Here is a 140,838-nt window from a genome sequence, read left to right as displayed (position 1 = left end):
TATTATCACACATTCATCAGAGTCAAAATTGTTTGGCTTTGCTACTAGCTACCAACTTATAAACCGTGCCAATAGTTTTTCAAAATAATAATAATAATAATAGGGTCTATTGTCATCTTTAATTTCTATTTTTTGCTGTGATTCTAATGGATAATACTTCAAAGCTAAATTTGAAAAAAATTACATCAGCGCCGTTATACTTAAATGTTAATAAAGAGCTTAGTTAATAAAGAGTTTTCGAATTTGGCATGGCATCAAATGATAAATATCCTCCCTCTCACAGAATTAAATTTCAATTAAGTTTTTAATGCTTAAATTCTAATCTTTGATTAGAGAGAGAGAGTTAGGTAGAGGATTTATAATAGGTTTTACTTAAGCTAGAGTTTTATGGTGCGTTTGGGAGTGAGGTGTTGTAACTTTTAAGTTATAGCTACTATAGAGTAAAATCATAACTGTGAATTAAAACTGAGAAAAAACATATGTTGAGTTATCAAAAACCCAGTTGTGAGACAATCATTATAAGTCCCTTTCTAATATAGGTTTTATTGCATCTACATCTCCTCATTTTCTGACTGTTCAATTGTTAAATTGTGACATCTTTTGTAATTATTATAACTTCGTAGTAGGTTAGGTCATTGTATGCATCATTCCTTATATTAGAATTAATTTTATAGGAGGAAGTTGCTACCTCAATATAATTTCTCAATTATGAGATTAAACTAGCATCAGCCCTTAATCACATGTAATTAGATAGCAATGAGTCAGAGGCACGCTAAATGCTGTTGTCATAAACTGCTTCATCGAAATCAGCATTTGATTTTAATTCAACACTGCACGGTATGCATATGCAAGGAGAAACACAAACAAAAACGAAGAAAATATATGGTAAACACATTTAATTTGATAAAATCACAGAAATGATCGGCACATAATTTTATTGTTCAAGCCGGCCGCATGAAATGATTCAATTTAAAAAGCTAGAAAAAGAATACACGTTGCCATCAGAAATAAAGCATCCGCCCGTCGACTCCTAGCCCCATGACAATAGCAATGAAAGAGACCTTGTAAACAGGTGGCTGGGATCCTGTGGTTCAAAAGAAAATACTCTTGTGCTTACCGTTTTTAGACGTCAACCGTTAACACCCCAACTTCTACAACCAATTGCATCATTCAAATGAATTGAAATTCGAAGATTTACTTGAGCCATACTAATATTTTTTTATGAGTTCCGTTCGGATGCTATGACAACATTGAAGAAATAGTGATAAAATTAAATATCAGGAATGGTTTATTTTGTACTTTTGCTTATGGTATACCTGAGGAGATAATTATCTAGACCAATCTTTAATATTATCTATGGGCTCTTTTAGCATTGTATAAGAGCCAATCCAATGTAATATAAAAGTTCTTGGGCGGCTTTCATGTTATCAGAGCTAAGATACTTGTGTCCAAAATCATATGAGGTCACTTTGTTTCAATTATTTATCTTTGTGACATTATTGATCTCTCAAACTCATGCCTATATGGTTTTATTAGATCTTAATTTACATGATATTTGTTTATAAATTAATTCAAAAAATTCATCTATAAATGGGTTGCGACAATAGTAACTTATAGATATTGTACTCAACAGCTTGATTATCATTTGATGATTAAATTTTATTGATTTTCTGATCATCTAACAATATCTAGATCATTATAGGGTATGATACCCTTAAGTTATCGTACTCAAACCCCTATAAAAAGTTTTATGGATCTCTTTGGGATCCATAGCCATCTCAAAATTTTAAAATTAGACTGATATTTCACATGAAATAGTAATTTTTTATATCATTATTGAATTATTTCATGTATACTTATTAATACCTTAGATTTTTAGGTTAGAGTAATTTCCTGAATAGTAATAATTTTAAAAAGAACATTTCAGAAAAATGACTACAAAAAGCTCTAAGTTAAGAGTATATGTAATTGCTTAATTAATTGGGGTGAATTCTTGATCAAGCAACGCGAAAGGCAAATTTGAGAGAATCCAAAATCTGTCGTTGCTTTTTTGCTTTTCTGTCTATAATCTTCTTATTGGGGACATTGAGTAGGAGAGAACCCCAAAAGGGAACAGTAATGGAAAAAAGCAGAGGCTTGGTCGGTCTTGTAGGGTCAAGCGACAATGGTCTATCTTTTTGGTTTTTAATTTAAGCTCCAAAATACACAAAAATGAAAAGAAAAGAAAAGAAAAAAAAAGCCGTTTCAGCTTTTTCAAAAGAGCCCCAACCCCAAGAAATAAGAGTTGTTTCGATCATCGAAGCAATGATTTTTCACGTGTTCTAGTTTTTCTCTTCCTCGCTCAGCTTTAATAACAGTACGTGTGATAGTCTCGATCACATAATTTTCCTCCTGGATGGAGCTGGCTCAGTAGTATACGATTGAATTCGTGTTCCAATTTTTCAGCAACTGTATGATTAACTTGCAAAATAATGAGCGATAAAATAAAATCAAACAAATTCAGTGACCATTAGTTAGTACACAGTGTGTCAATTCATTTGTTGGAACTTGGAACTTGGACAAATTTAGTACGGACGATTCAAAAAGTAAAAGATTTGCACGCCCAAGTACGGCCCCGTCTCATGTGTAAAGAGATGCATGCATGCGTGACCCCATAAAATATATGCCGCATGTGAGTCTGTGTCTATGCACGAGCCTTTATTGGCTTTATATATTCTTTTTCCTGCACCGCATTCAGCATGCAACAAGCAACACCTCAAACTGAAATATCTTGAAATTAAAGTAGATGGGGTCTCGCGGCTCCTCCTTGAGAACTCACTCTTCATAACACTACTGTTGTAAAGCGACAGCTTGCATGTTGTGTGGCTTCCTATTAAGTTTTGGTTCATAATTATAGTTTTTTTTTTCTACAGTAATTATATCTTAAAATGTATAACACTTCAATATCAAATAAAATCTCTAGTTTCATATGCCTTCATTTTGTTAAGGATATAATCATATTTGAGTCTAATAGCATTTCAATCTGCACTGCAAATACGTGGGATGTTGTTAGATAAAAATCAACTTAATTTTCAAATCACAACAACAACAAATATTTATTAATTATTTTAATGTGGTGGCTTTTAAGTTCATAGTTCTACAACTAAGAAACTAAACAACACTAAGTCATAATGATTAATCCGCGGCCATCCTCGTAAAATAATAGTGCAACATTTTAGAGAAAAACAAACAGGTGTCAAAACTTCTGGATTGGTCAATGTACTATTAAGGGGCCTTTGTCAACTTATAATTTAACACTACAAATCAAATTCTGTTTATCAGCGCATTGAATAATAATATTCTTGTTCTATATATAGCAACCCCAGCAGGGCCAGCCAAACATCAAAAACAGCACATTTATCTGCTGTATAATTTAATTAATATTTAGTTCAAGCACACGATAAAGACGCATTCATCCTCTAACCCGTCTGTGGGTATTTATTCTATTCTTTCACAAGACATGTATGGGGTTTGTCAACCCCGCATTATTCCTATCTAGCTCGCCTTGATGAGCCCCTTTTAATAAAAAAAAAAAAAGACGCATTCATTCTCTGTTACAAGCAACTTACTTGACAATGTTCAAAGCATGAAGTCGAATTACCCAAAAGGCGATTTCAAAGCAGTCCAAATTGGCTGCTGTTCGTTTAACAAATCAATTTAAGTCATAATTCCACCAATTTTTACCACTTTTCAAGTTCAAACCTTATCATATATATATATGCATCTAACTGCTTTGCTTCCAAGAAGCTTCTCATCGGACAAAATCTTAATGGGAGACTGCTGATTGCTCCCCCTGCTAAAATCGCTATGTACCACTTATCCTTTTACTATTTTTGTAATATTCAAAAAAAAAATCCTAGCACCGAAAAATTTAAAGGAAAAGAGAAATGAATGAGTTATTTGCTTGATAATTTATCTTGAAATATAAAATATATTTTTACTAAAAAAAATACTTAAAAAAGTAACAAAAAGTTCAAGAAAAGTATTGTATTATTAATTTTTTATTTACACGAAACATATATTTTTTATTTTAATTTATATTTATATGATTTATTTAATTTATAATAGATATGAATAAATGTGTATTTGAAAATAAGAGTAATATTGTAAAATTATAGTGTCTAGGGGATCATCGACTATTATAAAAACAATAAGAGATAAGTAATATATATTAATTTTAATAGAAAAAACTGACAATCTCGCAATTTTATTTTATCTGCAATTTGTAATAACATCGGATGATTACATTTTTATTATTCCTGCTTGAATTAAGCATTTATTAGTTCTGCTTCCGTCACATGTTTTAGGATCTAATGATTAACTCATTGTTTGTTTTAAAGAGAGAGTGGGGGAAGAGTATAAATGAATAGAAGCTATCTTCGATTAGTGATCCGAACTTTGTCGAAAATGGTGAAGAGATTAGAGACCTATATATGTTTTTACGCATGGTTATTTTTATTTATATTTTTTTCCCAATTATATATAGTCAATGTCAACAACTGAACCGGTTGGTGCTCACAAACATCATCATCGGAAAAGAGGACAGAGCCTATATTCTTCTTGCATCCAATTCATAATGGGTTCTATCGAAAAGAAAGGAAAAGAAAGTGAGGGAGCCCGTTGGTTTGGTTTGGCAGATGCCCAACACAGGGCACAGGGTATAAAAGTGACGGCATAATGGTTTTAGCCGTTGAAAGGCAGATTATGGCGTGGCTTGTTTTGAGAACAAGGAGCGGCAAATCTATTCTGGCGGCCACGACTATAAACGTGATCATATTGACATGCCGAACGACAGCATTGATGATCCAATTCTCCTTGGGCCATCCTTGCAATGCAAGCCCCCATGGACCTGGACAAATTGCTCTAGTTGTGGATTGAAAATTGTTGACCAAGATGAAAGGACCAGGGGGTCGGCAATTTATGAACATTAAACATGATGTCTCATTGTTAACTTACGCTCATGTATCTAAATATTAATTTACAAAAAATAAGTTCATACACAAACAGCACCACTCTTATATACAAATTAAACAGGGCCACCTACGGTACAGTACAGCGCTCAAACTCATAACCATACTTTAAAACAAAAAAAAAAACGAAACGAAACAAAACAAAACAAAATTATTAGCAGCCCTACTAATGACTAATGCCATGTTTCTTCTGGATTATTAAAAAACAGGAAACAGAATGCAAATAAATAACTGTCATCAGCTGAATTCTTCGTTGATTGCACGAGCTAGCCAGCAAGCAAGCAAACCCAAACAGTTCTCCCCATTCCTCACTGTTAAGCCAAGGAAGACAAGATTAGGAGGAGCACACCTCAGTGTTGGCTGTAATTGCCTCGGGGTGGTAATGCAGCATTTCCTTCAACATCATTTCCCTTATCATCTCTTCCCCTGATTCCTCATCCATATCAAGATCAATAGGCACCTGAGCTGGAGGGTTAGAGCTAGGATCATACAGTGGGGACATGTAAGGGTGTTGGAGTGCTTCAGTAACACTAATCCTCTTTGTAGGGTCAAAAACAAGCATCTTTTGCAGCAGATCAATAGCTAAAGGATGCGCATTCGGGTAAAGACGGGAAAAGGGAGTCCCAGGTGTATACGGAAGCGATTTAATGTATTTCCTCGCCTTTGGGTTGTCAATAAACTCAAGATCCTCCTCCCTTCGGCTGCCAAGGATGTTGATGATAAGTTTAAGCTGGTTAAGACACTCTGTTCCGGGGAAGATAGGTTTGCGACCAAGTAGCTCAGCAAAGATGCATCCAACAGACCAGACATCAATGGATGTCCCATAGTTGTCACAGCATAGGAGAAGCTCTGGAGCTCGGTACCAGCGAGTGACAACATACTCTGTCATAAACTGATTCTTGCCATTGCTAGTGCGTGCCAGCCCAAAATCACATATCTTTAGGTCACAGTTTGCATTGACGAGAAGATTCCCAGGCTTCAAGTCACGGTGGAGAATGTTTGCTGAATGAAGATACTTCAGACCTCGAAGCAACTGCACCAGAAATCATGAATTAGATCAGGCAATAAGGCCTTCAGAGCAGAATTTTTTCAGAATCTGAAAGCCCAAAAGATTTACACAAGCAGTTGTATGTAGAACTGCAAAGTTAGCATACGAAGCTGCCAAGATGGTAAGATTCCTTAAGATGAAAGTTTATGAATATATTTGAGGTTCAAGACTCTGTTGCCACAACAAAGGAATATACTTATTTCAATGCTTCATTTGAAAGCTAAGTAGAGGAAAAGATAATAAATCCCAATCTCTATGAAACATATAACAAACTCAGTATGAACAAATTGTCAAATACAAGACAATTCAGAGGACCGTGTCCTAAGAAATTTTTCCAAGGTGGCCGTTTAAAAGATGTACTCCCTAATTTTTGGACAATAATCAACTCTTTTAAGATCAGCAGATTGTTAAACAATAGTTTAGCTAAAAGTGATAATGTATACAGAACATTCCACCGGGACCATATCTATTTCAAAACTTGTCATGGATTTAGAACCTCTTATCAAGTCCCCACAGTCTCTTTCAGAAGTGATTAGTGGAGCTGATCACCCTTCTCTACTCATATGGTGCTAAGAATTAGATACAAGTAGGACAGATTGGGATGGGGTTTTGAGATAGGGAGTTATAACTGATTCTAGCCTTGTATTGGAGTGATTGGGTATACTTTTGTATAGCAAAAATAGTCCTAGATTCTATTTTCTTAGCGGACAGCTGGTCCTCTATCCGTTTTAAATCTTCTTCATTAATACATTTTTTAGTGTCTTATCAGGGGGGAAAAAAATGAAATGAATACAAGTAGCGCAGAATAATTGAATTCTATGACTGGAAACAAAATTCCTGGATCCCAAAGAAACCCTCAAGGTCAATAGAAAAAGGAAAGCCTATTCTACTTCACACCAATTGAAAGGTTTTCTAACAAAAGTGCAACTGGTTGAAGTATTACTGACACCTAAAAGATGATGTCAATACCGCCATACTCCAAGAAAACCACATCACAGAGTAGGCATCCATCTAGGTTGTGAAATTCTATTCCCGAGTCTGATCAATGAGCTAATTGTTTCTTTCTGGTGAGCTGCAAGAAAACAGGATGAAGACCTGTCCAGTTAATGTAAGAACTTCACATTGCAGCCTAAGTTATCCATGTAACTAGTCGGCAGTAGTCAATTTCACAATCTCCAAAACCATGTAATAATTCTACACTTCTTTAGGCTGATGCATAGAACTATACTTCAATCAATTGCAGCACTACAGAAACTATCTAATCACTACCTTCGCAAAATTAACTCTAAAAACCCCAATAGGAAAATATCGAGAACAATGTCAATTCACCTGGAAGAGAAAGTATTGGCAGTGATCATTTGTGAGAGCCTGAGAAGACTTAATAATTTGATGCAGATCGGTATCCATGAGTTCATAAACCAGATAGACATCCTTGAAGTTTCTCCTATGACTAGGCATCATTACGTCTTTCAGTGCGATCACATTTTCATGTTGAAGATGCCGAAGAAGCTTCAGTTCTCGCAAAGTTCTCAGAGCGTCAACACGGTTCTCAAATGCATTGTTTATCTTTTTTATTGCAACTTTCTCATTGGTTTCCCTGTTGACAGAAGAGCACACAATACCATATGCCCCTCGACCAATAGGTTTGATGGGCACATATTTTGTATCAATCTCAAACAAGGTTTGCCACATGGAATAATAATGTTTCCCTGGGGACCTGATCCCATTAGGAGGCTCCACTGGAGTTGCCATTTCCTGCAGATCATTGAACAAGGTAAAATAGAAGAGTTTAGCCGTGAGCAAGGACTAAAACTTTATTAGTTTAAGACATTTAATAACTTCTAGTCGGATTCATAATGCATAAACTAGCAACAGAGTTTCATTATCTAAACGACCCAAGGTATTCATTAAGATATAAATCTACGATAGATTTGGAGCCATCCCATCAAAATTTCACTGGAAAAACGAAGTTTATTATGGATAAAACATGATAATTTCAGCATATTGCCTTCATCGGTTTTCCTTGAATTCAGTAATTGGAGCGAGAAAAAATAAATCCCCCAGAATCGGTGTCAGCTAGTTGTTAAATGATGTAGAGTAAACTACTATACACCATTTTCCTCTCTGAATTACGAAGTTTTAAACGGCTGACCCAGAAAAGTATGCACAAAACAGTAGATTTGAATAAAATAAAATCAAGCACAAGAATAAAAGAAGTACCATAAGAAAATTTGAAAAGTAAAAACAAAATTGTAAAAGCGATTTGATTTAGTACCACGTTGTAGGAGTTTTACTAATCTTTGGAGAAGAAAAAGGTCACCTTCTTCAAGCTAAAAAAGTTCCCTTTATTGAAGGTGACGTCTCCAATTATCTCTTTCAAACACTGTGAAAGCTAATTTTATACTTTCCTTCTGATCTTCCGGTGACGTGAAATCACCTGAGACAATTCTCTAAGCTACATCTGAATCCATCAAAATCCTTCTCGAATCCAACCAATTTGCTCGTTAATTGGCGCCAAATTGCTCTGTGACTGAGCTTAGCATTCGATCAGGTGAACGAATTTGTTGGAAATTTTTATATATATTTTGTCAACGATGGGTTCGACGGGATTTCGATTTCGCTTGGATCAAGATTCGTTATCCAGTTGCCATCAATCGGACAAAACTTAAATTTAACTTATAAATGTTGATTTTTTTTTTTTTTTAATGGGTTTGGGCAGAATGCATCACGCGCTCCGGGATTTGCTCTTGAAACGACAGCTATGGATACTTTTTGATCTCGATCAAAAATCATAATGGGTCCCACTTTTTATCAAACCAATGACATATCTTTTGGCGGATAATTACTGAGGTGAAACGACTGCGTTTGCCTCGACTTTTGTGTTTCTGTTAGCCCGGAAGAAATATCTGCTTTCGCATCTGGTACAAATGCAGACGCAGGATATTCTTCGCAGGTTGACATCGGGCCGAAACTACGTCGTTTACCTAATTTGCTTGGGCCATCGTCATCCTCATTTGAGTCAATAAATCAATTTTTTCCACTCGAAATTAATTTGACTTAACGGAAAGCATGAATTCCACGATCTCATTTGCAATTATATTGCGAACTAGTGGCCGTAGAGTAATATTATAGTTTTTAAAATAATTATTTTTAGAATTAATTAAATATTTAATAAAATTTATTTTTAAAAAATATTGTGAATTTTAAAAATAGTCATATATATTTAAAAATATTATTATTAAATTGTTATAAGAATATAAATAACTTAATTGGATATAATATTAAATAAAACTTAATTATATATTTATAAACATGTATATAAATTCATTTTTTGACCATATGTACATAATAATTAATAACTAAAATATATATTTATATTACTAATTTCATTTTGTTATCTCAATATAATTGACAATAATAATAATTTCTTTAAATTTATTAATTTTATTTCCTAATTATTAAGAATAATTTTGAATTTTTATAATATACATAAGTGTGTGTGAGTGTGTGTGTGTGTGTGTGTGTATATATAATTATATTATGCATAAAACTTATTTTTAAAATCAAATTTTAAAAAATTACTGTTCTTACTTTTCAAAACCTTTATTTTCACTTCAAATTAATTGGATTATTCATGTTTTAAACACTTCTAGTACTCCTTTATTATTCTTTTACAACTCTTTTTTTAAATTACATTCTATTTAATATTAAAAGTATTCTATCTAAATTGACATAGTTTTAATTTGATTCCTTAATTTTAATAAGTTTTCTCATTCTTATTTATTATTCTTTTTTTTTACCGTCTGCTTACCTCACCTTCCACGTAAATAGTTTTATGAATGATAATTTTTTAAAATTATTATGAAAAGAGTCTGTAACAAAATGAAAAAATTAAAAAAAATGGAAGTGAGAGTAAATCTAAATGTGGATTATATTTGAGCATGTCTTTGAAAGTAATTTTTATGAAAGAGGATTTATAAGTATATTGAAGGGGTGTTAGAAGCACCACTCTTTAAAGAGTTCATGAATGTTATAATGGGTGTGGATAATTCTACTCCACTATTTTTATCCACTTCCGTAAATATAATTATAATAAATTCAGATTATTTTATATAAATTACAAATTATTAACAAGTTTGAAGAATTAATTAATTTAATCATTCTTATAATATTTTTTTGCCTGACTTAGTCTTCATCAATTTTTAACTATTTAAAGTTGCTTCAAGATAATTTTAATTTGACTATTTCACCCCTATAGTCTAAATAACCAAATTACCCTAAGAAAAATATATATTTTGTAACTAGTTGTTTAAGCGTTTAGTTTTATGCTTTATAATCTAATATGTTTTATATGAAATTTAATAATTTTCAATTCTCCACGTGTTAATTATATCTTGTTAGTTTAGTGAAATATTAATAATCATAATAATAAATTGCTGCTTACACATCATTAAAAGATTAAAAAAAATGTATAAAGATTTATTAAAGTTGCAGTAAATTTTTAGATATTTTGGTATTTTTATCTTATGAGGGTAAAATAGTCATACTAATTAATGTTAAAGCAACTTTATTGATCAAATATAATAAACAAAAATAGTCTCAAAAAAAGTAAATGAATATACAATAAGTTACTACTTATACATCATTAAAATAGTCATATTACTTTATGTTAAAGCAAACTTATTGATCAAATATAATATAAAAAAAAAGATATGAATTTAATTGATTAAATTTTAAAATTTCTTCTTAATTTGAATTTTTAAAAAATCATGTGAACTTATTGTAAAAACATTTTGAAAATGGGGTGCGTTTATAAAATTTGTGGGGTGGAATTATCACCACCCTATTAGACCAATTTGACGACTCTGAGGCCCATAGTATTTTTCTTTTTTACAAAAAAGGCCCTTGAATTACAGTAATTGAGTTGAAATAATTAAAAAAAAAAAAAAAAAACCATCTCATCGACTGCTCGTTTTGATAGAATTGGCAAGTTCTCTTCTCTCCAGTCCCTACAAAGGAGCCCAAGCCCAAAGCCATCAACAATGTGAGGTTCAGAAAGACGAACTTCCCTTGCTCTCTCCTAATAAATAAATAAAACACATATATATAGTCCAAGATCCTAGACTTTAACCAAAAATTTTCTAATAAGGATTAATATTCCCACAATTTTAATAAAGTGCCAGCACCCTCATCAAATAATGAGTCAAAATTTAATGCATATAAAAAAAAATTATTTGCCTCTCTTATTATCATTGCATGTTATTGGAACAGAAAGAGCAATGAAGTGATTCACTTTGGTGAATTAAGTTAATCCAAAGATAAAAAGTTAATTCTATTGAATTTTTAATAGAATCGATGTGTAAATGAGCCAATTAAATGTGTCTCAATAACTCATAGTCTTATGTCTTACTATTTTGTAATGCAAACACATCGATCGAATGGCGCTGATTTTGATCCTAAAATAAGCATAGATTGCCGATGGGTTCTGGGTAGTTTCAATTTTAAAATGATTGATATGCCTTTGTCTATAGCTGGCTTCCTTAGTGTATGATATCCAATCCCTTCACAGTTCACAATGACCGACCGTTTGTTACTCGAGTTGCTACTCATGGAAATAGGATAGATGTGAAGGAAGTAATTGCAACTTTAAGCCACTTTTATTTCTTGAATTATATGCATCTAGCAAAGCAACTTGTTATCTGCTCGTGAGTACTGAGAAAACTATTATGTTAACTTTTATTAAAACTAAAAGCACTTGTTTCATTGACTCCATCATTGCAGATAGCATGTACAGAGAGAAAATGCATATAAATTGTTTTATATGTGAGTTTTATTATTTTGTTTTTCAATAAACGAGTCCTTGAATCGTGTGAGTCAAAGGCTGATCGAGCTGGACCAGGTCTTGAGGGAAGAATTAACTTTTCCTATTTCATTGAGATTTGATTTTGTAATATCTTTATGTTGGCTTCTGTTGTAACTGATGGGTATATAAGCCATGAAAGACTGGAATAAAGGATATATTATCATAAATTAAATTAACTTGTTATGTCGAGACCAAGGTTCCTCTCATAACCTTGAACATGCACTTAGATTTAATTAATTCCCTGTCATCTTGGGCTCCAACAAGAACAAGCTAGAGAGACCACAAGTGTAATATAACTTGGAAATAAAACGGCCTATTATGTGGTCTGCTTAGAGTTTCAACTTGAGTTTTAATTGATGTGACATGTGGTTATTCGATAACATAACATTAATTTTATTAATTATGAAATTTTATATCCAACAAATGAATAACACGAAATAGTTGGGATTCAACTATTAGAATCTCTAACATTATTGTTAGTAAAATATGTACTAAAAAATCTTACTCATTTTTCATTCATCAATTTCTTTTTTTTCTGAAATCAAGTAAAAGTGGATAAAATCTTTAATTGGGCAAAATCTAAATCATTTTTTTTTTACTCCTTACTTACCTAATTAAAATAAAGTTACTGAAAAACCATTCAACTAAACCTCAAATATTTATCTTGTGTAGTCCTACTCAAGTAGTGGAGTCATTTGTATTTGTAAGACATGGGATTAACGTGGTATAACAAAACCTCTCTATTGTCTTATTGTTGGAGCCAACTAATTTTTTTACTATAAGGAGGCTATAACCTAATAGGAGTTTAGTTAAAAAAAATTATTATTTTGACTTAGGTATCCTTAGTATAAGTAATATAGAGGTGAATATATTACAATTAATGAATAGCGTATATCAATCTCATGAAGTTCTAAACATAATTAAGAAGTTAGAAATATTTTGGTTTCAAAGAGAATGATTTCATACTATAAGTTATTATGTACTTGCAAGTTAAAAAATGCAATAATAACTTTAAATAATAAATCATTATCACAAACAATTTTAAAAAACATTTTATTTCATATTAAACTTTTAATATGACATATATATTTTTGTAGTATACAATAATTATTATAATGTAGAAGTAAGTCACTTAAAAAAATTAATTTATTACAATGTAGAATTTATTGTTATCTTATAACTTACTAAAAATGGGGATCATAATTTTATGTTTGAAAAATGGATTGTCAGTGGGGTTGTGGCATTAAGTATCGACCCTTTGTTGACGATGGTGATAGATTGATAATCATGATAATAAAAAATTTGACGAATGAGTGGGGAAAGTCGCATCCGAAATGGAGTTAGCAGCACTGTGGGCTGTGGCAAAATGGGAGATGACATCACCAACCTAAACTGGAAATGTGATTTGGGCAAAGTTTAGAATTTATATGAAATTAATTGTTCTAATGCCCTTGGGAATTAACAGAGCATATATTTATGTAAACATAAGATCGTTTTTACAAGAACTCGATTCCTGAGATTAAAAGAACGCAATCCTTCGGCGTTATCCTTACAATAGGATTAATTATTTGATTTAGAAAGCAGATTCTAGAAATGTTCTGTTCAATTATTTGATTTATTGATATTACACTTGAGAATTAGATGCCGGTTCCCCTTCTTAATTTGTCGAAGTGTTTTTCCGACTTCTGAATATAATATGTGTTTGGTGCTTTATTTTGACCACTTGGCTCAGACAATAGGAATCATAGTTAATCATTTCCATCAACTAAATTTGTTGAAACTGGAAACCAATTAAAGTTTTTGATCCAATAAGTAGCATATAAAGCTTAAGCATTTTGAATTTTTGATGCTTTTGATTAGTTATTCAACTATGGAAGGCATACTGGGGAGTTGGGATTTAGGATGGAGGGATGGAATTTCCTTCAATTAGGAGCAGTGACACTGAGGCGGTGGTGTTTGGAGACCACGTGTCTCGGAAGCACTTTTTTGTTGTGGGGTTCGGCTTCTTAAGTACCTTTTTCCTGAAATGACCCAACCCCGAAATATTCACCCTCAGCTGGGGAATTGTTAGGGCTTCATCAAGTTGTTCATAGACTATATTCGTTACCCAACAGTTATACTGTATCCAAGTTCATTGCATATTTTTACAACTAAGAAATCATAGATTACTGCTTCTCAAAAAAAGAAAAAAATAAATAAATTCCAAGAGACAGAGAAACCGAAAAGATGAACAATTGCTTTCTTCTACCCAGAATTTGGCCATCTCCTTTGGCTTCAAGATTGACAGTTGCTTTAATTGCTACGGAAAAGCAATTAAAGCAAGACAAATTGACAACAAATCTTACACGATTAAGAAAGATTTTCCCCCCCGCCTTTTCTGTTAAAGCCGCAGCAAGAGCATGGAGATAAGTGAGACACAGCACATGAGATGTATCATAAAGCCACTCTGGCATTTGATGATGTAGTTCCCCAACCTCCAAACAGGGATTACAGGCCCAGCCTGGTCTTTCTAACCCAATATAAGTTCACCCCCTTATTGCACCATTTTTACGGCAGACAGACTGTTCTTTTGGTAAATTCAGCGAATTTTGTTTTTTAGCACCCAATTTACAAAAGAGTTGCATTTCAAGTTGAATATGAGCAGTATGCAAAACCCTAGAAATAAATCCATGTCCATATCATGGGATCACATTCAGGATATGCTGGAAGATTTATATCTGCGCATGTTCTTGTTTTTTCATATTTAATGGAAACGTTGCTTTCAGCCACTAAGAGGGGCTTGCCGCAGAAAATCGGTACATTGCCTTTTGGAGTTACGCATATGATACAATGCCTACCAGGCCACACCCAGTTAATATATGTACAATGTTGAACTCCACTGCATTTGCATTCATATATAATATACCCGTATGTCTTTTTCTTAGTCACGTACTTGTAAGTAAAGAAGGAACCACCATGCCCACCCAATTTAATTACTAAAGGCTACTGAAAATTCACAAATTTTATAATTTATATCCTATTCTTTGGGTAGATGTCTTGCAGACGTGCCCATGCCGGGTACTAAGATATTGTCGCTCCCACGTGTGTTTTATAAATAGGTTTCGTTTGTGTGGTTACATATTAGTTAAGACGCGTTTGTGATTGAGGTTTGTTAGCTATAACTTAAAAGTTATAGCACTAAAGTGTTTGGTAAACACTAACTATTGTAACTTAAAAGTTATGTTGATATAATTTTTTACTTGTTTAATAAAAAAATTTATTATATCTTTAATAATTTCATCAAAATTATTATTTAAAATTTATATTTACTACATATTATTAATTTTTGTTTTATAGTTACAATTTTTTTTACAGCAGCTATAGTTTTTAAGTTACAGCACTTTAATATCAATCTTAATGTTAACTGAAAGTGAGATTTTGATAAATTAATGTGTAAAGTTACGTGGTAAAAGTTTGTTAGACTAAATTTTGACTTAAATATATGTATGTATGCACGAGTGAGGTTCACACAATTCAAGCTAATGATAGATATTAAAGATGAAAAAAAGATATATTTATGAGCAGCGAATTGTATAAACTAATTACTTAAAATGTTATGTCAGAATTTTAAATTCTTTTATTTTGAAATTGTGAAATTTAAGTTAAAAATAATCTATAAATATACACATATGGGTCGACATGAGAAATATGCAGTAGATTGACCCCATTAAATTGTTTCTCTTGTCTACAAATAATCCCTGGCCTCTCTTCAGTCTTCAATTGTTCTTCAGTCATGAAGTCTCTCTCTCTTAATTTTTTTCTCTCCATCTTTTCTCATTTTCTTTTATGAGCATCGATCATATCCGCCATCTGCTTTGAACAAGAACAAAGAATTCAAGGAGAAAGAAACTAGGTAGCAAGTATGTTAAAATCTCATGATCACAATCAAGAACTCCCAGATTGTTGTTACCATCCAAACCAACCAATCTTAATCTCCCCAAGCACTCCAACTCCAAACCATTCACTGTATCTCTCCAATCTTGACGATCAGAAGTTCCTTAGATTCTCCATTAAATATCTTTACCTTTACAAGAAATCCATAAGCTTAGATTTTTTGAAATACTCACTGTCTAAAGTTCTCGTGGAATACTACCCATTAGCCGGTAGGCTAAGAACAAGTTCAGAAGATGATTTTAAGCTTCAAGTTGATTGTAATGGTGAAGGTGCTGTTTTTGCCGCCGCTTTCATGGATATCTCCTCTGAAGACTTTCTTCAACTTTCCAGGAAACCAAACAGGTCTTGGAGGAAACTCTTGTATAGAGTCGAAGCTCACAGCTTCTTGCAAGTTCCTCCACTAGTAGTTCAGGTCAGATAATTAATTTCACTTTTTTTTTTTGGGGTCACTTTGCTTGCATTCTTTTAAAAAACTGCAGCTACAAATTTATAGTATTAATTACGTGATTAATTAAAAATCCTTTCAACTATTTGAGGTTACCAGTTGTAAAATCATAAACCATACATATTATATATATAAATATATATATATATATTATTAGTCCCATGTTCTTTAATCTGATCTTTCTGTTTCCGGTGAGTGTGATGTTACGGAAGCAGCGAAACAAAGAGCAACGACGCCGTTTTCTTTCTGTATTAATTTCGTTCCAATATTTTCATATGAATTTCCTTTCTCAGATAATGACTCAAAAGAAAGTGGGTGAGGGTGACCCTACCTATTTTAGGTGTTAATAATATATATATATATATATATATATATATATATATATATATATATATATATATATATATTTTATTGGTCACTACTCCTTGCTATTTCGTTTCTTTCATTCACAGGGGTCTGGTTCCTGTTTTCTAATGGCAATATTAGCCTTGCTTACAATTGCAATTGCAGGTGACAAATCTCCGTTGCGGAGGAATGATTCTCTGCACTGCGATCAATCACTGTCTATGCGACGGCATCGGCACTTCGCAGTTTTTGCATGCTTGGGCCCACGTGACCACCAAGCCCAATCTTGATCCGCCAATCTCACCCTTCCACACTCGCCACGTGTTGAAACCCCGAAATCCACCGCAAGTGAATTTTACGCATCACGGATACACCAAAACTACCCAAAATGAAACGGCGCAGGTGGAGGTGGAGATCAACCAATACTTGCAAGCTCAGCCGTTGGTTCCAGCATCCTTAACATTCACTCCGTCCCAGATTCTTCATCTCAAGAGACAATGCGTACCGTCACTAAAATGCACCACATTTGAAGCACTGGCATCTCACACGTGGCGCTCCTGGGTGCGATCACTGGACTTGTTACCCGATTCTCTAAACGTGAAGCTTCTCTTTTCTGTCAATGTGAGGAAAAAATTAAACCCTGAAATGCCAGAAGGGTATTATGGGAATGGATTTGTGCTAGCGTGTGCGCAAACCAGCGTTAACGACTTGGTTAACTCCAACCTGTATCATACAATAAAGTTAGTGCAGCAAGCGAAAGCAAGTTTGACTGATGATTATGTGAGGTCAATGGTTGATTTACTGGAGGATAAAAGTTACAAAACCGACCTTTCTTCGAGTTTGGTTATTTCTCAATGGTCAAAACTGGGACTAGAGGATTTGGATTTTGGAGAAGGGAAGCCAATGCATATGGGTCCAGTAACAAGTGATATTTACTGCTTGTTTTTACCAGTCACCGGTGATTTAAACTCTACCAGAGTGCTTGTCTCAATGCCGGAGGGTGTCGTGGAAAAGTTCGAGTATTACATGACAGAACTTTTGGATAGGGATCAACAGAATACCAACAATGAAAATTAAGCTGAAAGCCTTTTTTTTTTTTTATTTCTCTCTCTTTTCTTTTCTTTCTTTTTTTTTTTTTTTAATGACCATTCCCACGTAATAATAACAAGGAGAAAACTCAATGTAATTTTGAGTTTATAAAAGTGAAATATTATTATATCTATGTACTTGACAAGCTAGCGTTCAGAAATCATGATATTCTACTGCTTTATTTTACTTTGCAATGTATGATGAAATATTAATTGATTCATTGCCACCATAACTTTTGGCATAAATTAGTCGCCATAAATATTTATATGTATACATATATATGACTGATAGCTAGCTTTCTAAAATCTTCTTATAATCCGGAATAATTTTTCCTTAGATTCCATTTGTCTCTACCTTTTTAATTAGTGTCTCTCTTTATTTCACCTACCATTTTCTTCTCATATATGACCTTTAATTTGATCGCCAGCTCGATTACATTAACCTGTTGAAGCAAGCAGTTAAAGATCGCTTTCTAGCATTTTCTTTGTAGCAATCAAACTTTATGTATTGTCAATTATACACGTCACATAAGTTGAAACTTTAACCAGCTCTGAGACTTGAAAGGTAAGGAACGATATCATGTATATATATATATATAGATTTATCGAAAGCTAGGGTCATTGGTCATAATTATATAGAAGGTAAAAATTTTCAGTTTAATATTAATTTGAGGGTGGATATAGTTAAAAATAATTTTTTAACTTCCCGCTAAACTCGGTTGGTTAGCCAAAGAAACTTATTTGAAAACTACTCAATCAAGGTATATCAATTATTCTAATTCTTTAACGAATATTATAAACTTTAGGTTCAAAGTATTAGAAAATTGTGTTTATTCTCAATAACCTAATTGCATATATATATTTTAGACACTATATATAACATGACAGTAGCATATCTTTGAAAGATGCTAAAAATATATAGGATCGGTATTAGGTATATCGTTTGGAATAAGAATCAAAGCTATTCATTTCTCACCTTTTGCCTTTATTCCAAACCGAAAATAAATAGTTGTCTTCGTGCATGAATTTCAAAGGGCGGTGTAACTTGTAGATGATGGAATTTCGCAGTCATGACTCATTGCGTGCTTTTTTTTTTTTTTTTTTTCTTATAAGAATCTGTTTGGGAGGGATACTGTTTGGGACAAATGCGTCGAAGGGACCAGGAACGACGAGCAGACATCTGATGGCGGAGTTCTGCGAACCGGTGTTTTCCGTTAAAGTCTGGCGCGTGGAAGAACAGGAGCAGAAACATCCTGCTCGTCCACGATGTTGTCGTCCGCGAGGCCAATTCCTATAAAAGGCACGAGGCCATTCCGGCTAGAGATCGAGAGGCGAGGAGACCCGGTCGACGGCAGTTGGCAAGACGTGCTCTCCAGCACGAGAATCTAGGCACAACAGCCACGCTTTCCCCAGAATCGCGACGTAACACGCAAGATCTCACGGAGCCATGACAGCCACACTTTCCCCAGAACCGTGGCGTAACACGCAAGGTCTCACAGAGCCGTGGCAGCCACGCTTCCCCTGAACCGTGGCGTAACACGCTAGATCCCATGTTTTGCCCATAACGCAGCAGTTGGAGTCCCATACCGTCTCGAAAAGAGCGGAAGACTGAGATTCAGAGGAAGCCTATAAAAAGGTAGCCAACGAAGGTAAAAGGGTTGGCATTCTTGAGAAAAGGGGAGAAAACCACAAGAAACGCCATAAGACCTGTGGCAAGCTTTTCCCGAACCTTCATATCTGACCTGAGCGTCGGAGGGTTTGCGCCGGGAAAACAACCGGCGTACTCTGACTTATCTGTGTACGCAGGGACCTCCGGGGAAGAAGCCTGGCGAGGAGACCTCCTGGTCGTGACGAAGTTGATCGAGCAGAGATCCTGATCGTAGAACGAGGAGAACCGGAATCTCGCATCAACATTTTGGCGCCGTCTGTGGGGATCCAGAGCAAAAAGCTTCTGTCGATAGCAAGAAGAGGGGTGGAGTAAGCGAAAGTCAATGGAGATAGGAGGAAGTAGCGCACAAGGGGGTGACATAAGGCTTAACGATTCCGTGACGCTGAGGGAGGTGATCAGCGAAGCACGGGAAAAAGTCATGTTCGACCGGATGGAGCGAATGGAAAAGCAGATGGAAACCTTGACAACCATCCTGCATGAGCTGCGGAACGAGCGAAGGGTAACCCAAGAGGGAAGGGTGAGAGGCGGTGGAGCGGCACCAGGTACCGATAGTGCGGAGAGAAGTCAAACCGCTGGGAGATTTGGTGGTGAGAGAGGTAACGTACCTCTGCGGGGAGAATTTCATAGAGAAAGAGAGCAGTCCCCGGTAAGACAGACTTGTGACGGGGGCGACGGGGTGGTGAACGCAGAGGAAACAGAACTGGGGCAACACTTACATGATGTAGAGCGAGAGCGGGATCAAGCTGCAGCGCGCGACCCTGGTCGCGCAGGACAGCTGGAGGAGGAAGTGCGAAGGCTAGCGCAAATAATTGATGACATGCAAGGGAGGAACAGAGCCCCTGGTTGGAGGATAATGCTGGACGGGGAATCACCGCTCGCAGCAGAGATCATGAGGGCAGTTATTCCAAGAGATTTCCGCCTCCCCGACCTCAGATACTCGGGAAGAACTGACCCGCTGGTGCACATAGAGCGCTTCAACGACATAACGGGGGTCCAGGGATTATCTCCATCCCAAAGGTGCAGGGTGTTCCCACTATCCCTTGAGGGACGTGCACGAGAATGGTACAGGAAACTTCCTCGGGGCAGCATAAAAACCTTCGAGCAGATGTGCCAGGAATTCGCAGAGCAGTTTAGTGGGGCAATGTCACCGGAAGATGACATGATGGAGCTGAAGAGCATGAAACAGGGGGAGCAAGAAACCCTTCGGGAATTCATCAAGAGGTTTCATCGGGCTGTCCTCGACTTGGGAGCCTTCAACCACCCTCAGGCGTTAAGGGGACTGAAAGAAGGGGTGAAGATAGGAAGGCTGTGGTACAATTTGAGAAGCCCAGCTATTCAAACGTATGCAGCCGCATACGAACAGGCTAAAAGAGACATCGAGATTGAGGAGGAGAAGGCTGCACGGATCAAGACAGACCAGTTGGAAGGGTTAGGGAGGAAAGAGAAGAAAGCATTACCAACTAATGGACCGAACAGGAGGAGGGACCACCAGATCTCCGGTAGTGGAGCAGGAGGTAGGGTAATTGCTTACCAGCCTCATCAGAGGCCGCCACAGTATCAGCGCAGCAGGGCGCCACCTCCCCGCTCCCCAGCTAGGGAGCCTTGGAGAAGACATGATTCGGCATCCGGCGATCTTCATCAACATTCCCACGGTAGCAGGACGAGCAGACCAGAAGCACTCCCACCGCCCCCAACTCACAGTGGGGCAAACAGAGAAAGAGCAGTGCATCTGGTCGACCAGAACCAGGACTATGGGCGGTACACTCCCTTGAAGATGCCCCTGGACGAGGTGTACGAGGCCATAAAGGGTCGAGGGCTGCTGCACCTCCCCACACCAATAACAAAGCTACCCAACAGGAGGGATAGAGGACGTTATTGTAAGTTCCATGGCACCCATGGCCATACCACAGCAGAGTGTAGAGATCTCAAGACCCAGGTCGAAGATTTGGTGAGAAATCGGTACCTGGACGAGTTTATGGATGGGACTTTCCCGATGGTGGCCACCACGGATGAAGGGGAGCAGAGTGATGGAATCTTGAGACGCGAGCCGCCCGCAGCGAGGGTGATAGCTGGGGGCCCAACGTTGGCTGGAGATTCGAACAGATCGAGAAAAAATTATGCCAGATACGCCATGACCAGTAAAGAGATACTCTTCAACACCCCAGCAGCCAAACGAGCAAGGGTCAGGCAAGTGCCAATCATGTGGACGGATGAGGATGAGGAAGGGATTCTATACCCCCACGAGAACGCTTTAGTCATCAAGGCTACGATCGCTAGCAAGAAGTTTGACCGGATACTGGTTGATACGGGGAGCTCGGTTGATGTGCTATTTAAATCAACTTTGGAAGAGATGGGAATAGCCGACCGGAAGTTGGAATACACCAACACCTCCTTGAAGGGGTTCGGAGGAGGGAAGCTGGTCCCTCTGGGCGTGGTCGAACTGCCTATCACAATCGGGAGCCCCCCGACAGAAAGAACAATGATACTGGACTTCGTCGTAGTGGACGAGGAAGGTCCTTACCAGATGATCCTAGGTCGGCCATTTTTAAGGATGAGCAAAGCGGTGCTGTCCAACCATTATCTGTCTCTGAAGTACCGGGTGAATGGGGTAGTCGGAGTGGTACGAGGAGACCAGAGGATCGCAAGAAGCTGCTACTCCTCGGCAGCAAGGGAGGCGATGCAGATAACATCCCTCGATACCCGAGTGGAAAACAAGACTGGTAGACAAGAACCCGTAGAGGATCTGGAAACGGGGAGAAAACCACAAGAAACGCCATAAGACGATCAGAATCGGGTCGAGACTTGAGGGAGAGCAAAAGCAGGAGTTGGTGAAATGCTTACAGGCTCATGCCGACGTGTTTGCCTGGACACATGAGGACATGCCAGGGATTGACCCAGAGGTAGCATGTCATAGGCTGGCAATAAAGAAAGGTGCTCGGGCAGTAAGGCAGAAGAGGAGGTGCTTCAACCAGGAGAGGTATGAGGCTGTAAATGATGAGGTGGAGAAGCTTCTGAGAGCAGGGTTCATTCGGGAAGTCAATTACCCAGAGTGGATATCAAATGTGGTGTTGGTAAAGAAGGCGAACGGCAAGTGGAGGATGTGTGTGGATTTCACAGACCTCAATAAGGCGTGCCCAAAAGACAGCTTCCCTTTACCAAAGATCGATCAGCTAGTAGATTCAACGGCTGGACATGGTCTGCTTAACTTCATGGACGCATTCTCGGGATACAACCAGATCCCCATGTACGAGCCGGATGAGGAGAGCACGGCTTTCATCACTAACCAAGGTCTGTTCTGTTACAGGGTGATGCCATTCGGTCTCAAGAATGCTGGGGCCACCTATCAAAGGCTGGTGAATAAAGTCTTTAAGCCCTTGATCGGGAAAACCATGGAGGTGTACGTGGACGACATGATCACCAAGTCCAAAGTCCCGAAGGAACATGTCAGACATCTCGAGGAGACGTTCGAGCTTTTGAGGAAGTATAAGATGAAGCTCAACCCGGAGAAGTGTGCTTTCGGGGTCGAGTCCGGGAAATTCCTGGGATTCATGGTGAGCCATAGGGGGATTGAAGCAAATCCCGAGAAGATCCAGGCGATTGTGCAAATGACGTCTCCTCGAAACCTGAAGGAGATGCAGAGCCTCACGGGGAGGTTGGCGGCGTTGAGCAGATTCATATCCAAGGCTACAGATAAGTGTCAGCCATTCTTTCAAGTGATAAGGAGGGGAAAGAAAACGGAATGGACCCCAGAATGCGAGGAAGCCTTCCGGAACTTGAAGCATTACTTGCAGCAAGCTCCGCTACTGTCCACACCGAGGGATGGGGACAAGTTGAATCTGTATCTGGCGGTATCTGATCGGGCCGCCAGTTCCGTTCTGGTGAGAGAGGAAGAAGGAATTCAGTATCCGATATACTACACCAGCAAGGCCCTGCTCGACGCTGAGACCAGATACCCAACGATGGAGAAATGGGCACTGGCCCTTGTGGTTGCTGCTCGGAAGTTGAGGCCGTACTTTCAAGCATTCCCGGTCTCGGTAATCACCAACCAGCCATTGCGTCAAATTCTGCACAAGCCGGATGCCTCTGGTCGGCTCGTCAAATGGGCTGTAGAGCTGAGCGAATTCGACTTAGACTATAAACCCCGCGCGGCGATAAAGGCCCAGGCAATGGCCGATTTCATAGCTGAGTTCGCGGAGCCCGAAGTATGCTTGGGTCAGCAAGATGCAGATGTAGGCAACGACGAAACTCAAGTATGGCAGATATCTGTGGATGGGTCATCAGGAGAGCGGGGTTCAGGAGCAGGGATTGTCCTGGAAGGCCCAGAGGGGGAGGAGATCTCTTATGCTGTAAAGTTGGAATTTGCAGCCACAAATAACCAGGCAGAATATGAAGCCTTGATAGCAGGGCTGGAATTGGCTAGGGCCGTGAAAGCGGACAGAGTTAAGATCAGAACCGATTCCCAGCTGGTTGCGAATCATGTCAGTGAAAGATTCCAACCAAGAGAGGAGAAGATGGAACAGTACCTAAGGATAGTCAGGCAGATGATGGGGAAGTTCGAAGCAGTGGAGGTGATACAAATCCCCAGGGAGCAGAATAGTCGAGCAGACATTTTGGCTAGGATGGCAGCCGTCGCCGACCCAAAAATGCCAAAGTCGGTCCCCCTAGAAGTGAAGTCTCGCCCGAGTATCGAGCAAAATTTGGGGGTGTTGCGGATAGAACAAAAAAGCTCGTGGAGGGACCCGATAGTTTCATACCTTAGAGACGGGGTCTTACCACCAGATAAGCTACGGGCTCGGAAGATTAGAGCTCAGGCCTCGAGATACACGATGATCGATGGGGTACTGTATCGACGAGGATATACATTACCGTTCCTTCGGTGTTTGGACGATGACGACGCGGATTACGTGCTGAGGGAAGTGCATGAAGGAATTTGCGGGAATCATTCTGGCGGGAGGTCCCTGGCCCACAAGGTTCTAAGGCAGGGATATTTCTGGCCGACGATGCACCAGGATGCGCAAAGGAAGACCAGGAGCTGTGCAAGCTGCCAGAGTTTTGCGAATTTCTCTAACCAACCACCAGAGAAGCTCACCTCCATGGCCTCCCCTTGGCCATTCGCTCAATGGGGAATTGATCTGATCGGCCCATTGCCAAAGGGACGAGGAGCAGCAACACATGCAATAGTCGCTATAGATTACTTCACGAAGTGGATAGAGGTAGAAGCCCTTAGCAGGATCACAGAGAAGAAAACAACAGACTTCGTGTGGAGAAACCTGGTCTGTCGATACGGGATCCCATATGCCTTGGTAACGGATAATGGCAGGCAGTTCGATAATCACAGCTTCAGGGATTTCTGCCAGAACCTCGGGATAGAGCTGAAGTATTGCTCGCCTGCTCACCCCCAATCGAATGGACAAGTAGAAGCAGCCAACAAGACAGTCAAGAGGCTTCTGAAAACCAGGCTCGGAGCAAAAAAGGGTGCGTGGGTTGACGAGCTGTCAGGTGTGCTATGGGCATACAGAACAACCCACAAAACCGCAACGGGGGAGACACCGTTCGCTTTGGCTTTCGGACATGAAGCGGTCGTGCCGGCTGAGGTAGGAACGACCACACACCGGACAGATCATTTCAATGAACAGGAGAACGACGAGCAGATATGTTTGAATCTTGATCTGCTAATGGAGAGGAGGGAACAAGCAGCCGAGCGATCAGTCACTCACCAACAGAGGGTTGCTCGGTATTATAACCAGAAGGTGAACATACGGCAATTCAGGGTCGGAGACTGGGTACTGAGAAGAGTGAATCAGAGCACCAAAGATTCGACTCAAGGAGTGCTGGGACCGAATTGGGAAGGGCCGTATAGAGTCAAGCAGATAGCGGGGCCCGGAGCTTACAAGCTGGTTCGCGCGGACGGCCACGAAGTGAAACGCCCATGGAACGCAGCACACCTCCGAAAATACTTCCAGTAAGACTTGCTCACATTTTAAAGCAATTTCTGCTCATGCTGTCTATCTTTTATTTTTATGTTTTATGTCCGAACAATTTCATGTAAGTCAAATCCTGCCATTAATGTAACGTCGACGAATTTTATTCGCTAAAAAAAAAAAAATCCTAAGGCATGCAAAGGCTCGCCAAGTCTCAGAGCCTGTCTTATGGCGAGACAGAAGCCAAGCATGCCAGGATCTGCTCGGCCACGAGAAGGCAGCAGAATCCAAATCGTTTGAAGAAAATCCTAAGGCATGCAAAGGCTCGCCAAGTCTCAGAGCCTGTCTTATGGCGAGACAGAAGCCAAGCATGCCAGGATCTGCTCGGCCACGAGAAGGCAGCAGAATCCAAATCGTTTGAAGAAAATCCTAAGGCATGCAAAGGCTCGCCAAGTCTCAGAGCCTGTCTTATGGCGAGACAGAAGCCAAGCATGCCAGGATCTGCTCGGCCACGAGAAGGCAGCAGAATCCAAATCGTTTGAAGAAAATCCTAAGGCATGCAAAGGCTCGCCAAGTCTCAGAGCCTGTCTTATGGCGAGACAGAAGCCAAGCATGCCAGGATCTGCTCGGCCACGAGAAGGCAGCAGAATCCAAATCGTTTGAAGAAAATCCTAAGGCATGCAAAGGCTCGCCAAGTCTCAGAGCCTGTCTTATGGCGAGACAGAAGCCAAGCATGCCAGGATCTGCTCGGCCACGAGAAGGCAGCAGAATCCAAATAGTTTGAAGAAAATCCTGAGGCATGCAAAGGCTCGCCAAGTCTCAGAGCCTGTCTTATGGCGAGACAGAAGCCAAGCATGCCAGGATCTGCTCGGCCACGAGAAGGCAGCAGAATCCAAATCGTTTGAAGAAGATTCCCAAGGCATGCGAAGGCTCGACAAAGTCTCAAAGCCTGTCTTAGGGCCAGACAAAAGCCCAGCATGCCAGGATCTGCTCGTTCGCGAGAAGGCGAGCAGACTCCGAAGCATTCGGAAAGTTTTCTACGGCACGCAAAGGCCTCACCAAGTCTCAAAGCCTGTCTTACGGCGAGACAGAATCGATCAGCGTTTCAGACGAAAATTAATTCATGAGTACGACACGAGATAGTAATCAACAACATTTTTATTAATGGCTAACAGAGGGGATAAATTTCATAAACGTTGTTCATTACAATACAAGAAGAAATATGTCAAAAAGATGGTGGATCAGTGAGCCGAGCAGCATCGGTTGGCTGGACCTCCTCGGGTGCGGGAGGGGTATCACCAGTTGCGTCCGGGGGGGTGCTCGCCTCGCCAACATCAGCAGGGACTGCACGAGGAGGAGAGTTACCCTCCTCAATCACGATCGGCTCTAACCCCTCGGCATCTTCCTTGGCCGCCTCCTCGTCCATATGTTGAGCAACACCGGCTGCAAGGTCATCCATCTTCAGATCAGGGTGTTGCTTCCCGAGGACGGCCATGATACAACGATACGAATGCCGAAGTCCCTGGTCGTACTGGTTGTCGGCCTCCCTCTCCAAGTTCTCTACATGAGCTCGGTGGGAATCGCGGAGAGATTCGAGCTGAGCCTCATACATAGCCCTCTGCCCTTGGAGATCCTCCTTAACCTTGGTCAGCTCCTCCTCGAGGGTAATGGCTTTTGCTTGAGCAAGGGACTCTTGCTCTATCAGCTTGAGGTTCTCAACGTTTAGCTCCCCCGCCTTTTTCTCGGCTACGTCAGCTCTGGTCGTCGCCGATTGAATGTCCTCCTTCATCTTCCTGTCGTAACGGCCAACCTTGGCCTTATAGTAGGTGGCCATGCAGCTGAGATGGAAAGCGCTGTACTGCATGGCTCCCACCAGCTCGCCCAGGGTACAACCGTCAAAGCCCTCCAGGTCCTTCTTGCTCACGAGTTTAGACAACTCATTGAGATAGGGAACCAAGTGTTCTGGTCGGCTGTCGGGTAAGCGAGACCGAGGCACAACAGGTGGAGAAGAGGAAGCAGGATCAGTGGCCGCTCTACTGGATTCCCCGACTTTAGCAGAGGCAGGAGGGAGAGCCTGCAAGGGAGGAACCTGCTGCACGATGTTCTTTCGCTTCGCAGCGGGAGCATCTTTGTCCTGGTCCCTATCGGTTGTTGGAGGCCGAGAGCGTTTCCTGGTCAGAGCTCCAATCACTGCGTCCTCCATCTTATGGCCAGGAAGTATCAACCGAGACTCGAGGAAGTTGTATGTAGATAGCAGTTCTCGGCTCGAGCAGGAATTGGCCAATACAGCCTCGACCCGTTTAAGCAGACCAGGTCGGAGCGGGAAGTGAACACCCCAGGAAACTACAGCACAAACAGACACTTGGTTAGAGACAAACCAATACAGCAGGAACAATTATGGATACAAGACATCTAAAGCGAGCAGGCAACCTGGGACCGTGAAACGGGGTGGGACGCGACAATCCTTCCCGTCTATTTGTGCAACTTGACCCCAGGGACCCCCAGCAAAAAAGAATTTCCTCTTCCAAGTCCCACCACCACCAGTTGGAAGATCAGTTATGGGTTTCCTGCTCTTGGTACCAGATTGGAAGTAGTACCAGCCGGCATCTTTAGGGCTGCTCTTCAGCTGGTACAGGTGCTTCACCTCATCAACCGTGGGCTCGCTTTGGCAACATCTGTCCCACAATATGAACAGACCAGAGAGCACTCTCCACCCGTTGGGGTTCAGCTGACCAGGAGCCAGATTTAGCCCGTTAAGTATCCGGGCAAAGTAAGGCTGCAAGGGACACCTCAGCCCATACTTAAAGCTCTCCAGATACAGGGTAACGTATCCCCTGGGAGGCCGGCTAGGTGTATCCTTCTTTCCTGGGATCCTAAGAGGTATCTCACCAGGAATACTATACCTAAGTCGGAGGTCATTGAGCTCGTCGAACGTGGTCGTACACGACATGTAATCAATGGCATAATCACGCGACAAGGCTCTACCCCCTACTGTACCCCGTTCTTCTGGTCGTGATGCTCCTGATGGGGACGCCTCACTAGAATCATCCCCTTGACCCTCACTCAAGGTGTTCTCCGATCCAGAAGATCCTTCTTCATCGCTACTGTCGCTTGAGGAGGTTGTTTGGGGAGACATCCTCCTAGCGCTAGTACCAACACTAGACCTAATGGGCTCTAAGGGGATCCCGGGATCAAAAGCAAAATCAGCGGGCAGACTAGGCAAAAAACCTAGTTCGTCGTCACCAACCTCAACGACCTTCTCCTTACCCTTCGACATATCCTAAGTTCTAACCAAAACACCACCGCCAACTACAACCTCAAGCAAAGCAGAGAGAAAGGAAATTACCTACAACTAACCAATACCGAAAAAATATAGAAGAAATACCTGAAGCAGGGACTCGGTCAGAGAGAGACAGGGATGACAGCTTTGGCGCCGAGGTTCATTCGCCGGAGAGACAAGAATGGAGAAAATGACGAGTTCGTGTTTGAAGATTTTGGGTTTCCTTACTGAGAAGCAAACTCTTGGGCTGCCAGCATTTAATGACGCATATTCCGAGAATCCCGTAACCGTCGGTTTGAAATTCAAATGGAGGGGGGGATTTCTGCCACGTCACCTCGTCCGCAATTAAATGCGACATGACTCCTGGCAGCCTTTTCCAAACCCACGCGAGCGAGTACTATCGAGTTTCTACTGCTGGTCCACTACATTACCCAACACCAGAAACTGGGGGACCGGTGTTTGGGAGGGATACTGTTTGGGACAAATGCGTCGAAGGGACCAGGAACGACGAGCAGACATCTGATGGCGGAGTTCTGCGAACCGGTGTTTTCCGTTAAAGCCTGGCGCGTGGAAGAACAGGAGCAGAAACATCCTGCTCGTCCACGATGTTGTCGTCCGCGAGGCCAATTCCTATAAAAGGCACGAGGCCATTCCGGCTAGAGATCGAGAGGCGAGGAGACCCGGTCGACGGCAGTTGGCAAGACGTGCTCTCCAGCATGAGAATCTAGGCACAACAGCCACGCTTTCCCCAGAACCGCGACGTAACACGCAAGATCTCACGGAGCCAGGACAGCCACACTTTCCCCAGAACCGTGGCGTAACACGCAAGGTCTCACAGAGCCGTGGCAGCCACGCTTCCCCTGAACCGTGGCGTAACACACTAGATCCCATGTTTTGCCCATAACGCAGCAGTTGGAGTCCCATACCGTCTCGAAAAGAGCGGAAGACTGAGATTCAGAGGAAGCCTATAAAAAGGTAGCCAACGAAGGTAAAAGGGTGGGCATTCTTGAGAAAATGGGAGAAAACCACAAGAAACGCCATAAGACCTGTGGCAAGCTTTTCCCGAACCTTGATATCTGACTTGAGCGTCGGAGGGTTTGCGCCGGGAAAACAACCGGCGTACTCTGACTTATCTGTGTACGCAGGGACCTCCGGGGAAGAAGCCTGGCGAGGAGACCTCCTGGTCGTGACGAAGTTGATCGAGCAGAGATCCTGATCGTAGAACGAGGAGAACCGGAATCTCGCATCAACAGAATCCTCTCATGATCTAATTAATAATATCTAAGTTTCGAAGGATCTTTTAATACATATGTACTTTTATTTATATATGATCAAAATTTATTTAATTATTATGTTCTTATTTATCACCCACTAATCATGCAAGTTTATTTGCTTAGATAAGAGATAAAGAATACTGACACTTTTTTTTTCTCCTTAGGAATACTGGAAATCGACAAAGTATATATCTCGAATGTCAATGGACTCAATGTAATAGCATAAATTTTCAAAATTATGTTTAGATTTAATGCAGCAGATATGAGTTCGTCACCAGAAGAATTAAAGTTGGACAATTATATACAATATTTGTTCTTTAATTAGTGGTGCTTATCACAACGAGAATTACTTTCTGATCATCATATATGAGTTATTATACCAAAAAGTTGCTTCTTATCTCTTGCCTCTATTTAATAATAATATGGCCATAAAATATGAAACGACCTCCAACCAAATGCAAGGGCCAGTTATGTTTCTCTCCTTTTTTTTTTTTATAGTTTTTGTCATCCGAATGGTGATTAGAATTTTAGTTAGTGGCAATTATCACGCATGTGTAAACAAGTACAGATCTTTTGTGATCTATTTGTCAAGTAAATGATGATGAATGTGATCCGATCTTGGATTTGAGGACTAAATGGTGACAGCTACAACCACCGTGTATGTGTGTGTGTGTAAGAAAATTTTATATGAGACATGCTCAGTCTGTCTAATGGTGCTTTATCATTTCGCAGAGTAGTGGAATCTGCTACAGGTCTTATTAATCTTATAGCTGACTTGCTAAAGGGGGAGCATATAATACAACATAGCATTAAGGTGTTGTTTGGTATGAAAGTTGAGTAGTTGTATCTTTTAATTAAGTTTCGACATTAAAATGTTTGATAAATGCTAATTATATTATGGTTTGAAAGTAAAAATAATTTGACCCATAATTTGTATAATGAAAAATTTATAATATTTTTACTAATTTTTTAAAAATTATTATTTAAACGTTATATTTACTAAATATTATTAACTTCTATTTCAGTGTTATAAATTTTTTTCCAATAGCAACGATAGCTTTGAAGTTAGAAAACTCTAACTTAATAATAAATAGGATCTAATTCCGATAAGTTGAAATACTCTTAAGATGAGATAAAATAATTGCACGTTGTCGCGAGCACTTGCATTAATTCCAGGATATTGAGGACATGTGTCAACAAGACTTGTTTGGCACCAGATCGAAGTAGGCCACTTGATTTTGAGCGTATCAGAGGACTACACTTTGTTCATTCTGCTGCCTATCCTTAGTACGTTATTAATAATGCGTAGGCAGGCGGTTAAAGATTACTTATTTTAATCTAAAAGCAGTTGAAATTCTGCAACTAAATTATTCATTTTAGTTTACAAGCTAACATTGAGACAAAGGACTTTACTTTGCCGCGCAAGTTCGTGGTTTCCAGTCATAATAAAAAGAACCTTTTTCCTTTTCCACAAAGAGTTCCAGTCTGGGAGAGTGTAATCAAACTTATCATAATACCCTGATGGGCAGTCGGCATTGTATTAATTTGCAGAAAGATGTGGACTTATAACACAAAATCATAAAAAATTCCTGCCTTCAGCATGCATTAAAACCGAAACAGAATCTTAGACAATATTTGATCACATAATCTGCAGAACATTGCCCTACCGATTAATGGAAGGCAGGCAATAACAGTTTATTTTTTTAAAATAACTTCACACCCACACACATATTACAATGTACCGCACACTAGCTAGGCCCCAACTAGATCACTTTTATAGACCCGCATGAGAGATTGACTCATCTGAATAAATAATTCTTTCAAAAGAAAAAAAAAAGAAAGGAAAAAAGCGGAAAAGAAAGAAAACTAAAGATTCCAAACGTAACGTTTGTGCTTTGCGGTTGGTCCACATTTTCGCCCACGATTACTGGTCACATACTTATTTTATTCTCTGAGCGTGCTTTTAAACCAGTTCTTTGATATAATGATCGATAACCAATATTAATTAGTGTAACCCTACATATAACTGTCTCTCCCACTTGATTCTATTGACTTCTGGAGGGATTTTGCCATTGACTCGGCTCAAGGTGAAAGTTAATTTCACACGGATTTGGAATATCCTTTTGAAAGAATTAAGAATTCATCTGAGAGGCAATTATTACATGAAACTTTTACTGGGGGTACTTGTTGCTTTGTCTTGGTGAGGTGAGATCAAAATCCAGGTAGTAAAATTCAATTAATTATAATTAACACGTACTATAATATAAATAATTTTGGGCCCTGCGTTGGTTAAGGATTTTGGGCAGGTGAGATATGTTTCCCGTGAGCGAAGAAGTCATTTTCCTTTCGTTGATGGAATGGAACAAAGGAACTGCCCATTGCACCGAACGTGGATCAACTATGGTCAATTCCTTGAGACATTAAATCAAAAATCATGCCCATCTGATTTTCTCTGTCGTCCTAAAAGTGACAAACCCTCATCTTTTCTTCTCTCTTTTTTATCATCTATTGCGTCACTCTGTCTGGGCTAAAACTCTAAAAGCGTTTCGGAAACTACAACTGTAACAGGTCCTTTTTTGACAAAGTTTTGATATGTTGCGTGGACGTGTTTCGGGTAGACGTAATTTCCGAGTTTTGTATGCCTTTTCTGGCCTTCATTAGCTTAAAAGATAAAGAAATGGTTGTTATTTGTGACTCCACAAGATTATTCATTCTACACTTGTGCTGTGTGCTCTCCATTGATTTTTTTTAAAGAACTCTCTTATTTGAATAAGTAAAACGATTTCGGTATTTGCAGAGAGACTATTTGAAGTCTGATTTGTAACAACTCCGCACTCTAACTTAATTTCAAAAGCATCAGAGAAGATAAATGATAGAACAATTAATATTAGTTTAATTAAAAATGTACAACTTAATTTTGTCTTTGTTATTTTGTGTTCTTCATTCAATCAGTACTATTGTGTTAAAATTGTGACTCCAACGTTTACTCATTTGAGAAACCAACCAACTACTCATAGAGTCACAGTTAGGATTGATGGGTAAAACGACAAATATCAACTTAATACAGTCAACAATAAATCAAGACTTCTATTATCTTTAAATCCTAATATAGGATCGATAAACTCTCAAAAACTACTCACGGTTTAATTAATTTATTATAGGTCATAGTATAACTTAATTAAGACTAATTTAAGCCTAATATTTTCTTCATGTTTGCAACCTTTTTTTTTAAAAAAAAAAATAGTTGAGCTTTTAACACTCCTCTAAATTTGTTATAATACTCCTTTTAAATTTTATTTTTTAGAATACCGTATTTAATTTATTTAAAAATAAAAACATATATGAAGCTAAGGCAAAGTAGCAATGTATGTGGAGTTTATGATATGGGCGTAAAGACAAAGAATATAATAATACAAAAAAAGATGTGCGTGATTGAAGTTTGAATTATTTGTCATTTTATAATTTATATAATTTTTATTAAGTATCGAGCTATAAATATAAAAAGGTAATTATTCACCGACCATTTTTTTTTATTTTTTAAAATACATAATTTTTTTTTATACAGCACTCCACTTGAAGTTAACATTCTGTTCACTCATCTAATTCCATTATAATGCAATTAATAGATCAAATAAAATATTAATCAAATGACATTTTTACTTCTAAATGTAAAATTATTATGTTGTCTAAAATAAATGCCAAAAAAAATATGAATATCATTTAAAATTTCCCTAGTTCAATATGGCACCGTTGAAACTCTGCCAAACTTTCGTTCCCGTCCTTGAGCCTTGAACAATACAAGCAAAATCATTTTTTTAGAAGAAACCAAGGATATCAATTAATAAAAGAATTTAAATCTAACCGAAAAATCCTAATATCCTAACAGATGTCCAAAAGCAAAAGAAAAGAAAAGAAAAAAGAAGAAACATAATCCCATCAAGAAAAATGAGATGGACAGATGGCAACTAATGTTGGGGCTTTTTTTCAGTTAACTCCTTCCTCAACCTCTACACTTTCCCAGAATCACCAACCTTGTAAAACTACAACACAGCCAACTTCACCTTCTTTTTCTGCTTGATCTTCTTGGGCTTGGTGTATGTCTTCTTCTTTCTCTTCTTGGCCCACCACAAAGCCGAAGCACCAAGTGCAGTGTCGACTACTTCTGGTTGTTGTAGTCGACCAATGTTCATAAGGTATTTAAAGTTTAATTTTTCTATTTCTTTTAGGAGATGTGATTAGGATTTGATTTATTTGATCTTTGTATGGAGTGATTAATAGATCTTATTCTTTTCTTTCGGTTGACCTTTTTTTGTCTCCCGATCGCATTGTCTTTTTTTCATTTTTCTAATTTTTTTTTTTTTGCATTAAACGAAGGCTTTTTTTTATTCACATAAATAATAATTTTACTTCTATGATGTCAGTAAAATTCTAACTTGTATTACCACAGAAGTGGAAAATTGAAGAGAATATTAACTTTAGGTGGAGTGTTAAAAAAAATTATTTAAAAAAAATTAAAAAAACAAAACAAATGTTGGTGTATAATTGCTCATATAAAAATGGGCTTTATAAGAGTTTTGATCGGTGATTAGGTTATTCGTACAATACGATACGAAAGCTTATTCGTATCCGAGGCTTCTATAGCACAACATATCAACGTAAGCTGTGTTGGTTTAAAAGTCGGGCCCATAATGACTCATTTCTAGGGGGGTTTCACTTTTCAGTCTATTGGGAAGCATGATTCAACTAGTAACACTGAAGGCTGATTCGCTATTGTTTTCGAATTGTTGTTTTTATGAAAAAAAAAATGAAAATAAATATTATTTAAAATAATTTTTTTTAAATTTAAAGATATGTCTGGTTTTTTTATAAAAAAAATTCTGATAGAAAATAAAACACCTTCAATAGAAATATTTTAAAAAATTATTATTAAAAATAATTTCACTAACAAATATTAATTAATATTTAATCATTTTTATTATTTAATTAGTATGATTTTTTATTTTTAAGAATAAATTGCGCAATCTTGTTAATTTTATTATTTAAAGAAATATAATAAATTCTATATATTAAATTTAATAATATGAAAACCTAATATTATAGTTTATTAAAAAATTATTGTGAGATGGATATAAAATAATAATAATAATAAATTTTAAAAATATAATATAACAAAAATTATAACAACTATAAGGTGGCGTTTGTTTTTTAACTTAATGACTTAAAGTGACTTAACTTAATTAATTAAGTTAATTAGAGGTGTTTGTTTTTATAACTTAATGAGACTTTTTAGATAATTTTGACTTAATAAAATAAGCTAATTTTTTTAACTTTTTACTTAATGGAGAAATCTGAATTCAGTTAATTACTTGTTAATGTTAAAAATATCCCTGTTTTATAATTTATTTTTCATGTCTATCCCAAAACTCATCTATAAATATTTACCCCACATAAAAATATCCATATTTTTTCTTTCTTATATTATATATGATAAAATTTGAAATTAATGGTATTTTATATATTAAAATTCTAAAATAATTATGTATTCACTTGAATATAATTTTACTTATAAATGTTAAAATATTATAGTATTTAATATATTATTTATTTGACATTCAAATTTAATAAAGATACAAATATAAAATTATATATTTTCAACTTTTTAAGTTGAAAAAAACAAACAACTTAATATTTATTTTTCAAAATTCAGACAAAAAAATAAATATATTATTTAGATTCAGACATTCAGACCTATTCAAAATTCAGATTAATTAAAATTTATTCAGATTTCAAACTAAAAAAACAAACGCCACCTAAGTATAACAATAATATAATATTAATAAATAATTATTAAATCTTCATAAAACCAAGTGAAGAACATCATCCGCCGGAACACGGCGTGTCGCAACGTCGGCACGGCATGAACTCTCAGATTGCCACCGTGCAATCTGGTGCATCAGCTGCTTCCTTTCGCCGTGTTCTCGAAGCTACCCATGCCACCGCTCATAACCGCCGTCGCCCTTTAGAGAAATAGAGAAGAAGAAGACAAGCAAGATTATTTGGGCTTGGTATTCTAGGTTTAGGGTTCCATTTTTCATTTGGGTTTGTTATGATTCAGGGGTTTGAAACCCTAGACCAAGTAATCAAAATCAAATGCATTAAATTATGATTCAGGGATTTAATTTTGCGGATTGGTTAAAGAAGACGGTGATGGATAAGGATGAGATTTGTTTCGGCGATTTGTTTGAGATGAGATTAAATGCCTTTACAAAAATTATATTTCATTTTGCCGTCAATTTTATTTTTCCCCTGCACGGATTCGTTTTACGGTAAGAACTGGGATACACCGCTATTTGAGAATTAAGTCGGTATTAGAGTCAAATTTAAAAAAAAATTGATATTGTAAAATTTTTAAGCAATTAGTTTAACAAGATGACACCTACACAGCGTAATTAAATTATACCTATATAGTGTGATTAGATTATATTTGAAGCAAGGGCACTAATGTAATTGTAATCAGTGAACAAGAAGCAGAGAAGAAGAAGAGAAACAAAGAGGAAGAGTGTAAAAGAAGAAATAAAAATAAACGAAAGAAGAGAGAAAAAGTGAGGTGCGGGATGCAAAATGTCGAAACATCTGCGGGGTGGACTCCAAATTACCCAACTTACAACTAGTTTAGGTTTCGTGTCTGCATCCAAGCGATATTCTCAGTTTCGTCCGTTCAGATTTCAGTTTCAGGTAATCTAACTCTGTCTTCTCAAAACTTTCCTTTTCTATGTGCTTATTCGCTGAGAATTTTCATAATTTCTCGACTTAAATGGTCCCAAAAAATTTCACTATGTCCTTTTTATTTTTGTGCTATTTTTTTTTAATTCATTTCGGCACAAACATTATCATTCTTACTGTATGTACAGGGATACGAATTCCTTGAATGTTAATAACAAATATTAATCTTGCTGTAATACACACGTTAACTCAACTCAGCCTCAATCTTAAATTAGTTGGGGTTGGCTACATGAACCTGCTGCTTTTTTTCTTTTATTGGTTATGGAATCTGATAACTAACAATCTGCCTCTGTTTCTTTGAATTTCCCTAATTCTTATTATGTTTATCCAAGCAGTGTTAATCATTTTCCCAACCTTAAAATTTTAATTACCAATGTGGTGTACATCCAGGGATAGGACAAATGAATATTTTTTAAAGAGTCTTTGCCAATTCAACATCAAATAACTCTCCCCTTTGATAAATTATAAGCCCATTATTATGAACATACTGGTTTCGCCATCTAAAAACATGGCAAAGTACAACAAAAATTTCTCCTGACATCTACAACAAGAAGTTTTCATGGGAAGGAGTTATAAAATGGTATGTCAATTCATTATTAGGATTTGATATCAAGCATTCAGCTGCTGGCACCTATAAGAAATCGACTGGAGATCTCTGTTCACCCCTCTTTCTTTCTTATGCTGCTTTTATTTCTCTTCCTGAAGTCTGCCTTCTTGTTTTGTGTTGATTTAACATGTGTGTTCTTGTTTTATTAACCAGGGCTGTGTCATCATTTCAATAGATATTTGGCTATTCTTGCATTGAAAAGAGAAAGGGGATGATGAGCGAAAGGCTGCCAGAAGAGCCTCAGTTTTATATGCACAAATGGTACTTCACCGTAGAGAGTTTTCGCCATCTAAGAAGGATGGTATCAGCTTCAAAAAAGATTCAGAATTATGGAAGCTGTATTGCTCGTTTCTGCAGGAGCTTGGCACGAAACTCAAATTGTAAGCCATTTTCTATCATGCTTTGGAGCTATGTTATAATTTGTGTGAAAGTCAATCAGAGAAATTTTCTTCTTTTTTCAGTTCTTAGGCACACATTACATTTTGTTAAATGTCTATTAGGATTCTGTCCCATAAAACCAGGCATTTAGGTTCATAGTAGAAATTTCTCTCTTTTCTATCGGAAAGTGAAAACATGCATGCTTTTATCTGAAACTAGTTATTATTATTTTATATATATATGATTTCAAGTGAATTTAGTTTCATCTTTGATTCCTGGCATGTTTGTGGTTATTGATCAGGTTCATTCTATGCTTGTCTCCTCTGACATTCATATTGTGTGGCATAACACTCTTCTTCTCTGACTAGATGAAAATAAATCTTTTGTTGTTTCTTTCAGCTGGGTAGTTTTATAGTTTCCTGTTATGTCCTGTAGACCCCCTACATGTTGAATGAGGGCTAAAAGCCATTACGCTTTCGTGTAGAAACAACAACCCCCCCCCCCCCCCCCCCACAAAAAAAAACAACATGAGATAATGAATATGCTCTTACAATGAATGAGCTGCTAACAGCTTCCTACTAGTCCTTCTACTTGTTTCATCCAATGATTGACCCTTTAGAAAGGATTTATGATTATTGTTTTGTAGCGTCTCCATAGTCTATTAGCTAAATTTTCTGTAAGAGTTTCACAGTGCAGTACTTACTTTCAGGCCTCAGGTGATAGTGGCGTGTGCAATGATGTTGTGCCATCAGTTTTATATGCACCAATTACATGTAAAGAATGATAGCAAGTGAGTCCATTTCCATGATTTATACATACATGTTTTCTTGTTTCTCATTATCTAATAAGGGGGCAGAGTGCTGGATTCTAATTTTTCTGGATGAGATGAATACTAGTTAATTATGTAATAGAAAATTGACCTTTACTCTGTTCAGACGTATACGTCTACGTTAGACTTGTATAGCGGATTAGCGGCTAATGCAGGTGCGCTGAAGTTTACTTTTAAATTATTCATAAATAATTTTTATCTCTGCTGTCTCTCTTTGAAAAAATATGTACCCTTGACATCAATTGAGGTTTTAACCTAGGACATAATGTGTGGAGTTTGGAGAAAATGGTGCATGTTTCTGTGTCGACACTGTTTATTTACACAATATTTTCATGCTAAAACGATCATACATTTCTTAAACTTCTTCAAAGTGAAAAATTATATTTTCTTCAGACATCTTTGGTGGAAGATTGATGATGTTTTGAAATTGGAATATTGCTTATACTAATTTAGTCAATGATGGTGCATGTTTTTCAGATGATTGCAACCGTAAGCATATTCCTCGGTAGCAAAATAGAAGAAACACCGTGCATGCTGGGAGATGTTGTTGTCCTGTCGTATGGCTTAATGTATAAAAGGGATCCTTCTGCACCATAGAGAATTAGACAAAGGAGAGTAGGTAGACATGCTTCGTAAACATGCCTACGCTTTTTCATTGCTACCTGTGCCCCTTGCTCATGCACCATTTTTGCCATGTAGGATGTTTACTATAAGCAGAAGGAATTAATCTTAACTGCAGAGAGGCTTTTACCAGCAACGATTGCTTTTGATTTTGATATCCAACTGCCCTACGAGCCACTTGTTGCAGCTTTTACGAGATTGGACCTTGTCTGTGATCTTGCAAAAAGTAGCATGGAATTTCATAAATGATTGGTAAGTACTCTATTCTCTTTAGTTTTACCCAATTTTTCTTGTATATGGTCAAGTTAAGATTCCATTTTGGACCTTTCTTTGTTCTTTTTTTTTTTTAATTAATGAAACTTGAAGGCTTTATAGGGCACTGTGCTTGCGCTAGAAACCCCATTATATTGAGCTGGCTCCATGTTCCTTGCTGCCAAATTTCAAAAAAAGTGAAGCTTCCTGAAAATGAGGAGAGATCTTGGTGGCTGGAGTTTGATATTTCACCCTTGTAGTTAGAAGGTTTGCTGCAATTATCTCATTGCATCTACTTGTTTTGTTTTTAGGGAAAATTTTAACCTGTGTTTATGTGTGGGAAGCATTAACAGTTGTTTTAGAAATGTAGAGGTAAGTAATATCTTTCATGAAATTAAATGATGTTGCATAAGTAAAAGGGTTGATGAGGTTTTAAAGTAGATTTCTATCGTACTTAGTATACCAATGCTTCTTATGACAAGTATTGAATCCGACACACACATCTTTAGATGCTAGGAAGTTGGTTACATTTTTTCTGTCTTTTTCAATATGTGGCACAATAGTTATCTATATGAGTGTCCTGTGACGGTTTATTTCTTTTCCACTAATTGATTAGAATCATTGTAAGTTTCCTTTCTCAAATTTTACCAGAGGTCATTAAGCAGATGCCCAAGTTGTTGGAACAGGACAAAACAAGCTCTACGCTGTAAACATGAGAAAGCCACTCAGTCTACAGATTCACCTGGAAAGACCAGTATTAGAATCCTGCAATCATGTGTTTCAGATGGATGCATTGCCAGCAGACCTTCGAGCCAGGGTGCCGGAGCAAATAATGATAGAGATGGAAAACCTCTGGCTGGTGGAGGAAGCACATTTCTGGGGAAGAAGATTTACCATGTCAAACGAGTAATAGTACTTCAAGCAGTGTTGTTGAGGATAGTGAAGGTGTGAGACGGCGCAGGACAGTGGAGTCTGATCAGACAGCTGCATACAAGATCATTTCTGTTAACAACAACCATATTAAGATAGATGCTAACCGAATTAGAGAGGCATTGAAGAGAAGAAAATGTGATGGGTCTGCAAATAAGAAGCTGATGGAAGCTGTTGAACCTGAGATAGAAGTGAAGTTTGGATAGAAAGAGAGCTGGAAAATGGTATTGAGCTGGAATCTACCTTTTCCTAAAAAAGAACAGGGTATTGTGACGTTTTCACCTATTGACCTTGGACTGGGAAATATAATTTTCTCAAAGTTAGTATTACAGTTCACCTGATGATTGTAGTACACTTAAAATATTATATACCATCTTCTTACATATTAGTTCCTGAATCTTATAGAAGTAGCTGCCTCTTCAATTAATGTGTAGAAGGTTTAGAAATCACATTGCAAAGCAAATAGAATTTCTTTCCTAATCGTCTTGCGTCTAATTAATAAGAAGAAAAAGCTTCCTCCTTTTTTTTTTCATTATTATTCTTTGGAATAAAATGCAAAATGAAATGATACCAAAATTTTCAGTCAAACAAATAGCATTTAAGGTAAAGGTGGCAAAATGGGTTACATACACTTATACGACATCGATACGACACGGTTTTTTTTTTTTTTGTATTTATATTGATAAATATTAACACGATTAGTAAATGGGTTCACACGACATGATAATTCACTGTGTTGGATCACCTTAATAATACGAATATAAATTGATATGTGATATTATTATTGAAAAAGTTAATTGATATAAGTACTAAATACTAAATTAATTATTTGTTTCATATTCATATTATGTTATAAATTTGTTAATGTTATATTTATGTCATATTAATTTATTAATGACTTATTTTCAAGAATAATGTTAAAATTTACTTTTAAATTAATTTTTTTTTATTTTTTGTATTAAATATATGAAATAAGTTTACACGTTTAATAAAAGGATCACATATTTATTTAAATTTACAACAATACAAACCAGATAGGACACGGTCGTATAAATTGACACCTTCAATTAAGGTGATGTTTCTGAGGCTAAGAGCATTTTCTTCTTAATGTGGTTAAGAGGGGAAGAGAGCAATGTGTTACGTTCACCAGCACGACTCTTGCTAATAGAAAAAGGTAAATGTACCGGGGAGTTTTTAGACTTTTTGGTCCGAGAGAACTAAGGATACATTTAGCTGCTTGCATTACATTGTATTGTATTGCATTAAAATATTATTTTTATATTAACCTATGTTTGATTGCAATTTTAAATTACATTTCAGTATACTGAAAAGTTGGTTAATACAATGAAAGGAGGATAAAATAATCTCATAAGAGGATAAGGTTCAGACTTTATTGCATTAAAACATTAGTTATATTTTAAATTTTAATCATGTTTACATTTATTAATCAATGATTTATAAATAAAATTTAATTTCAATTTAATAAGCCCAAATATTTTGTAAATCAATGTTAATTATACATTATTTTATTTTTATTACATATAATCATTTTAATTATTTTACGTTAAGTGTGTATAAAATATTTTAATTGTTTAATCATTTATTATTTACTAAAATACTAAATTTAAAAATAAAATTTAAACAAAACAATTATATTCAATGTTAATAGATAAATATATCATAATTAAATTTAAATTTTAATATTATATTGTATTATAATATAAAATAATTATATTATATTATCATCTATATTATAACATAAACTATATTATAATATAATATTATAATATTTTATTATTTGATGATAATATATGATTAAATTATTTTTATATTATAAAAAATTAATATACAAAAATAATTATTTAATAACTAATGTAAAAAAAATTACCTTAAAAATTTAAATAATATTAATACAAAATAATTTTATATATAATATAATTCATGCCACATCAAATATAGTATTATATTATAACTTAATACAAGATACCATAATGTTAAATAAGTAATACAATGTAATATAACGTAGTGTGTCAAACCTAACGTAAAACATTGGGTAATTTCGGGTAGCCATAAAGAATTACAACGTACAAGCAGAGAAGCATACCGTGAAACCGTGAAAGGGAAAAGTGTTATCGGGTCTGACGATTTGATTGGGATTTTATTCTTCATACCTGTGATGCGAATTCCGTCCTTAGGCCTGTTGCTGCCACCAAAATAAAAGCTTAAAGAATCAAATCATAAGCAGGGTAGGATTGAAACATTTTCCCCATAGATATAACACATGTTTATTTGGTTTTGATTTCATAGATAACATACAGGTTCCTCGATTTTTTATATACATTTTTAGAGAACCAAATTGATCATTCTTGTTTTCCCCTACTAGGGTATTAGGCAGTTGCACTGGTTTAATACAAAGCATTTGAAGCCGAAAGCCAAAGTGGGACGTCAGAGTCTCAAGATCAGATATAGGTCTTCTTTTCACTATATATTGTATGCGAGCAAATTAAAAGAGGGGCAAAATCTGTGCCGTTGTTGTTGGAAAATATAGCATTGTTTTTTCACTGACTGAGAAAAGGAATAAGCTGGTCAGGGAATCGCATAGAATAAGGAAATATTTAGGGCTCAGTGAGTCAGTGGACATGGAAAGAAAAGAAAAAGCATGCCCCCTTGCCCTACTGTTGGATTTTCATGCCCTTGGGCTTCAGAAAGCATATATTCTCCTGTTCCAATGTCTTGTCTTCTTCTCAAAACATCTTTAAATCCTCCTACTTTATACCTCCTTTTAAGGGCTTTGCCAAAGTTTTGACCTAAAGTTGCAGTACTGTATATCATTCATCAACAAAAACGACAATAAATTAATTAATTGCAAAAGTTAACTGATGAACATTAATGTTCAATTTATTGCAAGTAATATATTTCCAGAGAAGGGATAACAGTTGTTGATCATATATAAGATTGATTTTCTATTGAGAACCTTTTTCTGGCCCGCCAAATTAACAAGCTGACATATGATATATGGGCCATTAACAATTAAATTATTATCAATTCTTTGTCTGATGCGGTTCACAGAAAATACTGGGATTGCGCATATACTAATACTGTCTTGAAATTATAAACGTTATGAAGATCAGTACATTAAATTTATATGTGACAAGATGCAAGAGCTTTCCAGAAATGAGGGACTAATTGTTTATACTATCTTCTTGTAATAGATTAATAGACACACTTTGAATATATATTTTTCCTTTTAAATCCCGTAAAGGAGCTTAGAAAATATCGATTTTATATGCACCAAGGCCAAGATATATAGCATCAGTAAAACCTGAAAATGTTCTGGGGAAGCATTTGTTTGATATTACACGCAGCTTCCTTTGAAATATAATCCGAATTCTGAAGTGATGAATTTCCATACACCGACTGTGTTAAAATCAGTTGATCAACTGAAAATTATATTTTGAAAATTAGTACAACTTTACAAAAGTGTATTAAAAATGGTAAATGCCACTTAAGTACGGGTTATCTGACCACGGGTTGACTGGCCACCACCTGAAAAAGGGAAATAGTTTCTACATTAGTGATGGTGATGGTCCCTAAAGTCACCAGAGATAGCTAATTCATAGATTATTTATATGAGATTATTAGAGACAGTGCAATTGGAGAGTAGGCAACTAGCTAGGGTAATCCTTTCCTCATCCTTTTTGTATCTTTTCCGTAACTATATATATTAATTCATGTGTCCTTGTAATTACAATAGATTAATAATTATTTAAAGAAATCCAAATGTAATGCACCCTTCATCTGCAATAGTTGATAAGTAAAACTTTTGCACTGGATGATTTTTTTGGGGGGGTGGGAGTGGGGCTAGAAATTAAACGTATATAATCCTTCTTGTTGAACATCCCATTGTAATTTGAGCTTCAATCTCTGGCTTCAATTATATGGCTTTCATTTAACAATGATTTAGCGGTGTGATTCAATCAAGTTGATGCTTCAAAAGCAAGGAATCTGCAGCAGCCTTGACATGTTCACTGGCTACACATATAGAATTAATGGTTCCATATGTCAATACAAGGCACACAAAAAATGTTCATAGTTTCATGGAAGTGAGAGTAAAAATTAATTAAACAATTTCATTGTAAATTGATGTAGGGGAGCAGCTTTTTTGAATTGAATCTTGGAAGATAGTGAGACTATGAAATATAAAAAAAGGTGAAAGGAAGAAAAAGCTACTGATAAAGAAAATTGAAAAAGTTTTGAAGAAGAATAATAAGGGAGAAAAAAATAGTTAAACAAACAACAAATATATATAAAGGTTGTCGTCTGTGAGATGGGTGGGCGTGCAGCAGCTTGAGAGTAAAAGGAGAGCTAAAAAAGAAAAGCAAAGTATGTAGCTTGCCCATACTCTCATTTCACATTCTCCCATCTACTTTTCGACTGATGTGAACTTTCGTGGGGCTGAAATCAAATTATTATAGCTATTTTTTTTTTCTTTTTTAGTTTTCTTTGGAATGACAGCTTAATCATACTTGTTAATCTCTTATTACGCCTCTCTCTCATTCACAAACCAAAAAATATATATATATATATATATAAAGAAATAGATATTTTTTTTCCTCAGCCTTGTTATGGTCAGTTAGGTTTTCCTTTTTTTAAAAAAAAAAAATATTATTTTACATCTCATTTTTCACATACAAAACTATATTATTAAAGCATATATCAACTCATTCAATAAACTTGTAATTAATTAGTCCACTTATATATTTACAAGTGGGTATGCATGTAACAGTTTATGTATATATGCAGATCAGAATGGCTAGTTCTAGGGTTGCGTCCTTTTGTTTGCCACTAAGGGATGTGGTTGAGAAATTAGATGCTACGATATTTTTCAAGCCCTCGGGCATCATAAATGGAGAAATTTGAAACAAAAACATAAATGCAAGTTGCCTCATCTCCCATAGCCCTGCCGGACCGCATATCAGAAAGAGATTAATGTTGATAAGACATAAATCCAACAATTTTGGATAATTGGTCCATGTACTAATAATATAAATTGGATTAATCCTGTTAAAATCAGTGCTTCACATTCACAAATCAAGGCCAGCATGATGCAATGTGATTCGAATCTCTCCACTTTATTTATATATCTTTTTTTTCTTTTAAAAAAATAAAAAAATTAATATTGGTGAGCCCGCTGAAAGCTCATTTGTTAAGAGTAACTATTTAAAACCAACAAAGTGTTGGCTCCACTGGTAATGGAATCCCCTTAAGTGGCTTGATTGAGTTTATTCCTCAGTTCGAATCGCAGAGAAGTCGCATTTGTTGGGAGAACATGTGTCTCCCGATTCGAGTAGAGACTTTTAATCTGGGTTGTGGTACAAACTTAAAGGTACCTTCCATAATTGAGACGCTCTCCAAAACATCTCGTGGTTAAGAAAAAAAAAAGAGTAACTATTTAAATTTTCTTTTTTTAAAGTTTACAGCGAGTTCTTATTAACTGAATCATTGCTACAGCGACTTCGTATTAATTGAATCATTGCCATCCAATAAAGGGAGAAAGGATCGATGAAGGCATAAATTGCAGCGAAAAAATAAAAGTGCTTTTGCTTGTAATCAAAGCTTGAGTGGACTTTGGTTTGCGAGAGCAGCTTGTGACTGAAGTTTTGCTTACGAAAAAATGAGCAATTCTCACAAGGAAATGTTTCCGGTCGCAAAAATTATGCGAGCACCATGCAGCTTTCCACATTTACAAGGGCTACACGTAATTCATTATTAGCCCGGCTTGTTGAAATTACAAGGTAGTCCACAACCGCCACGCTTTTAAAGTTTCTACCGTTAACGTCACATGGGTATTTCGGTCAATTACGGCCTTCATTATTTGCTGGAAAGTCTATCATTTGCATTTTGTTTTCGGTGCTCGTCTTTGTCCCCAAATAGTTAATCGGAAGGTGTAATAACTAAGCCGTTGTCATTTTGTAAATTTGTATTAAAATTATTAGATAGGAACGCTAAACCGCGCATTTAATACATTTTAATATATTTTTATGAACAGTAAAAATTCTTTTAAGAATTATAATTTATGTAGAAATTCAAATTTATTTGACTCATTCGTGCTGATTAAGCTTTTTCTTTTTTTATGTGGGAATGAAACAAACCATCATAATCAACAAGTTTTCTTTTTTGAAGAGGCCATTATGAACCAAATCGACGGTCTCAATTTTTTTTCTTTTTTTCTTTTTTGGTTAACACAAATTTTTTTTTTGTCTTAACCACGAGGTATCTTGGGGAGGATCCCAATTATGGGAGACACCTTTAAATCCGTACCACAATCCAGACTAAAAGTCCCTGCTCGAATCGGGAGGCACATGTTCTCTCCATAAAGGCGACTTCCCTGCAATTCGAATTATGGAGTCAAGCCACTTAAGGGGACTCCATTACCAGTGGAACCAATACTTTATTGGTTTGGTTAACACAAAATATGAATTAATTAAATTCGATTATTGAGCGGAGAATATTAGAGAAATTAAGGATCACTGTAGAGACCCAGATTGAATTTATATATAAGGAGCTTGAACATGTGCGGGATAATGGATATGTAAGAGACAGAGAGAGAGAGAGAGAGAGCATGGTGGCTATCATTATTTCACGTCTGAGAACTTTGTTGAAAGCCTTGGGATCGAAGGCAGGATCTTAATCATAACATATTGCAACTATAATCATCCTCCTGTAATTGCAGAGAATGCAATAAAGCATTTTGCTAGCCAGAAGAGAGAGTGAGTAGATAATCAAAAATAATTCTTACAAAGGGCTTTTTTTCTTTTCTTTTCTTTTTTTCTTTTTTCTGGTTGCAATATCTTATATTGATCGAAGCAGCTACCGAAAAAGGTGATAAGCCTGAAAAGAAAAGGAAGAATAGTTAATTTTTAAATACTTCTGAGAGAGAAGTATGGAGAATTAAAATTTATTTAAGGCTCTCTCTTCTCTTTCTTTCTTTTGAAGGCTACTTTAAAATGGAAACTCGAAAGAGTAAAGAGAAAAAACTCACCAAAAGTGGCTTGGCTCGCTAAAAGCAAGAAGGTGTGTGTGGGAGTCACCTGATTATGCAGTGTGTGTCTTTGAATATAGCTATAGAGTGTGAGAGGATTCCTACACCAAGCTGCTGGGTTACTAAAATCTAATTCCTCATCATCTTGGGATTTTCGAGTCCCCCCTTTTTTAAAAATATATAAAATAAAATAAAAAATCTTTGTTCTTTTATCATCATGGAGTCTGCGAATCATCAGCTTCGTCAAGACCAGCTTGTTGGGTCTCCTTCGTCGTCTTCTTCTTCTTTACCAACCCCATCATCTTGCTATGGAGTTGCCAGCAGTAGTACCCAAAATGCTTGGACCCCTATCCCAAATGTCACTTTGTGAGTTCCCCACCTCTCTCTCTCTCTCTCTCTCTCTCTTTAATTATCTTTGAGCTCTCTGCAATGGATGCTATTTTTCGCTAGGTAGCTAGCTGTTCACAGTACCATCATGAATTTACTTTAAGATTTGGAATCTCTCTTTGTTTCTTTTCTGATTTGATGTGCATCAATCAGTAACTAAAGGGCATGCATGCCTAGACATCAAAATGTAATTGCTAGATTTTGATCTTCAAGCAACTGTCTCATGAGTCAGGAATATTAATTTAAAGACACACACATACACCCACACTTTTTTTATTTTTTATTTGGAGTCCAAGAATAATGTTTTGGCTTTCATACAGTACATACCAAAATATAAATATAACCACTTACATCAATGTTTCTTCACTAATTTTGTTTGAAAATAATTTCATTTTATTTGTTTTCTCTAAACTGTTTGTGCAGGAGCTCTGGTAACTTCATTTACAATGGAGTCATCTTAAATTCAACGCACAAAAATGAGATTCTACTCCCACCTGCTGCCAATAGTTCGATGATCCAAGAATCTGCCGGCTTGCACTGGATTAATAGTCAGTCAGCTCATGAACACTTTGCTAAAATTAAGGATGAGTTCTCAGATTCGTTTCCGAAATTTACAGAAATGTCAAGCAGCCCCTCCAGTAATATTAATGAAGATTCTGATTTAAGTACCGCAAGCTACTTAAAGAATGAGCAGAAGAATTTGAATGATCTCGGTGACAAGCTATTGCTCAAGGGTGCTATGTCTTCAGGATTTCCAATCAATGGGAATCATTTTCCAGCTGGAGATTTGTATTCAAGTGCCCACAACATTTCAAGTGTTGGAGGTGCTATGCCCAGTAGAGGAAACTTCAGCCAGATTTATCCGAGTATAAATATTTCAAACTTGAGTCAAATATCTTCTACAAATTCAACCAACTTTGACATGAACTTGCAGTTTTTGGATCTGTTAGCATCTTCAAGAGTTAGTGGTGATTTTAGCCAGCCTTCACACGACAATCTTGGTTTATATAAAGAGAGCCTTCCTTTCGGTTGTGATCAGCATCATTTACAGCAATCAAGTCGCCGGCCATCTTGTAGTCCTAGCAATAAAGTAAGTACTGCTAATTAGTCCTTCTTGTTCTTCATGTAGGCAATGTTCAATGTACAAAACAACTCCCACAATACAAATCAGTCATCTATTTTATTATTTGATCGTCACTTGAAAGAGAAGTTGGCTTTTATTGTAAAAAGTTGATAATCAAAATCATGTCTCCAAAAGAATATATAGCGTGCCTTTATCTTTTTGCTACATTAGGTGATGTGTCTGTGTATTGGTGAACTTTCAGCTTTAAACATTTGTGATTAGCCCTTTATCAGAATTTCAGTAGTGCTTGGACCTTTTTATGTTATAATCTTTTGATGATCATTCATCTGACCATCTTTACTACTCTCTTTTTTGAATTGCAAAGATAGCACACTTCATCAATAACAGTGAAATAACAGAGGCAACAAAGCGACACGGCGGTGTGATGGAGCCAAAGGCAACGCAGTTTGCGTCTAAGAAATCGAGATTGGAGTCACGCGCTTCTTGCCCTCCTATGAAGGTGAATGCCAATTAATCAATAATCACGTTCTGTAATTTTGTTATCTTAATGCGCTACTACCGGTTGAGTCTTGGCTCTAATAGTATAATGCTTTAATAATTTGGCATTAGCACAGGTTAGGAAAGAGAAACTAGGAGATCGAATTGCAGCTCTTCAGCAGTTGGTAGCGCCCTTCGGCAAGGTACGTTATTCAAGCTATTTGCATGAAATCAAATTGACTATAGTCTGTACTGAAGCTTATTGCAATCTTCAAATTAAAGGCAAAAAATTAGATCGATTTAATTAAATGTTGCTATTTGATTCAAAAGGAGATTAAATTATTATAAATAGTAGCTAGAATCGGCCTCTTGCAAAGTGCAAAGGGTAGATGACGTACCTGTGGGTGTTTTTTGCATGTGGGGGTGGAGAATATTTCAGACAGATACCGCATCCGTACTACTGGAGGCTATTGGGTACATCAAGTTCCTTCAGAACCAGGTCGAGGTAATTTCAATTCCCAACGTTCTTGTTGAAATCTTTTATGTCCCATTCTGACACATTGCCTTCTCTACGTCATATTTTTACCTCAAAAATCTAACCACCGCCGGTCAAATTAACCAACCCAATCCTTTTTCACAAATTTAAACCCTCTAGACGTACGTAGACAGCAGCGGAGCCAGAGAGCTAGGGTTTCAGTAGGTTACTACATTTCGGGATTATCAACCCTACATTAACTATAATATATATATATATATATACATATACATATGTGTGTGTATTCTCTACTGTGGAGTTTGATTGCCTAAAGTTCTCATTGTCGCATAATATCTTACTGCAACTTATATGTATGTGCGGAGTTTGAGCAATACATCTTGCCATGCAATGTGGGTGGGCAGTTTAATTCATTTAATTAACGTTGGAGTCTTGGACAATTCGTTGATTTAGTCTTAACTTCCTGTACCATGTGTATGCAGACATTAAGTGTTCCTTACATGAAGTCATCACGGAGCAGGCCCTCTAGAACAATGCAAGGGGTAAGAAAGTATTCCCTAATATTGTTACTGTAAAATTGATTAGAATCAAGAGGTGCCATGGTGTCCACGCATGCTAACACAAAATTACTGGTAATTATAATGATTCAGGGCTCGATTGCAGCAAATGGGGATGAAGAACCGAAGCGAGATCTAAGAAGCCGAGGGCTTTGTCTTGTGCCATTATCATGCATGTCTTACGTTACCAATGACGACTGTGGTGGTGGTATTTGGCCACCGCCGAGCTTCGGTGGAGGAACTTAATTTAGTTTTTGTTATTTTCCAATCTTACTTATGGGCAAAACAAACACTGCCCTACTGTCATGCTGATGAACCCTGGTCTGCTACTGCAGAAGCAAATTAAAATTCCTTAATCCTAATGGAGCAAATTTGGTCATCTTGTTAAAATTATTCAGGATGGACCAAGTTTGATCCATTATTAACTATTCATGTTCCTTCCTTGTTAATTTAAACGGAACATTTGATTACTTACATATCTGTAAACAAAGTCATTGATGTTCCACATGTCCTTCGATTCAATAACTTGTGTTAGTTGCCTTCAGTTTTGTGCGTAGACCAGAATAAGCAATCATCAACCCTCTCCTTTTTATCTTTCTCGCCCTTCGGCTTTATGGTATGTAAATAGGAAACCAAACAGGAAACAGCTAAGCAAGACAAAGGCCCAGACCCACGTAATCATGACTCGCAAAAAGGCCCATCACTCTCCGGAATTTTGCAGAAGCGGCGGTGCCAAAGCCAAATTCAGAAACTTTTTTGTCCCCCGTCTTCCATTAAATTTTCAGATTGATTCCTCCAAATACATGTTCAGCTTGCCACTGCAGATTGTGGACGTCAACCATTCAACCAGCAACAGCCTACATATGGTAACAGAACGTGCTAAATGAATTATTTAACTCCAACTCTCGAAACTACCCTTAAACTATTAACCTATTTCTTACAATTTAAAAGCTTAATAATTCTTTTTCTTTCACACAATCACTTATTTATGATAAAGATTTATCATCAGAAATTTAAATCACACTTACTCCTATAAATGAATTTATAGTTTACTTATTTAAAACAAATTATATAAATGTATTCTTTTTCATTTTAAATAATATTTATAACTGATTAAGTTAAAAAATATTTTTTTCTAATACATATATTTAATTCAACAAACTCTATTTAATTGTTTAACTTGAAGTTTCTACTTTCTTAAATTATTTAATTTGAAGATATTTCTAGCATGATAAGTACATTTCTTTAAATACGAGATACCTTTTTAATGTACTTGAATGCAAATATAAAGGGCATAATTATCAAATTACTAGTTTTTAGGCCCGATTAGGATTGCAATTGAAATGGTATAAGCAACTTATTTTATAAGTTTTGATAAAAACAGCATTTGGTAATTTTTTTTTAAAGATGTTTATTTCCTAAGTTTCTTTATTTGGACAGCAGCTTTTAAAAGTAAGTAAATGGTTGTTTTTTATAGGTTACTTATTAAATAAGGCATCACACTTTTTAAAGCTTCTATTATAACGTTAATATTTTAATAAAAATTCAATTATATATTACTTCTCAATGAACCCTAATATACAAATAAAATACAATTTAAATTTATGTCTATTTTGGTCATTATACAACAAAACGGTACTTTTATAATAACATTTACCAAAGAAATAATTTACTTTTCAAATTTACAACAATTGCGGTAACATAATTTACCGAATACTAAGTTGTTCTTTTAATCAGTAGCTTATTTTATTTACACAGTAAACAATAAGGATGGCAAATTATGGGCTTGGAAAGCCCATGTTACTGGTAATAGACTTAAACTCTCTAAAAGCCCATCCAAGCTTAAAGCGGGCGGGCTTGGGCTTCCGTTAATATTTAAATAAATTTTTAATAAAATTGAAAATTTTAAAAACACTAAAATTAAATATGATTATTTAATACATAATAAATTAATAGTTCAATACTCAAAATACTAGTAACACAATATAATAAATTATAAATTCAAATTAAAAAAAAAAACTATCATACATACGCATTCAAATAAATTCAAAATTAGAGCTATTCAGTATCCAACCAAAAAAAAATGCTAGCTAATTCAGAGAAAAAATTAGAAAAGATAGGGATACTCGTTGAAATTTAGCCAGTTTCTATGAGGAAATCATATTTTGACCCCATATTTATAAATATTAATATTATATCATTGATAAATCTATCACTTATCCATTATGGTCCCCATCAAACCAACATCCCCTTTACAACCTTGTAATGTTTAAACTATTAACCTAATAAATAGTTTAATCAAACTTAATAGTTTGATAAAACTAACGATCAATAAATAAATAAAGTATAAAAGAACTAAATTAGTACAAGATAGAGACAAATATAATTAAAGTTTAGTTGTGATCATGTGAGTAGCGTGTTTGTTTTAATAACTTTTAAGTGTCATTTTTTAATTTTTAATTTAATTGAAGGTTGGGTTAAGTTTTTTTAATAAGGCCTTAATTTTGACTCGAATGTAGTCGGACCTTTATTCATTGATCCCTAATTCAACATTTGACTCCTTAAATCGGTCTGAAGTACTAAAAGTTACGGTACGAGGGTCTGATCAATTGGACCAAGGGCCAGGTCTGTTTTTTGTTATCCCTAACAACATTCATTTATCAATGCTTATGTATTATAAGAAGGAGCAATCCTAGCTTATTAAATATATTTTGTGGTTGCTTTCATCTAATCAAATAATTGAGATTGTTACCTATTTTTCTCCTTGAATAGAAACCACATTATATTTTAATTACATTTGAATATAGGATGTTCATCTAAAAGAAGATGCATGCATAAGCATTATTCAACAAAGCTTATTAGCTTATTACTCAATTTAAATAAAAGAACCTGTTGAGAATTCTATTTTAAATTAAAGAACCCTTTAGTCGATTTGTTAATTGTCTATATTATTTTACAATAATTAATTTTTTTAATTAATAGAGATAATATGTACTACTAATTAGATTTAATGGTATATATTTTTAAATTATTGATGTCGTAAAAAATTTTTTAAAAAAATTATAGGGGACCTTATTATAATCATCAATGGTTCTTCTTTTGGAATTGGTTGTAAATCTCGCAGCTAACATTTTTTTAAACTAAAGTGGGCTTAGTTGCAGCATAATTACATATATAGCTTAACCATCTTTATATTGGACAAATTACACACGATGAGACAACGCGGCAGCTATTTTACGATTGTTTTATTTTGCCGTGCTTACTAAACAAATTTTCATATTAAAAAAAAAAACACAATTTTCGGTTTCATAAACAATATTAATTATATTTAAAATTTGTGTATTATAATTGAAGATCGAAGTTAAAATGACTCTAAATATCTCGAGTTAATGTATAAAATAACATAAATTAATAATTTTAATAAAATTTGCAGAAACTCATTAATTGAGTTGGCTAGATAGTCCATGCTATTTCTCATTGAAGTTGAGAGTTTGAGTGTTTCCATAAGTATATGTAACATTTTATTTATTTATTTATTTATTATTTTGGTTTTAGAATATTTATTATTATCTTTATTTTCATATTTCTAGATTGGACTTCTATGAAATAATTTATATATCCTTAATTGAAAATCTTATTTCGCCATTAATAAACTGTATAATTATTGAGGTAAATTAATGAAAAGATATTTTAGATTATTGTTTAAAAATCAAGAATAAAATTAACTATTATTTAAATAATGATGAAAAAAGTTAACTATAACTTTATTTAAATGTTCTTGTTTAAAAATCAAGAATAAAGTTAACTATTATTTAAATAATGCTGAAATTAGATGTTGTATCAAACTCCAAAGGTGAAAAGAACTTTTTCTTTAAAAAAATTAACGAAATTGAGAGAAAATAGTGTTCTAATTACGTAAAATGGTTTTATTATTACAGTTCCATAACTTTCTAGTTTTATGAAGTCATTTGGGCCGAAAATCCGATGAATGATACTTTGAGTAAAAAAAAAATGTTTGATATTTAAAATTTTAAAGAGGAGAGCCTTATCCAGATCAGCTCAGAGAATCATGTTACACGTGGCACTGATTGGGGATCTTGATATTTTCAGCCGCCGGCATTTTGATCTGTCGGATAGTTAATATTATGTCACCGCGTAGATCAATCGTATGCATTTTCCACGGAATGTCGTTTATACCCTCATAGGCACGACTATATTACTGAAAAGTCAATAATCCTAATTAATTATCTGAACTTATAATTATTTTTCACAATTCATAATTGCCATGCATTCACTTTATTTATCTTTGTATTTTTATTTTGGTCATTCTATAAATATTGCCGTATCATAACTACGTACTGTTAGATATGATTTTCAATTATTTAATTTAAAATTTAATTAAATCATTAAAATAATTTTTTTATAAGATTAAATAGAAGAAGAAACATGTATAGTCTATCTAAATTTCTGTATTTTATTTCATAAAAATTGATTTTATATTTTAAAAATAATATGTATTTTATTTATTAACACACATATCATTACTATAGAAATTTATAAAGAAAAAAATTATTATTTTTATTTTCATCACTCATTTTATGCGCAATAACAACCTTGTATATTTAATTTTTATTTATTTCCTTGAAAAAAATAGAATTGGAAATAGAATCCCCCACCCCGCCATAACATTATCTTTTCAGGGGTATAACCGTCCTTTTGAATAATCATTAATGATGATGATGGATTGATGGGTAGTGATTGAGCGATGCGATTTATGTGTTGTGTTGTAGGGGCAACTGGGATTAGTCTCTGTTGTGGACAGTGATCGAGAAGAAAGAATCTCTTATCTTTGTTTGCCAAATTCTCTCCGTTTGCCTCTGGATCTCGTTCATTTTATCTAAACCCTGTTGTTGGTCTCTCTAGTCCTTAAATCGTTCAATAGCTTACACCTCAAGCTTTCCTCAATCTACTCTCACAACTAATTTCACTCTCACTCGATTTCGTCAACGAACTCTTCTTTTTATCTATCATTCCATTTCGGTCTCTTCCCGCTTTCATTTAGGATGCCGTTTTGGATTCTATCAATATTTATTATGTTTATTACGTTGATCGGTGATTGTGAGGCTTCTAATTGTTGATCGGCTTACTATAGCTTGGGATCTTTTGTTGATTTTTTTTTTCCTCAGGTCTGGTTCCTTTTACTTGATGTTTTAGATCGTCATTTTTTTTTCCTGATAATTTCATGATTATGATTTTTTATTTCTTTTATTTTATTTAAAGAGAGGAGATTATTTGATTTTTATTTTATAGCTTATTTATTTGGCGGGTGCGTTTAAGTGGAGGTTACTATAAAATCTGTTTTTGTATGCGACTATATATTGTACTAGAGGAGTATGATGAATTCACTAATCTATCTGTTCAATTTTGGATAGGTTTAAGGAGTTTAGGAGATGGGATCACTTCAAGGACCAGTTTTTTGCCCAGCTGTACGTGCAAGACAAGGAGGACTTTACAACACTGTGCCGTCCACCGGCCCTGTGATGAAGGCTAGGTTTTTCAGGAGTGAGTTGTGGGGATTCAAGGGATTGACTGCTGTCAAGACTAAGGTGGGTGTCTTTACTCGTCAACAAAACGCGCGAAAGTGCAAGTTAGTGCAGTGTACCTTCAGTTCTTCATCTAATGGTAATGGCAGCATGGCTGAGAACTTCAATGAAAATGATGAAGATTTCGTGAACTCCAGTGTTGTTGAAGCTGGTATGCTACTTTCTCGGCCATGGTGTTGCAATTTAATTCAATGAATCTTCAGTGAGTTGTTTGTAAATTGATGCCGTTGTCATTATGAATACTTAAAACTGGCTCTATTTCAAGTCTTATCAAATTGGGGATTGTGACTGATGATCATGGACCCAAATTTGATGCATGAAATAACTTCCGATGAGTTGTTAGTTAACTTATGTTTTTGGATTGGCTGTTGCAGTTGAGGTGAAAAGTGGGGCGGATGGTTTCATGATCAAAATGAGGGATGGTAGACACCTTAGATGTGTCCATAACAATCCTCAGGGTGGACATTTGCCAGATTATGCTCCACATCCTGCTATTGTATTGAAGATGGAAGATGGGACTGGTCTTCTTCTTCCAATAATTGTTCGTACGTAATATGTGAATCTTATGGTTTTATTGTTAGAGAGGCCTCATTTCTAGTAATACATTCTGTGTTTTCAATCAGTTTTCAACAAATTGAAGCTGTTGTTTGTCTCTGATTGCAGTAGAGATGCCAAGCGTGTTGCTTATGGCGGCAATGCGCAATGTGCAAATTGTAGGTTTTCAACTCTTGCCGCCTTCCTGTTCTCTTCCTTTTTTAATAATTTGAGATGGGAGGTTATGGTTTTATTTTGGGTTTTGACCAGAGAAATTGGTTTGTTGCAATGTGTAATGTAAAAAATTTGTTGGCTATTGCTTTCAGGCTAGACCCACTCTGTATCAAGTGGTGAAGGAGATGATTGAGAAGATGGGATATGAAGTATGTTTTGCATTTGAATCCTTATTGTAGAATGCTGCTATCACTTCTATTAAGCAAACATGATATATCCTTTACTATGTTGAGTATGGTACTTTTTCTTTGTTTTCTGCAGGTCAGACTTGTTAGAGTTACCAAGAGAGTGCATGAGGCGTACTTTGCCCAGCTATACCTTACAAAGGCAGATAGCTAATCTGGCCATATACTTGAGTTTTTGCTTGATTACTTAATGGTCTTAGTGTTTAACTAGACTGTGTTGGGCGTGGTGACAGGTGGGTGATGAGACAGAGTGTGTCAGCTTTGATCTTAGACCTTCAGATGCTATTAACATTGCAGTAAGATGCAAGGTACTCAGCACATTAGTTGGAGCTCGTTCCTTCCATTTAAATTTTAGTCTGCTAGCTTAGTTAATTGTATTCGTGAGAGATTCAATGCTGGAGAACTGGTTCTTGAAACATCAAAGTAAACATATCAAAAGGAGTTGAAATTATGTGTTGCTTCTCAACTATATTGCTATCTTTTACTTTCAGTGGAATTGAATTTGAGCAATGGAGGACTTGCGACAGATTATTTTGATAATGCATTGTTTGACATAAGGTAATTGGCGATGCACTAATTATAATTTCTGTTTTATACCCTGCAGGTGCCAATACAGGTGAACAAATACTTGGCATACAGTGACGGGATGAGGGTCATCGAATCTGGCAAACTGTCTACACATTCTCCTGGTTCAGATGGCTTATTGTTTACCGAATTGGATAAGTGAGTCTTGAGATCCTTGTAGATTGTGTTTTAGCATTTACTTTCGGAGGGAGGAATAATTTTTCTAGAATGTATGAACAAATTATTTGTGTTTCTGTGACTTAATCTGGATATTCCTGATATTATGCTTCAGTAGGGAATGCTTTTCTGTTTAAGAACTTGCAGATGCAATGTTACTTTGTGTTCGACTTGAGGAAATCCATGTTGCTTAATATCCTGTATTTTTATTTTACTTTTGGCCTCGGCATTTAGTAATGTTGCCATGTAAACCTAGAAAGTTCAGAAATGATGAGAAATTTAGAGCCTGGGTATGTGGCTACTAATGCAGTGGCTGTTTTGAAATTGGTGACGGCATTGGTAATTTGAACAAACTGATTAAGAGGCTCTGTATCTTTTCCCAATTTGTGCATTTCTTTTAGTGAAAGGGAAAGAAGTCTAATCAGAAGTAATATGGTTCCAGGCCAAGTGGTCAGCCGTGCCTTGATACAAAGGAGTTTAATCTTGTGCGCAATATGTTGATAGCTGCTGTTGAGGAACGTTATAGGGATGCAGGTATATTTATTTTCTTGTCTCTTTTGTGCATTTTCCTCTTCCTTTTCAACCCCCAACTCCATAAGATATCTTCCCTAAATGGAATTCATATGATTATGCTTTTGTTGAAAAGTGGATGGTGCTAAATTGGTGCACTTGCAAAATTGGTTCTGTGACATCATTGGACCAGTAAGCTGTCTGTCCATTCTCTAAAATTGCTTGGAATAGTTTCCTTGTGGTACTTTGAGGCAGCGCCAATCCTTGTGGATGATGCATGACTTTGAATGAAGTAAACTTTATATGCTTTGCTATCTAGAATAACTGTACCTGATCTTCTGTCATTTTTGGTGGTTTTCTAGTCTACTTTCCCATGTATCCCTTGAATTATGCATATGGTAGTCCTTTCTTTTTCCACTATCATTTATCTTGTTACAGAAAAAGCTTCTGAATTTTCATCACTTTGATACCACAGCACAATGGAGGGACAAGCTGGGTCAGCTCCGGGCTAAGAGGAACTTGAGGAAATTTACGTAACAGGTATGACTCCCAATTTTCTGAAAACAATTTTATAAGCAATTGAAACTACGCACCCCCCCCCCCTCCCCGGGGGCACCACCTCCCCCATTGTGGTGCAGTTTTGTGCTTTTTTTTCTCCAGCACAACCAAAATATTAACTGACAAGTCGTCTCTAATTGTTTCAGATGCTTCTAGAGATTTGAATTGTAAATAGAAATCATTGTTGGAAGCCGATGAGCTCGACCACTTACAGCAGCAATCGTTTGTGTCTTACCACTTAAATATGTATGTAACGAGTTTGTGAATATATTTGTATAGAAAAACTTCTAGTTTAATGAAGATGGCACCACGCGACATTAGAATATTTCTGCATATTATTCTGTTGCTTATTCCATAGCTCATGGACTATTATGCATTAAGGGATACTGCCCGAACATGTAGTTTGTTTTTATCAGACAAACAGCCTTACCAGATTTCCAGCTTGCGTCTAAACTTATGATTTGAAATGTTTGGGTGCGGTGAACTGTTATCCAAGAATTAGTATTTTCTTTTTCTATCGGTTATTCTTGATCACACTTTTGGTGATGTTGTTTGAGCATATTTTTTTCCGGAAGTAGGTCATTTGGTGTGAGGAATGGTGATTCACGCAAAATGCTCCGTTGTGTTCTTCGGCTTTACAGGATGACAAAGTTGAAAGCTTTGGCGGTCATATAAATTTTGTTGCTGATATAGAATGTCCCTCTGGCTCAGATCTCAATGTAAAGCCTGTGTTTTCACTTTTCAGTCTTTTTTTTTTTGGTCTTTTTCAGGTTTTTGTTTATCAACCCAATTTACCTGTTTCCGCCCCTTGTTCATTTGCCTCTTCCAGGTTTATTAACGGAGTCTTGCTAGTATGTGACTATATGTTACGTTTTGTGAGGGTCATATGAGGTGGTAGTAACAGATTGGAATTTCAGCTGTTATAAATTCAAAGCGAATCATACATCAGTGTACAATATCAACGAAAGTCTTTGTAGAATCATAATTTGAGATGAATTTTTTTGTAGATTTAAGCATGTTATCACCGAGGATTATTAATTGTCCAAATCCGAAGGGAATCAATCGGTGGGGTAGCTTAATGGTCATCCCCACCTTGATGGTCAGATGATGTCGGACGGGTATTCGGTTCTATTGGAACTGAATTGTATTACGGCAGTTTGATTTGGGTAGTAAAAATCAAATGGTTTATAAATCTCTAAATCAATTAGTTTTGATTTGGTTCGATTTAAATGAAAAAATTGCACGGTTCAAAGTAAAATAAAAAATAAAAAAAGAAATAAATTTTATATTAGTACATGTGATTATTAGTGTGATGGTATACATTTTATTATAATTTGTTTAATTATTGGTGCTTGGCTCACTTAGAGAGATAATGTACCATGGTTATGGATGTGTGTTGGTAACTTGGTGTAGAGTTTTAAAATATTTTGGTGGAAGACATGTTGAAGAATGAAGTAAGTTTGTGGATACCGATGACAAATGGGCAATGGAACTTTAAGGTTTCTTTTATTTGTAATTTTTCATTATTGTTTGCTTTTTTTATTTACTGTTAAAGATATTTAATTTGTAGTGGATTTTTAGAGACTATAAGTTTATTTTGTGTTGGATTTAATGTTGATTTATTTAAATTTGTCATATTGTTTATTATTTATAGATTTATGGACTCAATATTTTTATTATAATAATAATATAATAATATTATTATTAGTAAATATACAGGATAAAATTGTTCTAACCAAACTAGACCATAGAATTGAATCGAATTGAACTAAATTAATTTTGTTCGGTTTTAGTGTTAAGTTCGTATTTGATTCGAGAACCAATTGGTATCATTCATACAATTTTGTTTGATGTTGGGAACGAGTAAATGGAAATTATGGGATTCTGATAACGGGAAGATCCATAACTATTGGACATCTGTAATCCAGTAAATACTGCTCAACAACTTACGAAAAGATGTAATCTTACCTTAAACATCACTTCAAGTAGTTAACTTAATTATGTTCAACTGTGAAAGGATTTACCATACATTGGAAGGATTAAAAAACAAAAAGGATCGAACAAGGAGTCAACTTTCCCTGGCGGGCACTCAGAATTTATTCATAAAGCTCTTCTATAAGTGTTAAGCCCCTATCAACGAACCTGCAAATGCTTAAACGACTTTAGGTGCGTTTGAGATTAAAGTTGAACAGTTATAATTTAAAAGGTACATTATTAAAATTTTTGGCAAACACTAACTGCTGTAATTTAAAAATTATGTTAATATAATTTTTCACTTGTATAATAAAAAATCTATTATATTTTTAATAATTTTATCAAAATTATTATTTAAAATTTACATTTATTATATATTACTAATTTTTATTTTATAATTATAATTTTTTTTCAACAACAACTATATCTTAAAAACTACGGCACCTCAATCACAAATGCAAACCTTTTTGAAATCAAATAGCCTGAAAGATGACGACATTCACGAATTAATTTTTGAATCAGAAAAGAAAAAGGAAATTATCCTAGAAAAGTAAAAGAAACGAGTTTTGACTTTTGAGTTACACCGAGACTAAACCGCTGATTCCCGCCAAATGACTTAAAAGACATGTACATAACATGTGCGTGCGCGGCGTTTCATAGCCACCTGGCAGACCTTGCAAGTAAGTCCCACCGAAAAATCAGCAGCTTACGAAACTTTCATTTACACAATTACACTACAACAACGCGCCATCCCTCACCGTCAGCGCCGAATCAACTACTCCCACATCGAATCGCCGTTGTTTGCTTCTCCGATAATCATTGCTTTGTTTGTCGATTAATTAATTAATTAATTGAACATTTCGCTTTTCTTTTTCTCTTACACGGCTACTCAACCAACTTTTCTACCTCAGCTGATGAGCTGGAGTCAGTGACCAATATAACACCCCAACAAAGATCGAAAACATTTACTACATCACAGTTTCTAGAATTGTTAATTTTTCTTTTTGGGACAAAAATAAAAGAAAAATCTTAATCGTAATTCGTAACGGCAATTTCGTTTTGTTTTATCACTGCCGTAAGTGATCGGATTTCTATTATACGCTTGGATCTTGATGCTATCAGAATCACAAATATGTCCGGCCCCCTTGATCGCTTTGCCAGGCCTTGTGAGTAGATCTTCTTTCACTTTCATTTTTATGCCGTTACGACTGAACATTGTCAGATTCTACAATTTCTTTGTGAATTTGAATTCTAGGGTTTTCATTTCTCGCTTTGTATTAATTAGATCATGAGAATGCGCGTGTTTTATTTGCTGATTGAAATGTTGGTTTATTCATAATGCGATCATCTTTGCCTGAAGCTGGAAGCGTTAATTAGGATCTGTTCTAAATTTTTTGTTTTTTATTGCAATTTTGTAGGCTTTGAAGGAAGCTGTAGCAATGATGAAAGAAGAGAGCGGAAATCGGATTTTGACAACTCTGAGGATGACAGGAAGACCAGAATGAGGAATCTGAAGAAGAAAGCAATCAAGGCTTCTAGTAAATTGAAACCTAGTTTTAAGAAAAAGAGCCGGAGAAAAAGTGATGAGAGAGTTTCTGTTTCAATTGAGGATGTTCGGAATGTAGAAGAGTTACATGCTGTTGATGCATTTCGACGAGTACTAATATCCGAAGAATTGCTTCCTGCCAGACATGACCATTACCATACGTTACTGAGGTGATCTCCTTTTCTTTAGTTTATTCTTTATTTGTTGAATTCCTTTTTAGCTTGCAATGTGAGTCTCAGTTACTACAGATAGTGTTTGATCTTGTGCTGTCCTGCTTTGTCTTTTTTAAATTACTATGTCTGGACATGTATATAGAGCACTGCAAGAACAATCAGATAATAGGTGTTTCAGCTTGCTCTCGACTTCTTTTAAGTGCTGGTCCATGGATAAATAAGTAAATATCATAAAACAATGCACCGTGTAAGAGATCAACAATATATAATTGGTTAAAAATTTTAAAGAACATTCTTAGTTGTGGTACTGATACAATTTTGGAGGTAACTTCATTGAACAGCTTGTTGTCTGATTTTCGCTATATTTGCCAAGTGGTTTTGTTTTTTTAAAGAAAAATTTATGGCCTAAATTTTGGTTCCATTTATCTGTAGCAGACTTATATCTTGGTTTTAATAATTTTTATCCTTTTTCAGGATTTTGAGTTCAGTGAGGTGAATGAAGTTCTACAGTACTACCCTCAAGGTTATCATGGCATGGATAAGGAGGGAAGACCTGTTTATATTGAAAGACTGGGAAAAGTTGATCCAAACAAGCTTACACAAGTGACTACCATGGATCGATACCTGAGATACCATGTACAGGAGTTTGAAAAATGTTTTGCGATTAAGTTTCCAGCATGTTCAATTGCTGCAAAGAGACACATAGATTCAAGTACAACCATTTTAGATGTTCAAGGCGTGGTATTCTTTCAGTCCTTAACTTTTGTCACTCTATTTCTTTGAATTCATATGTAGCATTTCTACTGGTAACATTTTGGTGGCCCCATACTATTATATCTATATTTATATGTGGCTGATGCAATGATTGATTTTTAGGGTTTTAAAAGCCTAACAAAGTCCGCACGAGAACTCATCATGCAGGTGCAGAAGATTGATAGTGACAACTACCCTGAGGTACATTGTTCTGTTCTTTTCAATATTCTAAATCTACTTTTCAGGAAAACCTAATTTCACAAATTGTTGAGGTTCAAAGTCAAATCCATGGTACATTCTCTATATATAAATTTAAACGTTATGTCTGCAGACACTTTGCCGGATGTTTATTATTAATGCTGGCCAAGGTTTTAAGCTGCTGTGGAACTCGGTGAGGAGGTTCCTTGATCCAAAAACAACCTCCAAAATTCATGTAAGTTTGTATTTTGTACGCTTGTTCTTGGTTAATGAGCATGAAATCATCGACTCTAACCAGTTTATAGGAATTTCTCTATAGGATCAACTGACTTCTTTTTGGTAAATTCCCTCAGGTTCTTGGTAACAAATACCAGAGCAAATTGCTTGAAATAATTGATGCAAGGTGATTGTAATTTTTTTTTATCTTTTTTGGGTTTCGAGCATACTAGTTATTTTTTATCCTTTTTTTTTTACATTTTATAAATTTATATATCTTGGACTTGTCTAGTGAGTTGCCAGAATTTTTGGGTGGTAGCTGTAACTGTGCTGATCAAGGTGGTTGTATGAGATCTGATAAGGGGCCGTGGAAAGATCCAAATATATTACAGGTTTGCTGCTTGCTGTGAAATTCTGGAATGTTAATAATTATGCAATATGAGTACTTTAAGACCAACTTCTAGTCCCTTTCTTTAATCATTATGCTCTGTCACTGTGATTCTTTATGTGCATGAACAGATTGTTCTTAGTGGTGAAGCGTTACGTTCCAGACAAATAGTAACAGTTTTGAATAATGAGGGCAGGGTAATTGCGCGTGATAAGCCACGATTTTTGATGGTATGGTCATTGGACCTTTTTCATAGTTTATGGGTTAGAGCCTTGCTTTTCTTTTACAACTTCAGATTTAGTTGTGTGTTCTCTAATCAGTTCATCACTATTTCATTGGGACAGATAAAAAGTGGTGATACCTCTGCAGCAGAGTCTGGATCTGAAGTAGAAGACATTGCTTCTCCTGAACCAACAGGGAGCTATTTGGTTCCAAGGTTGACTCCTGTCTGCGAAGAAGTAAGTTTTTGTAGTTGTTGTTGATTAGTAGTAAAAAAACCAATTATCTTGATATACGTTCAATTTTGACGTGTATGCATGGTTTTTTTCTTTTTGTTTGAGCATGTCAAAATCTGTTGCCTGATTGCCACAAATCCTGCTTGTAAATTGTACTTCTGTGAGATGTATGAATCTTTTGATTTCATCATATTCTCTCATTTTGGCAGGATCTTAATTGCATCAAATTTTGGATTCTTTAGGATTCTCAATTTTCTGATGCCAACATATATACCTGTCTTTTTGGACAGTACTAACATCATCTCTCCGCTCCAAACAAATTAGGCATATAACATTGCCAAAATAACAACGCCAGATGATCAGTGAATCCTTGGATTCAAAAAATTTCTTTCAATTTTCTTCAGCAAACTTACTCTCCTCCATGTTCATTCTTGTACTGCAATCTTGTGTTTGTAATTGTTAAATGATAACTCTTTGATCTGTCCGATCATAAGGAAGGGACTCTACTTATCAATATAGTCAATAATGCTTTGATTTTATATAGCCTAGGGTGGATGTTATGGCAACTTGTGCTGGTGAATTCTCTCAGTATGATGAATACGTACCAGTTGTTGACAAGGCTGTGGATGTGGGATGGAAGAACCAAGTGTCCCCTCAAAAGCCGTGTTACCCTTCCAAAGGTTAGCAAGCTTGATTATATCATTCTGAAACTCATCTTTTTTTACCTAGTGTTTATATTTTATTTTTATAATAATATTAGTGTATGTCAGAATTGTTCACTGAACAACATTTTTTAATCATGAATATAGATGAGAATAATTGTCTTTTCCTTAACGCATCCCAGTGTTTGATGGTGTGAGCATACAAACATTATTTTTAGATGAAGTTAAAGTTTGTACCTTTTTTCAACAAATATAAATCATCAGGCCACAGATTAAAAACTTATTAAACACGAAGAGAAGAATTGCATTCTACAGAGTTGTGGCTCCTCATACGATTCACTTTTACTAGGAAATTACTAGTGGAAAATCGATTGATTAAATCACCTTATTGTATTCTATTTATCTGATAGGAAATATGTTCACTGAAATTCTTAACAGATACGCACTTTCTACCAAGCATAGAAAAAGGTCCAGAAGGAACATTTGCTTGTGTATGGGCTTCATTGATAGCCTTCTTCATAACCCTCATCACTCTTGCACGTTCACTTGTATTCCGGGTGGATGAGAATCATTTTATGTCAGATTCTGTTGACTATATAACTGACATCACTGTTGATCCAATACCTGAGGAGTTCTGTACCCCTTCACCTGGCCCGAGGTTTACCGAGGCAGACTTTCTCTCCCCTGTTTTGAAAAGGCTGGCAGAACTTGAGCGGAAGGTTGACGTGTTACAGGAAAAGCCTACCCAGATGCCATTCGAGAAAGAGGAGTTGCTGGATGCTGCTGTTTATCGTGTGGATGCATTAGAAGCGGAGCTTATAGCTACAAAAAAGGTAGTAATTGTTTTGATACAATATTTTCCTACGGTGCTTGAAAGTTTCTTAGGAAATGTCTGTTGCCTATTTAAGAAACATAGTCATGGATAAAAACACGGTGAAGTTCTTGACTGGATATGGAATTTACTGAATTAATTATCTACAGCTCACATGAATTTGGCTTGGAAATGAGAATTGACCTCCTAAATCAATGAAATGATTTAAGTTTACTGATTGTTGCAGTTTTGCTCTCTGCAATTCTGCTTGTATTTAAGAAGTATGATGACCCATCACATCCTTACCTCGACTTTATAGAGGTCACTAGAATCCTTTTCTACATGAATTGTACCTGGCCAAAAGATTTTTACATGGCACATTGTTAAGTGGTTTGCAAATGTACTTTTGTCTTCAATTTGTTGAAGCCTTATCTATATCCATCTTCTTGCAATTTTTCTCTGGAACAATAACGTGCCAGTGAGAGGGTATTCTGCTATTACAGCTGTTCTATTAACACTTTTGAAGATAAAAACAATTATTTTTTTCTTTTCAATTTTTGTTTGCTGGTGCTGGTGTTATGCTCCTTGGGGTTTACTGTTAATTTTCATTCATACTTGTACATGATCACTTCTTAAATATATACGTCTTTCTGAACAGGCTCTGTATGAAGCTTTGATGAGGCAAGAAGAACTCCTCGCATACATAGACAGTCAAGAAAGAGCAAAGTGTCGGGTATGTTTAGATAATAGATAGTATTTTATCATGCCTCAAAACATAACAAACTATTCCATTTATTTAGTCAACAGTTTCATCTCTCTCCGTTTGTAGCAGAAAAGGCACCGTTGCTGGTGAAGAAGAGATTTCTGTACAGAAGGCTTTTTAGGCGATGTGAATATTTCCCCATTTTTTGGGTTAATAACACTAGGTTTTTTATCACAAATTATGTGCTTGTTCGGCGAAACGAGAATGTGGCTATTTGACCTTTCTACAACTTTCAATGCCAGAAGTTTGCTTATCAGTGGGGATGTTGGAGGTATTTGTGATTGGATGTGCTCTGATTATTGATTGTAACAAGAATCCATCCTTGTTTCTTTTGGAACACCACCTGAGGTGTAAATAAAATGCACAACGATGACGTTCTGTTCTATGTACTTACCTTTTCTCTCGATTCTGGTCGTTTACAGTCATAGAATTGATTTTACTGAAGAGTACTACGCACGGTTTTATTTGATTTATTTAAAGGACAGTTTGCTAGTTTTTTTTTTTCCTAAATAAAATTAGTAAAATTCAATGAACACAAACCCACTCTGTTATTAGTAGTACTTTGCCTTTACTAAAATGCTTCTATTCTATGCAACGTCAGAGCCCTGGTGGAGCCCCCACAAAGCACACAGTTACTGGAGTAGATGTTCCTTCTCGAGAATATTAAAAAGGAAAAAAAATTATCCCATAAACTAACAATTATGGGAACTAATAATTATGAACTAAAGTAGGGTTGAATTTGAATAATAATGTGTGAACTAATAATAATAATAATTAATAAACACTATAAACGGGAAATTGTGATGTTTTAACCCACGGTTCTCTTCAATCTTTTGTTGAAGACTACCCTAAGTGAAGCAGTTTCACTCACTCAGGAGTTTTGATACGTAATTGCTGGACCTCCATTTTCCTTTTTCCATGTCTCTTTGATTCACATGAAATTTTGATAATTCATTTCCGTTATAATTTTATATATTAATGTCAAAACCTGAACTTACAGTCTTAGTCTGTCTCCAGTTATCGAATTCGTGTGTGAATTAAATCAATTTTTTTTTCTCCTATTTTGTACACGGACGAGTGGTTACAGCTAGCTGATAGCGAATAAAGAGATGCTGATGCTGATGCAACTTTGTTCTCAGCGAAGCATTCTCTCTTCAAAGGTAAGGTTTTAATCGCGAACTTTTCACTCTTTCTCACTATGCATGATGTCTTAAAAAGTCATACGAATCTATGATTAAGTGTTGTTGAAATTTCTAATGATAGATAAACTGCATACCGGCACTTCCTTTTCAAATTTCGCAAACGTTCGATTTTCCTTTTCTTATTTTCCTTTTTTTTTTTTTTGGGTTAAAGTAGGATAAGGCGAGTGACAACCTGTATGATAATCATTTTTCAGGTTTTACTTAGTTCCTTCAGACGTAGCTTCTATAATATCGATTCTGTGTCTGCACTGCTGCCGTTATTTAGATTATCGAATGTGACTGTGAAGTACAGATTCTGCACAAGGTTTTATGTTGGGGTCAATAATAACATGTCAATTCTAACCAATGACAATGCTTCTATGCATCTGCGTGCACGAAGGCCTTACCAAGTTGTAGTAGCTGCTACTCGTAATATGGGCATCGGAAAGGATGGGAAGTTACCATGGAATTTGCCTTCTGACCTCAAATTTTTCAAGCAGCTCACAATGTCTACGTCAGATCCTGGGAAGAGAAATGCTGTTGTTATGGGTAGGAAAACATGGGAAAGTATTCCCCCATTGTACCGACCTCTGCCTGGTCGATTGAATGTTGTGCTGACTCGTTCTGGGGGTTTCAATATTGCCTCTCTTGAAAATGTTGAGATATGCGGAAGTATCCATTTGGCTTTGGAATTATTGGCAGAACCTCCTTATTGTTCGTCAATTGAGAAGGTGTTTGTTATAGGTGGTGGCCAGATATTAAGGTAGTCAAATCGGTTTGTTACTGTATAAATATACCTTTTGCTGTTTACATTTGAAAGACAGTTTTTGATGTTGTGTCCTGCAGGGAAGCACTAAATGCGCCAGAATGTGATGCCATCCACATTACTAAGATCGAGACTAGCATTGAATGCGATACATTTATTCCTGCCATTGATCTTTCCTTGTTTCAACATCGGTACTCGTCTCAACCATTGGTTGAGAACAACATTCAGTTTTCTTTTGTGACTTATGTTCGTGTGGGAAACACTTCATTTTAAAAGACTTGACAAATTTGCATATCCAAGTCTAGTTCAAGAAGTTTTCTCAAGTAGCATCCAGAAGGATGATAGGACAGGGACTAGTACATCAAGGTAATATCAAAATCTAGTTTTCCATGACTCCGGATTCCAATCTTTTTTTTTTTGGGTTGCACATATGCTGTTATGTTATCTTCCACTTAATTTTTCTGCCTAAGATGAAGTTTTGAATCTGCAATTTTAGGTTTTCAATGTCCCCTGATAGCTTGTTTTGCTGGTTAATCGTTATTTTCACAGCATATTCTGAAACTTAAATGACTCAGGTGAATTTTAATCTTGCACTTTATTTTCTGCTCCTACAGATGAAATTCAATCTGCTCAGATCTTTTCCTCTACATACAACTGAGGTATTACATTGCTTCGATAGTCCTTCCCACAGCCACATGCGGCATCTTCTGTTTTTAGCTTTTTTTTTTGGATAGATATTCTGTTTTTTAGCTGAAAATGTCGACCAGAACTCTTTTTTTGTTTCGGGCTTTTTCAACCTTTTTTTTGGGTTTGGGGATGTCTTCATTTGTTTCTCCTCAACAGTGGTTTCTGTTTGTGAATAAACAGAGAGTGTTTTGGCGAGTGTTTAAGAACTTTTATGGTTTATTGGTGGGTCAACAAATGGAAAGCAAAGGTTACTGGTTTCATCAATTGTCTAAAGGATTGTGCTATTTTCCATTTTTCATGCAGCCACTCCTGATAGTAAAGCAAATGAAGCCAACATCCACCACCTGCCCTTTTGTCATTGTTTGTTATTCCAATATTTGTAGAATGTTGGTATATAGGAAATCCGCAACCTAATTCCCTCATTTTATGAATTTTCTATATATCAACATTAATTTGCTGAAGTCTTTCATATTATCAACAGGTTCTACAGGAGAAAGGCATCCGTACAAGGGATGGAGATATTGACGGAGACTACCTTGACAGGCAACTATAGGACTGTCAGATCACACATATACAAATACTGCTTTACCCGTGCAAACCCCACTTACACAAATTTCTCAGCATTGGCTTGTTCAGTGGAGAAGAGGATGCTGTGGTCATGTATGTTTTCACCGTTGTAATACTAACCCAGATAGCAGAGTATGTTTAACGTATTAGGAGTCCTTGCCTGGCCTTTGTTGTAAACAATTATATTTGATTATGTCTTTTTGTAAATGAGGTCATCCAAGAAATTGAGTGTAATGACAAATGCTTGAGTTAATACAGGCATTTCTCTTTACAATACTGATTGTAGTGCCGTCTGTAAATATAACCAGGACCAGGAAGGGAAAAGTTATTGCGGGAAATAAAAATATTGCTGGTTGTGGTTCTGATTGCTGTTAATATGTAGGAACGTGATGAAACATTGTGGTCATTTTACCAGTTATCACAAAGCGATTGAACAGAGCAGTCTGCCATTAAAGTTGATTCTACCAGTTGATGATGACAATCAAACTATCCTGTTAAAACTATTGTAACTTAAAAGCCATAAGGAGATTCAAAATCAGCAAATAATCAATCTTTCAAATCAGACCCCAAAAAGTAAATCTTAAAAAAGCATCAATGAGTTTTTCAACCACTCACTAGTGTCTTCAGCTTTCAATTCTCTTGTTGCTGAACTGGTTAGCCTTGTTTTGAAAGAAACTTATAAGTTCTTGAAGAGCAACTTCTGAATCCACACTTTTCATTAGCTCCCCAGGAACTTCAGCTGGTGTTGCCTGAATCTTTGCCAATCGCTCCTCAATCTTCTCAAATAGGTGATGCCCTTCAAATGGTTAAGAAGCATCTTGAAGCCACTGAAAGTATGGGAGGACAAATGAAAGTGCATATCCATGCAGCTTGGTCTTAGTGGCACTGGATCAATATGATCCTTGTAATCAGTTGTCATCACTAGTATTCTCCCATCTCCAGAACTTGACCAGAGGCCATCAACAAATTTTAGTAATGCAGACAGTGCAACCTGTAAAATAGGCATTGTTTGGATTAACAAAAATACGCATAACTAAAATTCAAGAAAGAAGAAAAACTTACACTATTATATGCATTTGACTCAAACGATGTGACCGCATCCTCAATGACTAATATAGAGCGAGAATTGCTTTGAAACTCCTTTAAATCCAAATCAGCCATGGCAGCAATCAAGCTCGACTTCCCAGTATATGGACCCCACTTTCCCAAGCTTACCCAACCCTCTTATAATATTCCTTTCTTGACATAATCATCAACTAATGCCTTATTCATATCAAAATCCGTTGCGATTGTATTAGAAGTAGCTGGATGTTCAAATTTGTTTGAGTTCCAGTAACTAGGACGATTGTTATTAATCATATGAAGCATCATCGTCTTGATTTCTTCTCCAATAGATTTGCCTTGTTCAAGATTGAAAGGTATGTAAGAATTCAACACCATTTCTCAATACCTGTTATGAAAAGTAAGCTCAAAACACCTCAACTCTGACCTTGACAAGCCACCATTGTCCCCTTTTTGGCTAGAAACCGCCCTTTGAAACGTGAAGAAACCAAAACCCAATTCAAATAGACACCCTCGTAGAATTCAACCAATTGCTGATTTGAATCGATGGTCACTTTGACTACCCTCTCTCTCGGTGGCTGATTGACCTTGATTATTTGTGATGATGGTGATAACTTTGCACCCAAGTAAATGTTTGCAACAGAAAAATTGTTGTATCGAACTCTTCTATTATAATGGTGACTTGATTTCTTAAACGAAATAAAAATTTTTGAAAGCGTGAATGGGAGTAGTCACTTACAGAGTCTGAATAATAATAAATCCTCATTTTTGGTTTTGGTTTTGAGTTTTATGGTTTTTCCGAGGGAGGGTTTTAGACTCTGAATAATAATAAATTAATAATGATAGTAAAGGCATCAAGCTTGTGCATGCTAACTGCTGACAAAGAAATGAACAAGGTAGAGAGGATTTTCAGGAAGTAAATAATTTACCCAGAACATGATACTACCACGTTTCATCAGGAGGTGTATGTATGCTTTCATAGCAAGGCTAATGAGGGCTAACTAGCCAAATTAAATAAAAATAAAAATAAAATTGCACAATTCAATCGTTTCAATAAATACGATGGATTGTCAACGAAGACATTAGATGATATTTCATTTCAATTTGAAAATTTTCATCCAAGGATCTTAAAATCATCGTCCTGTCAGTATTAATGTTGTTGAATTTTGGAAGAACCTTGCTTTTTGTACTCTTTAAATTCCTTAGCCTCGAATTAACTAATAACATCCTCAATGACTAATATGGACCGACTGCTGGCACCGATCAACAATCTTCTCAAATCTGAATTGCATCGAACATTCTCCAAATCCAAATCAGAAACATCAAACTTGAGATAATTAGCCATGGCAGCAATCAAACTAGACTTTCCTGTGCCTGGTGGGCCATATAACAAATACCCACATTTCCAAGTCTTCCCTACACTTTTATAATATTTCTTTCTTGAAAGAAACATATCAAAGTCATCAATCAAAACCTTCTTCATCCCTGGATCCGTTGCCATTGTACTGAAAGTAGCTGCATGTTCAAAGTTGATTGAACCCCAGTAATCATTTCCACCACAGTCAATCATATGAAGCTTTAATGTCGTGCTTTCTTCCCTAATTGCTTTTCCTTGTTCAAGAATGTACGGTAAATAAGAATTTTATCACCATTTCTCTATACTTGGAATGAAAAATTAACCTAAAAAGAACCTCAACTCTGACCTTGACAAGCCTTTTTTAGAATCGGACTCTAGAACAGTTGAAGAAACCAAAACCCAATTCAACTTGGTGCCTTTGTAAAAATCAACCAATTTCTGATCAAATCAATGGTCACAGCAATTCCTGTCTCCTTTGGTGGTTGATTGACTTTAATTCTTGGTTACAATGACGATAACTTTGCACCCAAGTAAATGTTTGCAGCATCAAAAATATTGTTTTGATTAAGCCCATCAAACTCTTCAATGATGATGGGCACTTGACTTCGAAAATGAATGAGAAAATTCTGAAAACGTGAGTGGAAGTAGTCACTTACGGAATCCGGAATTAGAGTGTCGGGGATAGTTCGATACACCACGGCTGAGGTGACGAGCGCGCCGGCTACTTTCAGAGCGGTTTCATAAGACGGTTATGTTATGGTTTCAGTTGGGAACCTCATTTTCCGTTCTCGTTTGATTTTTGTCGAAGAGGAGTTGGGGTTTTGGGGTGGTTTTGGATTAAATGCATAAATATAAAAGCGTGTGCTTGCAGAGAAAGATACCGTATTGCTAGACTATCCTTACAGGGGATTTTTATTTATTTTTTTTTTTTTTCTGGAAGAAAATTAGGAATTGCCATTATTTTAGCCAAAACATCAAACTACGACGTTTTGTGAGGAGTGACTATGCGACATTTTCAAGATCATCCGGTCTTACTCTAACACATCTGTATGAGGGTTTGGTCGCACTAAGCTTCCAAATTGGCAGGAGCCCATTAGCGGTATCGGACAAGAAGCGGCCCGTTAACTTATAATATCGTGATTTGCGTTGCAGATCAAACTTCAATCCAGTAGTAAAGGTGCAATGGATGACAATGGTGGCATCACATAAAGTCACTCTCAATTTTACAGAGATTATTGTTGATATTACATCATATTGTAATTAATTGCATAACAAATAATTAATAAAATTAGATTACATGGAGTACTATTATTTGGGAAAAATTTATTCCACTCACGTCTAAAAAGAAGAAGATAGTTTCTACTTAATTATTGTATAATTGAGAAAGAAAATTAAGTCTTTATATAGTAATACGGACACTCGAACTTATTTGTTTACTCTTAGGTGGTGTTTGGTTGGGAGGAGAGAACGTAGGAGAGGAAAGTAGTTTAAATTCTCTATTTATTTTCATTGTTTGGTTTGACAAAATGTATAAGAATTTAATTTCTATTAGAATGTAGAATTTGAATTCCACACTAAATAGTGAAGAATTTAAATTCTTCTTATATTATAAAGGGAATATGTCATTTCTCATTACGATTCCTATCCTTCTGATTCGCAGAAAGTAAACTCACATGAGTTGTTGTAAGAGATTATGATGGGACCTATATAGTTGTTGTAGTAAAGACATCAAAGTTTCATGAAGATGTTATTTTTGCAGAGTTTGAGACAGTAGAATGGGGGTTGCAGGTTACAAAAAATGCATATGTATCTTCAATTACTATGGAAATTGATTCTCAAGGTGTCTCTGATCTAGTTAACAACAGGAAAGACAACGGAATCAAAGTCTATTGGATGATATCTAAAATTCAAGATCAAATGAACGATTTTGATAATTTTAGAGTTCAATGTGTACTCTTAGGTTTTGTAACGTTATTGCTCACTCTTAACTATGTTAGCTTTTGAGAATGATAAATTTGTTGTTTGGGTCGATACGTTCCAAAAGATATCATGTAGCTCTTTCCAGTCCTTTAGTCTTCAATATTGTGTGGGGTGTAGTCAGAAACAATATACCAATTTGGTCGGCCCCAGCTGTTTGGCCCAATCAGGATAATAAACAGAAGACAAACTTTACAGAAGCTTTTTGGTCTGGTGGGTGGTTTTGATGATTTGATCCAATACCATGACATATTAGATTGGACCTGATTTGAGTTGAGAATGTGTCATGGGCCGAATTAAATCATACCCGGTCCCCAGGTCGGAAATTTCTTAAGAAAAAATAATCGACTTTAGTGAAATTTTACATATTTATATGATAATTTACATTTGGACCCCTTATTCCTATAGAAGTAGAATTAAAATTTATAGTTCCATCCGCCCGTGCACTCACTCACCCAAAGTTCCTTGTATATGCATGTAATAAGAATCAATAGAATTCATTGTTGATCAAGATAGATACTATTTGCGATATATGTATACATGTAAAATTATACTATATATACAAAAAGTAAATATGAAGAAACGCATAAGAATAGGAATGAGTTAAAGCTAAAAAGGCATGTGAATAAGAATCGGTGTCAAATGTTCACAGTCAACTTAGCTGTCATTAACTTTTCGCACATCTTTCTCTTAATATATCTGCGGCCCCCCGAAGAGAGAGCGAAATCAAACCTAAAATTGCCAAATAGCACGTCTGTATCCTGTCTAACGTCTAATGCCTGCATCCACTTTTGTAGCTTTCAAGTTAATGCAGCAAAACCAGCCAAAACTGAGATGAACAACACAATTTCGGCCCCCCCTTCACGCACACTTGCTGCCAATTGGCCCAAATTGATTGCAATTTTGCTGGGTTTCAACCTGCCCAATTGGTGCACGTGACACGTGTTTCTCACACATGGGGTGGAGCCGATACCTGTCATATTAATTACTTATCAATGAATTTGATGGTCTGTTTTGTATGGCACGTGCGGAGTATACAAAAGAGGGATTAATCTCTTCTTTGAAGCTTGAGCATGTTACATGAATAACGATCACTAAATACAGCATAAAAAAGTTACAAGCCAACACTATATATACAACCACCAAATTAAATCACAAAGAAACAAACCCAAGAAAAAGGAAAAAAAAAATTGCAGGAGTTATTCCCTGTTTGCTTGTACAGATGCAACAGGGACGTAGTCAAAAATTTAATTCAAGTGAAGCAAGTTCAAAATATAAGGATTATATATATATATATTTCAAATGAGACTGCCATTATCACGATCAAGAGCCCAAGCAAATCCACTTTTTGGCACAGCAACAATAATATCTTTCCAAGTTCCATTAACATGAGGGTTAGGGCCAGGAGGGCAACCAGGGGTTGAAAGATTGAAACATTTAGCCGCCAATTTAATGGTACCATTGGATCTTGCCCGTGTCCACGTCCAATGCCAGGAGTGAATCTGAATGATTCTCAAGCTCTACACATTCATTAGTAGGACTAGTGGATACTGTTTGATTATTTTGTTTTTCCTGGCATTCTGTCACGTGTGAGGAGCCCAGTATAAGTTGCCAGTGGCAATGTAAATGTGATTTCTGCGGGTATCAATTGATGGGCTCCTTACCCAGATTGCTGCTCCAGCGTATGCTCCTCTCTTGCCTTTGTTATCAGGCAGCATGTAAGTTTGCCGCAAGACTGCATCAGATTTGACATCTAATTTCAAGAGGCGGCCGCACAAAGTGCATCATTCTTCAATGCTTAGGCCTTCTTCTAGAGATGATGTACCAACATAGAAACTCCTTGAATGAATAGTTTACTACTAAAATAAATAGTTTAATATTTAAGATAAATGATAAATTTGTCTAAAGAAAAAAATTATAATTCATTTTCTTATCAAATTTTATATCAAACCAAACAATAAAATTTAATTTCACTATTCTTCTCCATTCCTCTCCATTCCACTCTTTTTCTCTCCATCCTTTTAATCAAACCAAACATGACCTTAGTGTCTATGTACATAAAATGTGTTCATCATTGAATGATCGAACTTATTATGGCGGAGAAAAAATGGTAATAGCATTCCTGGAGTGGAGAGAGGAAAGCTGTCTAAAAACGCGCTCAAAGTCAAGATGTGACCTGCTCAATCCTCTCCCAAGTCTTTTTCCTCCTTTAAAAAGTTCAATTGAGCTCTTATGAAATTGATTCATCAACACGATAGACGCGTCGATTAATCCACCGTCTTAATCACTTGTCCGAAATCAGGATGCGATTTTACATTAATGATGAAGGTCACTCTTTGCAATTACCAGTTCAATTAGAAGAAATACTTAATAGCGTATGCCCCAGCAACCCCACTAGTCCGGTGATACGATTTGCATAAAATGCCAATTTCTTACGAACGTGCCAACACACAGACCTCAAATCTGGTTTCAGGATAAATCATCTGTTAACAGTTTTATCAATTGTTGCTCCAGCTTCTAATGCAGAATACAAGTCAAGGAGTACCAGTTTTCGTACACAACACAAGTCTAGGAGTATCAGTTTTCGCACTGAATAAAAATTACGGGGGCAGCAATTAGATTCATGCACTACTATGACGCAGCTCACAGATCACGAATTATACATCTGCTGATCCAAGTCAGAGAAGAAACCTGCTGTTTATTACAGCATCTGCTGCCTTCGTTCTTATTTAGCAGGAATTCATTTGTATTAACAGGAAATGGAGCCAAGACAACAGAGTACAGCATACATATTTGCTTAACATTTATAAGATTGCTCGAAATGCATGAAATGGAACAGAACTAATCAATACAGAGAGAGTCGTGAAACATAGGTCAATCAGTTACAGGATGGCACAGTAACTGTAGTAATCTTCTCCAACAACGTACCAAACATCACATCTTTGACAAGCCTTTGGTGCAACAGGTACGAGTACACCTTGCTTTTCTTCTTTCTTCTCTTCCTTGGGGGGCCCAATACTCTCAATTGCTGCTGACTTCCTGAATTCTCTAACCTTTTTAATGATCTTCACTGGATCAGCGTCACCAATTACCGTCACTGTGTTCTTTGACGGGTCAATGACAATAGAAGTTATGCCTTCTAGCTTGGCAATTAACTTCATCACTTTCTGCCTGCACTTTAAGCAGAGTAATTTGACTGACACAATTGTTTTCTGCACCAGAAAAAAAAGAAAAAAGAAAAAGAAAAAGAGATTCATCAGTACTGTCTCTGAACTCAAGACCATTTAAATTCTCCTGCATCAAATGACTAGTAAAAGTAATGCAGAGTGTTGTCAGTGAGAGGAAAGTGATCAGAACTACATTAAATTTACAAAATACAAAACATCACATGGACAGGAAGTGATCAGAACTATAAGAGTTACAAAGTAGTGGTGGAACCTTTGCCATGATTATGTTCAGAAAATACAGCTACTAAAATCATATAAAAGTGCGGAGGCAATATATGATTATGTCCGAGTCGCTATATATAAATTATTTATCTCATTCAACTTCTTAGCTTATTTAATTGAAATATTGGGCAACCTATTCCTTGCATTTCCGGGTACAAGTTTGGTTGAAGACTTAATGGAGTGACAGTGTTAAGTGCAGACAAAGTAAATGCCAGTCAGAAGGTTCTTGATTGTATCACCTATTACCCAAAACAAGCATTCAATGCAGAATTTATAAATGAATACACTCAATTAGTAGAAATTTTAAAATACCTCGTATGTATTATAATTAATTGATGCACGCATGATATGTGTAGTCAAATTTAATATAACCACTAATTATATGATGATTTTTCAAAATAAATACACACATATCATAATATTATTTATTTATTATATAACTGACATAACATTTCTGATGCATTCTAAAAATTTTCCTCAACTAAACCAGGAGCCATATTAAACATATAACAGTCACTTAGAACGATGTCAAATTAGTAAGCGCCGACTGATTCTAGAATTCACAAACAAGAATATATGGTGCCTAGGCTAGCATGCATTCAAGTAAATTTGCCCCACCTCTGAACATATTAAATTCATTTTTGGCTGCACCCAACCACCCCCACCCCCACCAACAGAGACCTTTAACGAGTCAGGAACTCATTATCGAGCAAGTGGTACAGCTGAGTCGCGGCCACACCTCACAATTGTTCAACCAGGCTGATCAAAACACCCACACTGATCAACCATGAAGTACACAAAGCCTTTCATATCAGCCACAACTCCCTAGTCTAAAAGCATGATCCTTCTCGGGCTTTAAGTGATGCTGCAGTATAATTTGTTCCTAAAAGGTAAAACTTGTTTTATTTACTCAAAAATGAAAAACAGCTTATCATTAGTCACATTCGTCATCATAAATAATTGTTTGAAAAACAATATGGACTGCATTACTAAACTATTACTGAACATAATTCCTATATATATATATATTACTGAACATGAAAACGGAAGTCGAGCACTCTACTTCAGATACTAAGCCATATCGAAAATTTTAATACTGAGTTGCTAAGTAGATAAAATGGATTTCCATATATAAGGGATGTGTTACAATAAACTGAGACCATCAATTCAAATGTTTTAAATGGCCTCATCACCAGGATGTGCAAGAAAAGCCAGGATTTCCATCCTTTTCTATTGGTTAATCCACCACAATCAATTCTGCTCGCTGGCCCTTTTAGTTTTCGGGACCTTCTGACTTAAAGTTCAAAAATGATGCGGGAAGCAAATTTGTTCTCAATGTCTAATCATTTGACACTTTTAAAGTCTTAAAACATCACAACGGAAAGTCGCCTTTATTTTCCTTTCTCTGTTTTTCTCCTTTGGCTTTGCGTTTAATAGGTAAGACAGAAATACAGATGGTACAATGTAGCTTAGTACAGTGAAGTCCAATAGCAGTTTGCGTAGCTATACAACAAGAGTATTCCCAAAGCAGCAAGGCCACTACATGAATTTTGGTCATCATACGGTAGCAATACTCCTCACTGATCACTTTACACCACACTGCAGTTAATTGAATTCTAGCTGTGTGAATTAATAAGCCACATGGAATTCAGATGAAACAGCACCAAATAGTTGGCATATTGCTTTCCTTATTGGCCCCAAAAACTCTGTCCTGTCACTTTCTACCCTTCTTCCTCATTAAACCCCCATCATAATGAAATGAGGTTGAAAAAATGAGTCAATCTCCAAAGGAAACAAATTGGCACATAAGTAAAGCAGCAAGCCGCATCTATGCCTATACAATTAAAAACGCAAACTCCTGCACTCAAAAATGGATAAATCATGCTAATCTCCCATTTCACTTGCCTCCTGAAAAAGTGCTAAGAACCAACCAATAAGGTGGACAAACTAAAATCAAATACATTTATCTAGCACTGATTCAAGTTTCAAAATTTTCTAGTGCCACAGAGAAGGAGAGGGAATGAGAAATGGAAATCGCCAATAACTATTGTACATGTCGAAGGAAACAATAATTTTGCATGAGAAGAAAGAGGTAAGAAACACAAAGTTGAATTCTATCAGTAGGCATAAATACTCTTATAAGCATCATAACAACAATTTGTGGATTAACATGTATCAAACTACCAGTGCTTACCAGTGCTGTTTTTCAGAAAAAAAGTATCTTCCAATATCTCAATGTGTATTTTTGTCAGTATTTGTGGGTATATACTACCTACTCTTTAACATCTGAATGTAACAGCTTGATATCTTCTTGTCTTTTGCATAGTGCTCCTCCATTTTCTTGAAAGGTTTCAAATCCAGGTCAACGAAGTATGCCTAGGAAATTGCAAATTTAACAAGATGTCACAACCATATGAGAAAGTTCAGATCTAAGTAGAATGAAGCAAAACCCAGATAAACAGGAAGGAGTTCATTTTGCACAAACTACTGAATCTCTTATATTTTGCACAAGTTTCAATTCCGAACACTTTCTTTAACAGCTCCATTTTTTCTTCTTTTTTTTTCATAAAAAGAGGAAAGAGTATAAAAGGATGGATTAGTGGATTTTAAATTCAGATACAAACATCTCTCAGGGGGTCAATACCACCAACAAAAAATAAAACTGAAATGCTTAAATGTAAAGGGCCATTTACCTTGTAATCAAAAACTTGGTTCGTTGACTCTAGGTAAATGCTATTGTAAGATCCTGAAAACTCATTGCTCTTTGGTCTAAAACAGATCATCAAACTACAATCCTTTGCAGTTGCAGCTATCAAATAGTCCTTCACAATCTTCAAGCTTTCATTCATAGGAATTGAATGCAACGAGGTGCACAGGTGTGATGCTTTCTCTTCATCTAATTCTCTACATACCCTGCAGGGCTGAGAAATTATGTTATAATATGCATGAATTGCACCTTCAATGTCAAAATTATCGAGCTTCTGAACTTCAAGAAGCCGATCCAGAATTCCTGCTTGATGAACTGTCTCAGCAACAAGCTGTATAAAACTATCCGTACGCAGGCCATTATCTGCTTTAATAGTACACTTGAGCGCATCTTCAAATGCTTCTCCAAATGCAAAACTATTACCGCACATGCCACCGCCCAAACTCCCAAATATGAGAGAACCATTCAAGAATACGCGTAAATTGTTCTGAGGATTGGTATACAAAGCCTTGATAGCTTTACATATTCTTTCCTTGGACCCAGAAAAAAGGTCCAGTGGATCATATTCACTTCTCTCTGATATCTGCAATGTGATTTCAGTTAGATTGAGATATGGACTGGGGCTTGCATTGAGCGTCATCATTTATGAAGATTTAAGTGATACAACTACATACAGGAGCAGCTTGTAATAACTTAAAACTGAAAACAAATACATAGTCATGGGAAGAAAATGACCTCCTGTTCGCTCAACTTCAGGGCTTGATGCAGTTGAAAACGAGTTACGCTCCTTTTAATGGCATTTTCTTCAGCTATGAATCTTGAAATTGGGAGAAATCCACATTTGGGCTAGATACCGAAGCAAATATGTAATAAAATATCAGTTAAAATAATATTATGAAGTTTAAAGAAAAAGATATATTTCCTCAGAACAACATAGAAGAACACTGTGAGAACAGATATAGAATAAATGCACAGTTTCTGGAACAGACCTTTATTTCAACAGCTAGGCAGGGCTCCTCTCCAAGAATACCTGAGGAAAGAAGAAAAATTAGCTGGCAGTCTGATGTTTTAACCAAACTATGGTCAAATCACATATTCGGCTTCCTTCACTTGCTAATAGTGATGCTTAGAAGAAGGAAATATGCAGCAGAATATTTCTAAGTGCATACAGGAAAATGAAATATATATTAACAGAAGGTTCTCATTTAAAATAGATGTCTGGAGAGCAATTACCCTGAGGGAAGAGCGTATGATCAGACATGAGAAGCACAGAATCACAAGGTATCTTAATGTCAGCAGCATCAACTCGCCAAGCAGGACGCTGGCCTGTAACATTCTTCTGAACAGACTCAAGGAACTCCCGGGTCACACGGACACACATCTGCCAAATTCAATAAACAGAGAGGACATAAACTATAATCAGAACAACATTTTGCAGTCATCAAGCAGAACATCAAATATTTGCTGCAAAACTTTCATATAGATGACTAACAAACAGAATAAGTGTTGATGATCACACAGAGAGGGTTAGCTAAACTAAGTAAATCTATCACTTAATAACACAACTTTTTATCCCTATTTATTCTCCCATTCAAGGTTACAACAAAACAACAGATGCAAACTATCTCACTCATACAACCTGATGCAGCAAGATACAATTGGAGGAGTGAAAATACACTTTCCATTCTGGTCACCAGAATTTAAAAAGCTAATGTAGTAAGTAAAGAAACATACTCCAGCATCAATGTACTTGGGCCCTAACAATGGGCTCATGATCTTCTCCACATACATTTGCTCCATGGTCTCTTTGCTGGAAGAGGAAAGTAGCTCTTGATTGTCTCCCCACAAAAGCTGCTCATGCTTTCCAAAGACCGAGCCACCATTCACACACTGCGCCAACGACTCTTCCGGTTTGCCGTTCCTCCACGCCTTTGGTATTCGTAACACTTTCCCAACCTTACCCAAAAAATGTTGCAATTAATAAGGTCTAGTTTATGAATAATCTCCTCTTAGTCGCTCCACTAAACAATTTTTTTTTTCTCTTTTTATGGTTACGAGAAAACAAATTTCGATTTTTTAGAAAATGAACGGAATGGAATTAAAGTTTGGAGATCGTACGAAAGCGGGAGAGGATCCGGCGTAAGCGAGAACAAGATTAGCGGCACCTTCACCTCGGTATATCCAGTCGGCAGCGTCATTTTGGTCCAAAACGACATCCATAATTGTTTAGTGACCCCGATCTGCCTCATAATCAGAATTAAGTCTAGCATCTAACTCTTAATCGCGATAAGGTTCCATGTAAACAAAATGGCGTTAGCAGTAGAAATTTGAAACATCACCTGAATGAATCGGCGAGTTCACTTCTGCTACGAGGGAGCTACAGTTAACAGTTTCGCAACGACTTCTGCACTTTCTTTGAAGTTCGTTAAATTGACCTGTTGTTGGCTTCTCTTTGAAGACCAATTGACTTACTGCTGTCTCTTAAAACGAGTTTTCGCTATTTGTTGTTATTAATGCGCCAGTTTTATCTCGCTAACCCCACTTCTGTCATTTTAATTTGGAATATCTAAAATACCCATCAAAATAATTTAAATTTTTAAATTTTTAAATTTTATTCTCTCTCCTCTCTCTCGTTCTCCCCCCACTTTCCTTCATTTTCTCTCTCGCCAATAATAACACCAACACGAACAATTTGACAACTTAACAAACCTCCTCCATAGTTTCCAAATTTGCTAATGGCGTTCACTTCATTCGATTTGGATTTTAAACGCAAATTTTTATTCTCTGTTTCAATCATGGAAGGAGCTTGAACTGGCGAGACATGGATTGAAGCTGTTCCAAGCAAAATCCGTCGTCATTTACGCCATGTTTGGATGCTTATCCATCTCTGTTTTGATTTTATTACAATTTACTAGTTACATATATGTTATTCAGTTTAATGGGATGTTGAGAAATAAAATGATGGGAAAATCCCAAGTTTTATTGTCATGAAAATTACTCACGATCAAAATCAATAGCATTTTGGCGACTAGGGCTTCAGTGACTAGAGGTTGGGAGCTGTTGAGATTTGGGGGAAAAATAAATAAGGGCAGTTTTGAAAATAAATAGAGATAATTGAGGAGTAGGACTGTTGAGATAGACTAATAAGGGGATTAAAAATCATGAATCAAAATTGTGCACTTTCAGTGCTATTCAATCCTGTTGTTTGGATGGGCATATAGAGACATCCATCCTCCGTAAAGGGTATTTGGATGAACATGTACTTAATAGAATAAAAAAATATAATAATATAAGTCTCATGTATATATATCTTATTGTAAATATCAGTGTAACGATCTGCTGTCATAGCAGTTGTATATATCTCTGTGTAATACAGTAACCTGAGGCTTAATCAGTTTCAAAAAAAAAAAAAAACCCTGTTATTTTCTCTCATTAAACCCCTTCTTCTAAATTTCAAAATTACCTTTTTTCCTTAAAAAGCTATTGGTTTTTATTTCATTTTCTCTGTCTATTAAAATCTCAAAATAAATAAATAAAATGATCTCCTGTCTAATGGTCTATTTGTCCCAATTCTCAAACAAAAATGATCATTCCACATAACAAAGCCTCAACTTAAGTCAACTTTAGTAGTCAAAGTCAAATAAGTGAATGGACCAGATTGAGCACCCAAAAAGGGGAAAAAAAAAGAAGGAAAGAAAGAAAGAGAATTAGGGAGAGCTTAGAACAATTATCCACAATTACTAAAAGTATTTACGGCATGGAAGGAGAGCTTAGGTGATTAATTATAAATTACCCCATTGAATGGGCGGAATAAAGAAAACGAGGGGAAAATAACACCACCCCTAAATTTGGATGCTTAAATTCCTGAAAATTTCAGCCCAATTGTTATTCTTTAAATTGACATCAAACTAGTCCAAGACGAATCATCAAACAAATCTTATCCATATCTTTTTGTTTTTTGGTTTAAAAGAACACCACAAAAAATAGCTGTATTACCCACCGGACATTTTGAAGATGCAATATACCATTGAAAATAATTGTTTTTTTACAAAGATATTGATAAGCCGTCGAATAAATATGGAAAATATCATATGTTTTCTAAGGCAAAACTGCCTTTGATGATAGAGAAATTTTGTTTGTCGGAAATGGAATGTCGAGCCCAAGATTACTCTAAAATTTGTAAAGTTAGATTTAGGCCCAAATTTGTTTAAAAGTTTTATGCATAAAGTACTTTTTTCATGTTATTTGTGCAATCTGAAGATAGTTTTCTCTCTCTCATGTCCTAAGTTACTCTTATGAAATTTCAATTGATATAATTACTCTCATGTTGCGCTTATGGATGCTTCCTCTACCGTCCTAATTTTAATTAAATTTTACTCGATCCTTAGATTTTGACTCGCAATGGTGTGTGATTAATATGTACTCATCTTATTTTGTATTTCATTAACTATTAGTTCAACTGAAGGTAACAAATGAACCTGTATTTGATTTCTAAGGATTATTTCCAAAGGTAATTAACGACATTTCCGAGGACAACGCTGTCGAAAAATATTTTTTTTCTTCAATCGTTCATAAGAAATTATATTTTTCTGATATGACTTAATATGACGATAGTTGACAACGTGGTTACTTCGGAAATAAATTTTTTTTTTAGTGTATATGTTTATTTCTGAATGATCCTTTTTGTTGTAGTCGAAGATTATAAAAACTTAACAAGATAGAGATAGATAAGTAGAATTAGTGCTTTTACTTTAAAAATCATGAATAATAGTAATATGCGATACCCAATTAAGAAATTCTAACCACAAGAAGTCAATAAGATGTCCCCAGCATCAAGCTATTTACAAGAATGGAACTAAGAAGAATAACACGTTTAGCTAAGCAAAAGCGAACAATATGATGGGCGAACAATATGATGAGAGTTGCTATTACAGCATATTCTAATGGTGGACCATAATCAAGCCGAAACATAATCATTTTCCCCCACTCTCTCTGCAAATTATGCATGTCTTTTCCTTTACCATTCGACGTGATTTTAGCCAAATTTGAAGTTCAATGCTTTGTGAATAAAGGTCCAATCCCGACATATCGTAACTTCAAATAGGGACGATTTTAAAAGGAATGTTATTTTAATAACAAATTCTTTTATTTATTATGGGAATGAGTAAATCAACTACAAATACAATCAACTTCCTAGTTCCTAGTCATTTGTATTTGACCTTTTACAGATGGCAAAATCTAGTAAACTGCGATACATATAAATCAACCACAAATAGAATCAACTTCCTAGTTCCTACTCACTAAAACAATTCATTTAACCATGCATATGAAAGAGAGTGAGGTGAAATAGTGTATCTCTTCATTGATATAACTGAATAATAATTTAAAATACATTTTTTGAATAGTTCGTTGGAATGTCTTTCTCAAACCTTTTCGACGTGTGGATTTAAAAATTAGACAGAGAACAATTACTTGGCACAAATTCTCTTAGTTGAAGTAGTACAAGTACTGAAGACAGATGGGGACGAGCGACCCCTACTCAGTTCAAAACCTTTTTAACAAAATCTTTATGATAATGACTAACAACGAGCCAACACTTAGCAAAGAACCCACTTTGACCATTTAAGTGAGAGAAAATGTTCGGTGGGATGAGCATAACACTGTATCTACATTTTTATTCAATAACTGAAAATAAATTATATGTTTTTAGTGAAAAATAGCTTTCCTTATACTTTTCCTACATTGGGACATTGGGACTAGGGACGGCAACGGGCGAGATATATAGGGGTTGGATTTTAACCCCACTAATGAAAAATAATATGCACATCACTAATAAACTCCACTTTTAAGTCCACCAATGAAAAATTTTTAGGTAACTTTGTGAATAATTCAAATTTTAAGGACATTCGTTGTTGAGGTTATACCACATCGGTTGTGAAAAGGGTTGTGGTGAGTTTATGAGTGCAAGGAAAAGCATCACCCCTTGAGCTAATTTTTGGAATTGAGAGTAAGACCACCTAACACTGGTATCAAAACACAGGTTCAACAACAATCTTGGCCCAACTATCCAATAAGGAGAATCGATGTTTGTGCTTCTGATGCAAACCCGATGCGTGACGTGAAGATTGTTAAGGTTATCCCACATTAGTTGTGGAAGGGGCTAGTGATGAGTTTATAAATATGGAAAAAAAAAAAGTCTCATCCCTTGAGTAAAGATGGTAAAAATCCACATAGGGACGAGGGTCCTAGAGGATTCTTCTCATTCAAGGAGGGTACGAGGATGATTTAACATGTAATTTCTTATTCAAGGAATGGACGAAGATTTTTTTTTAATTCAGGTAAATGATATGTACAGACTAGAATCCCTATCCCCTCCCTACTTCCTCTTTTTAATTTTACATTTTGAATTATTTTTCTAAAATTATTATTGAATAAATAATAAAATTTATATCGTCATATATTAAATATTTGTGTAGATAACAAATACCAAAATATTTATATAAATTATATATATATATGTTAATATAAAGACTTTAATGTAATTTAGACTTAATCACAGCCCAGAGCTCACAACTCCACTAGCCCACAGCCCTCAAATTAAACCCTAAGCCACTCTATTAGAGTCTCAATCATCATTTCCAAATTAATCGCAATGCAGCTAGCACCCAACTTCTCATTATCTCATCATAGCCACGTCGTACATCGCATTGTCAGCCAGTAGCCCAGCTCATGATGTTCGTCACACCATAGTCGATGGTTAAGAGGTATCATTGCTCATAAATAGTATTCATATCAATATTATATAAAAATCATATTATTTAAATTTCTTTTAAAAGCATTATTTGAATATTATATATACCAAAAGCTTGGTGAAGTAAAATAAAATTAAGACTCATTCATAATCATTCTCATTTTATTTTAGATAATTTTAGGTTAATAGAAGCAAGGATGTAAGTGCTACACCACAATTAGTGATGTCATCCATTCTCAATTTTTTAATATTTTCACTTATGAGTTACATTGCTTTTATTATTTTTATTATTTTATATTTAAAACCTGAGGTTCTCTCTCAATTTGTCACTTTCCCCTATGAAGAACAAGAGAAGCAGGAGGCGCAAGGAGTTATTAAAAATATTAATTTAATATCTATATCCATTTCATTTATTTCATTATTGATATAAAAGTAATCTCTTTTTTGTTGTTGTAAGATTATGAAGATTGACAAAGATAACTATTTTAATAATTTGTATTTTGTAGTGTGATTTTTGTAATAGATTGATATTAAGGTAAGATATATTATCAAACTTTATATTTATTTAATTTTTTTATATGATTAAATCATGTTCAAAAATAAAAAAATATATATATCAGTTATTTAGGGATCAAGGACACTCGGGATCCCATGTTATTATTCTGGGATCCACATCCCTCCCTTAAGTAATTCTGATGGGAAAGGGAGGAGATAGAGACATATACAAAGTATCGAGGATGAGTATGGAGATATCAGTCCCCTTCTCTCCCCTTCCTAGTACCATCCCTATCTTTAAGCTAGTTTTAAGATCCATCTAATGTTGATAGAAATGGTAAGATCCTCTATGGGTTTAGAGCCCCATTGGGCCCCACCATAAATGAAGTGAATTTTAAATAATTTTTGGAAAACGAGATTGGGAATAAAGAAAAAATAATCCTTAAATTCTTAATAGGGTGATGTTTGGTTTTATACTTCTCACCCCCTCCCACCCCAATCCCCATTATATATGAATGTTTTTTACTGTTCAATAATTTTTGTTTTATTAATTACAATGTTGGTTAATAAATTTTATTTTTATTTTTACCTAATAAAATAAATTATAACTAAAAGAAAACCTTACATTGTAATTCTTATTCAACTCTAAAATATTATTATGTTTTATTTTCTCTCTTAAGATACTACTCTCTTCGAACACTTTTTAGTTTTAATATTATTTCAAGATATTATTTTAACCTTTTGGAGTTTTTAAAAATAATTTAAATATTTTTTAATATGATAATAATTTTATTTAAGTCTCTACTTTTTAATTTACTGAAATCATTTATCTGTATTTACTATAGAATAAGTAAATGGGGAATAGGGTGGGGATGAGGAAATCATTTCCCACATGGTGGTTCCCATACCATCCCATTAAATTTATAAGAGGATGAGGTGAGGAATGGAGACGAAATTTTTAGTAGGGTAGGGAATGAGGTAGGCCTCCCCACCCCTACCCCACTCTATTGCCATTTCTGAACATGGATGACCCACAAGTCCAAAGTCTAAAAAGTTTGTTAACTGTGTAATTATTACTAAACATTGGACTTGGATGAAATTAGGCAACAACGTACAAAAAGAAAAGCAAGAAAAGGAAGTGGAAACGACTTTAAGCAATTTTGTGAGAGCAAAAAATGAAAGATATGAGAAGAAGATAATGGCCAAAATATTTGATTTTAGGGGCTAAGGTATGTCAATCTTTGATTCGATAATCAAAGGTGAATTTAATTTAATTTTTTCCTAAAATTTGGAGGGTAAGTTTCCGACATTTTCCTATACATTTCTACTAATCTTAATTTTTATTACATTCTCTTTTAGATTGATAGTTTGATAAATCCATTTGATGGGAATAACATATACAAGACTGTTATTGTGAACTAAGATTGATGAGATTCTTAGGTCCCGTTTGGTATCATTTTAGAGGCCCTGTTTTCATTTTCCTTTTCTAAATTTAAGTTAGTACGCGTTTGGTGGCTCGATTTCAAAAATCAAATGATAAAACAAATAATTTGAGATTCACTTTTATAACTGTGAAAGTGAGAACGTGTTTAACATGTTCTCGCCATATTTCAAAACTAAACTAAAAAATAGATTAAAAAACAAACTCCAGCGACTCTCACTTCATCCTTATCTCTTCGGGCTTGTCTCTTCAACTCTCTCTCCCGATCTACTCACAGCGTTTACTCTCTCGGTGTGCTTTATCTCTTCGACTCTCTCTCGCGATCTACTCACAGTGGTTACTCTCTCTTGTTGTGCCCAAAACGGCTGTTGTACTGGCCGCCGCCGCTGCTTCATTGGGCCACTGTTATTGCTCCATCTCCGCCACCGTCGCTGCTCCGTCTCGACTGCCTCGACTGCTACTGCTCTGTCAGCTCCGTCTCTACTATTGTGAGTAGCTGATTTTTTTATTTTATTTGAGTAAATGCCCGCAAAACACCGTCACCGTACTTCGTCTTTGCTGCCTGCACGCTAAACCTGTTCAGCTTTGCCGTATAAATTTAGGCTGCAGCCTCCGGACTCCATTGACGAATCCTTCATTGGAGCTTCATCACACAATTGTAGCAGAGTATCAAGGTAAATTATTAATTTTTTTTAATTAGATTTTGAATTATTTTAGTCATGGTGATTTGGGTTTTGGATTATTTTATATCTCATTTGGGTTGGGTTTACCTAATTTACATGATAGCTTTAATCTCGGTGGACATATATCATCATCATATACGTTGGAATTTTTCAATTATTCTATCAGAAGAGAAAGCTATGCAAATATGTTATTGAATTTTGGTGGCATTCTTGGTTGATTTTGAAATGTTAGCTAGCCTTTTGGCTGTACACAGATTGTCTAAACTTCATGTTTTCTTTGCATTTATAATGTCCTGCTGTGAAATTGAATGATGTAAAGGGTGCTGAAACTTTCCACTTTGTTATACTTAAATCAGTGTCCTTTGATTTAAAGACTTGGTCAAGTGTGTTGCTAAATTTTGGAGACAAGAATATGCCAGTGGTTTCTTAAGTAAAATAGAGAAAGTAATTAAAGCTTGTTAATTATCAAGATTTATATAATTAAATCTCTATTTTCTAATATTTAGGCTTCGTGTTTGGTATTTCAGAAACAAGTATTGAAGCAAATTGAAGAGACTGAACTATTCAAACCGAAGATTTGTAAAAGCCGATGCTTGTGAAATTTGCTTGGGAAACTGAAGTTAGATGAAACTTGCTGCAAGGAGCCAGACGTGACATTTGTAAAAGCTGATGATCCAAAGCCTATGACATTGGTTTCATGGAAAGTAAAAGCTGGTGGCATTGATCAAGGAATTGACATTTTGCTAGTTCCTTTGTCTCCAACAAATCAACTTGAGAAATTTGCTGCATTCAAGGATGTAAATGGTGTTAAGAATTTACTGTCTGTTATTTAGCTAGCCTTTTGATTGGGGAGCATGCATTTATAACTTAACAATGATATTTTGCAATAGTATTTGGGAACGTGGATGTATATACTTAGGTTATTTCACACAATCCACATTTTATGTGATTATATTGCAACTATTATATCACTTTATTATTTTGTGACTATGTTTTAGCAAATAGAAATGTGTACACTTTTATGCTATTATCCGAAGATGACTTTCAATGAGTTTTGTACGTTTGAACTATTTCTTTATGTCGTGATATTTTTTAAGAGGTTATTTGGATAAATTATTAGCTTGAATTTTTATTTTAGAAGGGAAAATTGCTACAAAAAATAAATGTTATGTTGCCAAAAATTTTAAACTTTGCTTAATTTACGTGTATTCAATGAAGAATAATGATAATTTTTTTCACATTTTTAGTAAATAAATTGATGTAAAAATTCTTAAATTCTTTTATATTTTCTTTTTTTAAGTACTAATAAATATTGTTTTCTAAATATATAATTTAAATTAATCACCAAAACTATTTAATACAGTGTTATGTAGTGAAATACCAAACATAATATAACTAAAAACATAATATAATTAAAAATTAATATTGGGAATTCGAAGGCATTTTTAAACGATGTTAAAAATTTGATTAAATTATTTTTTTGTATTTGTGTGTATTAGCTAAATAATTATTTTATGACTATAAATATAATGTAAATGATTAGTAAAAATTGTTTTTGAAAAAAACATTACCAAACACATATTATCTATTTTTATCATTTTTAATTGTGTCTACCAAACGCATATTACTGTTTTCAGTTTTAAAATATAGGATACAGAAAATGATACCAAACACATATTTAAATTCAAAATACAGCAATTGCAAAACATCATTTTCATTTTCGTTTTTATTCTCAGAAAATACAAATTTAAAAACAATACCAAACATGCCCTTAATGTTGTGGGCCTTTAGTATTATTTAGAGAAGAGTTTGTACTATAATCTCATTATTACACAGTGAAAGATAATATTGAACTATAGTCTATATTTTTTTATTTGGATTTTTCACGTAATCTATGTGTCTCCTATGGTTTATTGTCTTGGATTGTATTGGTTTATTTTCTTCTTATTTGTTTGTAGTACATATAGAGGAAAAGAGTTATTTTTCACTTGACTTGTAACTGCTTGTGTGGGTTCAGTTCTCAATAGAGTGGTATCAGAGCACATGTTCAATCTTAGGCAAACAATCTAATAAGGAAAACGAGTGTCTATGCTTCTAACACAAAACCCCATATATAAAGTGGAGATTATTGGAGTTATTTCATGTCGGTTGTGGAAGGGGTTGGGAATAAGTTTATAAGTGTGAAGAAAACCTCACTCCTTGAGCTAGCTTTTGGAGTTAGGAGAAACACAAGACTACCTGGCACCTATTAAAATGTTCTTGTGTGGGATTAACAGTGGTACACCTACACATTCAGAAAAATCAATTACACCCCTTACTTTTTCATCAATTTAGTAAAACAATACAATTTTTATTTCATTTTCATATATGTCCCTAACTCAATTACTCTTATGTTTTCATCAATTTATGATAACAATAGACTTTTTATTTTATTTACAAATATGTCCCTAATTCAATTATATTATTTTCAATTGACATTAGTGACTTATTTTATAAAATGATTAAATTATACATTTATTGAATAGATTAAAAATATTAGGGAGCTAAAATTTTATTACTGCTTTAATTTATTTTTAAAAAAATTCTAGTAAGAAAAAGTCAATGTAATATAACGTTATATTAACTACATAAAAAATTTTTATGTGAATTTTTAGATTTTATTTATTAGTTATATTAACTAAGAGGACAAGTTAGAAAATATAATTTGAGTATTTTAAGGAGCATTTGATAGAATAATCATCAATATCTAATTTTTTAAAGAGAGTCAGAGTGTCTCACAAAAAAACAACTACACTTGAATACTTTTTTGTTGAATTGAGTTTAGTTTATTGTTGAAACTTTTGACTAATAATACTTTTATAATTTGAAAGGATGAATAAATTTTAATTGTTTAATTTATTAAGTCTGATAATTTAGTACTGCACTTCAAACATAAGAGTTTTACTGCGATTTTTAATTGATTGTAATTACATGTATTGATATATTTTAATTTGAAATTATTAATTAATTTTTAATATTTATATAATTACATGTTATTATAGGTTGTACTGTCTCATTCTATAATTGAAAATTAGTGTTTTCATATTTGAATTGCCTTTTGTTTTCTACTTTTTTTATAATTATTTTTGTCTATAGTACATATTTAAAGGGATAAAGTTCTTGGTGTTCCTCTTCATTTAATGTATTTCTTTTTACTTACAAATTTTTATATTTACTTCAAAATATAAATTTTTAAAATTTAATTTAAAGTAATATTAAGTCTTGGGTCTGCCCTAGCCGACAGCCAATTAAATTTTTTGACTTCTTGATCGTTTTTCCTAGGCGCATTTGCCAACTTTCCTTAAATATTTCAAGCAAGAAGGTCTTTGGTATATATCACATAATATTCAGATAATGCTTTTCAAAATACATGATGTATACTAATTTCATTTAGCAGGGGAACCATCAATGTCTTGATTGATAATTTGAAGTCTCTGATAAGCGACCAGTCTCGCATGAAACGTGAGGATACAACAATTGTAATAATACTGTTTTGTTTTTCTTTTTAAATTGATTTCAAAAGGCCACGTGTGAGCACTAACCAAGGACACGTATATACGAGCATTCTATTTTTTTGACGTTTTCGGACCACGTGTAAAAGTCTCAAGCTGTCGCTGATGATCATGTTTTCTTACCAAAGTGTAACTTAAACCGGTGAACCCAATCGGCTCAGAAGCATGAAAAACGTGATAGTGGATACAATCACCATACGGGGAAGACCATTATATTAACTTCGGGAAAATCTATATATATATATAAGATAAAGAACAAGAATTACTGCTAGTACTTTTAACCTTAGGGAATTGGCATGCAGATAGAAAGGAACTGATTCAAGCTTAATAAAGAGTTCCACTATCCTTATTGGCCAGCACAGTTCCGCACATGTCTATTCTCTTCGGACAATTAACGATTTTTTGCCTTGTCGCTTTCATTGATTTGAGGCTTGGTCCCCAAAAAAAAAGTTATTAATTATAGGAAAATAATTTAGTGAAGATTAGTATTCACCGTATGGTGAGTATTTAAACACATATATTAAATTTTGTATTTTTTTATGAATATATAATATTTAAATTGTGAATTAATCAAATAATATTTTATAGCACTTTAACTCACCAAAAGGTGAGCAATGCCGTCTATTAAATCATTACTCATTTCTTATACCCACGTGATTTAACACGTTGTTTGGTTCTATTAAATCATTACTCATTTCTTATACCCACGTGATTTAGCACGTTGTTTGGTTTCTTACACGGATCATTTGATACGTAAGAAGCCAAAGTACTGATTGTTTGTATCATGGTCTTATAAATAGAGCATAAACACATACGCATTCTCATTCTCAACTCTTCATTGGCAATACTGCCGAGAAATAGAGAGAAATTTAAAGGGGAAAAATGTGGAAGTAGTGAAAGTACTTCACATGAATAAAGGAGATGGTGAAACCAGCTATGCAAAAAATTCCACCGTTCAGGTTTGTTAATTCCATGTTACAAAATTTCATTTTAATGCTTATTATATTGTTCTTAATTAATTTCCTCATGGATACTACAATATATAACCCATGCAGTTGATTCAATTAATTACGTATGTAGAGCAAGATTATATCAACAGTGAACCCGGCGATTGAAGAAGCTATACTAGGAATCCTATGCGAAAAAGTCCCAGAGAGCATTGGGATTGCAGACCTAGGTTGTTCATCTGGACCCAACTCCTTGCTTGTGATCTCTGAGATAATGGACATCATACATGCCAGATGTCGCAATCTAGGTCGTCCATCGCCGGAGTTTAGGGTTTCTTTGAATGATCTTCCTGGCAATGACTTCAACTCCGTATTTGAGACATTGCCAGCGTTCTTCAAGAAGCAAAAACAAGAGAAGGGCATTGGATTCGGACGTTGCTACGTATCGGCCGTGGTTGGTTCCTTTTACGACAGACTGTTTCCTGACAAGAGTCTCCACTTTGTGCATTCTTCTTCAAGCCTCCACTGGCTCTCCCAGGTTAGTATGTAGTGACTGTAGTGAGTATAGCGTAGGGACACATATACAAATGTGTGACTGTGATTACTTAAACAGTTTCTTTATTTCCAAGTCAAGGCATAAACAAACCGCTCCTGGTGGAGAATAAGAATCTATCCAGTGGTGTTATTTTCCACTCAACTTGCATCCACTGCATGCTTAATGACTCTGAAACCTTGAACATGCATATTTTATCTATATATCCAATTTTTGGAACTCCTTTGCAAAGGTCATGCTCAGTTACCCAAGTATTTCTTATTTTATTTTAATACTGGAACAGAGGTATTCTGTAACGAAGGGATAATAAACAAATGGTAGATAATTCCTGGTCCAAGCATTTAATTTTTACTTTTTATTTTAGGATATTATTATCTTTCCACCAAATTTTTTAATAATTATTTTTTTCGCTTAATGTTTCAATCTTTATCATTTACAATCAAATTGTTGACTCTGTTAAGAAATTACTAATGTCACAAAAATATTTTAAGAATTTTAATATATCAAGACAAAAGTATTTTATTATCTACAATTTTATTAGTTAATTATTTTAGATTCATAAGATTATCAATTCATAAGAGTACTCTCCCTTTGTGTATAACTAATTTTGTGTTTTTTTTTAGTTGTACTTACACAACTTAGGACTAAATTAAGCTTTTACTACAATTTCTATTAAAAATTATATTATTTTTAATATTTTAGTAGTAAAATGATAATAATTGAAATATTAAGTGAGAAAATGATTGTTATAATTTTTTAGTAATAAAGTGATATATCAAGAAAAATTAAGTGCTAAAGTATTAATATCCCAAATACCCTTTTTATCATTAATAAAAAAATCAGTATAGGAATGGTAAAATTCTCTATAGGTTTGAGGTCCCATGGAACTCCACCCCAAATATAGTAAATTTTGAATAAAATTTAGGGAATGAGGTGGGGAATGTGGATTTTACCGTTGTTTCATAATTTTACCGTTGTTTCAATAAACTAGCTGCTATCGTTGTTTCAATAAACTCACAATTCCAGCAATGAAATCTTGACACTTACTCTATCGCACTTGATATCGTGCACGACGACACACATAAGAGACATAACTAGCTGCTACCACCGGCCCTTTGATGTAAACTTTCTGGCTTTAATGCAATTTCAATCACTTTCGTTATACTGTTGTTAGTTTAAATATGCTTTTCAACATTAATAATACGTGATACCCATTAATTTTCCATTGCCAAATTAAATGATCGTTTGCTATTTCAATAGCATAACTACCAATTTAACTAAGTTTGTACATTTTCAAGAACAAGAACTTTATTTAGTGATATTTATTACTATTGCAAATATATTATTTTATTTTACTTTTACAGAGTGATAATATTTAAATGTTAGTTGAGCCGGGGTGTATCCAATGAGTATCAAACCAGATCGGATCGAAATAGACAACGATCCACCGGTAAAATCGGGAGTAAAGAAATTAATATTGAAAAAAAAAGATTGTTATGATTTCTTTAATTTGAAAATAATTTTCTTTTTCTTTTTACTTTATATAAATGAAATATAACTGATAGAAAACTCTATAATATAACTTTTATTCAACCCTAAAACATTGTTATGATTTCTTTTCTATCTTAAAATACTGCTCTCTTCAACTATTTTTTAATTTTGATATCATTTCAAGATACTGTTTAATATATTTAGAGATTTTTTAAAATAATTTAAATACTTTTATAATATTATAATGATTTTATTTAAATATTTAATTTTTAATTTATTGAAATCAGGTATCTATATTTATTAGAAAGAAAAATGAATAGGAAATGAGGTGGAGATAAGGAAATCATTCCTCATGTGGTGATTTCCATTCCCCACCCTACTAAATTTATTAGAAAAGAGGTAAAAATTTTAATGGAGTGTGGAATAAGATATGCCTTCCCGAATTTAGAGCGTCGGTGCATGGTAGGTGAAAAGTGTGGCTAGGAAAAGTTGAAAGTAAAAATAGTCAGATTTTTGGAGAAATCAAGATTAGAAACGTATGTAGGGAACTAGATTGTACTTTGATTAATTTGAACAATTAATGAAAGTAATCTGAATGAAAATTATGTACAGGTACCCCCCGTTCTAGAGAGCAATGCTATCCCAGCGGCTCTGAATAAGGGAAAAATCTACATATCAAAGAGTAGCCCACAGTGCGTGTTGGATGCCTACTCGGTGCAATTCCAAAATAATTTTTCGATGTTTCTGAGATCACGAGCAGCAGAAATGGTTGCTGGAGGCCGCATGGTCTTATCGTTCCTGGGCAGGAGATCCATTGATCCTACTACCGAAGAAAGTTGCTACCACTGGGAGCTCTTAGCACAAGCACTTATGAGCATGGTTACTGAGGTACTATCAATGATTTAATTTCTTCCATGTGTTTATCTTCTGGCCCCCCTCCCTCTCTACATATATATTTATATGCACCTAATTATAATATCCAAAATTTCCATTGTACAAAATACAAATAATATTTGGCATGCAGGGTTTGATTGAAGAGGAAAAGCTTGATTCGTTCAATGCTCCTTATTACGCTCCATGTCCTGAAGAGCTAAAGATGGAGATACAAAAGGAAGGCTCATTCATCATTGATCTCCTTGACCATTTTGAAATTGACTGGGATGGGGGTGTTGAAGAACTCACCAGCACAATGTCACTGCCTCTAGCAAGAGGACAGCGAGTGGCTAAGACAATAAGAGCCGTAGTGGAATCCATGTTTGAACTTCATTTTGGGAGGGGCATAATGGACCTTCTATTTACAAGATATGCTGAGATAGTGGACGGTTACTTGTCTAAGAACAGCGCCAATTACATTAATTTGGTCGTTTCGATTATCAAAAAGGATAACTAATCTAAGCATAAATAAAGAGCATTAAATTATTGTGTACTCCTTCAACTGTGATCCGCATGCAAGTTCACGTGTTGCTGCCTCTGTTTTTATTGTACTACATTCGGATTATATTTTAAATTACTATTTTCCTTTCTACCAGATATTAATTCCGAAATCTAACTCACACAAATATATATATATGAGAAAATATATATTCCTATAAAATTTAGAGAAATCAAGGCCCCTAGAAGGCTTGAATCCACTCCTGAGAAACAAGGCCTAGTACTCGCATTATATTTAATTAGTTTCTTAATAAGTTCGTTTCATATTCATATTTATATCAAGATTAACTAATTATAAAATAAGGTGGCTGGTACTTAGAACTCAATGCCTACAATGAAATGGAAATAATTTTTTTTTTTTTTTTAAAAAGGCCACTAGAAGTTTCTATTTTTTGTATACAAGTTTGTCCGCAGATAATAAGACAAGCTTAGGTAGGCAGTTGTTGTAGAAACTCCGTGTAATATTCATAGATCCTAATACAAATTCTATGAAGCAGGAAAAGAAGAAGGCAGAAAATTCAGATTTATGAATTAATATGTATGCCAAAGAACCCGTTATTCCGAGAATCAGACTTCAATTATACCTAAAAATTTAATGAAAGCATTAGACAGATTTATAAGATATTTGCCAAATAATTCTGTCTCTAGCCACATCACCACTAATTGATAAATACAATTTTAGGAATAAACTAAGTAATATTAAGTGTGAGCATTTGGTTTGGGTTAACCCGAATCGAACTTAAAATAAATTTTTTGTTCATTTCAGTTTAGGTTAAACTTTTGAACCTTATCAGTTTCAAATCTCCAAAATGATTGGATTGTATTTTGGTTCAAGTTCTTGATCAATTTAACTTAAAAAAAATAACACAAAAATTTAAACATACAAACAGTCAAACCTATTCCCAAAATTCCATATTAACAAAATCAAAACTCAAAAAATAAAGAGAATAAAAATCAAAACATAATGCCTAATGGTCCTAATCCCCAAAATTCAAAATTGACATTTGACAAAATTCAAAATTGAGAGTAAAGGGAGCCTATATTGTTAGGAAATTGAGATTCTTCCCAAGGTCACTCCAAGTAATTTGTCAGGCAACATATTAATAGAAAAATTAATTGGAGAGTACACCAATCACACTAATAGAAAAATTAATTGGAGAGTACATCAATCACACAAAATAAAATTTACGTAAAAAACTCTAAATCCGGATAAAAACCACGATCATTACCAAAAGACAACCAGGTAAAAAATATTCACTACATGAAAACTACATGTTTAAGAATATTTCTCTCCATTTTCAATCACCAAATGCTTTCAATTTTTTGGGGATGCCAATCTCTCAAATGAGAGCTTCCTTTTGTGGGCAAAATTTTGCCCAAAAATTCCAATATTGTGGGCATAAAAAATAAAATAATGCGGCTTCCTTTTTCTTCTTTAACAATTATGTCTAGATCCACATTTGTGGCTTCTTTGATAGTCACCAGCCAGCATCTTTGAGACTTTTTCTTTTAATCACATTTTCAATAATTTTCACCATGATTTTTTTTTTAAAAAAATCATAACTATTGCTACAAGGCACTGTCTTCAACTACAATCATAATTATCAAAAACATTAATTGTAATAATATGGGAGTTTATGAGATTAATGAGATTGTGTCAATAGTTCAAGAGCTAACGACTAATATTAGCGCAGCTCAAGCCCAAACATTGTTTGATCTGACTTGGGCCGTTGGGCGAGGGCCGTGAAGGCTGGAATTGAGAAGTGTGGCTGTTGCATAAACAGCGCAATAGACAGCGTACCATGCATCACATTAAAGAGTAATGCTTTTCACACCCCCTTAATATCTTGACAAAACCCTATTTTTAATTTTTTTATTCTAGATTATAATAAAATTTAATTAAAACTGTAGTGTAATTTTTTTGTCCTTTTTTTTTGCAATTTTCATCAAGAAAGAGTTCTAAATATAAAGAATGCCGTTTTGTAAAAATTTTAAAGGAGTGTTAGAGGGGGAAAAAAAAAAAGCTACAACGAGACAAAAAAAAAAAATCATCTGTTATAATTTTGAAATTTTTTTTGGGATATCATTATTATGTAAAAATAGCATTTTCATACTGGTTTTCATGGATAAAGTTTGTATAGATGATACTATTATTATTAGGGAAATTATCAGTTATATACCATTAAATGACACCAGTATCAAACATACTATAACAATTTTCAAGTGTATCACTCATATACCCTAAGTTGACAAAACACTTATGCCGTCCACTAATCCGTTAACTGACGTTTGCGAGCGCTGACATCATAAGGGTAATCTAATCTTTTTAAAAAATGACATGTCATCCCATTTACTTAGTAAAAAATGACATGTCATATGATATATTTTGATAAAAATGACATGTCATCCCGTTTATCGGATAATTGTTAATAATTGCTCAAAAAAAAATTACTTTACAATTGAATCTACTTCTCCAAAATTTAACCTAAATTATTGAAGATCTACTCCTCCAAGATCAAACTTGAATTTTTTATGGTATAATATGTATAATTGTAAATAATATGTTGTTAATAATTTTTTATGGTATAAGATGAATATTTTTTATGGATAATTGTTAATAATATGTACCATTAATAATTCATATTTTTTTAATAAAAAATGTATTGTTAATAACAAAATAATAAAAAAATTGTGTATTGAAAATTTACATTAATTTTCAAGGTAAATTTATTTATTTGACCTCATTTTGAGTTTAAAGGGTAAAATAATCATTTTGCTCAAATTCTGTTAAGTTATTAATGGTAGTAAACGAAAAAGTGGACGCCAGAACTCTTTTGTCAATTTAAGGTATACGAGTTATATAAGCGAAGTGTTGTAACACGTTTGATACTGGTGTCATTTAAGGGTATATGGCTGATAATTTTCCTTATTATTATAATAAATAAAATTGAAAGCATGGTTTTTTAATCAAATAACGAAAAAGGATTTTGGCATGATCGAGATTAGAAAAGGGCAGAATATCAGGAGTTTTCTGTGTGTGCTTAGATTATTGGGCTGTTCGAGGTTGGAGTTAGGCAGGATTTTACCTAATTCATACCTGTCAATTTATTGAGTTCGGTCTGCATTGCTTTTAATGACGTACCCATAAGCTAAGGTCAAAATTAAAGCAGTCCGGTTTAGCAAGTTCCTAACTGATCTGTTATAATTTCTTGTTAAATCATATACATAATAATTTAAATTTTTTTAAAAATACTAGTGTTAAGTATGATGTGGTATTCATCTTTTGGATAATACATGTTAATTAATTAATTATATATGTATAGCTTTGTTTGATCATATAATTGTTTGAGTCCACAACGGAAGCATCCTTACAATTAATATTAATCCGTCCACCGATGCCCGTCTACATAAATTAATAATATATGAAGTATTTTTCTGTCTGCCAAGAAATCCAAAAACAAAGAATCAACTATTATCGCGGAATGTGGACACACACATCAATAGGCAAACGACAACACGTACCACAAATTCTCGCTTCTCGCACAGTGCATCTTCTATTTTAAATAAGCCAATATTAGTAATACACAATTTTTAAATATTAATTGTCATGCTGTGTCAAGAAATATTTTCGTAACCCAGTGGTCACCCTTCCTCCACAAAGAATAAAAGCAGCTCAATGACACGTTGGTGCCGTGCGGTTGGACCTTGCAAATTTGCGTGCAGTAATTGCAAACAATTAGAGACTTACTAAACCAATGGATATGATTGCCGTTGTAGCACGGTTCAAATATCTATTTATATGATAAAGAGAAAACTAATAATTCTTTTTTTTTTTCAGGGAGAAAATTATTTCTATTTTAGAGAGAGTATAGAATTAATCCCTACAGTTACAGAAAGAAAACTGTTACCACTGGGTTACGAGGCTCAGTGTGCAAACATTGTCTAGTTTTATCTTAACAAAATTCGCTGCCATATGCCGACCCCTTGCCTTGAGCTTCAAACTTTTAGTAGCAGATGGCACAACAACCACCCCAGAAAAGAATTAAATCTCACATCTTATACCAGTCTCATAATTTTGCATAATGTAGTAGAAGTTAGGTATCTGCCTGACACCACATTTTTTCCATTTCATTTTATTAAGTTCGTCAAAATTCCTTATCCTCATTGGCCTTTTCTACTTTTTGTATATATTGCTGCAGCAGGTTCTCATTATTTGTTGGGCGATCGAGTGTAATCATTAGATTAGCTTTGCTTTTATTTGAATCGATACTCATTGGTGACATAATCTAATATAACTCTTGTGCTTGATCGAGAGCTCATTGTGCTGAATTGAAAAGAGGAAGGAAGCCAGCAGACAAGACACATCAGCAATGCCACGTCAACAATGCTGAGTCGGCCAATTCTATTAAGCAGTGATGAAAGTAGTTAGTTAGTATCAGTTAGTCATTTACTGGTTTGATTGGTTAATTTTTTATGTAAATGCAAAATTAGTTAGTCGTAGCTCTTACTAATCATCATGTATATATATAAAGTCTGTTATGAGACAATTACGATTGAATGAATTGAAAAATAGATATAGAATGTTCATCAATTTTCTCTGAGTAGTTTCTCAGCAACCAAACAACCAAATTCAACTCAATTGCAGTTTCTTTTCATATGTTAATGAGAAAAATCATATCTTTAAATATGGTATAAAAGTTAAATATTAAAGGAAGCTCCGCTTGACTGCTTCTGCATCATCAGCTTCACCATCACAATGCTGGCATCCTTTTCCCCGTTCAACTTGTCTTAAAATTATAGAAAAAGTTGCTCAAGCTTCCGGCCGTGACACTACTAAATAGTGCCTGTCCTGTCTAATTAAGTCATTCCACAGATATACATTAAATATCTTGACACTAAAAATTAAAAAAACATTAAAAGACTCCACGTACGATTATCTTTATAAACAAGTGTGGGGACAATTATTTCGTTGTGATTTAAGATTTGCTGCAATTTCAGGATGCAACATGGATTAAACTTTCTTTCTTCAACTAAAATCTACTAAACTTGATGTTGACTTGTCGAATCAAACACCTTCTTATTTGATTATAGATTTTAGTCCTCTTTATGTTTTCACCAACTCTGTAATCTATCTAGCTAGCTAGATACCATCTCAAATATGCTTATCCGGTGTTTGCGTTTCTAAGATTTAATGGTTTATAACTTTACACCCCCCCCCCCCCCCCAAAAAAAAAAAACAAATTCTGAATTAATCCCAAGTATAAATCCTGTACCGTTAGAGAGATTTTAATGTAATATCCACTCAACTGGTTTTATTTTTGCCCAGCCCTAAATGTTAAAGGCTGCTTATGATGAACAGCAAAGCAGGCCAATGGTTTGCGCCTTTGTGAGAAGAATGAGAAGAAACAATTCGGTTGTTCCTTGTTGAAAGAGAAAATTGGTGGCAAGTGCTTTTGGACAAATGACAGCTAGTGAGCATATAAAAGAATTGAAAATTCTGAGGGTCAAGTATGGTAGCTGACTAGCTATTATTTGCTCCAATATGCGACAGCTACTGTGATATAATATATGTTATTTGTTCTGTTTTATTAGTTTATCTTTTCACTTCTTTTCAATCTATAATAGTGTTATTATTTACTAAAATAGTGTCAACTCACATTGGACTTGAACCAGCCTCCTATCAGAATAACAGAAGTCTTCATCGCCACATAAACACAACTTTTAATTTAAGCCAGCAACTACATAAGCAAATACAAATATCGACAAAGATAGTTGTTTTAAACTGCTAACAAAGAGGGGTACAGGTTTTTCAATATATAAGTAATTTTTAAAGATCAGATCACTTGGTTTTGTACAACTATACATTTTAAACAATTTTACTTAATCTTCATACGCTCTCCTTCTTTATTTACTCTTTCTTTTTTTGGTTCTCAGTTTGACATCACAATTGACTTATGGGAAGTCTAAATAATAATAAGAAGAAGAAGAAGAAACCGCAGGCATTCACCCACGAAAATTTAAATTTCATGTATCTATCTATCCACACGTACTGATGACGCTGTTGTAGGGCTAAGAAAGACAGAGAAGGTAATATAAATATTTCTGCATTATAAACAAAGGCTATGTAAGAAATAGTGGCATGAAGTGAAGGGGTCGGATAAAACAATGAAAGCCAGCTGAAAAGTTAGCATGCATATTAAAACCCTACCCTGCTAAAGGGCCAAAGGACTATTTGTACGATCTGCTAAACAAATTATTGAGTTGTTATTGTATTGAACAATTAATTGTTGGTGCAAAGCTGCAAGTGCCAAAGGAGAAACAACAAAAGAGAAAAAAACTGCTGGTGCTCATATACAAGAGAAACCCTTTATACCTTTTGTATTAGTACTGGCACAACAAGTGGGTAAGCGCAAAGCTGCTTCATCATTAGGGATGGCAATGGGGAGGGGAGGGGAGGGGACCGATTCTCCCCGTACCCAGTTCCGATATTTTGCGTATGTCTCCGTCCTCTCCCCATCCCCGTCAAAATTATTTAAGAGAATCTCCATCCCCCTCCGGCCTGAATAATAACAGGGGATCCCCGAAGGTCCTCGATCCCCGAATAACTAATACATTTTTTTTTGTTTTCGATTTTGAGTTAATTATATTAAAATAAAAAATTCAAATAAAAGTAAAGTTCAAAATATATCTTACATTAATATCCATTACAAAAGTCACATACATTAAATTAATAAGTAACGCAGCATGCAAGGGATACAAACTATCATGAACAAATTAATAGCCTAATACAAAATTGTTACAAATAAAATCAAATTTAAATTCAAAATTAACTTTTCAATGGTGGCGTGGGCACTTTATAAATGTGGACTATTCTCTTTACAGCACAATAGTTAAGTCGAAGTAAATCAAGAGCAAATATTATATTAGATTAGATACTAAAATTGTGATTTGCTGTGGGCAATTATAACATCTAAAAATAAATAAAAAATAGATTTAAGATAAATAAAAAATAAATTTAAGTTTAAAATATTTAATGAATATTAAAATTAAAACAAAAGTTTTGGGCTAATAGAATCTGTTCGGTCTTTTTAATGTCCTAAATAAAAATTTAGGACTTTAATTAGTTAATTAGGCCTAAAAGTTTAATAATATAAATATTTTGATATTTTTTTATTTTTACCAGTACTTATAATTTTATAATTCAAATTTTATAATTTATTTACTAGTAATTTTAAAAATTAAAAATTAAAATGGGGAAATGGGTAGGGAATGAGGATTCCACCTCATCCCCGTCCCCTCCTCGAATAAAAAATTGGGTAAAAAAAATTTTCCGTCCCTTCCCCGAATAAAAAATTAGGTATGAAATTATCCTCATACCCTCCTCAAATGGAAAAAATCTCCGAGAATATCCGTCCCGTGGGGATTTTTGCCATCCCTAATCATCATAAAGAAGTCACTACAAATTACAAAATACTAATAGGCCAAGGCCCCACCACAATTATATATATATATATATATATGCATGTATATATAAAATGTAACAAACACTACTGGCCATTCCCTTAAAACTTTCTTGGCTACCCCCACAACTCTTTTTTCCCTTCAAAATGGGTCGCCGGAAAAGCAGAAAATAAGTTGAAAGAAAGAAATAATGGGAAAATGAAAAGAAGAATAGTAATTGGAATGTAATTTTTGACATGTCGCTACCAGAGAGGCAGATCGAGACAGCGGAAGTGGTAACCTTGATTTGCATGCGTAGAATATCATTTTCTTTTCTGAATCCAGAGTAAAATAAATTAAAAGTTTCTCAAACAACCCACTTAGTGTAGCTAATTATGACTGTGGCCCAGTAAAGGTATTAAGACAAAAGCTTTCTAATTGCTTTAAGTTACTCTAATGCTCCAGAGAGTAGCATGCCTAAACAGACAGAGCAATAGTGGCTTTTTCTTATAAGCTGATCAGAAGATTACCATAACTTTCATTAAATTAAAAAATAAAAAATAAAAATCACATCCTTTCTGCATCGTTAAAAGATAGGTTCTATTAGCACTTGAAAAAAGCCAGAAATTTTGGGTCATAAGGAGAGGCAATCAATCGTGTTGAAATCAAAATGATTGTGTAGTAATTAATAAGCTCTCGTGCCTTGATTTGACTATGTTACGGAGTCTTTTCACGTTCCGAGGACTACAAAGCTGAAACAGCAATTGAATGAATCTCATTAAGGGGTAAACGAAAATGAAGCTAAGAAAAATAAATTAGTAAAATTCGGGGAGACAAAGCAAATACTCCACAAACTAACCGTGGCAAATAGATAAGGACAGGACAACGCGAACAGTCCTAGTACACCCAAAATCTCGAATCTGCTTTCAAGATACATATATGTTATCCTCTATATACCTTATTACCATGCAACGAACAAGTAAAAGATCCTGCAAATGAACCCCATATGCATGAGTCGTGAGTGGACCTGACCAATCAACTCACCTCAGTATCGCACATCACCCACGAAAATGCGTGTCAGATTTCAAAACAGCACAAAAATAGAAGACACAAAATGATATTGGAAAAAAAAGCCAGAAATTGGATAAGGTCTTTTTTGCCTCTAATTCCTCGTAAAGGGGAATTATACCATATCACTGTACATCCCATGATCATAAAAGAACAGTTTTAAAAAAAAAAAAAAGGAAAAAAAGAAAAGGAAAGCACCGTAAAAATATTTGGTTTTTTCCACGATATTGTTATGCACTTGATCCATCCTTCCTTAATTAGTTAACAGCACTCAAAGTGAGAGCCAAGCTTTGTTTATTTTCAAGCTTAAGATCAAGCGTGTTCTCTTCAATTAAAGTTTTTCTCTTGGAAGCAATGAAAGTCTCAATGGTCATCCTGAACTCTTCACTGCTCAAATCATCCATCTCACTCGATCTCCTCCCCTCATTATCTTGATCCGCACGCTTGATCAACGTCTCTGATCTTCTCAACACCTCCCGCCTATTCCCCTTCCTATCAAGCCTCTCAGATCGAGTCCTCCTGTACTCCTTCGCCTCAGTCACTGTACCAACCGCAGAAACCGCACGCTTCGGCAGTTCACAATCCTCCAGTGGTTCTGGAGCAGCAGCCTTGGCCTCAACTGGTGAATTTACCACATTATCCACGCAAGCAATTTGATTGTCCGAGACAGTTACTTCCGGGGCCGGTTTTTGGTCGTCTTTGGCTGAGGTGGCGGTGGAGCTCCGGTTGGTGATGCTGACGTACTCGTCGTAGAAATCTTGTTTCGCGGGTTTCTGAAGGGACAAAACGGAGATGATTACAATGAGCATGTTGACGGCGATGAACACGTAGAGAGGCTGGCCGAAAACGGCGACGTTGTGGCGGAGGAAATCGGCTGAGATTTTAACGGCGACGGGGATGTAATTATAAGAAGACCAAGCCATCAGAGCCAAAGCCGTGAAAACTTCTAGTTTTTTGAGGATTTTTTGACGGTTAAAGTTTCTCATGGCTTTGGCTTTCTCGGCTTTGACGTTGTTGAATTTGAAGGGATCCATGACTAAGATAGAAAAATGAACGAAACTTGAGCGGCAGGAAAGATTAAAAGAGGTGGAGGAGGATTTTCCGAGAAAATAATCGGCGAGAAACTGAGGAAATTAATGAGCTTATGGGTAAGTTTTTATGCGCTTGTCATTTTTAGGTGGGTTTTCGAATGGAAACTGAAGATTTCAATAGACGTGTTGCGCCTTTTTATAGAACTTTAAAAGAGATTCCTTTTCTGTTTTATAAAAATAGACTAAATAAGCAGGATAATAAAATTATTATAAATAAATTTTTGAAAATGAGGCTGTCGGAGTAAGTGAGCGTACGAAGCCCCCGGCGCACGCTTGGACCGAACCCGGCCCGGACCAGGACGAGCACACGTGGTTGCAGTGACTGACAGAGGCCAAACCCCAACAGCTCTGCCAACGTGGATTAACGGACATGTCTTCTTTTAGGTATGTTCTTGGCTTCTTTCTCTCTCTCTCTCTCTCTCTCCCCACCTACAGTTAAAATAAATAATTTTCCCCCTTTTTTATATTTTAATATTTTCTTGAAATGGAAAGGGGCCCACTTTCTGTCTCTGTTACTTACATTTTTAATTAATTGTTTAATTTCTCAAATTTGTTGAATGTGAAAAAAAAAAAGTGAAACTTGTTTTATCATTTATGATGGCCCATTAGAACTAATTATAATTCTGATTACTTAAAAACTTCCCATTGGCTATAATTAATTTGGAGAATTTAATTATATTTTGTCGGCAAGACTTTCAGGTCTCTTCGGCTATGTCTTGGGTATTGATATCACTCATCAATATTGGTTTTTGGAGTGATGATCTATCTGCACGTTCCATGATCAGTACGCAAGAAGCTACTGTAGTTTTGAATTGTCTTGGACAATTTTTGTAACCTTAGGCTAAAGAAACTTATAATAATTTTGTATTATTTGGTCAAAATTTGTGTACACCCACCACGTGATGTGGAAATTCACTGAGTAATAAGTAGTTTGTAACTAGCTAGCTTCTTAGGACAATTGATTGATTGATTATGATTATGATTACACTTGATTGATTATGATTATGATTATGATTATACTTTCTTCTCTCGTTTTTTAACATGACTTATGTGATGGTCTTTTCGTTACCAAAACGATGTTTTGAAATCAATATAATTGCACCTCCAAAGAGTAAACTTTCCATGGTTATTATCATGCTGTTGAAAATGGTTACTTCGAAAGCAATAATTAATTAATGCTGAAAATTTTAAAGTATATCATATAATTCACACCCTTTATTAATATTAAAGTGATTAATCTTTCACGTGGAGCCCTTTGGCTCTTTATCCAGTATTCCCCCCCCAAAAAAAAAAAAAACCAATTTCATACTCTCAACTACTCAAATCCCTTTAATTAATCGGGTTCGAACCACAAATTCACGAGTGCCATTTGGGAAAATTAATCATCCTACTTCTAATTGCCAAAACTTTACAACACAGCAAAGCAAATTGGTTGGTGTGAACTGTTAAGGACGTGAATCTTTGCTACTGTTTTTTCTTTGCATGGGAAAATCATGAGCTTACAAGAAAAAGGCTCAGGCACTGAAGTCTGAACTGATAGTAAAATTAAGATATATCCTAATTGCTCAAATGGCACTGTTGTGATTAATGATGAACCCATGAAAGTTGAAACATTCTTTGATCGATTCAAGAAAGCTAGTAAAATCGACTTGCCCAGTACTGAGTCTGAGACCAAATTTTCACGCCCAGCTCCTGCCCTTGCCCTGCTGTGCGTACGGAAGAAAGAGATTTCACGTGACCCTGAACTAACGACACCAAAGCAACTTTAGAAAGAGAGTTTGCTTTCACTGTGGGAAAATCATTATATATATATATATATATATTTTTTTTTTTTTTCTTTCGAATTAGAATTAAGACTGTCTTCTTCAGTACTGACCATAGGGCAATTCGATTTCCAGGCTCCGTCAGACACGCGATATAGCCTGTTCTTCATTCAGATTGCGCATATTGCACGTATTTACATTTGGTGAATAATTATATCTGTCTACTGATTTTCGTGCCTAATGACCCATTAAACGAAAGCTGGATAATCTCTTTAAATCTTTTTTTAGAGTATAACATCATTAATTGGAGATTTAGAACGATAGTGTGATGTAGGTTGAGCGTCCGTATCATGTTTCATGATTCTTTAAATCTTTTTAATTGTTTCAGAAACGGCAGGTTCTCTTTTATGAATAGTTATTAAACCTTTAAAACTCCATTTTTAAATGGTTAAAGTAAATCCATAGACGTTAGATGAGAATCATGAGCCAACTTAGGCTGATCTCATCTTCCAATTGCAAACTCCCTCCAGAATATATATTGTTCGTAAGTGGCATACATGCTGCATAAATTGCCTCAAGCCTAAGTATATTACATGGTATGTAATATGAACTAACAGGAGTGAAACACTAAATTGATGTGCGCTGGCCTCAAAGTCAAAAAAAGATTAGTTACTAATCTGCTTTAATCTCTCTGGGCTCTGCATAACTTTCTGCTCCCATAATATGAATAATGATATAATTAAGATTAGGTAAAGGTGATGTTTGATTGTTAAAAGTTACAATTTGCTTTTAAAAAAAAAAAAGAATAGAAAACTTACAATCAACTTGGGTCCCGGAGAAAGTAAAGGCGATAATAATGCACCTCTCTGGGATTTATTTGGATTGAGCGAGTGCCTACCCAACCTATTAACTTTGATCAAACCCTTTTCTCAAGCCAACATTTCTGGAGGATTTTAATCTCAATCGTGGTTATGCAATCATTTTGCTTCCCACTTTGGACCTTTTCGCTTAGTTTTTTTTTTTTTTTTTTAATATCTAAAACACTAGTGGCCTTGCACTAATATTATTTACATGCTACTGGGTACTTATTAATCACCCATTTGGTTAGAAAAATTAAGCGGATAGGGTTAAGTTTAAGCAAACTTTTTCCTGTTATTTCCTTTTATTTGTCCTGATACTACAACATTTGATGCTTCATGTGATCATGTCTCTGTTTTTATGCACATACACTTGCCAATTTGATCACTTCATATCACTGTCTTGACTTGTGCACAGTGTGATCTCAAAGAAGATTGCATTAGATATTTTCAGATTATTTTATCGTTAGTGAAAGGACTATATATCAACTTATAGTATATATAAATCAAGGCATATTATGTCAGTAAACAAAAAGCAGGGTTAAAATTTACGAGATGCCATATAAATAAATTGTTACGATGAATCTTATCCAAAGCATATCTGACTTGTGTCAATATTAAGAGGCTTGCCTCCCCTAAGAAGAAAAGCGAAAAGTTCATGACTCGTGTCAATTAACTGATAACGGACAAGAACACATATTACGCACGCACAGTGCATATGGATTACCAGAATTTATGGGTTTTTTTTTCTTATACATGAAGCAAATCAACCACATCAACGAAGCAAAGTAATAAAATGATCGCGTTTTAGCCCAAAAGAAAGGATGGATAAGGACAAATAGGATCCTAAACCTTTATTTTTTTTTTTAACGTATTTTTAAAAGTATTTGAAACATGTTGCTTTGTACAAAGTTATCTCATATGCACCATTTCGACTAACACTTCAATGTCATTTTTATATCATATTGAGGACATAAGTTCGAAATGAACAGGGCTTTTCTTTTTCTTTTTTTCTTTTTTTATAAATAAAAGTAGATTTCTCTCCTTATATTACGAATAGTAGTGGTGGACTTTTAAATCTAATGCTCTGTAGATCTTTGGACAACAGTAGAAACAAATATCTATATCCAGTCCCTGGTTGTATATAACAATGAAACAAAAATAAAAAGGTTACCCCCCATTAGCGATGTCCCTGTGCCCTCTCAACTTTGGAAGTGTAAACTATTGCCATTTGTTAATTGCGAGTGGTTTTAAACAGAGCCACGAAAAGTTGGAACAAGAAAGCGTTACTTTTGCTGGGCCAAAGTTTTAAAACCCAGCGCAATAAAACAGAAGCCAATCTTTTTCATTTGAAGCCACGTGTGCACTGGTTTCCCTTTGTCCTTCGATGCCAGAGATTCTAGTCCAGTGCCAACCGCAGCCAGCATCATTGTCGCCTATTAACGCCAATTCTCATGCATCCAGTTCTCAGATCAATCATGTTTTTTTTTTTTTTTTTGGCTTTCAACAAACCATTAAGGTATATAAGTTTGATGTAAAGGGGAAACTGGTGTTCCAATTGCTGGTCCATCTCATTCGGGTGGTTTAAATTTAAAGTTTAATAAATTTGAACAATTAAATAATTAAAGAAATTTGAAAGAGATAAATGAAATTTGCCATGAAATTTGTTTATAAAAACAAGTGAAAGCCGCTGCCCTGGAGAGCGTCTGCGTGAAAAAGAAAAGGGGGGGGGGGGGGGAGAGAAAAAAACAGTCGAGGTTACAATTTAGGAATAATAATTTCAATTTTTAATTAGATACTCGGAAGGTGAAATCAAATTCGTTTTCTCATAAATTTTGAGAGTAAATTTCTAACATCATCCTCTATAATTTTATTGGTCTTAAATTTAATTTTATCTCTCTTTGGCTATTATTTGAGATATCTACTTGTTAGAGAGACAATTATTAGACTGTTACTGTAAAGTGTAAACTAATAACATTGAGATTCTTGATGTTGGTAGCATATGGTATTATCTAGAGAAAAATTAATGTTATAACCTCATTAATATAGTATAAGATTATATCGGACTATGGTCCCGTAATTTATTTCGCTTTGAGTTTTCTATATAAAATTTGTGTCTCTTATGGTTGATTTTTACTTTAAATTTATTATTTTATTTTTATGACTATTTATTTAGAGTACACATCTTATTTTAATCAAAAAAAATTATTTTCGTTTAATTTACAACTGTTTGTGATAGTCACTTTCGCAACACTAAATTTAGAATCTTGTATAATCTTGAATCACTTTAAATAATTGTACTGTCAATACCGCAATTATTGTATCGCTTCTTCTTGGTTTACGATAAAACAAAACAACAAATGCTCCTGTCATTTGCCATGTTGAAGGTGAACCAGTCACATGACCCAACAGCGAGCAGAGCAACTCCTCTATCCATTCAAGCAATTGACGAACAGATAAAGATCGAGACTGTACTTTAACAACTCTAACATATACAAGGGGCCACTTGTTTATTTTGGAGACAATCAAATTCAAGATTTTGCTTTGAGGGTAATTATGCGTTTATATTTAAAGGAGGTGGACATATATAAGGGGCTGGGCGCCATTGGCTGTTGAATTTATGCCGTCCACATTTATTATTTTGGGTCCGACTATATTAGAATTGCTCGGAGCATTATTGATGATCATATAATCATTAAGATAAATAATAAATATGTATCTATTTTTATAATCCGATGTAAAACAGCTCCACCGTAATTACTGCTATTACTTTTCGATACATTATATAGCTATCAAAAATTTCCTTGGTAACAAGAAATGGATAGATAAAACGGAGTGCCAAAAAATGTGCCCGACAACCAGAAGTGAATATTAATTAAATAACTCAAAGATTCTGGTAAGGATCAATGTTGCATAGCTTTCTAAAGAAAACAGTTCGAACGTGGCAGCCAGACAGTATACGGAGGTTTCTTTTTTTTTTTTTTTCCCTCTTTATTCTTTATTCTTTTTTATTTTCGGGCAGGGTAATTCAAATTTGTTGATGTAAAGATGTTGAAATATTGATGGGTGGATGACGATGTGCATTAAATAGTGAATTTACTTTGCATAGATAAAATTTTTCTAGCTGGTCCGATTTTGAGCAAGTGTGATTTTTCAATAGGAGACGTTGCCATGGATTTTTGGAGCCATGTGATTTAACTTATTATCATGATATTTCTCTTGCCATTAATTACCACACCGACTTTCATCTTTATAATGACACGTAACAGCATTTAGACAAATTTTCTTTAATTAATTAATGCAGAGAACTAGAAAATGTCAATAAAGTGTACAGTTCTAAATATTTGCTGTCCAAGCAAATTGCAAACAGGGAATTGTGTTTAAATGAATTTGGTTGAAATTACGGATGGCAAAAATCCTTACGCGGACGGATATTTTTGGAGATTTTTCTCATTTGAGAAAGGTATGAGAATAATTTTATATCCAATTTTTTATTTGGGAAAGAGATGGAGAAATTTTTTACCAAATTTCTTATTCGGGGAGGAGACGGGGATGAGGTGGAATTCCCATCCCCTACTCATTTCTCCATTTTATTTTTTAATTTAATTTTTATTTTTTAAAATTATTAGTAAATAAATAATAAAATTATAAGTATTGGTAAAAATAAAAAATATCAAAATATTTATATTATTAAACTTTTAGGCCTAATTAACTAATTAAAGTCCTAAATTTTTATTTAGGACATTAAAAAGACCGGACATATTTTATTAGCTCAAAACTTTATTTTAATTTTAATATTCATTAAATATTTTAAACTTAAATCTATTTTTTATTTATCTTAAACCTATTTTTTATTTATTTTTAAATGTTATAATTGCCCACAGCAAATCACAATTTTAATATCTAATCTAATCTAATATTTGCTCTTGATTTGCTTTGACTTAACTATTGTGTTGTAAAAGGGAATAGTCCACATTTATAAAGTGTCCACGCCACCATTGAAAAGTTAATTTTGAATCTAAATTTAATTTTATTTGTAACAATTTTGTATTAGGCTATTAATTTGTTCATGATAGTTTGTATCATTTGCATGCTACATTACTTACTAATTTAACGTATGTGACATTTGTAATGGATATTAATGTAAGATATATTTTGAATTTTACTTTTATTTTAATTTTTTATTTTAATATGATTAACTTAAAATCGAAAACAAAAAAAATGTATTAGTTATTCGAGAATCAGGGACCCTCGAGGATCCCCTGTTATTTTCGGGGAGGAGATGAAGATTCTCTTAAATAATTTTGACGGGATGAAGAGGGGACAAGAACATACATAAAATATCGGGGATGGATACGGGGAGATTGATCCCCTCCCCTCCCCTCCCCTCCCCATTGGCATCCCTATTTGAAATTCACCAAAACAATGTACATGGGTCGAACTCGAGGCTCAAAGAGATCAGTCAAAATGCAAAGGGTCGAACTCGAGGCTCAAAGAGATCAGTCAAAATGCAAAGGCCCATTCTGGCTCAGGTCCTTGGACCTGTCATATTGGGAGGATTAAAAAAATAGCGCCATGAGAGGATGACGAGCACAATTTGTTTTGCACGGCGAGTCACACAGCCATTTTAGTTGAACATGTTCATGTTCATCATCTTTTAGAAGAAGCATTGTCCAACTTATTGACTTGGTTCTCGTTTTTTCTTCAATTTGAGCTTACTGACATACTACCAACAGGAAATTCATCTAATCATCCAGACGAGTGATATCGTCAACTAAAACAAAGGATAACAATGGTGAATTGAGCTATAAATAACAATGAACTACCGGCCCAAAAGGTAGACCCTACTTATGATTTTCAAGAAAGAGAGAGATATGGCTAAACTTATCAGTCATCCAGCTAGTTACACCCTCTTGTTCATTTTCTTCTTTCTCTTTGTTTCCACTGGTATGCCATAGCATCTTTCTTATGTATCTTCATATGATTCCACCTCCGGAGAGGTCTGTGCATTGTAATACATGTGTGTGTGAAATAATTCACGCAACTGTGGAAGCAAAAATCTGCGAGAGGCGAAGCAAAACGTGGTCAGGATTTTGTGCATTGTGCAAACTCAGGAAACTGTAATCATCAGTGCAGGAACTGGGAAGGTGCAAGTCATGGAGCTTGTCATGCACAATTCCCTGGATTTGCATGTTTCTGTTATTTCAACTGTTGATCCAATTATCAAGCACAACTGCATCAGTCTTGACTGAGAAAACCATCTTTATTATATCTACAACATTACTGCTTAGACTGTCCGTTTATTGTCTACTAAATAGATCCTCTATATACTAAGTGTCTGCGCCCAGCTTTGTGTGTAAACATGTTACTGGCTGTTGCCCTCTGCCGGGCTACGAAATAAGCCATCCATGACTGGCGAGTAGCACTTATGTGCACAGCATCATGTACTAGGGTGGTCTACTAAATAAGCCATCAAGGCATTCTCAGGTTGCAACCATGTGCCTGCTTTAAATGTAATCTATGTCCATGAAAAATTAATCTGAGTAGAATACAGCAACTTGATTTTGGATGAACTTGCTACACCACAAGAAACACGCAATCATCACTCAGCATTATAGAAGTCCTTCCACTGTAAGCTTTCTCAAGCCACTAATACCATATGGATAAGGGGTTAAGGATGAATCATAGCGAATAGTATCATCATGCTAGAGTCATTTCTCAGTATGAATAAAATCAGCGTCAAACTGGCAGAGAGATAATTTCAGAGCAACCAAACGCATGAAAAATATAATTTGATAATAATGTTTGTCGTTCAAATATCAACACATCATTCGATCAAATAAAATCCATCCACTCACAAACATTCCCCAATTACCTCAAAACAACGCCGTACCAAATTTCTACTTCTTCTTGCCACCTTTAGCGGCCGCGGACTTGCGCTTAGGCGGCAACACAATCTCTCCTTTAAGCACGGGAATTTCCATAATCTCAGACAATCCTCCGAACTTCTGACGGAACTTCTCGACTTGGTCGGCGTCGACGACAACAGCAGAGCGGCCGCCGAGGTAAAACGCATGGTTTCCCGACCAGACATCCACCACGTACTCCTTCTGGGTCCCACCCGTCGTCATTACGAGCTCACCGTTACAGTACACTTTTGCATCCTCGTAGAATTGAGGGTGTATGTCCTTCTTTCGACACGTCACCGCCCGGGTCCTGTAACCACTGCCCGTTGCTGCGCAGTTCTTCACCTGAATAACAATCAAGTAGAATTAATCAATTTAAAAAATTGGGGTAATTTCAGATGAAGAAAAATAAAGTACCTTTCTGGTGGGGAGAATTGGAGCAGAGGGTTTGATTTGGAAGAATGTGTTGGGTAAAGTCTGCGCCATTTTCAGTACTGTGCGTTTATTGCGAGGGCGAGTGTGAGGATTAGAATTGTTGTCGTCGATCAAGGATAAGCGAGGGACATGACTGTGAATCTGATGATTGGATCCAAGTATTGGGCTTTCAATTTTTGGGCTAAAATGGCCCAGTTTTTGAATCAATGATTGCCAAAAATGGGCTTCAAAAGAATTGCACTCCACACTCTGCCTATGCCTCTCAATTTGTGATAAAGATTCTCTTTTAATCTGAGTTTTCGTGAGTTTTAAAAAATTTTATGTTATGTATTTTTAACTGATAGTGTATAGATAAAATTTAATTTTTTTATCTTCTTTATTTATTAACTACCAATCATACACATGTATTTTTTTTTATCAAAAAGAAATCAGATTAGGAGATAATCCTAATCCCTAATTTTGAGATTTTTTTCATTAATAATGTCCTTTGCCCGTGCCGTCCTCGACCAATAATAAATCAAAAGAAAAGGACCCGTGCATCGTAATCCCATTTAATTTTAGTCTATTTTGTGCAATTTGTTTTTTCAAATGTAAGTTCCGTTAAAATTGCCAAGGTTCAACAATAATATATCAAAGTCACATCGAGATCACATACAGTAGACGACATCTGACTCAAATAATATTGATATTTATCGTAAAGGTGACTCAAATTTTTTATTAGAATAACACTCGAGAATTTAAAAAAATAAAATAAAATAAAGCAGAAAAATGTAACTCAATGTGTACATTTAAAAAAAGAAAAAAGAAAAAAAGACTCCACATAATGAAAACGTTTATTTTGTCCACTTGCCTAAGTTCTTTCTTGACAACTTGACTCTTTTCTCGTTGGATGTCTCTTGTCTAAGGGCTGCGTTAGTGTTTGGCAATGAATTTCAACATTCCAGCGCTTCACCCTTTCTTGTCCACACACGTGTATAATTGCACGAACGAAGTAACTTTTTGCGGTTCGTTGTCACCCATCTGTAACCGTCACTTTAAACTCAAAATATTCAACGGTTATCGCAATGACTCACTTCCTAGCTTGCCCCAAATAACAACATCCTCGTTAAGTTCCTTACAAATCAATCATGGCCGTTGATCGGCTGTCTCTGAAGCTCCCTCTTGGTACACGTATGGTTGGTTTTTCCTTATTACGATCGAGTGGTAACTAACAAGGTAGTAACGCACGCTGATTTGGTTACAGAATCCAAAAGGCTAAGCAAAAAGTAGAAAATTTGAAAAAACTGTTATCATTTTCATTTTATTTGCCATATTATTAAATTTGATACTATTGCTAAAAAATTGCAAAATCTTCATCATTAAATTGAGCTTTATTTATTTATTTTTTCCCTCTTGAGTACAAAATTTGAATTTGATATGACTTGCCATCGTAGCATCTGATGTACTAATTGGTTTTAAGCCAAGGTGTACGCTGCCTAAATTAGTAAAAATTTGCATAAAATTTTTACAACTAATCTTTGACGTATTTGAACAAATAGGGGGGCTAGCGGATCCCGGTTGCTAGGGCCTTTTCCTATTTTAAATTATTTAAAATAAAAGAAAGACTAATTCAAATTTCAAAATAATCACAAGTTTGTAGCAACTACAGACCCGGAGGCACCCAGATTCAGATTGAAAGTCAAATAAACGGGAAAACATTGCTGAAACAAGACCAAGTGCCTTCCCGTGACGCTCAGTAGCCAATAAAACCAACCACGTCACTCTGTTTCTTCTCTTCTAGTTCATTTTCCCTTCTCAGCTTCCTTCCGTAATCCATTCTACTGGTTACATTTCTTCACTACCCATTTCGTTATCTTTCTTTTCTCAAAGATCTTGCCGATCGAATTTCATACTAGGATTTTCAAAAGAAAAAGTTGATCTTTTTTTTAAAAAAATTTCTTGTCTGGGTACTTTTGATTTCTTTGATCCTGGTGCAATTCCTTGTGATACTTGCTAATGTTACTTTTGGTGACTTTTCAAAATTGAGACATTAGTTTGACTTGAGTTTAGTTTCATGGTATCACAGTGCCACTGGCTTTACAAGGTTCAAGATTCCTTAAATTTCAGATTCTAGATTCACCTTTCAAGTAGAACCTCCGCAGGCTCTTTGTCTTTTTAGCCAAAAAAAGAAGAGGTTTTTTTCGAGAATGGATTCTTGTTGTGCTGCTGCATTGAAGGCCAATGCTCATCCAGCTGTTAGCAATAGAAATACTGGATTTTGGGGTGGAAGTGTCAAGGGGAGTCTTAAGAGCGGGGACTTGAACTTTGGTTCCCGTGTGTGGAAGAATCTGAGAACTGAAAAAATAAATAAAAATGTTACCAAGCCTGGAGTTGGCTACTCAATTCTTACATCGGATACTAACAAGGAGACTGTGGTAAGTACCCGTCACGCCTTCAACTGATCTTTTTCTTTTCTTGGTTTTGTAAGAAATAAGCCCTGCTTTTCTAATCCACTGATGATCTGAAATTTAATTCAGACGTTTCAGGCTCCAATGTTTGAGACTCCACAAGCAGATCCCAAAAATGTGGCTGCAATCATATTGGGCGGAGGTGCTGGGACTCGCTTGTTTCCTCTTACCAACAGAAGGGCAAAGCCAGCGGTAAAGTAACAAATCACTAACACGTGTTTACTCAGCTTGATTGTACAACTTCTCTTAAATCCAGGAAATGAAATTGAATCTTATGTTAATTCGGTTTGATCTTCAGGTTCCCATCGGAGGCAATTACAGGTTGATCGACATCCCGATGAGTAATTGTATCAACAGCGGTTTCAATAAGATATTTATTATGACACAGTTTAACTCCTTTTCCCTCAATCGTCACTTGGCTCGGTCGTATAATCTTGGAAATGGTGTGAATTTTGGGGATGGGTTTGTAGAGGTAAGATGATTGTGCTGAAACAAGTATTCTGACATGTGCATAATTGATAATTTGATATCGCTGATGGTTAACTGAAATGCATTGCTTGAATTGAAGTTATTCTATTGAGAATTGGGATTTTTCATGAAATGCATATTGCTATCAGAGTCACAAACTGCTAAGAGTTGCCATGGTAATTTAAATGACTTTCATGAAGGTTTTTGATGAATCCATATTTGCCCAATAAGCAGGTTCTGGCTGCTACTCAAACTCCTGGAGAAGCAGGAAAGAAGTGGTTCCAAGGGACAGCAGATGCTGTGAGGCAATTTATATGGGTCTTTGAGGTGAGTAGAGTTTTTAGTTTGCGATGATATTATCTGAGTGACTGGACTAAGTGGGTTTATAATGTGATTCACGCAGGACGCCAAGAATAAGAATGTGGAGAATGTTTTGATCTTGTCTGGTGATCACCTTTACCGGATGGACTATACAGAGTTTCTACAGGTATGCATTTGAAACCTTATTGACTGAGTTTCTCACCCACTAGCCTTATTTACATGCTCATAATATGGATTTAAAAAAAAAAAGTTTGGTGATTGGTACCATTGTGCTTGCAGAAGCATATCGACACAAAAGCTGATATTACAGTCTCATGTGTACCAATGGATGACAGGTATATCTCACATATTTTATTTTTCATTATTGGATGTCACATGGAAAGCATTTTAAATAGTTACCGATAATTTTACTTGTACTACAAAATTGCCAATGCATTGTTAAGAATTTATATTTATTTCCTAACTTTTCAATCAGGATCCTCTGTTTTGTTACTTCTAATCCACAAAGTAATCCTTCATTTTGTGGAACCAAAAACATTTTTTGTTCCTTCCATTATTATTAGGTTATTATAGATTTTTTGATTACTTTTTCTAATTTATCTCAATCTTGTAATCTCACAGCCGTGCATCAGATTATGGACTAATGAAGATTGACCGCTCAGGGCAAATCATCCAATTTGCTGAGAAACCTAAGGGCCCTGATCTGAAAGGAATGGTAAATACTGTTGCTTGATCTAGATCTCCTTTGCTGGTAGATTTCTGTCTAATACTGGTTTTGTTGTTATGCATTTGACTGCAGCAATGTGATACTACTCTTCTTGGTCTATCTATGCCAGATGCTGTCAAATTTCCTTACATTGCATCAATGGGTGTTTACTTGTTTAGAACTGATGTCCTACTAAATCTCTTGAGATCTAGCTATCCCTTATCCAATGACTTTGGCTCTGAAATTATTCCAGCTTCTGTGAAGGATCACAATGTCCAAGTAAGATAGCTAAGATAGCTGCCCAAACGTGGATGATTCCACCCTTTTTGTTCCTTGAATTTTCTATTCTGCGGTTTTGGTTATGTTTTTGTTGCATTTAATCTGATGATCAAGCTGCTAAGCTTTTGAGTGTTTCTTGTTGTAAGGCCTTTTTATTCAATGACTACTGGGAGGACATTGGAACAATAAAGTCCTTTTTTGATGCCAATTTGGCCCTCACAGAACAGGTTGGCATTACCGTCACTATAATTTTATTAGGTAATTGCTGTTTACTCTATTTTACATTGTTAAATCAATTAACTGGAAAAAAAAATTAATTTTTTTGGGGCAGCCTGCGAAGTTTGAATTTTATGATCCCAAGACACCTTTCTATACGTCTGCTAGATTCTTGCCACCCACTAAAGTTGATCGATGCAAGGTATGAGCATGTGCTTATATTACTACGACTTCTCATTTGGCTGTTTCTCACATCTCCTGAGTCATAGCTCAATTGTTCATGCAGATAGTGGATGCCATAATTTCACACGGTTGCTTCTTGCGAGAATGTTCGGTGCAACATTCCATAGTAGGCGTGCGCTCACGTTTAGAGTCTGGTGTTGAGTTTCAGGTAACCCTTATGATTTTCTTTTTCCCCCAAGTTTCCTAAGAGTCAATTACGTGCCTGGGAAAATCACTCGTTGGACGTGGAACTAAGACTATGCAAGCAGATGCTTAGGGCCATTGTCTTGTACATATTGGTATATTTTATGGTAGCTATTCAGATTTTTGCTTCACTGTTAAATGCTAACTATGTCTATACTATGTCTATATATAAAATCCAGGATACTATGATGATGGGTGCAGACTACTATCAAACTGAATCTGAAATTGCATCTCTACTTGCGGAAGGAAAGGTTCCAATTGGTGTTGGACAGAATACAAAAATCAAGTGAGTGCCCTCTCTCTCACTGACACACAGGTGCAAATGTAGAAAATCACAAGGATTGTACAGCGAAAGAATAATTTTCACTTACTTCCCCATCAAGGCAATCATACATGTGTATTTGATATTCGTATAGACTTTCATAAAACAATGCTCAACCGACGTTTTTCAATTTTCGTTTTTTTCTTTTTCGAAGGAATTGCATCATTGACAAGAATGCCAAGATTGGAAAGAATGTGATCATTGCAAATGCTGAAGTGAGTATACCCTATATGTGCGCAAAAGTCAATTGATGCTCTTGGAAACTTTCTAGCAACTCAAAATACTATTTCATTTTTGTCTACTCCCATCTGCTTATTAAATGCTTTGATTTCTCAGGGTGTTCAAGAAGCAGACAGACCAAATGAAGGATTTTATATTCGGTCAGGGATCACAGTCATACTGAAGAATGCAACAATTAATGACGGAACTGTTATTTAACTCTTCCAAGTCAATTCTTCTGGGTGACACTATGTAGTTTATAGAACTGAGAGAATATGGGCTGCTGCCTTTCACTAGTTTGCCGCGATAACGTAGCATTAACACTTATGTGTAAATTAACAGGTTGCTTCGATGTAAGAGGGGGCTTCCAAGAATGTTATTTGTAGTTCTTAAATAAATGCAAGTGCTTTTATTATCTGGTATGAAGCTCCATTTTATCATTCTTAACAGCGTCAGCTAAAATTAAAAAAAATGGTTAAACTCGCATACAATTTATAAATAACACAATCCAATTAATCGTACTTTCGATAAACTCGCATAGAATTTATAAATAACACAATTCTATTAATCATACTTTCTTGGCCGAACCAAATCCATCTCTAAGAGAGAATTCACTTCCTCAGGACACTATGAAATTTCAGTAGCATTCAAGTTAGGAAACATCAAATTATCAAGCCTATTTGTTTTGTCAGTTGCCGGTGCCATTGCCGCCGTTCCCAGCCCACCATTGAGCTCTTCTGATGTCCCTGGCTCTCTTCCATTTCTGAACGTTTCTCAGTCTGACATACATCTTTCGAATTCGATTGAGCTTCTGAGATTGGTCAGTGATGATGGTTGCAGTCGAGGGGTTCTCACTGAAGATCACCTCATACCCATCACGGTAAGAGTCTAATCCTTCGGTAAAAAGTTGCCAGAACATGCCACCAACAGCTGCACCGCCACTCCTGGCTGACGAATAAATTGCCGAGTAGACCGTATCAAACAGCTGGTCCCTTTGGTTGGCACCAGAGGTTTTCAAAGATTTTCCAAACTCCGCTAAGAGAATTGGCTTCCGAAGAATGTCCTGTGCATCTTGGATATGATTGTAGAGCCAATTGTTCAAGAATGAAATTTGGCTTTCATCACTGGAGCTGGGAAGCCTGCACATCAAGCAATTGTCTTATCTTTAAGCAAAGGTGGTGATATGAATGTGGCAGTCTTTTAAGAGAGAATTTTCTGCTGATAAATTACCATTGATCTGGATAAGAATGAAGTGTAGCAAAATCAATGCTGGGAATTTGATTGTTTGCAATGAAATCTGTTCCTACTTGAAAATTTGGATTGTATTGCTGCTTCTCAGATGACGATGGTCCATAGAACCCTTCTAAACCAGCTTCTAATAAGTGATTTCCATCAATTGATTTTACATAAGAAGCCATCTCTGTAATCCAATCCTGTAGTACAATCACAAACAAATCAAACCAAGTGATTGTTTTATTCTAGTTAATATTATGGGAGCTTATAGAACCAAAGTTGTGAAGTAGGTAAAGACTAGTTGAGTAATTAAAATGACCTGCCATGTACAAAAGTCAAATTTCACTTTTATAGCTCATAGGTGAGGGATTATAGCAGGCCAGGCTAGCTGAACCTATCATATACATAATTAAATTTACAGGTAACAGAACCACCAACTCCATTTTCAATGAACATTGAACAGGATTGGTAACGGAGCTGAAAAAGGAAATTGAGGTAGCGTGACAAATAATTATGGCAGAAATTTGCAAAGCCAATAGTGGAACAAAATGCAACTATCAAATCAAAAGAGATGGTGAAGTTGCTCTGCTCTGAGTCTGACCTGAATGGTTTTTCCCGATGGATCTGCATAACATCTTGGCTCATTCATAAGCTCCCAAGCCATAATCGTTGGTTCATCTTTGTAAGCAACTCCGGTCACAGTGTTTATTCTCGTAAGAACAGTCTGTTACGCCAGATTTTTTTTTTTTTTTTAAAAAAAAAGAAACAAACTCAAAGTTTAATAGAAAAATTTGATCTCGGACCAGATCAATGTCGTATGAAGAAAAATAAAACAACAAACGGCAAGAACAGGACTGATGAGTGCGAGGGGTTAAAAGTGATCACCTTGATATGATTCTTGTAGTATTGCTTCACCACAGAGTTGGTAAAGAAGTCATCATCACTTGAAATAGACTGCCCCTGACCTCTTGCCCAAATCACATACTGCTTCTTCCCTCCAAATTGATCATAATTATTCACCATACTCAGTACTAGCTTAATCCCATATTTCCTTGCTTCAGATATTACAAAATCCAATCCCTTGGAGACACAAAATGAAACAAAAATCATCAAAAAATAAATTAAGATAATAATAAACAAACTGAAAGAAAACAGAAATATAAAAATTTGTCACCTGGAACATTTGCTCGTTATATGACCCTGGAGAGTACTGCAGGGGGCTGTCACCACCATCACTAAAAGCCCAAGTTCTTGCCATTGAGAGGCCATGCTCTTTTGCTTGTTGAAACACGGAAGAAACTTTGTCTTTCAGATATGGATTAGCCCCAGTGTTCATGAGCCAGTAAGCATTGAATCCATTTGCATAAAATGGACTTCCATTTAACATTAGGTGCACTCCTTTGGCTGTGATGAACCCATCATCTGCTTTCACTTGGATCAACAGAAAGATGAAGAAAACCAGACTCCACTTCTTGATCATTTCTTTCTCTTCTTCTTCTTTTTTTTCCTCCCTTTTTTCCTTTCTTCTTCTTCCCACAAACAAACTAACAAAGATTTTCAGATGCTTAGCTTGTGTAGGCTTGTATAAATGGCTGTACTTTTTAACTTATTTAACTACAAGAATAGTAAATGTAGATAGGTGATGCTGCTTCGATGGTAGTTTCTTTATTTTCCATTCGTTTATTGCCCAATATTTGGTGCATGGGGGTGACTACTTTCGGTAAGGAGCATTGAAATGCCAAATTTGGCTTTGCTTTTGTGGTTCGAATGCATTACTCCAGCTATAGTATAGGGGTCTTATTGTCTAAGTACAATAAACAGGGACACAAAAGCTAACGCATTTACAACATGGCTGTCCATATCACCGTTGCAATCCAGATTCTCCCTGCAGGGTGAAAAAAAAAAGAGAAGGAAAATGGGATGAGGTAGAATATAATTTAAAGTTTTTACTTTAAGCCGCAAAAGCACTGTAGAAACAACATAGGTATAAGTAATTTTTTCACGACAATTTAAGTTCGTATTTTTTATTATTATTATTATTTTTTTTTTCCCCGAGAGAAACTAAATAAGTTCGTATTGATCTGAACGTGAAGGCATATTTTTTGGTTCTGGGGTGCACAGACTGACAGCATCATAGCATTCTGTGTTTAGTTCTTCAACAAAGAAATTGAAATTACTATTATTACTCTTCTGTCGGGACTCAGGACTCAGGACTCGGAGGGGGATAAATTTGCCCACATTCCCATAACATTTTCTTTTTCCTTTTCCAAGGTGAGAGTGCAAATATCTGAGTACGGATAAATTTTAGTATATATCTATTGCATTATAATTAATTAATACATACATGACATGAATAATTGAGTTTAATACAATAACTATTTATATGATAGTTTACAAAATAAATATACACATATCATGATATTATTTATTGTTATATGACTGATATAGTACAACAGATGTATTCTAAAATTTCCCATGCGTATGACTCTGTGAGTGGAACATTTTTTTCTAATTTAGAACAGATTTTTGGGCTGAATTTTAAATGAGCTATATGATTACATGTTTTGACAAACTTCTAATTTGTAATATTAATAGGGTATGATTATATTTTTATAAAAGAAAATAGGGCAGCTGCAGACGACAATATGAAGTTTCAATTTTAAATTGTGACATACAAGAAAGTAAAGCGAGCTAAAAGCCTTAAATCATTCCAATATTTAGCGCACATCACGGCGAAACATTAGATTAGAGGAAAGGTTTCATTTGGGATGTGACTATGTGAAGCAGTTTCCTCGGAATACGCTGAGGATTCAACACATTTGCATTGAAAATGAGTAGGGATGACAAAATCCTTCACGGGTTTTGGGGCCCCATGGAGCTCCACCTCAAATGAGGAAAATTTTTAATAATTTTTGGGAAATGGTGTGGGGAGTGGGGGAAAAATAATCCCCAAATTGTTAACGGGATGGGGTTTGGTATTGCACTCCCCACCCCACCCCCACCCCAATCCCCATTATATATAAATATGTTTTTAATTCTTATTTAATAATTGTTATTTTATCAACTATAATGTCAATTAATAATTTTTTTTAATTTTTATGTAATATAAATAGAATATGAATAAAAGAAAACCCTATAATATTTTTCAACTTTAAAACATTATTATATTTTTTTTCTCTTTTAAGGAGCTGCTCTCTTTAAATATTTTTCACTTTTAATATCATTTTAAGATATTGTTTCAAATTTTTAGAGATTTTTTAAAAAAATTTCAATATTTTATAATATCGTAATGATTTTATTTTAAGTCTCTAATTTTTCATTTACTAAAATCATATTTTTATATCAACTATAAAATAAGTAAATGGGGAATGGGGTAGGGATGGGGAAATCATTCTCCACGTGGGGATTCCCCATCCGCAACCCACTAAATTTATTAAGAAATGAGGTGAGAAATAGAGGTAAAAATTTTTAATGGGGTGGGGAATGAGGTAGGCATCCCCACCCCCACTCCGCCCCATTGCCATCCCTAAAAATAAGAAACAAAGTTTGAGAAAGAAGCCTTCTGATTTGAGCAATAGTGATCCAATAGCATCAGGTTGTTCCACGTGGAAGTCTCATGTAAGCTACGTTGGCATTGCCTTTTGTTTCTTATTAATGGAGACAAACCTAAGATTCAAAAGTGCAATGCGAAGTGAGAACCCAACAAAGCAAAGAATAAAGAGGAAGCTTGGAGAGCGCATAGACCACCACAAGTAAACAAATGATTCAGATATGAGAGTTAGGAGGACCACAAAAAAGAATAGATATAACTGCATAAAAAAAATGGAAAATACATATATAAATGATAGGTACCACGTCAATGAACTCTAGTTTAAACCTACCTATTAAGATGTAAAATGTGTTGGGTACATTTTAGAGGACATAATTTAAGTTACATATGTTTATTTTAGACGTATAATATATAGTTTAGAAATTTGAGATGAGACGGACAAAAAAATATGTATATCACTCTAAAAAAATGTCTATTTTAGTGCTGCACTTGTTGCACTAAAAGATAATTTCAGTGTGATTGTCTTTTAGTGTTACATGTGTGTGCACTCTAATAGTTGACTGAGTCAACTTTATTATTAGTTCAACTTTTACTTATTCTTGTGTGGGGTTGAGACGGGGTTTAGAGTGAATTCTCTTTGTTATTACTTTTAGACACTGTCTATTTGGTTTTGAATTTGGATAACTATAACTTAGAAAGATATAACGCAAAAGTATTTTATAAACACTAGTTGTTGACGTTTGACTTGTATGATGAAAAACAAATAACGTTGTTACTATTTTTGTCACAATTATTATTTAAAAGTCATATTTACTATATATTATTAATTTTTATCTATTAATTACAACATTTTCGCTAACTTAGAAATTATAAAATTTTAATATTAAATAGGACCTTATATGTCAAAAATAAATTTTAACCCTAAAAAGAAGTCATAAAAAAAACTTGAAAAAGGAAAGTGATGCCACATGGCCGAAAAGAAAAATGTAGAGTAGCGTCAAAATCCTCTCCGAGTGCTCGCTTAAAAGAAAAACCATAAATTTATAAAAATTAGACCAAAATTAAGATACTACCAACCCATTAAATACAGACATAATTTCAAGTGTGACTATGGTATATCAGTTGCACCCTTTATTTGGACTCTTTTTTTTTTTGTTGTTATTGAATATTGATAATAATTTTTTCATCATTGATAATAAGTTTTTCCTTGTACATACAGTTTATCAATTTTTGACATGTGTATAACGAAATATTATTACATATAATTTTGATATAGTGGCTATGAACGAAAAAAATTGTTACGGTTGCACGTTGCAACTGATGCACCGTAGCAAGACCCCCTTCCATGTGCATATATGATAAATTAATAAAAATAAATAATCTGTCTTTAAAAAAAAAAGAAAGAAAAAAATTGCAACCAGTCACGGAAAGCCCGGCTCCACTGTCACATATATTTGTTGCCATAGATGTTGTCAAGACTGAAGAGCGAAGGAGTCATATGATTCTCAATTTGCAATGCAACAGCTTTGTTTATTGTCATTCATTTTCGGCCACTGATCTCTTAATATAAACAGTGACCCTGAAAGTAATATTTATCTTTTCTTGATGATGACAGATAAGCAATGCCATACGCACCGACGCGTTTAGCGTAATTTGTGCCAATTGTTGTAATCTTTAAAGGACGGCCAAAGGGTGTCGGGTGGGTCTCATGCATGCTATGCCATGTCTCCTCCTTTTAACGACAACGCGTAATTCAATTGATTTTAATTTCATGCTTGCACATACGACGTTTACTGCATTGCCATCTGTTTCTGAATCGGACTGCCTTCAATTGATTTGAATTATTGAGATTTGAGAAGGATACGTTTCTTTAGCTGACCACATTGATCTTGTATACTGAATGAGATAGATTTATTATTATTATTTTTTTTACCCCAACCCAACGACCCAGAAATATTGAAGATGAGACAGCTGAAACCTGAGACCCTGACTCTGGAAGCACTGTTTTCTTTTGATTTGGGGGCCATGGTGTCATTATCATGTCTCGTTAATTCACAAGTTCACCATTAATTGCCCAATGTCTGTCACCGTGAGAGGGCGGAGTTACAAGAATTAACAACCGGCTCAGGCGATTAACAACTGTATACAACGGACGTTGATCTATTCTTTTGGACTTATAGAGTATAGACTAGTGAATAACAATCGCTCGTCTAAAGGGTTTTGGGTTTGGGTTTGGAAAGTAAACTGTGTGAGCTGAGCTTTTAACACCCCTTAAAATTCTTATGGAACCCCTTTCAAATATTTTTGTTTTAATACCAAAAGTACCCTTGCTGTATTAAACCTCATCTGCTGCTGTTCATAGATTTGTTCTCTACCCTTACCAAGACCAAAATTTTTGAAGTTAGTATATTAATGATTTTGTAAAGAAAATGAAAGAAACAAAGTTATCTCAACTGAAAAGCAGCGATTCAAAATTTTCAAGTCACAGTAACTAGTATTTATCAAAATTTTCGAATCATAATAACAAATATTTATCACAAACACTTTAATATTGTAACTTAAACGTTACGGTTCTCTAATCTCAATACTAAGTATGTTTTTACAATATAAGTTTGAATCAATTTTTTTTAGTTTTCACTTCTCTAGCCTAATAATCATTGATTCAATACTCAACAAAAGATAAGTTTAATATTGAATTATTGTCTACTCAACTAACTTGTACACTTATCTCTTATCTACATTAATTTGAGAGATAATCTCACAAGTAAATGATAGAACTACAAATTATTTTTGATAATTTAATGTGGCATAATCATTTTGGTTAGATGAACAAAAATATTCTTAAATGGCATCGACATTTACGAAAAGTTTGTGAATAATACAAACTCTCTTTGATTCAATAGCTCGCTCTTTTATCTAGCTCTTCCGCAAGTTTTGCAAGTAAGGCCTTATTCTTTTTGTTATTAAGATCGAAGGACTGAACTTCCGATGTGATCAGAATCATGATTGAGCGTTCATAAGAATGACAAGTAAAGGAAATTGGGTTGTTGTGCTTCATAATAATAAAGGACGTTTGTGTTAGAATTAGTGGGGAAACGAGTTTGGAATTTACATGTGCTGCAAGATTTTCTCCCTAATAGTAACACAAGCAACCCAAAAGTAGGCCCAAGTCATATACCGTCCGTCGAGGGTCAAATATTTTCGGCATGTGGGCAGATGACAACTACCACGCACGTGCAAAAACGGTCAGTTGATCACGTGGAGGGTAATTGGAGCTAAAAGGGGGCGTGTTAGTCTGTTAGATGAAACTACAACATCTACTATTATATACATAAACAAGCCCGGCAACGAATGAACTTCAACTGCAAGAGTTTCGAAATTCCTTGATCAAACATTTAGTATCAGTAGTCCGAATTTTTTTTTTTTTTTAAAAAAAGGTCATGGGCTCTATAGCTGAGACTGTGTGCGTGACTGGCGCTTCTGGGTTTATCGGTTCATGGCTCATCATGAGATTGCTCGAGCGTGGCTATGCTGTTCGTGCTACTGTTCGCGATCCTGGTCTGGTTCATTTGCTGATCTTAATTAATTTTTGTTAAACATTATCATAAATTTGCAAGTTCAACAGAATTTTAAAATGACTGTGGGCTATACGACAGATAACAAAAAGAAAGTGAAACATTTGCTGGAGTTGCCGAAGGCAAGCACTCACCTGACTTTATGGAAAGCCGATTTAGCCGAAGAGGGAAACTTTGATGAAGCGATTCGAGGCTGCACTGGAGTTTTTCATCTGGCCACGCCTATGGACTTTGAGTCCAAGGATCCTGAGGTATCGGTATCATCGTTACTCTTTAGTCTTTAGTTTCTTTTGAATAATACCAATAAATATTTATCCCGTTCATCGCAGATTTTTTTTTTTTTTTTTTAATATTGAATGAAATGGACTCAACTCAAAATGAAGAACAGCCGCATAACATTGATCCCTGCCTATTTATACATTAAAAAAGAATGAAATGTGCGGAATTGGGTTTCACAAAGAATCACGATTAAGGAACAATGCTAGGTGCTGAGCATTTTGCAAAAATATAAAATTGATAATTATTGTGTTGTTAACCCTTCACAGAATGAAGTGATAAGGCCGACAATAAATGGGATGGTAAGCATCATGAGAGCGTGTAAAAATGCGAAGACTGTGAGGAGGTTAGTGTTCACATCATCAGCGGGAACTTTGGATGTTGAGGAGCACCGAAAGCCAGTTTATGATGAAACCTCCTGGAGTGACTTGGATTTTGTTCGGTCTGTTAAGATGACTGGATGGGTTAGTGTTACGTTAGTTCCGTTAATTGCAAGCTCCGTCTCTTTAGTTTCTCTAACATTCCTGTAACCTGTTACACTTTCAATTAATTTATCAGTTTCTTGATGCGACCAGATGTATTTTGTGTCCAAGACACTGGCAGAGCAAGCTGCGTGGAAGTTTGCTGAAGAAAATAACATTGATTTTATCAGTATAATCCCAAGTCTTGTTGTTGGTCCATTCCTTACGTCGTCAATGCCACCCAGTCTCATAACTGCACTCTCGCCCATTACAAGTTCGTTGATCTGTGCCCGCCCTTGCTTTATTCTGTTTCTTATTAGTTAGTACTGCTGCATAAGTCTTCAGCAAATAAATATGTAAAGACTAGAATCTGATGTTTTTTCCTTTTTCAAATTCGTAACTAAATGCAGGAAATGAAGCGCATTATCCAATTATAAAGCAAGGCCAATTTGTGCATTTGGATGATCTCTGCAGTGCTCATATATTTTTGTTTGAGCATCCTAACGCGAAGGGCCGCTACATTTGCTCTTCTCACCCGGCAACCATTCTTGAGCTTGCAAAATTCCTCAGGGAAAAATACCCCGAATTCAATGTGCCCACAGAGTAAGCCCTGCATTAAAATTCGGTGTCTTACTACAATTTTCATTTGCTGGATTAACTAAACTAACTGTTGTTGCTTAGGTTCGAAGATGTTGATGAGAATATGAAAAATATGCTCTTCTCTTCTAAGAAGCTGACAGATTTGGGATTTAAGTTCAAGTACAGCCTAGATGACATGTTCACAGGTGCTGTGGATACTTGCAGAGCCAAGGGATTGCTTCCTCTTCTTTGTGAAAATCATGTCAGCGAAGTATCCATATAAATGTGCGATTTTGTGGGTGCTGAACTTTATCGGCTCACTCCGTGACATGTAAAAGTTCTATCTTCCTTGTTTCAGCAACTATTTAAGAAGTGTGCCTTATTTTCGTTTTCGCTTTTGTTACTAGAAATGAAAATTAACGCAGGTAGAATTATTGTGTTACACCCCCACCATTTTTTAATACAATCACGCGTAAACTTATTAAATTTAAAAATACTCATTAAAGCATTATGTACTTATAGTGGCATGCAACTGTTTAGTGGATTGATGACGTGGTGGCATCAACAACACCTTAGATTTTCTCATAGTTTGATCCTGAGTGATGAGAGAATAAGAGCCCAATTCAACGTGGATGCGCCTCACGCAAATTTACCGTTGTTAAATGACATCGCCAGTGGGTTAATAACAAGGAAGGTAAGTGTGTAATAAATGAAATATCAAACATGCCATCTCACCTGATTATTAATTTTCACTGAAGGGGTGTCAAAAAAGCTCGCCTGAATCGGACAAAACCCGGACCGCATACACAAAAAATGAATTCGAGTTTAAAAGTCTTAAACTTAGACATTTTCGGACCTGGGTCCGGGCTCAACACTAAGAACCCAGACCCGATTTTTTAATAATTTTTTTTTAAAAAGAAAATATAAATATATTATATATTATATATAAATATATAATTATGAATTTATAATATGTTGAATGTTATTTAGATTTATTTTATGATTGTTGTGTTGTTAAATTTAATTTCTTTTTATATAAATTGAATGAGTTTATGTTAGAAATTGGATGAATTTGGGTATTAGAAAGTAGATTGAAATAATTTTTATTTATTATTTGTGTAAAATTTGCATTCTTAGTATGTTATATATTTGTATTTGACTATTTTCTTTTTTAAAGCTTGAGATTGAATGTATTGTTCTTATTAATAGTTTTTAATTTACATAATTAAAATTAAAATTAACAAAAATTATGATTTACAAAATTAAGAATTTTAATAATTATTATTAATAAAAATTTATATTTCAAATATATATTTTTATTAATTTTATAATTAAAACTTATAATTCTTTAAATAATGATAAAATCATAATTTAAAACCATTTATTCTTGATATAAGACAAAATAAAAACATAAATTAAATTTTTATTTCGATTCCTTACCCCCTCTAAGTAAACAACGTTACGTAACTAGAGAGTAACTAATATTCCACAGCGAGCGGTCCCCACAGCAGGGGCATTTACGTCAACTGGGCCTTACTAATTAATTAGTTTAGCCCCCAAAACAACAAGAGTCTAGTCTCAACTCTCAAAGGAAGAAGGGGCTTGTTACCAGTTCCCACCAAAATCAATGGCGGCGATTTCAAGTTGCTGTACATATCGATCGGGCAAAATGCCTCTATCCGCTTCTTCTTCTTCTTCTTTCTCCGGAAAGTTTCTCCCGAAACAATCGCGATTTCCTGCCACGTCGGCGTCTGCTGCCCTGACATTTCCGGTCCTCCGAAGAAGCATCACGTGCCAGGCATCCTCGGCCACGTCAGCTCCTAATTCCATCCACGGCAAACGTCTGTCTTCACTTTCGATTTTTAATGTGCTTTATTTCATGCATCTTTAAGTGCTCTTGTTCTTAATTACAAATTCAATGTGAGGTCTGTAGATGGTTCCTTCAAATGTTGAGTCGCTACGAAATTAGGGATTATAATTTGGTGTGATATTTAACTGGCACTGATCATATGAGTGATAATTTTTATGATTATCTCTTTACATAATCATAAAAAGTATGATTTGAAAAATGAACGTTTGTAGTCATGACTATGGATTTGTTTGTCAAATGAGTGGCGAACTCTGATTTATAGAAAATTATTCTTCTTGAAGGTTGTAAACGAAAAATTATAATCCCTTTTCAGATTGGCTATTGCAAGTTCAAAACATCAAACGCTAATAAACATTCACATCATAGCATTTCTCAATGGAAATGCAAATGTTGTAACCAAAGAACTGGTGAACAACCCTACAACTAATTTGTCTTCTTTATTTTACAGCAAAAGCAGAGCAGACGGATTTTCTGCACATCAGCGATTTTGACAAAGCTACCATAATGAAGATTTTAGACCGAGCTGCTGAGGTCAAGGCACTACTTAAGTCAGGGGATAGGTCATTTTTGCCGTTTAAAGGGAAGACAATGTCTATGATCTTTGCAAAGCCATCCATGAGAACTCGGGTTTCATTTGAAACAGGGTTTTCCTTGTTGGGAGGCCATGCTATATACTTAGGACCTGATGATATCCAGATGGGAAAGAGAGAGGAAACACGTGACGCTGCTCGTGTTCTATGTCGCTACAATGATATTATTATGGCACGTGTTTTTGGTCATCAGGTACGCTGGTGAGTTTCTTATGTCAGGGTCAGTATTGTTGTATGCTTGATTAAAGATGTTAAACAAATGAAACAATTTAAGAAAATAAGTCTATGTATACTGTCATCTCACAATTGCTTGTGAAGTTTCTTGTTCTTGTTTCTTACGATCATGTTGCCCAAGACATCCAATGTCAATGTCCAGATTTAATTTCTTGATGTTTATCTTGGTCAACCTCCTTGGCATAGATCCCTGGTTCTCACCCACTTTAGGTTCAATGGGAGCTCCGTGAACTAGCAAATTCTTGACAATGAATTGACTACCAAGTGTGCCTAGTTATCTTTTACCGAGCTTTGATATCTCAGCTTGATTCTGATTTTGAGTATTATCTTAATTTTAACATCTAAGTTTTATAGAGCACAGTCTAGTTAATGATTCAACAATTTTACATTTTCTGTTGCAGGACATTCTTGATCTCGCTAAATTTGCAACTGTACCAGTTATCAATGGCTTGACAGACTACAACCATCCTTGCCAAATAATGGCTGATGCCCTCACCATTATTGAACACGTTGGTCGTCTGGAAGGAACCAAGGTTTGCCCATCATTCAGCCAGTTTCATTTTATTTTTACTTTATATATTTACATTTTTTTTGCCTGTAATCTTGTGACAGCCATGGCTAAATATTTGGTTGTACCACAGTCTAACTGTTTTGATCTCCGTTGCAAAATTCAGGTTGTCTATGTTGGAGATGGAAATAACGTAGTGCACTCTTGGCTTTTGATGGCATCAGTTATTCCTTTCCACTTTGTTTGTGCCTGCCCCAAAGGTTTTGAACCAGATAAAGAAACAGTTGAAAAGGCACGAAAAGCAGGAATTAGCAAGATTGAAATTACAAATGACCCAAAAGAAGTTGTTCAAGGTGCTGATGTTGTGTACTCAGATGTGTGGGCCAGTATGGGGCAAAAAGAGGAGGCTGCATACCGCAAACAAGCATTTCAAGGCTTTCAGGTAATTTGCTGGCATAACTTATTATTTCAGTAAGTCGATTGTGCATATGTTACACTGAAATAATGTATACCTCAGTGTATCTCAGAGCTGCTATATTCATAAGATATTGCCGTGGCCTGCTGTCTCGCAAAATCTCTGCAATATTATTTGGTACTGATGGATACCATCCAAGCTGTTCTTGGTTGATAATGATGCCCTGAAATTTTGGCTTATGATTTTTTGCAGGTGGATGAATTTCTCATGAAGTTGGCTGGCCCTAAAGCTTATTTCATGCATTGTTTGCCGGCTGAGAGGGGAGTTGAGGTTACTGAGGGTGTTATTGAAGCTCCTTATTCTATTGTCTTCCCACAAGCAGAGAATCGTATGCATGCACAGAATGCTATTATGCTTCATGCGCTTGGGTTATAATCGTGTCAAATCCCTTGACTAGAGCCCACAGAATGGAAGCCATTCAATCTGCGACTGTCTTAGACGTTAGATTTACAATTTCGTATTCAATTGAGTTAAAAATTTGTGGGTTGAGCCGTTTTCTTTATCCAGCTTAAGATGTCCTCTTTTCGCAGTTTAAGATTGCAGACATTTGGTCTTGGGTTGATGTTTTTATTTTAACTTTTTTTTGGGGATAAGGTCTTGGTTTGAAGTTGAATCATGACATTATTTTCCTGGACTTTATCGTATTACCTAACAAACACGGATTAAAACTTTTATCGCATTACCTAACATACACTGGTGGTAGGAATTGTTAAAGCTTACTTCCGACTCGTAATCAGAATAAAGTTAAATACAAATAATGTTCTAAGAGTACAGAAAATGTTTTGTTACGTACAAATGGGTCTGAAAAGAATGGTTGGTGAAGCTTCGATTCCTACTTTTAGTTACAGGATACGGTAATAACCTAAGAAAATGCTTGGCTGAAGGAAACCTGTTTATCGTTCCTCTGCATTGAATCTGTTCCAAGCCTCCTGCAGCCAACAAAATAATGAGATTCAGGGGACCATGATCAAGAATGAAAGAGAAGGGAGCCTCTAAACACAGAAAAAGTAATGGCCCAATAAGATACGGACCGAGTGTTGTAAAACCCAATTGCAGTATCGTATATTAATGGTGACTGAGACTCTCAACCGTTAAGATTACTTTCTCATTTTAATAAACACTATTATTTGAATTATATAGAGCAGTATTATCATCACCAGGCTAAGACCCAATCAATTTGCTAGTATATCATTTAGAAACAAATTAATTGTCATGAGATCCCAAGTTCCTTTAGAAACTAATTATACCAAATTTATAAAATGCTAATTTAAAAAAGAAAGAAAGTTGCACAACACACCTTTAGAAGATCAAAAACCTTTTCACATGTGTACTTCTGCTGTATACTTGCACCTCGCTGCTGTAACTTGTCGGGATGAACAACAAGTGTGGCCTTCTTGTATGCTTTCTTCACAGCAGCAGTTGCTATAAGATCTGTTAGTGGAATTGGCTGCCAACCACTATCAGGCCCAAGGATCTGCAAGTGTAAAAAACCAGTTAATACCAAGTGCGGGAGAGCAGTTATGCAAAATTTATCTCATTGGAAGGTAACATCTCTTTATAAAGAAATTGTGACTGGGAAGGAGGGGACCAGTAGTGGCAGATAAAGATCAGCTGATCTATGATAATTCACATGAATAGAGCTATACACCCTTTTGTTATCTGATTTCTGGTATTACAATGTTTTCTAGTAGCATGAAGGCAGGTGTTAATAGTTGGTCTCATCTTATCACTTTAGAATTTTTCTTGGATGCAAAACCATAAGTCAATCTAGGGTCTAGTCCAGACTATCTACATATAATACTAAAACTTGATTTCTGGAAGCAATGAGAAGCATGAAGACAGAAATTCATGAAGAAACATGCTCAGTACGGTCACACATACATATTGTAGCGTTGAAAGCAGCGCACGCAAGTTTCCAGCCTTCCCACGTGACCACCTTTTGACATCAGCATCTAGAGCTTCTGCTAATCTCTGTCAAGGATAAAAGAGTAAGAACAGTAAGAACAATATTTCAAGCCCTTATTGAATTGCAGAAAATTTCCACCAGCATATTTGCTTTATTTTTACATTTCTCTCAGCTTGTTCTTTCTGAGCAAGTAGATCACGCATGTTCTTCTCTGCAAGAGCTTTTGCCTGAAAGAGACCATAAAGAAGCATGAAGCAACCTTTACAAGTTGAAAAAGTTCATAACCTCACATCACCAAAATGAAGAGGCATACCGCGCGCTCTGCTATCCGCTGATGACTCTCCAACCTAGCTTTATGTCTTTGAACTGGTTCACCATTAACTCCATCAAATTTCTCTGTGGAATGAGGAACTACATGAATACCAACAAAATTGTTCCAGTAAAGCAGTAAGAGCAGTCTAATCTCCTCGATAAAACAATAATGATATTAAATGCCATTGTTACCATCATGACTAGAATAATTAGAAGATCTTGAACCTTTGGTAGGACCTGAGCGCTTGGACAGTGAATCCTGCAGGAGATTCTTTGAATTATTAATTTGCATGCCACTAAACATAAGAATAGTAAAGACTAACAAGGGGTGGAAAAACTCACATTGGAAGCAGAGCCATTTCTCATTCCATTTTCTCTGTAAGGACCAGAGGATTTTACAGCCTGATTTCTTCCCTTGGAGGCAGCCTTATCAGAGATTGCTTTTTCTAGGGCACGCATCCTGGCCTCTGCAGTTGCCCTCTCCACAGCAGCACGCTCAGCTTTAAGTCTGGCTTCCACGGAAGTTTTATCTGTTGATGACTTGTGATTCACCTCTCCAGAAGCCTTCTCTAACATTTCTCTGGCCTCAGTCATTGCCCTTCGACGTGCTTCCGCATTAGCTTTCTGTACAGCAACCCTTTCTGCCTTTTCTCGGGCTTCAGTAAATGCCCTTTCACGAGCTTCACGAATGGCACGTTCCACAGCTATTCTCTCCTTCTCTCTTTCTATTTCCTTCTCTTTTGCAAGATCTATTTTCTCCACCCATTCCTTCTGTAGCTCCACTTCTTTCTGCATGGTTCCTTCAACTTCCATCCCTTCGGTTTTCAGGGATTCAGAATGATTCTCCTCGTACTGCTCCGTACTTTGGCTTGTTTGGGTATTCTGTGTCATTTCTGTGCTTTCCATATTCTCCCCATTGTCAACCAACCTCTCCTGATTGGAAGATTCAGAGTCACTCTCATCTTTTCCCAGATTAATTGAACCTTCAACCTCCTCGGCATCCTCAAATTTTTCTTCTGATTCTGAAGCCAGCTCTTCAACACCCATACCAGATACTCCTACATTTAACCCAATATATTCAAAAGCCTGAGCCTCAGTTGCATCTTTCACTTGCTTCTCTATCACATCATGTTCAAATAAAACTTGAGCAATATCAGCTGTTTCAACCTCAAATATCCCTTCTTCTTCCTGGTCATTTGCCAAATCAACTACGATTGCTTCTGTTTCCATCTCTTTATATTCAGATGAAGCTTGAATTCCTTCCATAACCCTGCCGCTCTCTTCATGGGAGGGTACCTCCAGACATTCATTATTTACATCATCTATGGAAGCTTCCAGGGTCTCACTTTGAATTTCAATTTTATCCTGCGTATATATATCATAAGCTGCCTCAAGATTGTTCTTGAAGTGGTCACAAGCCTCTTGGGTTACTTTCATTTTCACATCTTCTTCTCTCTGATCAATCTCTGTTTGTAAATTTTCAGTTTCCCCCACTTCACAACTCTCTCTTAGTCTCTTTTCAATTTCTCCCATCTGATTAGCCTGTTTAAGCATTGGCTCATTTTCTTCAGCCTCTAAAAGCCTCTCTTTTGCTCCTAACCCTACATGCTCTTCCAATTTCTTCCCACTTTGTTCCACGCTAAGGAATTCATTAATTCTCACCTTAACAGTTTCCTGCTCCAGAGCTTCAGCAGATGTCTTCTCAGCACCTTCTCTACCATTGACGCCTTCTTGTTCTTCGTCATTTACTTCCAACCCGCAACCTTCTTTTTGTTGCTTCTCAGATTCTACATTGTCACAAGTTACTCCACTTCTTTTCCCATTTTCTTCATAATCAGAAGTTTCTGATAGTTCTGCCCCATTCTCTTCCCTCTCAAGAACATCTTCAGATCTGATAACAGTTTCTTTTTGCTCAAGTACCTCTTTCTGTTTCTTCTCATTTTCCAACCACACCTGCTCATCTTTTAACAACCTAATCTTCATATGCTCATTGTCTTTCAGTTCTTGCATCAATAGCTTATTCTCATTTGCATTAGGTGCCCAAAGCCTTCTCTGTTTCTTTTGATGAGCTTCTACCCCGAGGGTTGCTTTAAATGTCACCTCTTTTTCTTCCTGCAGCACAGCAACCATCGGTTTCATTCTACCTTCTTCCTGCTCCTCCAGTAGGATTTTCAGCTTAGTTTCATTTGCGTTCCGTTCCCACTGCTTTCTCTGTTTCTTTTCACAAGCTTCTACTCCATGGACTGCTTTAAATGTCACCTCTTTTTCATCCTGAAGCCCAGTGACCAATAATTTCTTTCCATATTCTCCCTGATCATGGGCCCCTTGACCTGACTTCTGTTCGTAGGCACCTTCTTTAAACTCGCAAGCTCCTTGCACTGTGTTCAACTTCTTCTCAACCTCTTCCTGAGTGAAATTCCTCTCAACCTCCTCCTGAATGTGAGGCTCTTCAAAAGCTTTAAAGTTCTCACTATTTTCATCTGGCTGCTCAAACATTTTCATAGTCAAAATTCTCTCTTTCAATTCAAAATTTTTTGCTGATTGCACCTTTGTCTCGATGCCTTCCCCTTTGTCTGCTTTCAAATCCTTCATCTCTTCTTGCCCATGATCCATTAGTGTTGAATTATGTTTGTCCCCTTGTGTTCCAGCTGGAGCTTCTATGGCAACAAAAAGATCATCCCTTTCTCTGAAGTCTGGGGGAATTTCGCCTGCCTTCTTTGCATTTTGCATTCTTGAGCTGCCAAAAACTTGCATTGGAGCATCATCTTTTGCACATTTCCGCCGCACCTCCTCACTGAATTTGTTTGTTTTATCTGTCAACTTACCTTCTCTTCTCTCCTCAGTCTTTGGACCATCATTAAATCTCATTTTCACATGATCTTGAAGACCATCCTTTTTCCTTTCCATTATTTCTTTTGCCATTTTTATCCTTGCTTGGGCCTCCTCTATTGCCTTTAGCACAGCAGCTGCAGAGGCAGCAGCAACTGAATTTGTGTCTACTTCCTCTTCAAAATAAGGTGGTGAGCAAAATCCAGCAGCATCTTCAAAAGAATTACTCTTGGAAGCCCGCATCTTCGAACCCATTGATGTGTTGAAAGCCCCCCTGTTATTGCCATAGCTGTCTGACAGACTTGAAGGCAGTGGCACTTTTGAAGGGTGAGTCCTAGGGCCAGATTCACATTCTTCAAATAACATATCATTTGAACTGGATCTACTGTGATTGTATTTGCTTTGGAATTTAACACCATCTCTAGAACCCTGTTTCCTAGCACCACCGGGTGAAGGGACTGGTGAAGCTTTCCTGCTATGTTTGCCTTCCCTTAACTCCCCGCTGAAGTTATTATTAAGATGAGTTCCATTTAATGCTGATGACAATGGCTTGTCACCCTCAGTCATCCGGGAGGGAGAAAATCCATCGATTAAACAAGTATAGCCTGGAACAGCATGGAGCTGAGTTACATGTGTTGTCCCAGTTGTCTCATTTCTTCTTTCTTGGTTGGCTTTATGATAAGACATTTTGAACTCCTTCACACCATCAATTGACTGGTAAGAAGCTTCACGAGGCAAAACTTTATTTTCCACTGAAAAGT

General features: G+C 35.4%; 17 protein-coding genes, 1 long non-coding RNA gene and 2 pseudogenes across 22 annotated transcripts in view; 11 read left to right on the top strand and 9 right to left on the bottom strand.

The window, feature by feature from the left end:
• Window positions 1-4,980: 4,980 nt before the first annotated feature.
• On the bottom strand, window positions 4,981-8,800 carry LOC18040152 (mitogen-activated protein kinase homolog NTF3). 2 transcript variants are annotated; one of them, XM_006434992.2, is made up of 3 exons: window positions 8,333-8,800; window positions 7,387-7,812; window positions 4,981-6,042 (listed from the first exon to the last, which is right to left on the bottom strand). In XM_006434992.2, exons 2-3 carry the CDS (start codon window positions 7,807-7,809, stop codon window positions 5,344-5,346), a joined length of 1,122 nt encoding a protein of 373 aa, XP_006435055.1. In that variant the 5' UTR covers window positions 7,810-7,812; window positions 8,333-8,800; the 3' UTR covers window positions 4,981-5,343. The 2 variants fall into 2 exon arrangements, with proteins under 2 accessions (XP_006435055.1, XP_006435054.1); XM_006434991.2 differs by having other exon boundaries at window positions 8,378-8,800.
• A 6,830-nt stretch (window positions 8,801-15,630) lies between these two features.
• Window positions 15,631-17,739, top strand: LOC18042517 (fatty alcohol:caffeoyl-CoA acyltransferase). The gene is made up of 2 exons (XM_006434989.2): window positions 15,631-16,265; window positions 16,809-17,739. The coding sequence occupies exons 1-2, from the start codon at window positions 15,822-15,824 to the stop codon at window positions 17,718-17,720; spliced, it is 1,356 nt and encodes a 451-aa protein (XP_006435052.1). The 5' UTR covers window positions 15,631-15,821; the 3' UTR covers window positions 17,721-17,739.
• An 8,807-nt stretch (window positions 17,740-26,546) lies between these two features.
• Window positions 26,547-28,598, bottom strand: LOC112098218. The gene is made up of 2 exons (XM_024183868.1): window positions 28,019-28,598; window positions 26,547-27,664 (listed from the first exon to the last, which is right to left on the bottom strand). The coding sequence occupies exons 1-2, from the start codon at window positions 28,596-28,598 to the stop codon at window positions 26,547-26,549; spliced, it is 1,698 nt and encodes a 565-aa protein (XP_024039636.1).
• A 7,159-nt stretch (window positions 28,599-35,757) lies between these two features.
• On the top strand, window positions 35,758-40,503 carry LOC18042516. 2 transcript variants are annotated; one of them, XR_002905146.1, is made up of 6 exons: window positions 35,758-36,610; window positions 37,419-37,645; window positions 38,950-39,091; window positions 39,172-39,345; window positions 39,469-39,612; window positions 39,997-40,503. It is a non-coding gene; the product is annotated as an uncharacterized LOC18042516 (long non-coding RNA). The 2 variants fall into 2 exon arrangements; XR_002905145.1 differs by having other exon boundaries at window positions 39,460-39,612.
• A 6,787-nt stretch (window positions 40,504-47,290) lies between these two features.
• On the top strand, window positions 47,291-50,696 carry LOC18042741 (transcription factor bHLH110). The gene is made up of 7 exons (XM_024184610.1): window positions 47,291-47,683; window positions 48,128-48,794; window positions 49,153-49,287; window positions 49,403-49,468; window positions 49,705-49,770; window positions 50,241-50,300; window positions 50,409-50,696. The coding sequence occupies exons 1-7, from the start codon at window positions 47,535-47,537 to the stop codon at window positions 50,559-50,561; spliced, it is 1,296 nt and encodes a 431-aa protein (XP_024040378.1). The 5' UTR covers window positions 47,291-47,534; the 3' UTR covers window positions 50,562-50,696.
• A 4,381-nt stretch (window positions 50,697-55,077) lies between these two features.
• On the top strand, window positions 55,078-59,204 carry LOC18041272 (bifunctional nuclease 1). Of its 2 annotated transcripts, none has more exons than XR_002905417.1 (11): window positions 55,078-55,501; window positions 55,748-56,069; window positions 56,293-56,463; window positions 56,582-56,631; window positions 56,779-56,835; window positions 56,948-57,013; window positions 57,105-57,179; window positions 57,476-57,594; window positions 58,014-58,146; window positions 58,598-58,662; window positions 58,827-59,204. XR_002905417.1 is itself a non-coding variant. In XM_006434984.2 (11 exons), exons 2-10 carry the CDS (start codon window positions 55,766-55,768, stop codon window positions 58,657-58,659), a joined length of 996 nt encoding a protein of 331 aa, XP_006435047.1. In that variant the 5' UTR covers window positions 55,078-55,501; window positions 55,748-55,765; the 3' UTR covers window positions 58,660-58,662; window positions 58,827-59,204. The 2 variants fall into 2 exon arrangements, 1 of the variants encoding a protein (XP_006435047.1); XM_006434984.2 differs by having other exon boundaries at window positions 58,055-58,146.
• Window positions 59,205-61,326: 2,122 nt separating this feature from the next.
• LOC18041093 (phosphatidylinositol/phosphatidylcholine transfer protein SFH6) lies at window positions 61,327-67,096 on the top strand. The gene is given in 14 exon segments (XM_024183341.1): window positions 61,327-61,820; window positions 62,073-62,403; window positions 62,628-62,697; window positions 62,848-63,114; window positions 63,250-63,327; window positions 63,458-63,559; window positions 63,678-63,727; window positions 63,833-63,932; window positions 64,060-64,158; window positions 64,273-64,386; window positions 64,928-65,063; window positions 65,484-65,878; window positions 66,515-66,589; window positions 66,686-67,096. Coding segments are annotated over 14 exon segments (1,875 nt in total). The 5' UTR covers window positions 61,327-61,786; the 3' UTR covers window positions 66,710-67,096.
• A 370-nt stretch (window positions 67,097-67,466) lies between these two features.
• On the top strand, window positions 67,467-70,166 carry LOC18041094 (annotated as a pseudogene).
• Window positions 70,167-72,062: 1,896 nt separating this feature from the next.
• Window positions 72,063-72,988, bottom strand: LOC18041092 (annotated as a pseudogene).
• A 3,924-nt stretch (window positions 72,989-76,912) lies between these two features.
• On the bottom strand, window positions 76,913-77,727 carry LOC18042679 (heavy metal-associated isoprenylated plant protein 43). The gene is made up of 2 exons (XM_006434977.2): window positions 77,655-77,727; window positions 76,913-77,428 (listed from the first exon to the last, which is right to left on the bottom strand). Exons 1-2 carry the CDS (start codon window positions 77,661-77,663, stop codon window positions 77,099-77,101), a joined length of 339 nt encoding a protein of 112 aa, XP_006435040.1. The 5' UTR covers window positions 77,664-77,727; the 3' UTR covers window positions 76,913-77,098.
• A 1,082-nt stretch (window positions 77,728-78,809) lies between these two features.
• On the bottom strand, window positions 78,810-82,857 carry LOC18042590 (inositol-pentakisphosphate 2-kinase). 2 transcript variants are annotated; one of them, XR_002905576.1, is made up of 9 exons: window positions 82,712-82,857; window positions 82,491-82,612; window positions 82,107-82,328; window positions 81,606-81,753; window positions 81,362-81,402; window positions 81,108-81,218; window positions 80,359-80,955; window positions 79,860-80,041; window positions 78,810-79,523 (listed from the first exon to the last, which is right to left on the bottom strand). XR_002905576.1 is itself a non-coding variant. In XM_006434975.2 (8 exons), the coding sequence occupies exons 2-8, from the start codon at window positions 82,590-82,592 to the stop codon at window positions 79,934-79,936; spliced, it is 1,329 nt and encodes a 442-aa protein (XP_006435038.1). In that variant the 5' UTR covers window positions 82,593-82,612; window positions 82,712-82,857; the 3' UTR covers window positions 78,810-79,933. The 2 variants fall into 2 exon arrangements, 1 of the variants encoding a protein (XP_006435038.1); XM_006434975.2 differs by having other exon boundaries at window positions 78,810-80,041.
• Window positions 82,858-90,425: 7,568 nt separating this feature from the next.
• LOC112098217 (jasmonate O-methyltransferase-like) lies at window positions 90,426-97,828 on the top strand. Its single transcript, XM_024183867.1, has 5 exons — window positions 90,426-90,539; window positions 94,094-94,252; window positions 94,374-94,778; window positions 96,897-97,172; window positions 97,309-97,828. The coding sequence occupies exons 1-5, from the start codon at window positions 90,426-90,428 to the stop codon at window positions 97,672-97,674; spliced, it is 1,320 nt and encodes a 439-aa protein (XP_024039635.1). The 3' UTR covers window positions 97,675-97,828.
• An 8,534-nt stretch (window positions 97,829-106,362) lies between these two features.
• LOC18042589 lies at window positions 106,363-107,664 on the bottom strand. Its single transcript, XM_006434974.2, has one exon. The coding sequence runs from the start codon at window positions 107,255-107,257 to the stop codon at window positions 106,481-106,483; it is 777 nt and encodes a 258-aa protein (XP_006435037.1). The 5' UTR covers window positions 107,258-107,664; the 3' UTR covers window positions 106,363-106,480.
• Window positions 107,665-114,734: 7,070 nt separating this feature from the next.
• Window positions 114,735-115,166, top strand: LOC112098493 (defensin-like protein 19). The gene is given in 2 exon segments (XM_024184965.1): window positions 114,735-115,034; window positions 115,036-115,166. Coding segments are annotated over 2 exon segments (246 nt in total). The 5' UTR covers window positions 114,735-114,902; the 3' UTR covers window positions 115,150-115,166.
• Window positions 115,167-115,711: 545 nt separating this feature from the next.
• Window positions 115,712-116,410, bottom strand: LOC18042588 (50S ribosomal protein L31, chloroplastic). Its single transcript, XM_024184472.1, has 2 exons — window positions 116,258-116,410; window positions 115,712-116,185 (listed from the first exon to the last, which is right to left on the bottom strand). The coding sequence occupies exons 1-2, from the start codon at window positions 116,324-116,326 to the stop codon at window positions 115,835-115,837; spliced, it is 420 nt and encodes a 139-aa protein (XP_024040240.1). The 5' UTR covers window positions 116,327-116,410; the 3' UTR covers window positions 115,712-115,834.
• A 1,470-nt stretch (window positions 116,411-117,880) lies between these two features.
• LOC18042441 (glucose-1-phosphate adenylyltransferase large subunit, chloroplastic/amyloplastic) lies at window positions 117,881-122,097 on the top strand. The gene is made up of 14 exons (XM_006434972.2): window positions 117,881-118,689; window positions 118,792-118,914; window positions 119,021-119,194; window positions 119,425-119,517; window positions 119,594-119,677; window positions 119,791-119,846; window positions 120,133-120,226; window positions 120,311-120,496; window positions 120,643-120,723; window positions 120,828-120,914; window positions 120,999-121,103; window positions 121,318-121,424; window positions 121,615-121,675; window positions 121,797-122,097. Exons 1-14 carry the CDS (start codon window positions 118,462-118,464, stop codon window positions 121,896-121,898), a joined length of 1,581 nt encoding a protein of 526 aa, XP_006435035.1. The 5' UTR covers window positions 117,881-118,461; the 3' UTR covers window positions 121,899-122,097.
• Window positions 122,098-122,271: 174 nt separating this feature from the next.
• Window positions 122,272-124,657, bottom strand: LOC18042440 (mannan endo-1,4-beta-mannosidase 7). Its single transcript, XM_006434971.2, has 5 exons — window positions 124,087-124,657; window positions 123,798-123,992; window positions 123,514-123,636; window positions 122,910-123,112; window positions 122,272-122,818 (listed from the first exon to the last, which is right to left on the bottom strand). Exons 1-5 carry the CDS (start codon window positions 124,390-124,392, stop codon window positions 122,368-122,370), a joined length of 1,278 nt encoding a protein of 425 aa, XP_006435034.1. The 5' UTR covers window positions 124,393-124,657; the 3' UTR covers window positions 122,272-122,367.
• Window positions 124,658-129,902: 5,245 nt separating this feature from the next.
• Window positions 129,903-131,636, top strand: LOC18042712 (dihydroflavonol 4-reductase). The gene is made up of 6 exons (XM_006434969.2): window positions 129,903-130,020; window positions 130,119-130,288; window positions 130,583-130,777; window positions 130,889-131,048; window positions 131,185-131,377; window positions 131,456-131,636. Exons 1-6 carry the CDS (start codon window positions 129,903-129,905, stop codon window positions 131,634-131,636), a joined length of 1,017 nt encoding a protein of 338 aa, XP_006435032.1.
• A 1,264-nt stretch (window positions 131,637-132,900) lies between these two features.
• LOC18042941 (ornithine carbamoyltransferase, chloroplastic) lies at window positions 132,901-135,681 on the top strand. Its single transcript, XM_006434968.2, has 5 exons — window positions 132,901-133,194; window positions 133,672-134,006; window positions 134,449-134,580; window positions 134,722-134,997; window positions 135,223-135,681. Exons 1-5 carry the CDS (start codon window positions 132,981-132,983, stop codon window positions 135,403-135,405), a joined length of 1,140 nt encoding a protein of 379 aa, XP_006435031.1. The 5' UTR covers window positions 132,901-132,980; the 3' UTR covers window positions 135,406-135,681.
• Window positions 135,682-135,736: 55 nt separating this feature from the next.
• The window catches only part of LOC18042940 (auxilin-like protein 1), a 5,737-nt gene continuing 635 nt past the window's right edge, over window positions 135,737-140,838 (bottom strand). The window contains exons 2-8 of the mRNA XM_024184842.1: window positions 137,591-140,838; window positions 137,441-137,507; window positions 137,250-137,347; window positions 137,098-137,163; window positions 136,912-137,001; window positions 136,328-136,504; window positions 135,737-135,959 (exon numbers count right to left, since the gene is read on the bottom strand). The exon at window positions 137,591-140,838 is cut by the window's right edge and continues 75 nt beyond it. Coding sequence (XP_024040610.1) covers window positions 135,924-135,959; window positions 136,328-136,504; window positions 136,912-137,001; window positions 137,098-137,163; window positions 137,250-137,347; window positions 137,441-137,507; window positions 137,591-140,838 — 3,782 coding nt within the window. The 3' untranslated portion in view covers window positions 135,737-135,923. The remainder of the gene's footprint in view (window positions 135,960-136,327; window positions 136,505-136,911; window positions 137,002-137,097; window positions 137,164-137,249; window positions 137,348-137,440; window positions 137,508-137,590) is intronic.

Source organism: Citrus clementina, unplaced genomic scaffold, assembly GCF_000493195.1.
Source record: "Citrus clementina cultivar Clemenules unplaced genomic scaffold, Citrus_clementina_v1.0 scaffold_5, whole genome shotgun sequence".
Classification (NCBI taxonomy): domain Eukaryota; kingdom Viridiplantae; phylum Streptophyta; class Magnoliopsida; order Sapindales; family Rutaceae; genus Citrus; species Citrus x clementina.
This window is presented reverse-complemented; position numbering and strand designations above follow the sequence as displayed.

Coding starts and splice junctions, on each gene's coding strand:
- LOC18040152 (XM_006434992.2), bottom strand. CDS start 7,809: ATGGCAACTCCAGTGGAGCCTCCTAATGGGATCAGGTCCCCAGGGAAA. Junction 6,043..7,386: donor GCCAATACTTTCTCTTCCAG/GTGAATTGACAT, acceptor TTTCTGGTGCAG/TTGCTTCGAGGTCTGAAGTA.
- LOC18042517 (XM_006434989.2), top strand. CDS start 15,822: ATGTTAAAATCTCATGATCACAATCAAGAACTCCCAGATTGTTGTTAC. Junction 16,266..16,808: donor TTCCTCCACTAGTAGTTCAG/GTCAGATAATTA, acceptor TTGCAATTGCAG/GTGACAAATCTCCGTTGCGG.
- LOC112098218 (XM_024183868.1), bottom strand. CDS start 28,598: ATGTCGAAGGGTAAGGAGAAGGTCGTTGAGGTTGGTGACGACGAACTA. Junction 27,665..28,018: donor CGGGTGGAGAGTGCTCTCTG/GTCTGTTCATAT, acceptor TTTGTGCTGTAG/TTTCCTGGGGTGTTCACTTC.
- LOC18042741 (XM_024184610.1), top strand. CDS start 47,535: ATGGAGTCTGCGAATCATCAGCTTCGTCAAGACCAGCTTGTTGGGTCT. Junction 49,288..49,402: donor CTTCTTGCCCTCCTATGAAG/GTGAATGCCAAT, acceptor GCATTAGCACAG/GTTAGGAAAGAGAAACTAGG. Junction 49,771..50,240: donor TCCTTCAGAACCAGGTCGAG/GTAATTTCAATT, acceptor ATGTGTATGCAG/ACATTAAGTGTTCCTTACAT.
- LOC18041272 (XM_006434984.2), top strand. CDS start 55,766: ATGGGATCACTTCAAGGACCAGTTTTTTGCCCAGCTGTACGTGCAAGA. Junction 56,070..56,292: donor CTCCAGTGTTGTTGAAGCTG/GTATGCTACTTT, acceptor TGGCTGTTGCAG/TTGAGGTGAAAAGTGGGGCG. Junction 57,014..57,104: donor CCCAGCTATACCTTACAAAG/GCAGATAGCTAA, acceptor GCGTGGTGACAG/GTGGGTGATGAGACAGAGTG.
- LOC18042590 (XM_006434975.2), bottom strand. CDS start 82,592: ATGGATGTCGTTTTGGACCAAAATGACGCTGCCGACTGGATATACCGA. Junction 82,329..82,490: donor CCGGATCCTCTCCCGCTTTC/GTACGATCTCCA, acceptor TTTTTGGGTAAG/GTTGGGAAAGTGTTACGAAT. Junction 80,042..80,358: donor ACCAAGTTTTTGATTACAAG/GTAAATGGCCCT, acceptor GCAATTTCCTAG/GCATACTTCGTTGACCTGGA.
- LOC112098217 (XM_024183867.1), top strand. CDS start 90,426: ATGACATTGGTTTCATGGAAAGTAAAAGCTGGTGGCATTGATCAAGGA. Junction 94,253..94,373: donor CAAAAAATTCCACCGTTCAG/GTTTGTTAATTC, acceptor TTACGTATGTAG/AGCAAGATTATATCAACAGT. Junction 97,173..97,308: donor TTATGAGCATGGTTACTGAG/GTACTATCAATG, acceptor TTTGGCATGCAG/GGTTTGATTGAAGAGGAAAA.
- LOC18042589 (XM_006434974.2), bottom strand. CDS start 107,257: ATGGATCCCTTCAAATTCAACAACGTCAAAGCCGAGAAAGCCAAAGCC.
- LOC18042588 (XM_024184472.1), bottom strand. CDS start 116,326: ATGGCGCAGACTTTACCCAACACATTCTTCCAAATCAAACCCTCTGCT. Junction 116,186..116,257: donor CAATTCTCCCCACCAGAAAG/GTACTTTATTTT, acceptor ATTGTTATTCAG/GTGAAGAACTGCGCAGCAAC.
- LOC18042441 (XM_006434972.2), top strand. CDS start 118,462: ATGGATTCTTGTTGTGCTGCTGCATTGAAGGCCAATGCTCATCCAGCT. Junction 118,690..118,791: donor ATACTAACAAGGAGACTGTG/GTAAGTACCCGT, acceptor AATTTAATTCAG/ACGTTTCAGGCTCCAATGTT. Junction 119,195..119,424: donor TTGGGGATGGGTTTGTAGAG/GTAAGATGATTG, acceptor CCCAATAAGCAG/GTTCTGGCTGCTACTCAAAC.
- LOC18042440 (XM_006434971.2), bottom strand. CDS start 124,392: ATGATCAAGAAGTGGAGTCTGGTTTTCTTCATCTTTCTGTTGATCCAA. Junction 123,113..123,513: donor CATCGGGAAAAACCATTCAG/GTCAGACTCAGA, acceptor ATTGTACTACAG/GATTGGATTACAGAGATGGC. Junction 122,819..122,909: donor CATTCTTATCCAGATCAATG/GTAATTTATCAG, acceptor CTTGATGTGCAG/GCTTCCCAGCTCCAGTGATG.
- LOC18042712 (XM_006434969.2), top strand. CDS start 129,903: ATGGGCTCTATAGCTGAGACTGTGTGCGTGACTGGCGCTTCTGGGTTT. Junction 130,289..130,582: donor TTGAGTCCAAGGATCCTGAG/GTATCGGTATCA, acceptor AACCCTTCACAG/AATGAAGTGATAAGGCCGAC. Junction 130,778..130,888: donor CTGTTAAGATGACTGGATGG/GTTAGTGTTACG, acceptor TGATGCGACCAG/ATGTATTTTGTGTCCAAGAC.
- LOC18042941 (XM_006434968.2), top strand. CDS start 132,981: ATGGCGGCGATTTCAAGTTGCTGTACATATCGATCGGGCAAAATGCCT. Junction 134,581..134,721: donor GTCGTCTGGAAGGAACCAAG/GTTTGCCCATCA, acceptor TGCAAAATTCAG/GTTGTCTATGTTGGAGATGG. Junction 134,998..135,222: donor AAGCATTTCAAGGCTTTCAG/GTAATTTGCTGG, acceptor GATTTTTTGCAG/GTGGATGAATTTCTCATGAA.